At 39.6% G+C, this 144,179-nt stretch overlaps 2 protein-coding genes and 1 non-coding gene across 4 annotated transcripts; 2 read left to right on the forward strand and 1 right to left on the reverse strand.

The window, feature by feature from the left end:
• The first annotated feature begins 1,589 nt into the window (after positions 1 to 1,589).
• On the forward strand, positions 1,590 to 2,849 carry LOC131254895 (uncharacterized). Its single transcript, XM_058255598.1, has 2 exons — positions 1,590 to 2,408; positions 2,478 to 2,849. The coding sequence occupies exons 1-2, from the start codon at positions 1,590 to 1,592 to the stop codon at positions 2,847 to 2,849; spliced, it is 1,191 nt and encodes a 396-aa protein (XP_058111581.1).
• An 8,643-nt stretch (positions 2,850 to 11,492) lies between these two features.
• On the reverse strand, positions 11,493 to 11,599 carry LOC131257071 (small nucleolar RNA R71). The gene has a single exon (XR_009177091.1). It is a non-coding gene; the product is annotated as a small nucleolar RNA R71 (small nucleolar RNA).
• An 8,279-nt stretch (positions 11,600 to 19,878) lies between these two features.
• Positions 19,879 to 105,512, forward strand: LOC131257010 (homogentisate phytyltransferase 1, chloroplastic-like). 2 transcript variants are annotated; one of them, XM_058258162.1, is made up of 12 exons: positions 19,879 to 19,987; positions 64,776 to 65,077; positions 65,502 to 65,585; positions 65,678 to 65,752; positions 66,260 to 66,343; positions 66,933 to 67,022; positions 79,414 to 79,515; positions 79,986 to 80,081; positions 80,528 to 80,599; positions 80,702 to 80,797; positions 81,532 to 81,636; positions 105,108 to 105,512. In XM_058258162.1, exons 1-12 carry the CDS (start codon positions 19,912 to 19,914, stop codon positions 105,147 to 105,149), a joined length of 1,224 nt encoding a protein of 407 aa, XP_058114145.1. In that variant the 5' UTR covers positions 19,879 to 19,911; the 3' UTR covers positions 105,150 to 105,512. The 2 variants fall into 2 exon arrangements, with proteins under 2 accessions (XP_058114145.1, XP_058114146.1); XM_058258163.1 differs by lacking the exons at positions 80,528 to 80,599; positions 80,702 to 80,797.
• Positions 105,513 to 144,179: the final 38,667 nt, after the last annotated feature.

The following is a 144,179-nucleotide window of genomic DNA, read 5'->3' on the forward strand; positions in this document are numbered from 1 at the left end:
CCGAGCGGCCTAGCAAGAAACTTCGGGTCAGCCCGTGCAGCCTGACCTTCACCGAGGACGATGCCCGCGGAATCCATCATCCGCACGATGATGCCCTGGTGGTTACCATGACCATAACTAATCACTAGGTGTACCGTATTCTAGTCGACACCGGCAGCTCAACCGACGTGGTCTACTCCGAGGCTTTCGAGAGAATGGAGATTCCACGGTCACACCTTCGGCCTGTGAAGACCCCTCTGCACGGCTTTGCCGGAGAAAGAGTGATCTCCGAGGGAGCCATCTCCCTCCCGGTAACTGCGGGAGAAGGGCAATATCAAGTCACCTTTATGGTAGACTTCCTTGTTGTTAATGTATCATTTGTACACAATGTCATCCTAGGCAGACCCTCTCTCAACGCAATGAGAGTTTTCGTCTCCACCTACACCTAATGATGAAGTTCCTAGCCAAAGGTGGAATAGGCTACCTCCGAGGCGACCAACGTGAGGCTCGGAGATGTTACACAATTGCAATAAAAAAGGGATCCGTGAAGCAAACGCTTGCCATCAATGTTTTGGATTCCCGAGGACCCGCAGAGAACTCATCTATAGAAGACCTGGAGAAAGTGCCCCTTGATGAGGCAGACCCGAGTAAGACTGTCCAGCTTGGAACGTCACTAAGTTCCGAACAACGGTCTGAAATGCTAACTTTCTTATGACAACACAGAGACATCTTTGCAGGGTCACACACAGACATGCCGGGGATCTCTCCTAACGTCTTGGTCCATAGATTGAACGTGGACCCAGACCACAAACCGGTAAAGCAAAAGAGAAGACCATTCGATGTCGAGCGGTACGAGACCATTACTGACGAGGTCTCCATCTTGTTCGACGCTGGTTTCATAGAGGAGGTATATTATCCCGACTAGATTGCAAACGTGGTACTTGTTAAAAAAGCCAACGGGAAATGGTGGGTCTGTGTTGACTACTCGGATCTGAATAAGGCCTGCCCAAAGGATAGCTTCCCATTATCTCGGATTGACCAGCTAATGGATAATATGGCAAGTCATGAATTACTCTCCTTCCTAGATGCCTACTCCGGGTATAACTAGATCGCGATGTAACCCCCAGACAGGCAGAAGACTACCTTTGTCACGGACAAGAGACTCTACTGCTACTGGGTCATGCCATTTGGCCTGAAAAATGCTGGGGCCACATATCAAAGACTGGTAAATCAGATGTTCTCCAAACAAATCGGATGCACTATGGAAGTGTACGTCGACACATGCTGGTGAAAAGTATTAAGGCATCCGATCACCTGACGGATCTCGGAGAAATGTTCACCGTCCTCCGAGAATACCAGATGAAGCTGAATCCCGCAAAGTACACTTTCAGAGTCGACTCAGGAAAATTTCTTAGGTTTCAGGTCAACCAGAGAGGTATTGAAGCGAATCCTGACAAAATTAAAGCACTCCTCGACATGAGTTCGCCTCGGACTATCAAAGAAATACAATCTCTCACGGGGCGAGTCACAGCACTTGGACGTTTCATATCCAGAGCAACAGATAAATGTCTCCCCTTCTTCCAACAATTAAAGGGTCATAAGAAGGCAGAATGGACGTCAAAATTCGAACAAGCCTTCCAGCAATTGAAACAGTATCTGAGCTCACCCCTCTGTTATCCAAGCCCGAAGAAGGTGAGCCCATGTTCCTGTACCTTGCAGTCTTGGCCTCGGCCGTCAGCTCGGCCCTGATCAGAGAGGTCGGAGGCAAGCAGCACCCCGTATACTACGTGAGCAAGGTTATGGTACCCATGGAGACAAGATATCCGTCCCTGGAGAAGCTAACGCTCAACCTCGTCGTTTCAGCTCGGAAGTTACGTCCATACTTCCAAGCCCATTCGGTCATTGTGTTGACTGACTCCCCTCTCAAACAAGTTCTCCAGAGGCCCAAAGTTTCAGGTCGGCTAACCAAGTGGGCCATCGAACTCGAAGAGTTCGACATTCAGTTTCGTCCGAAGACAGCAGTTAAGGGCCAAGCTGTGGCCGACTTCATTACCGAATTCACCACTCTGAGTATAGGAGAGGTCAATGCCGAAAGCGAGACTATTCCACCCGATCCTCCGTCCAACCCAGGGACTGCATCGAAAACCGGATGGATCCTCTATGTAGACGGATCATCCAATGTTAAGCGAAATGGAGCCGAAATCGTCTTGATCGCACTTAATTCCATGTCCATCCAATATGCGATCCGACTCAGCTTCAAAGCCTCAAACAATGAGGTGGAGAACGAGGCTTTACTAGCTGGACTCAGATTGGCAGCGAGTCTAGGTGTCCAGACTCTCCAGGTCCGATGTAACTCCCAGCTGGTAGTAAATCATATCTCCACCAAGTACGAAGCTAAAGAGATGATGATGATCGCTTATCTAGATGATGTGAGAAAGTTAATTGGAAGATTTTGGAACTATACGATCCACCAAATCCTTAGAGCAGAAAATTCGTAGGCCGACGCCTCGGCAAAACTGGCCTCATCCTCAGAAGGAAGGATCCCGCGGATCGTTCCTGTCGAATTCATAGAAAATCCAAGCATCGACCAGGCAGAGAAGAAAGCGGTTAATCCAGTGCAAGCTACTCCGAGCTGGATGGACCCGGTTTTCAACTACCTCACATCTGGCGAGATCCCCTCGGATAAACTGGAAGTTAGGCGCTTGAGAGTCCGAGCCGGGCGATACGTCGTCCTCGACGATATCCTATATAAGAAAGGGCATTCTCAACCCTACCTCAGATGCCTCCGACCCGACGAAGCGGACTATGTTATTCAGGAGATTCACGAAGGAATCTATAGAAACCATTTCGGCAGCCGAACCCTACCCTGAAGATACTTCGGCAAGGATACTTTTAGCCGACCCTCAAGCAGGATTCGAAAGACTACATTAAAAAATATGATAAATGCCAACGTTACTCAGCCATGCCGAGGCAGCCACCAAAGGAAGTGACTCCCATGAGCAGTCCATGGTCGTTCGCTCAGTGGGGGATCGATATCATCGGCCCCTTTCTCACAGGGAAGGGACAAGTCAAGTTTGTCATCGTTGCAGTCGACTACTTCAACAAATGGGCTAAGGCCGAGCCAGTTGCGAAGATCACGGAATAGAAAGTGATTGACTTCGTATGGAGAAACATCATATGTCGGTTTGGGGTTCCGCGCACCATCGTGTCAGACAATGGCCAACAGTTTGATAATGACAAGTTCCGAGGCATGTGTCAAGAGCTCGCCATCACAAATACGTATTCATCTCCTCGGCACCCCTAGTCCAATGGACAGGTGGAGGCAGTCAATAAATTTATCAAACACCATCTTAAAACAAAGTTAGAAAAAGCGAAAGGTAGTTGGGCCGAGGAGCTCCCATTCATCCTCTGGGCCTACAGGACCACAACTTAGTCCTCAACTGGGGAAACCCCATTCTCTCTCTCCTACGTCTTGGAAGCAATGGTACCAGTTGAAATTGGCCTTCCCACTGCTCAGGTAAAAAATTACCAAGAGAATTAAAACTTTGAGCAGATCACAGCTAACCTGGATCTGCTTGAAGAAGTCAGAGACATCTCAGGGCTCCGAGTGGTCGCTTGGCATCAACAAGTGGCGCGATTCTACAATTCTAAAGTCAAGGTCAGGCGGTTCCGCCCAGGGGACTTAGTCCTTCGCCGGGGGCTGAGGCGCTCGAGCCTAACTGGGAAGGGTCATACCGTGTGGTTTGATCGACTAAACCGGGCCCTTATCACTTAGAAGACCTCGAGGGCTGCCAGCTCCCCCATCCCTGGAATGTCGAGCACTTAAAGGTCTACTACCCATGATGAAATAGCCTTTAAGGCTCTCAATAAGTGTACGCCTTCGAGCGGCTAGCCTTTAAGGCTCCCAATAAAATTCACTATTTTCTCTCTACATAATCAGATTATCTACTAAGGAAAAGATGCCTCTCATATGTAGAGGCGAACTGAACGAGCTGACCCCTTAAAGAAGGGGTTAGAGGGTAATCCTACGAAAAATTGACAAGGCATCCCCTCTTAAGTCAGAGGAAAAGCCAAAAGATGACCCGACTCCCCAACAGAGGAGTCTGCTCATTGCCTGACTAACGGATGGAGCAGAGGTTTCTCGCCAATCGTGGGACAAGCCAACCCCCTAGGGGTTCAGACTCAATAATGATCAAGCCATAAAGGCTTAAATGTTCTACGAGACGGCATTGGAAGGGGCTGATCCGCGAAAGGGTCAGCTCGGCCTTGCCCTGAAATAAACCGACCTGTCAACGAATCAGTTCGGCAATCAACAATCAGAAGTCAACATCCAAAAATTAACTACAGATTAACATGTATAAAAGTAAAAAATCATCATCCACATGCCCTCTCTGGAGGGTTAAAAAATAAAATCCATACACAAAAAAAAAGGTTTCAAGTCAATTACGGAATATTAAAGACTATACGGTCAGAGGACCTTGGGAGTCGGGGGCTTGATCCGGGTGGACATCTTCAGCGGGCACCTCTCTGGTGTCTTCGGACAACAAAGGTTCGAGGTTGAGGTCCGGATACAAATCCTGGACTACCTCAATACAAGCATCGAAGCCACAGTTGTAAAACTTGGTGGCTTCGGCGTCTATTTCCTTTGAAGCCTTGAAGGCGTCTACCGCAGCGGCCACCGCCCCAGCCAGGGAGGCCTCATCTTCGGCCCGCTGAGCTTCCATTACTTGGGAGACGGCTCAGCTCCGTTCTTCTACCGCCTCGGCTCTAGTCCGCTCTAGGACTTCGCCCAGTCAGGTAATCTCCTTGGCTAATGAATCCGTATGAGCCCTAGCTCGTGTCAGCTCAGCCGCACAGGATCGAGCCTTGAGATCATTCACGACCCCCTACAGCTTGAGTAGCCTTCCCATCCTCAAGCTGCCGGTGCAGCTCGCCTTGCTGAAGTCAGAGAAAAGTGGCTTCATCCCGTAAGATCCTTGCTTCGGTCTTGAGGGTTTCCACCTCAGCGTTGATCTTCCGACGCTCCCGCACCCTTTCCCAAGCCAAGAGGAGTCTCGGAACAGACTAAATAAAAACAGGAGAATGAGAATAAATGCAAAAAATATATAGAAGTGGAGAAATACACAAGCAGGAAATACCTTATAGAAGACAACGGCCAGGTCGTTCAGAAAAGAATCATCCGACTTAGTGAGAAGGCTAGCGATCTCCTCATCTGGGGCATGTTTGGATGCCCAGTGAGCCAGGCAGGACATGTGGTAGCTTGGCTTGAACCTCCCTCCACTCATCCCTACATGGGCCGAGCTATAACCTCTGCGTCACCAGTCCTGCTGCCAGTCGAGGCCTGAGCCTTGGCCACGAGATCATCTTCGGCCATGGGAGGGACGATCATGGCGTCAGCCATCCAAACGGCCTCCTCTCGCTCGAATGATGAAGGGACAACTATGCAAGGGGCTGCAGGACGAGCCTCCTCGGTGGGGCGAATGGCGGTGGGCGGAAGGAAAAGAGTTATGGTTGCTGGGGAAGGAGTTATGGTTGTTGGGGTTGGAACAATGATTGCCTAGACCCGAGTCTCGGTGGGCACCACAGTTAGAGTTGCGGTGACGAAAATTGGAGTTACAGCCAGAGCTACAAAAATGAAAATCGGGCCAGAGGGGCCCTCCCTGCAGGGAGCGGTCTGCCTCCTCCGAACAGTGGTCTTCGTCCAGGACTCGGCCCTCAACATTTCTTCTACCGTTAGGACGACTTTCCTCTTCTGAGATCCAGATGCCTCGGCCATGCCTGCACAGAGAATAACAACTCAGCAACTAAATGAATAAGTTTGATATCTCCTAAGGAAACGGAAGAGGGCTTACTGAAAGATATTGGGAGAGGTTGGGACTTGCAAAGTCCGGACCAAGGAAGGTTGGCGGCTATGATCAAATCCGACCAGGAGCGAAGCTCTCCTAATCGCGCCCTAGCCTTAGTAATGCGGTTCTTCTGGTCTGAATCAAGGAGTGGCGTGCTCCTTGGGTAATATATAAGGATAAAGAGAGCTTCAGTCCGACTGGAGTAAAAAAAAAAAGAGAGGAAAAAGTAAAGGGAAGAAAATACTTAAAGTATGACCTAGTTTTGAAAATCGGGTGGGGACCCGAGTTGTCAGAGTTCTAAGCTCGTCGCTGACACCTCCCATTCGCTCATAGCCCAGAACCACTTGTTCTTCCAATCCTTATTGGAAGACGGAAGATTCATCACCGCACCGACCCTTTGCTGCCTCGGGTAGCGAAGTAGTACCATGGTTCTTGGCTGTCATGTTTGACCGGGTACATGCTTATTAACTCCTTTGGTGTTAGCTCCGGATTTCTGACTTGACGCCAGATGATGAAGGAAGAAATTAACACCCTCCAGGCATTAGGGGTGAATTGCCCAGGAGCTAGTCTGAGGTAGGCTGTTATGGCTCGAACGAAGGGATGCAAAGGGAGACGGAGCCCACATTACAGCGCACAGAGAAAAATAGCTACTTCTCCCTCAACAGGCGCGCCAATGGTGTCGAGGGGCTCTAGGGCCCTTATTTGAACGGAGTCTGGGATCTGAAACTCCGAACGGATCCACCCCATTTGAGACTCAGATAGCACAGAGCCTCCTGGGACTATCTCTAAGGCCCGCCCACTCACAGGCATCTCAGCGACCTCAGTGGTTGTGGTCTGGAGGGCTCGGGCGGCTTTCTTCTTGCTGGCCCAATGAGTCCGGGCCCTCGCCTCCTTCTGTCTTCGAGGTGGGGGAAACAGGGGTACAGCCTCAAAGGGGCCTTAAGAGGCCCCTCTCCCATTACCAGAACTCCTCGGCTTGGAGTTATCATCATAATTCTGAATGGTCTCCAGATCGGATGACATTTTGAAGGAAAGAAAAAGAAACGCTAAAAGAGACTCACCGAACGATCGCCGGGAATCACTTTTTGCCAAAAATGCTTGATCGGTCAAAATAGCCTTCCGAAAATTTCAAATCAATCGGAATCGCCCTCACCGAAAATCGCCTCCTCCGGCATGCGCTCAAATTCAGAATACAAGTGGGGAGAATGGTTCCGAAGGGAGTTTATATAGGCCATATTGAATCTTTGCATTAATGGAGAAGAATGATGGCCACAGCCGAATCATCGTGAGCCGACTCCAGAACACATGTGGTCGTACGCTACTGGCTCGGTCCCTGTCAGATGGTACGTTTCTGACATCGAACAGTGCGCTACGGTACGCGAAATGGCGCCCGAGCAGGTGACTTCCTCGGGCACACGTGGCAACCTATCATAGGCTCAGCTGTTATTCGGAATCGTAACCGTCACCACGTGTCCGCAAAAGAACAGCTCACAGGCGCAAAATCCTGAGGGGGCAGCGCTTCGAATGCTGGGACCATAATAATATCAGCATGTGTGGAAGATTCAGCAGATGAGGCAGTTGATCTTTCGTGTAATTACTCTCCGAGTCCGTCGCCGACCTCAAAGAGTAGGGGGCTTCTGTTATGGGAAGATTCGAGCCCCTTATAGTTCCTAGGATCAACATCTTCTTAGTCCAATCAGACACGAAAATATTCGAAATGATAACACTACCAAAGAGAGCGACGTCCGAGCCGAACCCTGGGTCGGGTATGGTAAGCTTCAACCAATGAGCAATGACCTAAACCAAGCCCCCATCCTCGTCCTCATCCTCATCTTCATTCAAAGAGGGATGTTCGAGCCGAGGGCTCGTCCTCATCCTCATCTTCCTCTAAAGAAGGATGTTTGAGCCGAGGGCTCGTCCTCATCCTCATCTTCTATAAATGTCCCGAACGGAGGTCGGGGCGAAATGTGAGTACATTATGCACCAAACTTGGAAACTACCATAAGCGGACATGACCGGTTACTTTGCCAGCAAATGCGCTGACACAATACACGATCCTTGGATCGCATACAATATCTCCACAATCCGAAAATCCTCCTGATTGAGCGAATTGTGCCAAGATTAACGGACCCAAACCATCCGACAATCAGGTATAAATACGATGAGACCCCACTGCTACAGGTATGCAACATCTGATCAGGGTCAAATATTGCATATCAGACCCCAGTAATTACCAGATTTTACGTATATGATAATGCTTAATGGAGTATTTTAATTGTATTTTTGTTACAGGATGAAGTCAGGAGCGTTAATTGAAAATTGATGTTAAAGGCATGGATTTCATGATCCAAAGTCTCCAGAGCACGGGATAGACTCCAGAGAACCAATAATGAAGATTTTACACGCCTGAGATCTGAGGAAAGCAAGCCAAAGGGGCCCGAAAAGGGTCCAGAATGCAAGATCACATGGTTCCCGCTATCCAATCAGTTCGAAACTTCATACATGGGATGAGGGCCGTAAATTAACCGTACATATTAAATTTCAGCCATAGAAGATCTCGGGAAGTGGTCCAACGGACAGATCAGCCTATTAATCTCTAAATTGGGGCCCACCTGATATTTGGAACTGCCTCAACCTTTGTATTGACGGTTTAAATAAGTTGAGAAACAGGATGGATGGATTGGATTTCTCGAAACCATCACAGTGGACCCCATATGTATAGCATGTGTACATAGTGCACATGTGCACCGCCCGTATACCGAACGACCTGCGTCGGGTCAGCAACGCTGACCCGAACTCTTTCTTAAAAACGGAAAATCTCCGTTTCCAGCGCTCCGCGAACCGAACCGTTGTCGTCGGTTGTGGGGCCCACCTATTGTCCAAATGGACAATCCAAACCGTCTATCCGCTTCCTGAGGTCGATATCGTCATCGCCTAGATGTCCGTTTGGTTCCATACATATGTACGGACGTTGATCGCTGAAAAAACGTAAAATGGACGGTGAGTTCAAAACTCCGTGGGTTGCACCGAATCCACCCCAAAACCAGTCAATTCCTACTGATTTTTCGAGCTGAAACCAATGGACGACGTGGATTCCTGTGAAAAGTCCAGGAATGGGCCCCACAATCATCGCAGCGTCGGTTTGGCGTCCGCGTAGCGTCTTCCGCTGGCCGTTTTTGCGAAGGTTTGTGGGCCCCGTACGTCACGCGTACGGCCGATCTGACCCGTCCATCGTGTAGAGGGCTTCGAGAGCTTCAAAACCATGTTGATATTCTTCGCCCATGCGTACACACGTGTGCGGTACAGAGGCCACAAACAGGCCGTCTTGTGACGTTCAAAACTGTTTGTTTTGAGATTTCTTCTGTGGGCCGCGCTAATGGACCTTCAAAACTATCCATTCTTGACTGAAATTTCGTCCTGAATCCAATGGACGGGGTAGATTTTCCAGAAAATGCCTCTGTGGGGCCCACCGATCACGGCTGCGAAAATTTGTACTCCGAGTCCTTCTACGACTCTGCCACCGACCTCAGCCATCCAGCAGCTATAAAATGAGAGTTTTGGACGTGGTAAAGGCATTCAGAACCATTCGGAGTCATTCAGAACCAGGGGATTCCAGATCTGGAGCAAGGAAGAGAAGAAAGAGAAGAAAGAGAAGAAAGAAGAGAGAGATCGATTGGTTTGGTGTTTAATTTTTATGAATTTTATTTAATATTTTTCATGAATTTTATGGGTCACTAATCTCTCATCGCTGAGATGAAGCCCCTAATTTGATTAGCTCTTGTATTGGTTGATTTACTTTGAATTTCAATTAATTTGTTTCTTTCTTTAAGTGGGCTTTATGGGTTTAAATTCTATACTTCTCCATCTATGAACTTGATTAAAGTATATATATGGATGTTGTTTGGATGCTTATTATAGGTACTTGTGTCTGATCAAGAACAAGTTTCCTATAGAGGAAGAAACAGGGTGCTTTAATGAATGTACATTCCATGTACCCAACCAAGGATATGGGATATGTCATTCATGGCATTGCTTAAAGGAATTAGACAGTTTGTATGCCCGATTAAGGACACAGATTGTGCTTTCTCTATTTAAGTGGTATCAATCTAGATCAAGGTGAATCAACAGACAAAACAAGGGTTAGGATAATTAGGGATGGATTCGAAAGTCCTAGTGCCCTCTCTCTGATTGAATTTTCTTCCCTGTTCTTAATTAATTGTTTTTCATAAAATTGTGCTTAGTAATTCATTCCATTATTTGTTGGATTAGTTAAGGAGAATCATATATTTGAATTGTGACGACCAGTCCTCGTGGGAACGATCTCGTAATACGTACCGTATCTACATCTGATTCGTATACTTGCGAGTTTAAAAATCATTTAAATCATGTTGGTTTAAAAAAAACATCAAGTTTTTGGCGCCGTTGCCGGGGACTGTTTTGTTCCTATTGGATTTAGGATTCTCTCTTATCAGAATTCATAGTCTTAGGTTTTTTAATAACTCTAGGTTAAATTTGTTTTTAAACTAACCTATTTCCTGTTTTTTTGGGACCTGACATAAACTACTAATTTTGTAATCTCTTTCCAAATTTTATATTTTTTTCTAATTTCTATTTTTAGAATTAAGGTTTTATTTTTTTAGAAAGTTTCTATTTCTATATTTTTTTATTTTTAGAAATTTCCTATTTTCTAATTCTAGATTCCGATTCTTCTTTCAAGTAACTTTCTATTTTCTAGTTTAGGTTTTATTATTAGAAGAGTTTTTAGGTTTTATTTTATTAGAAAGTTTCTCTCTTATTTTCTAATTTCCTATTTTTTAAAAATTTTCCCTTTTTAGAAACTAACTTAGCTTTTATTTCTAAGATTACAAACTTTTTTTTTTTTTTTTTTTTTTTTTTATAAATTAACCGTTGGTTAGGATTTTTTCTAGCATTATTTTAGTAAATTTAATTTATTTTTGTTTTGTTTTTTTTTAAATGAATTGAGGAAGGAGGATGCTAAATAACATTGTCTTCAAAAGGAGGAGCTCTCAAATCTTCAGACATTCATCATTTCCTTTTCTCGGGTTCTTCTTTCCAATTCTCGTTTGCATAGCTTTCTCTTGTTTTTAGGAATTCATAACTTTTTCCTTTAGTTTTATTCATCATAGGTTGCATCTTAGTTTAGTTTTCTTTCTTATATTAATAACATAGTTTATGCTAGGACGTAGATCTCTGAATATAGAACTAGCACCGTTTGATCCTGAGATTGAAAGAACAATTCGTGAAAGATTGAGAAATAATCCTGTTGAAATGGCGAATGAGACTGAAGTTAAAGCTCTCAAAGATTATTCAGCTCCTGTCCAATTTAATGCGCCTTCATGCATAGTGTTGCCAACCACTACGGCAGCACACTTTGAACTTAAACCTGGAGTCATACAATTGTTGCCATCCTTTTATGGATTGGACAAAGAGGACCCATATCATCATGTGAAAGAATTCTTAAACATTTGCTCCACCTTTAAGTTCCAAAACTTCTCAGACGATTCGATCCGCCTACGCCTGTTTCCTTTTTCTTTGAAGGATAAGGCGAAAGCATGGTTGAATTCTCTAGAAGTTGGATCTATCACTACATGGGACCAACTGTCTAAGAAGTTCTTAAACAAGTTCTTCCCCGTTCACAAAACCAATGCCCTCCGTAGAGAAATCACTAACTTCACACAAAAAGAGGGCGAGCACTTTCATGAATGTTGGGAAAGATGGAAGGACTTGCTTCTTAAATGTCCTCACCATGGTTTTGAGAAGTGGCAACAAGTTCAATACTTCTATGACGGTCTGACACCACAGAACCGTGCATGGTTGATGCCACCAGTGGAGGGTCATTCATGACCAAAAGTGATGTCGAAGCGTGGAACTTCTTTGAAACCTTGTGCGAAAATTCCCAGCAATGGGATTATTCAAATAGAGGTGACAGAAGTCCCCAACCACAAAAGAGAGGTGGTATATATGAGATAGGAGTCATGCCAGAGCTGAGCGCCAAGCTTGATAACCTGACAAAGAAAGTTGATGCTCTGGTATTAAATAATGGACCACCACAAACAGCTCAAGTCGAGGCATATGCCACATGTTCTAGTCCTGCCCATCCTATGCAGTCTTGTCCATCTGGTGCAGCATTCTCAGAACTTCTCTCTGAACAAGTTCATGCTATGAACACTTTTCAAAAATCTGGGAATGATCCTTACTCGAACACATACAACCCAGGGTGGGCTAGACATCCAAATTTCTCTTGGGCAAAAGGACCACAACAAGGAGGACCATCTGGAAATCCTCCCATGCAACCGCATCTCCAAGTTGGCAGTCAACAACCTCAACAGTTTCCACAATATCAACAACTGCCTACACAATCAAGGAAACCATCTCTTGAGGATACACTCCATCTTTTCATGCAGAGTTCTCTCCAATTCCAAAAAGACACCCAACAAACCTTCCTGGCCAACCAGGAAAGCTTACATGCAAATGCACAATCCATTGCCAAGTGGAAGTACAAATGGGTCAACTAGCGCCACATTGAGTGAGAGAGAGAAGGGCAAGCTCCCTAGCCAACCTGAGGCTAATCCAAAGGGACAGTATGAGATTGGCTCTAATTCCAACCAAGGGCAATATCATGAACAGGCCAAATCGATCACTACCCTTAAGTCAGGCAAGCAGATTGATAATAGAATAGAGATGCCTGGGGATGAATCAAATTCTAAAACAGAAGATCAAGATGAAGCAGAGAGTCATACCAATGCATCCAAAGTCCAAAAGCTCTCTGACTCTCCAAGAGCCACTAATGTGCCACCTTATGTGCCCAAAGCACCCTTTCCTCAACGTCTGGCACCAACAAAGAAAAGAAATAACTTTGATGAAATCTTGGATGTGTTTCAAAAAGTGCAAGTCAACATCCCGTTGCTTGACGCTATCAAGCAAGTCCTTGCCTTACGCTAAGTTTCTTAAAGATTTATGCACTCAAAAGCGTAAGCAGAATGTTCATAAGAAAGTCTTCCTTGCAGAGCAGCTCAGCTCCATGATTCAACATAACACCCCTCCTAAATTTAGGGATCCAGGAGCTCCCACCATTTCTTGCGGCATAGGAGATCATAAAATCGGGAAGGCATTACTTGATTTAGGGGCGAGTGTCAATTTGTTACCATATTCGGTCTATGAGCAGCTAGGACTTGGTGAGTTGAAACCGACTAAGGTAACATTACAACTAGCTGATAGATCTGTCAAGGTGCCCCGGGGTATTATTGAAGATGTGTTAATCCAGGTTGATAAATTTTATTTTCCAGTGGATTTCATAGTTATAGATACTCAGCCTGTCCAGAATCTTCATAGTCAGATCCCAGTCATTTTGGGTCGTCCATTTTTGGCCACATCTAATGCTATTATCAATTGCAGGAATGGAGTTATGAAATTGTCCTTTGGTAACATGAATATTAAACTCAATGTTTTTAATGCAGGACAACAACCCTCAGATTTGGATGACATATTTGAAGTGGACATGATCGAGAGCCTTGTGCAGGACTCCTTCCGTACATCTTTTGAAGATCCTCTTGAAACCTGCTTAGCACAATCGGGCATGGATTTTGACATTGATAGTCCCATCCATGAAGTCAATGCATTGCTCGACTCTACTCCTATATTGGAGACTGAAAAATGGAGAGCGAAAGTGGAACCTCTCCATCCCTCTGAGACTCTTCTTGACAGCATAGCTTCCGACTCTGAGAAGACAAAGGCGAGCAGGCTGCTTAATGTTCTTAGAGCATATAAGGCAGCAATTGAACGGAAGATAGTGGAAATACAGGGAGTATGCCCCACGATATGTATGGATCATGCTGTGGAAATGTCGCATAACATGCAAAGGAAGCGTGATCCTAACATAGAAGAAGTCGTTCGAGCAGAAGTCCTTAATTATTTGACGACAGTGTCGGTTGCCTTATTTCAGATAGCACAGTTCATGGGAACTCACATCACTTGTCTGGGATTGGTTAATGAAAGTGTTGAGGAAATTTATTTGGCGGACCCAGGTTATCAAGATTGATTAATTCATGGTCCATTCTTGTCTAGTTGAAGACGTTAAACTTAGCGCTCCTAGGACGCAACCCAAATTTTCATTCCATTTCACTTTTCTCATTCATTAGTTCAATGTTTGTGGGTAGCATTGCCGCAAACCCTCACGAGACTACAACTCGTCCACTAGGGGTAACCTAGGGGTTTAAAGGCTTGTTGCATGCGCTAAATGCAATCGAGAGCACCTGCGAAAGTGGTATAGGTAGGATCTTCTTTTCTTTTTCTTTTTGTTATTTTCGCTTCTATTAATTTCTCTCTTGCCCTAACTTGCTCTTACATTGATAATTTTGGGAAGCCTCTTGATTCTCCGTCCAGGTACTATCTTTCCCTCATTTCTCTTTTATTATTCGTTGTCCCATGTGCATTACTTGTTTATTTCTAATACATTGAGGATAATGTAGATTTTCGGTTGGGGGTGGGAGATTAGGGTACCTAATCAGTATTTTCTTAGTCCTGAGGAAAATTTGTGAAAATTTTAAAATTTTTTCTGAATTTCTATTGAATTCAAAGTGACTGTGAAGGATAGTTGTGATTTTAACATTATAAGATACCTGATGTTGGTAACTAATGACTCTTAGATTCGGCCATCTGCTTGATTTCACAGTCAATTTTGAATTGTTAATCCATGATTAGACGTTGTGAACATTGATTGAGTCATGATTTTACATATCACATCTCGCTTGCACATTAAGTTTTGGTTCGATAACTGAATGATTAACTTGGTAAAAAGAAGAATTAAAAGGCTAAGTCACATAATCTTCACCATAGGTTTGCTCCCTATAGGTATAGATTTGATTCTCCATAGTTGACTTATAAAAAATGAGGCGACGAGTTTTCGCCATAGGTTTGCTCCCTATAGGTAAGAATTTGATTCCCCTCATTTACGTTACTGCTCATAAAGAAAATCAAAGGTTGGTAAAATTAAAAATTAATCTGTGAGATAAGTGTTGGTTTCAAGCTTGGTTGTCACGAATTACCAATGATATCATGAGATTGACAATTGGATCTCTTAATATTTGTAAGTCGAGATTACACTTTACATTCATGGAGCTCGATGTTCAGAAATGTTCTAATTAATAGATTAATATGTTGAACTTGATTATGAAGTTTATTGTGAGCTTGATTTCAGGAGAAAATTCTACTTACCATTCATGAATCTTAGAATTTTCACATCTCAACTGTCTCTGTTCACAAGTCACTTGAGTTTACAGGAATCGTCTTTTATTTCTAAAATTATTTTTCGCATGTTTTGCTTGGGACTAGCAAAATGCTGGTTGGGGGTTGTCATGTTGGTTTAAACAAAACATCAAGTTTTTGGTAATTACCAGATTTTACGTATATGATAATGCTTAATGGAGTATTTTAATTGTATTTTTGTTACAGGATGAAGTCAGGAGCGTTAATTGAAAATTGATGTTAAAGGCATGGATTTCATGATCCAAAGTCTCCAGAGCACGGGATAGACTCCAGAGAACCAATAATGAAGATTTTACACGCCTGAGATCTGAGGAAAGCAAGCCAAAGGGGCCCGAAAAGGGTCCAGAATGCAAGATCACATGGTTCCCGCTATCCAATCAGTTCGAAACTTCATACATGGGATGAGGGCCGTAAATTAACCGTACATATTAAATTTCAGCCATAGAAGATCTCGGGAAGTGGTCCAACGGACAGATCAGCCTATTAATCTCTAAATTGGGGCCCACCTGATATTTGGAACTGCCTCAACCTTTGTATTGACGGTTTAAATAAGTTGAGAAACAGGATGGATGGATTGGATTTCTCGAAACCATCACAGTGGACCCCATATGTATAGCATGTGTACATAGTGCACATGTGCACCGCCCGTATACCGAACGACCTGCGTCGGGTCAGCAACGCTGACCCGAACTCTTTCTTAAAAACGGAAAATCTCCGTTTCCAGCGCTCCGCGAACCGAACCGTTGTCGTCGGTTGTGGGGCCCACCTATTGTCCAAATGGACAATCCAAACCGTCTATCCGCTTCCTGAGGTCGATATCGTCATCGCCTAGATGTCCGTTTGGTTCCATACATATGTACGGACGTTGATCGCTGAAAAAACGTAAAATGGACGGTGAGTTCAAAACTCCGTGGGTTGCACCGAATCCACCCCAAAACCATTCAATTCCTACTGATTTTTCGAGCTGAAACCAATGGACGACGTGGATTCCTGTGAAAAGTCCAGGAATGGGCCCCACAATCATCGCAGCGTCGGTTTGGCGTCCGCGTAGCGTCTTCCGCTGGCCGTTTTTGCGAAGGTTTGTGGGCCCCGTACGTCACGCGTACGGCCGATCTGACCCGTCCATCGTGTAGAGGGCTTCGAGAGCTTCAAAACCATGTTGATATTCTTCGCCCATGCGTACACACGTGTGCGATACAGAGGCCACAAACAGGCCGTCTTGTGACGTTCAAAACTGTTTTTTTTTAGATTTCTTCTGTGGCGTGCTAATGGACCTTCAAAACTACCTATTCTTGACTGAAATTTCGTCCCGAAGCCACTGGACGGGGTAGATTTTCCAGAAAATGCCTCTGTGGGGCCCACCGATCACGGCTGCGAAAATTTGTACTCCGAGTCCTTCTACGACTCTGCCACCGACCTCAGCCATCCAGCAGCTATAAAATGAGAGTTTTGGACGTGGGAAAGGCATTCAGAACCATTCGGAGTCATTCAGAACCAGGGGATTCCAGATCTGGAGCAAGGAAGAGAAGAAAGAGAAGAAAGAGAAGAAAGAAGAGAGAGATCGATTGGTTTGGTGTTTAATTTTTATGAATTTTATTTAATATTTTTCATGAATTTTATGGGTCACTAATCTCTCAGGGCTGAGATGAAGCCCTAATTTGATTAGCTCTTGTATTGGTTGATTTACTTTGAATTTCAATTAATTTGTTTCTTTCTTTAAGTGGGCTTTATGGGTTTAAATTCTATACTTCTCTATCTATGAACTTGATTAAAGTATATATATGGATGTTGTTTGGATGCTTATTATAGGTACTTGTGTCTGATCAAGAACAAGTTTCCTATAGAGGAAGAAACAGGGTGCTTTAATGAATGTACATTCCATGTACCCAACCAAGGATATGGGATATGTCATTCATGGCATTGCTTAAAGGAATTAGACAGTTTGTATGCCCGATTAAGGACACAGATTGTGCTTTCTCTATTTAAGTGGTATCAATCTAGATCAAGGTGAATCAACAGACAAAACAAGGGTTAGGATAATTAGGGATGGATTCGAAAGTCCTAGTGCCCTCTCTCTGATTGAATTTTCTTCCCTGTTCTTAATTAATTGTTTTTCATAAAATTGTGCTTAGTAATTCATTCCATTATTTGTTGGATTAGTTAAGGAGAATCATATATTTGAATTGTGACGACCAGTCCTCGTGGGAACGATCTCGTAATACGTACCGTATCTACATCTGATTCGTATACTTGCGAGTTTAAAAATCATTTAAATCATGTTGGTTTAAACAAAACATCAACATCTTGCACTCTCCCTCTACTTTTGAACTTAAGCCCAGATTCCCTTGACCTGACTTAGGCATCGGAGGGTCCCCCGGCTTAGACAGGGTCTCCTTTGCTCATCACTAGTGTGCAGACTCAGGGTGTTGAAGCAGGTCGGACTTCATAGACTGTACAAGAGAGCTGCCCAGATTTTGTCCTCAACAAGCCCCACTGAGATTACGTGCTTTAATAACCGCATAAAACCAGTGATGCACAGATACATCACGGTGGGCCTGCCCACAGAATTGCTCGTTCGGAGCTAGGGATGGGCGGGGGGTGGTAAGCAATCCGTGTCTGACCATCTTGTAGATGCAAACATGGGAACCGGTATGGTAGCGCCACGTGAACCGAATTACAGTACAACCATCTCTCTCTTGTAGATAGAAGTGGTAAGATAATGTATTAATCGGGTCCATCTATATACTTGGTAATAATATAGTTGATATATGTCCAACTTCAAACACGAAAAAAAAAGGAAAAAAAAAGAAAAAGAAAAGAGAGATGATAAAATTCTCCATCTGATTTATGTTGAGGCTTCGAGTCAAATCGGATCGAGTTAGGGCTAACCTGACTCGACCCGATTTTGAAATAGACCTAACCTGAACTTGACCTAACTTGGTACTGAGTCCAGCATGCCTGATCCGATTTGAGTTCGGGTCTAGCCTGAACTAACCTAGATCGAGTCTGACGTACTTACAAGTATTGAGTCGGGTCGAGCGAGGTGGGTATCCATGGGCTGAATTCACATCTCAAAACCTGAAGTCTCTTTATTAGCTACACGACATTGAAATACAAATCTAAATTATTATTTTTTATATGTACGAGTTAGGTTTCGAATTGAGTCGAGTCAATATCAAGTCAGATTTCGGGTCGAGTCGAGTCAAGTTACTATGTGGCCCAAACTTGACTTGGTTTGTTAGGGAAATCCTGTTGATTGCTGCTTTCTCCAGACCTTCGGGAAAAGCATGAAAAAAAAAAGGCTCGAGGTTAAGTATTGGAGCAACATTACCTATTGATAAATCTCTAACTTTAGGTCTTTTTAAAATTGATTTAACCATGAAATACCAAGACGTATGTATCTAGGGAATAGTCGCTTCAAAGTGTATGTCTGCTCACAAAACACAAAGAGTCATTGATTAGATTCGTGGGCGTGTTCCTATTATTTCTAGACATTCCGTATATGAGCCTCTTCAAACGGGGCTTATTGCTATTGATTCGATGATCCCTATAGGGTGCGGTCAGCGAGAATTAATTATTGGGGAACCCTTGATAAAAGAAAGAGATGTTGTGTATGAATCACTCACATATTCTTCTGAATTATATGTACCCGCGGGGTTAATTTGAACGAAAGGTTAACTTATAGGTTCTGTATTGCAGGTCAATACTACTTCACTAGTACCAATATGCCGCATAGGGGAAGAAGCACTACACCTAGGAATCAACAACATGAAAACTTTGTTATAAATTACTCCTTTTCCTTAATGGGATCGGGACTAACTAACAAGAATTAGTTCATATAGAGTCATCCAATTGATTCGAGCCGAGTCAAGTCTCAATGATTCGAACGAGTCAAGCCTGCTGAGTAGAGTCGTCCCGTGCCCAGCTTTAAGAGAAAGTAATTCATTGAGTTTACAACTATTTAGGGTTAGGAAAATTTTGACTTTGCCATTTGAATTTGGACTACTCCCTACCATTCATTTGATATCCACTAATTTTATACATATGTTCCACCTATCATGTGATCCACCATTTTTAATGGGCTGGATAGTTGTGTAAGAGTTCTGCATGTGAGGAGGCGGATTGCTTGGGAAAGCCATTCCTAGGGAGTTTTTTTTTTTGGAAGATGCTTCCCAAAGGACGCAAGGAACTTGTTGCCACATGAAGTTAGGTGGGGCGTATTATGATGTTTGTTAGAAATTCACCCGTACGTCCATTTTGCCGGATCATGTCAAGACATGGGTTTAAAATTAAGGCAGATTCAAAACTCAAGTGGACTACAAAAATAGGAAAATACGAGGATGAAATGTCCATTGTTAAAACATGTGGGGTTACAAATGTTTTTGATCAGGCTAATATTTTTGTTTTTCAATTCATCCACATGGAAATAACTTTCCGAATGTATGGATGGTATGTAATCATCATGGTGGACTCTGGGAGGTTTCAAATGTAAGCATTATCCTACTTGTGCAGAACACTTAGTTTTGAATCTGCCTTATTTTATGAGCCCATGTCCTATTACAATATATGGCAAAACAGATGAACAGAATTTCTCACAAATATTATGGTGGACCCCACCTAGAAGTTCCCGTGGAAGGTTTTCACAATCCAGGTTCATGTTAGGACGATTACTTACCATTTTAAAATGGTGGTGAACTATCAGAAGAGTATTGTCGTTCACTACGTAACTATACCATCTTTCCGATTTCCAATCGCATTCATATCCGGCTATGCTCTAATTTTCTCGTCTCAAACCACATCCATGGATTCCGTCGCTTTCTCAAGGTTCCTGCCATTTCGTGGTTTTGCCACTCAAAGACAGTCGTGTTACTCCAAAGGTATGTATATTTTTCAACTGGCCTTTCTGTGTATATGTCCTTACAAAGATGTGCCGGACCGAAAGTAGTGCCCACCTGACATGTGTAGGCTGTTCATGATATGGGATTAATCGTTTTCAAGCCCCTCCCCAGATGAGGGGCTGGCCCGATTGGGCAGAGAGACCCAACTTAGGTCTTCCACGGCGTATTCGATCTTCCCAAATCATTCTGTAAATCTCTTTCTAGACAAAGTAGGAAGCGGATTGGCTGGTTTACCCCACACCAGCTATATAGCTGCTGTGTTGACGTCAGCAAGTTCTGTAGGTTTGATCATGAGGTATGTGTTATATCCAAACCGTCCATCCATATTTCGAGATAGTCTTAAGGCTTGAGACGAAAAATAAGACAGATCTAACTATCAAGTAGACCACACTGCAAAAACCAGTGAGGGATTGAACGTCTACCATTGAAACCCTTTTTAGGGTCACGGAAGTTTTGGATCAATATGAAATTAGTTTTTACTTGTATTCGTGACCTTATGAATATATTGGATGTAAAATAAATGTTATGGTGGGCCCTACAATTTGTTTAACGGTGAAAATGATTATCTCTGCTGCTATGTATGGTGTGGTCCAGATGATCTTTGGATATAATTTATTTTTTGGATAATACTCTAAAATAATCTCTAAAAATAGATAAACGGTGTAGATATAATAAGTACATCATTGTGGGGCCATGTAACTTTGATATCCTTTGAACCCTTTGTACAACTCGAGCTGGAGGAGCGATCGGTGGGAGGTACACCAACCCATCCGCTGGAAGCGGATTGCGTACCGAGTAACTCAGTACGCTTAGCGTACTGAGTAAATTCTTTGGGCCCACAGTCATACATACATTTTATCCACTCCGTCCATCCTTTTTACCAAATAATTTTAGTGAGTTATCCCAAAAATGAAACATATCTAAGGCATAAATGGAACACATCACCAGAAACAGTGTGAATTGAAATTCTACCGTTGAAAAGTTCTTAGGGACCACGAAAGTTTTAGATCAAGCTGATATTTGTGATTTCCCTTCATCCATGTCTGTGTGATCTTATGAATATCTTGGATGACAAATAAACATCACTGGGGGCCTTAGAAAGATATCAACGGAGGAAATCAATAGTTCCACTCTTTCCTGTGGTATTGTCCACTTGAGATTTGGATTATACTTCAATTTTGGGATCAACGACTAAAATGATCTGTAAAAACGGATGAACGGTGTGGATAAATGTCATGCACTCAATGTGGGCCCAACAAAGTTTACTCAGTACGATAAGAGCGTACTGAGTAACTCAGTACGCAATCCGTTTTCGTTAGACTGGATGATCGGAAGCGGATTCGCGGGTCTACCACACACCTTGGCTAGTGTGTTGACTTACCAAATTCTGTGGGTCCCATCATAAGGTATGTATTGTATTCAAACCGTTCGTCCATTTAGCGAGTTCGTTTTAAGGCTTTAGCCGAAAAATAAGAGAGATCCAAAGATTAAGTGGGCCACACTGTTAAAAGAAGTGGGGGTTGAACGTCTACCATTGAAACCCTTTTGGGGATCACCAACGTTTTGGATCAATATGATATTTATTTTTTGTCTTCATCAATGTCCTTGTGAGGTTATGAACTCAATATGATATTTGTTTTTCCTCTTCATCAATGTCTTTGTGACCTTATGAACGGATTGGATGGAAAATAAACGTTACTTTGGGTCATACGAATGTTTTAACGGTGAGAGTCATTGTTCCACTGGTATTTGTGGTGTGGTCCACTTGAACGTTGGATATGACTAATTTTTGAGATCATGGTCTAAAATGACCTCGAAAAGTGGATGAACGGTGTGGATATAATAAATACATCATTATGGGGGCCATGTAACTTTGACCTCCTTTGAACCGTTCATACAGCTCGGACATCGAGGAGCGTCCGCGCTCGTCTTCGCATAATACGTACACACAGTAACCAGGTCGGTGGTGTATGGTACACCAGCCAATCCGCTTCCGGGCTGATCGGGCTGGTGGGCACTCTTGTTCCTTTCTTCTTTTTCATTTTTTTTTTTTTTTTGTCCTTTGTGTTTAAGGAGCACATGACAAGTGCCATCGGGATTTATTTTTTTATTTTTTTTAATATCCGAGTGGTTGCCCGAATGCATTCATAGCTATTTATATTTTCCATATTTTTTATATATAAAAAAAACGGTTCCAATGGTCTGCATTCAATGTACGCATGGTAAAAATAAAAAATTAAAGAAAACCGTATCCAAAATCCAGCCCAGTTTGCTCATTACGTTCGCTCCGTACGTGTGGAGAAGGTAAAACGGCTAGAGGAAAAGATGATCAATGGTCTACATTCAATGTACGCATGTTGCCCACCGGTTGGCTTCGCCGAGAGAAGCTCTTGCCCATTAATGCTCGCTTGTGGCCCGGATCACCCGCCCAGGGGCAAATGGCATTTGCTGCCGCTTCTTCCTGGGAGGGTGATCGGAACTTATTATCAGTTGAGTACTGTTGATGCATAATTCTGATAGTACTCTTTATACAGCTTGATGCATAAATCTTGAGATCTATAAGATGAGACAAAGACAGAGACACTGGCTGCTACGGGACCTTATAATGCTAAAGTCAGATAACAAGTTAGGTCTAAGTAGAATATAAGGTTTTTGGACGTAAGATTACGCGTGACTTTCTCTATTGGAGGGGCACATATATATAGGGGTGTACATCGAGTCGAGCTAGCCTTATCTCGACTCGGCTCGAACACTGGCTGACCTCAGCTCGAACTCAGCTCGGCTCGGTCTTTGAGCCTGACTGGTCAGCTTAGCTTGGTTCGGTCAGTAGCTCAGGCCAGCTCGGGCCGAGTTCGAGCCAAGATCGAGCCGAGTTCACCATTGAAGCATTTTCACAAACACTTGAACTGCAACTTCAAAATCCCACTGTTTTACATGATGGAAATCTACAAGAAAAGAACATCCAACCTCACTTGTAGGAGAAGCTTCCGTTTCACCATCTCTGTTTTTCTAGTGCTTGTGAGAATGTTTCCGTCCACTATAGCTAAAATAAGGATCTCCCTTTTCTCGGTTCTGTCTCTCAATGACTCTGGAAATAAAGGGATACTGGACGAGCTGCGGGTTAGGGTTTTTTAAGAGGGAGGGATTTTTATTTTTATTTTTATTATTTTTTTTTTTTTTAAGGGAAGGAACGATTGGGAATGGAAGGGCCACCGCGCGGCAGGGACACCAGACGAACTGCGGGTTAGGATTTTTTGAGAGAGGGAAGAGGGAATGGCGTGCGGGTTAGGATTTTTTGAAAGGGAGAGAAGTTTTTTTTTTTTTTAAGGGAGAACGAGCGCCAAGCAGCTGCGGAATGGGATGGGAATTAAGTTAGGGTTTTAAAAGGGTGTATATATATATATATATATATATATATATATACTCGCATCGAGTTGAGCCGAGTCGAGTCGAGTCTCGGCTCTCGGCTCGAACTCAACTTCGATCCGAGTTGAGTTGAGCTTTTTCGAGTCAAGTCAAGCGAGTCAACTGAGCTAGCTCGGTTCGTGTACACCCCTACATATATATAGGTTACTTGATGGCGGTGTTAGGGATGACAATTGGATTCTTATTTTGAAGAACCTATATATGTGTGCCCCTTCTGCAAAAGGTATGTACAATCTTACATTAAAAACTTTTGGTTCTAAACCTATATATATATATATATATATATATATATATATATATATATAAGGTATGCACAATCTTACATCCCAAAAACCTTATATTGTAGTAGACTTAAATTTTTTTGTCTTAATTTGGAAGTTCCTGCTGCGGTCAAGGTCTCCATCTTTATCTCATCTTGCATGTCCAAGTGGTACAAGGAGGATGACTAAATTTTTGTATCGATTAGATTTTTGCATCAACAGGTAGTATGTGGATGGATCACATTTCAAAAAAACATGCTGAAAGGGTAATCCTGACCATCAGACTTCAGTCGTGATCAATTCAACGGTTGAAAGAAGATTTAGTAAAACATTCAAGTCCACCAACTGATGGTATCATCTTTTCATTGTGGTTTTTGATCCTGGGCTCAGCCACAATAGTTTCTAGCACATGGACGGTCAGGATTAGGGGATTATTATTGCATGTGGTGTGGGCCTTAGGAACTTATGGTTGCGATTAAGAGGAAATTTACAAAAAACTACCTAAATAAAAGAAAGTTTACATTCTGGTACGTTTGTCAAAAAGCTACCTACTTCCTTCCGTCAGCTCAGGTGGGCCCCACAGTGATGTTTATATAAAATCCTGGCCACCACAGGGTGTTTCCCCCCATGACGGAGAATAGTGGAATGATAATCAGTACCTCAACAGATTAATAAATAAAAATAAAAACTCCGATGACTTTTTTTTAAAAATAAAAATAAATCAGTAACTTATAAATTGTGTTTTTTTAATAAATAAATCAGTACCTGACAGATTAGAATATGACCATATACACTGTTCGTCATGGCCCGTCTGTCAGCTAATGAAGTGAAATCTGAACCGTTTAGCTGTAATCTGAAATACTTGAGTGGTTCCAGATCAAATCACACACTAGGATTTGTCAGTCAAGATCAATAGATCATGACCAAAGATGAATATTTCCCATCGATGAGATCTATGTGTAATAGGCCGAAATTCATACGCCCATGATGTGATTTAATTAAGAACATTTATGGGATGTTGGATTTCGACTTTTCCATCTGTTATATCTCTCCGGCACTGATGTCTTTGACGATACTTGCTAGTAGAGGATTCTTAGCATAAAAATGTTATGGTCAAATGAATTTTTGTTAACATTTTTTGTGACCATTCCTCCAATGAAATGGTCAGGATTGTGGTCTGCGTGATCTTTCAAGATTTGACCCACCCAAAGCATGGCCATTCGTTCACGTCCTGTGCACAAAAAGCAACTCGACTACTTCATATAGGTACTTGTAAGTACAGCTGGGAATCGGTCAGAATCGGATCGGATTGGGTCTAACTTGATCTGATCCAAAATCTCAATGGCTTGACCCGAACTTGATCCGATCCGGGACTAAGTCCGGGTCACTTGACTCGGACCGATCCGAAATGTGCATAGCCGGATCCGATCCAAGTCCAACTCGGTCAGGAAAACCGAGTCGGATCGGATTGGGCATGGTTTAGATCGGTCTAGATTATTAAAAAAATTAAAAAATTAAAAAAAAAATAATTTTTTCTTTTTAAAAAGTAAAAAATACTAACAAAATGGTGGTGCTTTGTGATAAGCGATGCCAATATGCCCACTTTGAAAATCGAATTCGGTTGCTTTTTGCCCATTGATTAAACTACAAGACAACAAATCCATGATCCCATATCTTGTATTGATCCTACTGTGGACTGACTAGAGTAGAAAGCCTGCCTAAGCCATCTTATCCATCCAATTGATACATATGATGGGAAAGAACATTGCTAATGGTGTGCATTGAAATGGAAAGAAATGGTCCAACAATTAGGTAGGTCAGATTGTACAATTTCATGAAAATCTAACATGCATATTCTGAGATAAAATGTAAAAAGAAAATAAACCATGTCCAAAATCAAAAGTACAAATGAACCTAACAATTAAAATGTACATACTGATTACTGAGTCATAGATTAGGTAAAAATTTCATACATTCAGTATCCTTTATTTGATGAATGCCTTTGTGATATGTAACTAAATGAACCTTGTCCATAATAGTAACTCCCTCCTCCACCTCCACCTCCACCTTTGTCGCCAGATTCATCATTCGCTTCTCTTTTTACTGATTCAACTGCAGGAAAACTCTTGTCCGACTCCGAGCTGGATATGTCAAAAAAATGGTCGTTCACCTCTATTAAATCGGATGGTGGGGATCCCTTCCCATCGTCCTCATTCACAGATGCAAGAAGTTTTTTCAGACGCTTTTTATTATCTGATTTGTACGGGATTCCTAACTGCCCATAAAATGCTACAAGACTTTTAAGAAACTTTGATGGTTTACTTGTGCCTGCTTCAACATCACGTTGTCTCAAAAGTGAATGTTGTCTGGTACTTCTTGATCTGGATGTCATTTGCAAGCTTTCTTTGACGGCCTCTTTATAATCCCGTTCTTCTTGTTCCCTTAAAATTCTCTCTTGTTCTTCTTCTCTACTAATTGTGGTTGTGGAATGCCTAGAACCAAAGCCAGAGGCAGTTGCAGTTCTTGATCTGGATGTCATTTGCAAGCTTTCTTTGACGGCCTCTTTATAATCCCGTTCTTCTTGTTCCCTTAAAATTCTCTCTTGTTCTTCTTCTCTACTAATTGTGGTTGTAGAATGCCTGGAACCAAAGCCAGAGACAGTTGTAGTTCCTCTGCTTAACCTTTCTTCATTTATAATAAATCTACTTCTATATATTTTTTAGTTAGTTGTATTAGTTGTAGTTGCAGGGTGAGGGGTGTAGGAAGTCTTCGGATTTGAATCAAGAATGACTCTAAATAAATCTTTGACTTCCTGAGGAGCTTTGCTACACCGTGCAACGTCTCCTCCCCGAGAAGCTAAATGTAATTTGAGCCGATTTGTTTTGTTGACAAACTGTTTTCCACACAACTTACATTTCAACTTTATCTTTCCATCTTGGGAGTAGACTTGGACTCCATAATCTCAAATATCCATCGATGCATCATCTTCCGACGACATATCTAGTGTATATCTGGTTAATTTAGGACAACAAAAAAAGTTAAAGTTATGAATGAACGCAATTACCCAACATTCAACAATATAATAAGAGATTTAAACAACATTATCTAATTGAACAGTACTAATGAAAAAAGTAAAATATTCATCCACCCATAAGCCATAACCATAATATTACAATGTAACTGGTTTAACAAAATTACAAATAACATGATATAACAGAAATACAAAGTCATATTGCAGCTGCAGGCACCGTCTCATCTATCTTATCACTCTCCTCTTCATCAAACTCCCCATCAACAGAGTTCTCTTTCCCCCACATCGGACGCAGCCAATCCTCAATACAAATGAGCGCTTTAACCGATTCAGGTGTAAGTGAGCTTCTATACTTGCTTACGACCCTACTCCCCGTACTAAAAGTAGATTCTGAAGCCACAGTTAATATGTTGGGTGCCATTAACGAGAGCACAGGCTACTGTAAAGTACCAAATCTCATCCTCCACCACTCCAAAATATCGAAATCATCACCTTTAGATTTTAGAACTAGAAGATCCTCCTTGAGATAATCTTCAAGTTTTGATCTAGGCGTCTGTATTTGAGTCTCTTTCCACTGTGCATAGTAAGACATGAAATCATCTATCGTGTCTTCTTGCGATGCATCAACTGCAGAACTAGAACCCACATGAGCAGATTGTTCTTTTGCGGCGCACACATACAAATTGTACAATTCAATGATCGCATCAGAAATCTTTTCAGCCTTAGCAGCACCCATCGCACCATGCAACTTACTACATATGAAGTCAAACATAATCATCTTGTATCGGGGATTAAGAACGACCGCAGCGCCTATTACTAGACTACACTCAGACCAATACTTATCAAACTTTACCTGTATACCCATGGTCATTAAATGTAGAAAGTCTTGTCCATTACTGCTTTTGCGCAAGGCATCTTTTACCTTTCAAAGTTCAGGCAGAAATATATTTGCTGTTGGATACTTACTGCCCAAAAATTTCTTCGTGCTATTGTAAAAAACAGAAAAGAACTTACCAACTGATTTAACTCTTGACCAATCATCTTCAGAAGGCAGCCAAACATACGCACTATCATGCTCCGCATAATGAGAGAATGCAGGTCTCAAATCTATCATTGAATCTAACATTTCAAAAGTTGAATTTCAACGTGTCGTGACATCCAACTTCATCGTTCTCTGAGTTGACAAATTCAACCACTTCACGATCTTATTCCATGCATGTAATTGTGAAGGAGACCTCCGTATATACTTCACACTCTTTCTTATGTTCTCGATCGTGGGATCAATTTTTTTAAGGTCATCTTGTACAATCAAGTTTAGGCTGTGGGCACAACACCTAACATGAAATATTTTCTACCAAAATACAGGTCACCGGTGGCGCTAAACTAGTTGCGCGAATTTGTTATCACATTATCATTTGCAGAGACATTGTCTAGAGTAATCGTGGAGATCTTCTTCTCAATTCCCCACTCCACAAGACATCTGTGTATGTAGTCTGCAATCATCAAACCACTGTGAGGAGGTGCAAGATAACGAAAGTTTATTATTCTCTTCCAAAGCCTCTATTCGGCATCAACGTAGTGAGCAGTTAGGGACATATACCCCTTTCTTTGATTGGATGTCGTCCACAAATCTGATGTCGGGCTAATTCGAAAAATCATTTCCAACTATCCTTTCAACTTGACCTTCTCGCCTTCATACATCTTCATACACACCCTCTTTATTGTTGTATGGGAGACCTTCTCGTATCTAGGATTAAGGTATTTGGCTAGTTCAACAAAAGCAGGACTCTCTACCATTTGAAATGGTCTTTCATCTGTAACAATTAAGTTGGTCGTCAACTCATTCACCAACTCTTTGTCATACTTGTAGATGGACACTGAAGGACCCACTGCAGATTGTGAAAATGAAAGTGTTTGTTGCCCTGCCGCACTTCTCACTTTTCTATAACACTTTGAATTATGTTTCCTCAACGTTGTGGTTGAACCATCTGATTGCTTAGTGTACTGAGACTTGTAGCACTTGCATTGTATCTTCATGGAGCTGTTCTTCAGGGTTATTTCTTCAAAATCGTCCCACACTGCCAACCTCTTTTTCGCTTTTCTTGCAACATGTGACTGTGTGGTACTAGCATCAACGACGTTGATGGGCACCTCTTCATGTTCAAGACCTAATCCTTCATCTTCAAGGATCATCGGTGATGTAATTGACCAACCACCCGGGGTATTGGAAAGACCCTCACTTTCCATTTGATAGTTGAAATATACTAAATCATATTAGCATTAGCAATCTAATGCTAAAAGAGTTATACTAAATCCTAAATTAGTTACATATCTAAGGTTGGATAGATTGTAATACTTTCATATTCCTATTTAAACGTCCACGCCGAAAATCCGGCAGCATCGCCCAATGCCTCTCCAGATAAGTTGATCTTACGTTACATTCCGATGCCAAATATCTAAAGCAATTAAAGATATTTGGCATTGGATACGAAACAAAATAAACATATCCAGAGAGAAATGAGGAGATAGACCGCGGATCAGGTATGAACATTTGAATAGATTATATGAAAGCATACTATCCATTTAATCTTAAACTGTCCAAAATGGGACATTTTGAGTGATTTCTATGCTACCAAAAATACACCATATCTATGTATGGCCATATAGAAATCCTCAAACGGGTAACTAATTATCTAACTCACAAATCACAATCACAACTCACAAATCACAATAATAATCTAATCAAAGAAAGCAATGTACACATTAAACTAAGTATACAATGCAGAATAATAAGATAAGAAAAAAAAGCAATGTATCCATATGTACGAGTCCTGTAGTGCCTACACTACAAGCATAGGTCAATTGATGCTCTCAAGAAAACCATTGTAGCTAGAATTGAATCATATTCATATGCACACAAATAACAAATAATTCTCTAACTAACAAATAACTTTCACAAAGCAAAATTGATTGATATTTTCATCTATTATAGCTAGAAATGAATCATATTAAGAGATTAATTGATATTTACAAGTTACTCCTTCCAAACATGTCCTTCCCAATTTCAAAGTGGGATTAGCAAGACAATCCCATTTAACACAACTTAATACCACTGGCCAAACAGGCCCTAATTCTCTAACTTACAAATAACAACCTTTATAATTGTCTAATTAACAGTTAACAACTAACCAACAAGGCAACAATAATAGGAAAAAAATTATAGAAATATCCTCAAATTAGCATTTTGTTAATAAAAGTAATCTGCCCCATCTACCCATCAGTTGGGCTCAACTATAGTAATCAGCCCCATCCTCAAATTAGCATTTTGTTAATAAAAGTAATCAGCCCCATCCACCCATCAGTTGGGCCCAACTATAGGAAACAGTCTATGATATAGATTTTACTAATAAAAGTAATCAGCCCCATCCACCTGCTGGATAATCATAATTTCTAAAATATAATTCCAATTAGTTAAAATGAGATTAACTCAATTTTCCCTTTTAATGTTTTATAAATATCATAATGGGTGGGACAACCTACTGGACTTGGTCAGCCAGTGGACTGTACGGGCACGGCACGCCTAGCCAGGGTGGGTTGCTGCTTGCGTTCGGGTAGAGAAAATCCATCCAGCCAGTGGCCCACACAGGTCGGATCGGGTTACTGCCTGCGTTCGGGCAAACGATTCAGCCAATGGACAGCATGGCAGCATTCGAGTAGAGACGATCCAACCAGGGTGGACCGGTAGCGATGAGCGGCCCATGGCTGGCCGACGAGCCACGACCGCACAACGGTCCATCACAATGGGACCGTGCTCCTAAAATCATAAAAATATATCATACAATGCATTGATCGAGTAGCCGAGTGGGTCCTACCTTGAATGGAGAGACTCGAGTGGTCGGATCGGGATCGGGAGTGGCCTGATGAGTGTGCCGGGCTGCGGAGTGTAGTTTGGAGTGACCGGATCGGGATCGAGATGGGCAGATGGCTGCCTGTGTTCGAGTAGAGAGGTCGGATAGCGTCCAGCGGGTAGGGATTTTGGGAATTTAGGGTTCGACGCTCATTCGGGTGAGGGTAGAAAGGGGGAAAAAAGGGTAGGGTAAAAAATAAAATTAGGTAAAAGTAATATATGTATCTTAGGGGTAAAATAGTAAATAATTAAATATATATTAATAAAAATACTAGACCCAGTCCGGATAGGTATGGATCCGAACTCGACCCGAAAAGCTTTCAGATCTAGACTGCCCTACTCGATCCGCATCAAACCAAGCCGTCGGATCGGTTCGGATCAGGTCGGATCTAGTCAGATCGGGTTGGATCCACCGGATCGGGTCAGGATTGCCCAGCTTTACTTGTAAGTGAAGTTGTGTAAGTAGTAAGTCGACTCCCAAAAGACTCATCTAATAGGCACTTACATAAAGTAGTTGAGTTGCTTTTTTTGCACGCCACGGTGATCAGCAGCCACTTGTTTCCAGTTTTGTGTCAATGACCACACTCAACTACTAGAGTACATGTGGCCACTTACGCTATTGATGCCCAAACACCACTAACAAGGGCACATTTGGACTGAAAATTACTTTACATAAGCTACTTATGCCTCAAGTAACTTTCCTTGGTTTCTACTTATTCAAGATATTTGGTAAACAACATACTTACCAGCCAAAAGTAAAAAAGTATGTTTAGTATTCAATATCACATAATTACTTATTCCTTAATTTTGTTCAGTTCACCCTCCATCATGTGGGCTAGCCTTGATGTGGACAATTAATTATGTTGGGCCCACCTTGGCCCCGTCTTCAATGTGAACCTTCCATCGTGTGGGGACAACCATCAATGTGGACCATCCACCTTACGAGGACTACCTTCCACACAAGTTATGCATCATGCAAGGCCACCTTAGATGTGGGTCATCCATCATGTGCGAAATTGGATGTTAATTGTCCATCATGCAGGGCCCACCTTTAATGTGGATCGTCCATCATGCAAGGCCTAACTTTGAAGTGGGCCATCCATTATGTTAGGCCCACCTCGAATGTGGGTCATTCATCTTTAAGGGCCTACTTTTTATATGACTTGTCCTCATGTGGGGCCCACATTAATATGAATCATCCATCATGTGGAGCCCACCATCAATGTTAACATCCATCATGTGGGGCCCACCTTCAATATCCACTGCCCATCATGTGGTTCCCACCTTTGATGTGGACTATCCATTGTGTGGGTCCCACCTTCGATGTGGGCCATCCATCATTCAGGGCCTGACTTAGATGTGGGCCATGCATCATTAGGGGCCAACCCATGATGCGGATCTGCCAGTATATGTAGGGGTACACACGGGTCGGTTCGGTCCGGTTCTTGGGTGAAACGGGAATCGAACCGTTCCTAACGGTTCTAGGATATTCGGAACCGGAACCGAACCGTTAGCACCCTAGAACCGAACCGGAACCGGACCGTTAAAAGAGTTTCGGTTCCGGATCAGTTCCACGGTTCTAGGCTTTTTATGATCCAGCCCAATTACATTTTTTATTTTATAATTTAGCCCGTGTCCATTGATGTTGTGATCCATTTGATGAATGGTTTAGATATTGTTTAAGGTATACAAAAATACATTTATGGAAACAATCAAATGGTGCATTATAAACCATAAATCATGAGTCAAATATGGAAACAATTAAAGGGTTTTTGATTCGGTTCCAAGTTCGGTTCCAGGTTCGTTTCCACGGTTCGGTTCCGCGGTTCGGATCCATGGTTCGGTTCTATGGATTGGTTCATGGTTCAGTTCGGTTCTACATACTCCCAAACCAAGAATCGAACCGATGTAATCGGTTCTTTGATTTTTGGAACCAAAACCAGAACCGGTGCACTCTAGAACCGAACCAAACCTGACCGTTTGGTCGGTTCCGGTCCGGTTCCACTGTTCTACCAGTTTGATGTGCACCCCTAATTATATGGGCCCACCTATGATGCGGGTCATCTATTATGAGGCCCACCTTAATGTGGGTCATCCATCATGTGGGGCCCACCTTCAATGTTCATTGTCCGTCTTGTGGAGCACACCTTTATTGTATACCGTCCATCATGCTGGGCCTCCTTTGATATGGACCATCCATCACATAGATGAGAGGGAGAAAGAAGTAAGAAAGTCAAAAAGAAAATTAGAAAAAAAAAACCTGTGGGAACAAGTAAGTTTCATCACATAAGTTACTTCTACGATGGCACTCACCAAATTAACTTGTATTAAAAAAGTAACTCACTGACTTGATAGGTTAAAAGATAATAACTTATTAAATAGAACCCAAACAAGCCTCATGTAACTTACCTATAAATCACTTACTAGTTGCACATTTTATAAGCATCCTAACAACCTCTAATGGTGGATATTGTTTAAAGTTACTTATTGGATATTACCCAAATAGGCCTTAAGTAACGTACCTATAAATCACCTACCACTTACACAACTTACAAGCATCCAAACGACCTCCAATGGTGGATATTGTTGACAGAGATAAAAGGTTGAGGTTGTTGTTGTTATTGTTGTTGTTCAATTTGGACGTGTGGCCACACATGTAATGAATGACCCGAATTCGATTAACTGTGTGTGATTAGGAATAATGTTGGGCGTGTCGGAGTTGTACTCAACTCGAATCAATTGCACGTTTGTGACCCCAAGTGTTGAACTATCCAGATTAGGATTTGACCTATGAAGGTTAATCTAACTGTTCAACCACCAATTGTTACAATGATCAAGCGATTTAAAAAGAAAAGTGTTACTCTTTCAAAATGGGATCATTTTGCCTTGAGATAAGGACTTTTCTTTCAATGGTGATAGTGTATCAAGTTTCTCAATAAATTAATAATGGATGGAAAAGATTAAATAGGGTTGGTCGTATTTTATTGGTTTGAATGTAGAACAGTATAATCAACAGAAAAGAAAAATAAACCAAGCAGTGAAAAAAATAAATACCTATGATTACTTGTGTTGGAAAATGACTGTGGAAAAATACTAGAAGGTCATGAGATAGTCGTGGTGTGAAGTTAGCAGAATGTGATCAGTGATCTGCCAAGTAAGGACTCGGTGATCGGGATCCGATGATGGTGATCGTGGATAATTTACCTACTCTTAGGGTGTATTGCAGCGATGACGTTAGATAAAAGCAGATCTAAACTAAGATTGTTAACTTGTTGCATCATGGTTGGACGAGTAAAATATCTAAACTAAAAAAGTAAACTAAGGAGTAAAATTGCATGTGGTGTAGGATACCACAACTACACACGGAAGCTTGACAGAGCTATAGAATGGTGGCTATGTCCGAGAGGGGGGCTGATTAAGACTAAATAATTTGTTTACCAATTAACACAATTGATTACTTAAACTAATATGCCAATATAAACTAAAGCAATTTAATAATAACGCTTCCAAGCCAATAGTAGTCCAATCACTTAGACTACAAAAGATGTAACATGCTAAGCAACTAGTCTATATATGATAGTGTACATATGTGTGTGGGATGTGTTAACTATTAACTCCTAACATTCATCTAATCATGCATACATATAAGTCATTAATCAATCACATAAGCATAATTAAACAAGTGCTTAAAAGACAATCTCAAACACAAGTATGTTTGGTGGTTTAGTTTCCTTACTCGACTTACGGTGGACGCACTCAACCCATGAGTGTACCGGATTTCACTATCGGAGGTTTTAAATCAGGATCACCTCTAACCTTTACAGCCCTACCTAAAGACCTACCACATACTTACCCGCATCATTGGCCTACACAAGGACTTACCATGTACATAGCGTGTTAGTGGACTAGATAAGGACTTACTTAGTGTACACTCCTGCCGGAGGCTCCCGCAAGAGACCTTAGTTTTCAATCGGCTAACCAGCAACCTTAGTCCTAGTCCAAGGTCCTACGTTTTCTCCTGTCGGAGGCTCCCATAGATACTAACACATACACACTCGTGTCTGGTGAATTCGGCCCTACACAAGAGCCTAGGTCTTAAAAATCTATCGAGTTTGAGTCACAAACTCTTACCCTCAATCCTACACAAGGAAAGAGAGTATGGACTCACTACATGACACTTGTTGAAGCTTCTTCAAGACTCTCCTGTGCTTGAATTAGCTCTTCAATTGCTCTCCCAATCGTTGATGCCGATGTGTTACTAATGCTTCATCTCCTTCGGTCGTTTGCCTTGCATATGAAGTACCAATGAGGTGACCAAGGCAAGGGAGGATGGGTGAATCTCGTACAACTCATGGGAATGTTATGATTTTAGTGAATTCTCATAGAAGGGTCTTCTAAAGAGTTTATACAATGATTTGACTATAGGCATAGTGTCTAATCTCCAGAGAGGTGGGAGTTCATCCATATCTTCGAACAGGAGCATGGAATGCTCAGTAAGTGAAGGATCACAAGAAGATTGACATGAAACTCGTAGGATGAAGGTCTAGGATGTGTGGTATGAGTGAAAAAACACATAACCTCTATTAGCTAAAAACCCCCTTCCAATGCCTAAAGATCCAAATGTAATATTTATAACAAAAGTGTCACGCCCCGAAAAAATTGGTACTCAAGTACGGAGAATCCGATTTCAAATTTCTAGGTGTGAACATAACAAAAATGCATGTGGGTGAGTTCCCATATGCTTGCGTAGTCTGGTTAACATTCGCATATGATTAAAATCAGAGTAGCTTTAAAATCAGCGGTATTAAAAGTTAAGCAGAGGTAACCAAAACCGGAAATATATGGCTAATATTCAAAATATACAATTTTAAAAGTGATATCTGCCCAACTGAGGATTATACAAGCCATAATATACATACCCAAAATGATTAAAGTGTGAACATTTTAGTTTTTGTCCCATCCTCTAAAACATAATGGTGGTGGTGCAAGTGAATCTAAACCTACCCGTCTGAGATCTCAATGGTACCTACATCAATAATATTGCCTGTTTGGTGTTTTAAAACACTGTTCCAGGTGAGAATGAGTAGCTAACTTAGTGGTTCTATTAGTTCTGAGTTACACATGTTATTGACTCAATCAGTGTAGGTAATGATAAACAAGAAATCAACCACTTCTTAAATACTCTTTTTAAATGCATGAATGAGATTATGAAATGATGCATACGCCTTACAATCCAAGGCTCCCTCATAAGCGACTTTAATGCCTATTTCACAAATGCTAACACTCCTTCATCACGTGACTCTAATGCCAAATCGCAACAACCTAATCTAGTGCAATGCGATTGATATGTATGACTAGCCAAGTGATTATTAATCACATTCATACAATAGATTGGCGAAGCTAAGATATTGTCATTATATCATGAGTCTCTACCTAGAACACGAGGCTCGGTGCATCCATAGTGACTCCTCACCTATGTCCCTTCATCCATTTTAAGGTTCACCACCCAAGCGACAACTCCCTAGCCAATGCGAGATTAACACTAGCCCGACCGACTGGATCGACCGATCTCAAACGACCCGGATGACACATTTCAGATGACACGAGGTTAGTCACCTCATCAACATGTGGAGGACGACCACAATTGATGCAAAAGTTGTTACCCAAACACAATTGTGGTACGGTTGCGATTATAGAGAATGCTAGTGTATTGTATATGTGGTTAGTGGCCCATGGTTAGTGGCCCTTTTAGTCCTTTTTAGTGTAAGTGAATGTGCACACTTCCATCTTCTCCTGCAGTGTACTATATGCTTTATTATAATAAACATTATGTGTTAGGGCAAGCAAGCCCAACACAACATCTCTCTCAAACTCTCCTCCTTCTCTGTCAATATTCTCATCTTTTCTTCACATGATTATCATCAAATCATTCTCTACTTGGTATTAGAGAATAGATCCAGGCATTCCGCATCCAACAAATTAAGAGGCGACATATCACCTTGCTAACGTCAGCAGCCGTATGGTTGAGTCAACGTTGTACAAACATATGGAATCTGTTTGAGCTAAAAGTTTAGGGGTTTGATAGATCTTGATTTTAGAAGATTTGGCATGATTTTTTCAGAATTTTTTGGGCCTCCTTTCATGGTATTTTGGGCGAAATAGAGAAATTCGAAAATCGGACCCATCTTCCATTTTTCTTCGATCTACCTCAAATCGGTAATCTTTTCTTTGGTTTCTTTGCTCAAGATGGACCGAAATCTCCCTCCCAAGCTACCCATGGAGGATTTTTTACTTAAGATCAATATTTGAGAGGTTTTCAACCTCAAACGAACATGTGGTTGGGCCATTTTTCACTCGGTTGGGCCTTTTTTTTACTGAGTTTCATGGTATTTTGGATGATTGATATTTATTTGAGGTTTATATCTTATTATCTTGAAGGATTGAGTGAGATAGAGTTGTTTGAATCAATCCTTCTTGGCGTAGGGCCTCTCTTGGCATAGGTTTATCTCTCTTGGACTCTCCTATGGCTGACAAAGGGCCCTAATCTCTTGGCATAGGGTCTCTTGAATCCAACCCCTTGCAGATTACCTCCACTAAGTTGAATGGTGACAACTATCTTCAATGGGCACAATCTGTAAAAGTATTTTTAGGAGCCCGTGAGAAGTTGTCATATATTTTGGATGATCCCCCAAGCTCTATAAATGTTACCTACAAGTCTTGGACAAAGGAGAATTATCAAGTTATTGCATGGCTGTTGAATAGTATGGATTTCTCGATTAGCCACTCAGTGATGTTTTTATATTCGGCTAAAGGCATTTGGGATATGCTTCATGATATGTTCTCGGAATCTCAGAATTTTTGATGGGTATTCCAGCTTATTCAAGAAATTGCTCGGTTCTAACAAAACTCTAGATCATTAAAAGATTACTATTTGATGCTTCAGAGTATGTGGGATGAGTTGGATATGTATCAACCTTTTCCTTCCAAATGTAAAGAGGATCATGAACATGCTCATAAGCAGCGGGATGATACTTGTATCATGCAGTTCCTAGTTAGGTTGACTTCTGATTATCTTCATGTTCGAGATCAGGTTGTTATGTAGGATCCTCTTTCCCTATTGACGACAGTCCATGCCATGTATTAGCATGCTACTGTCTCTACTCTTCCTTCTCATTCATTTATGTCACCCGAGCGTTCGGCACATCTTGCTGGCGATCAGTCCTCTCTTGGTCTTCGAGTATCATCCTTGAGTTCAGGCCGCATTTCTGATTTTGGTGGTCGTGGTAAAGGCCGTGAGAGATATCGCAGTCATGGTGAATGTGGATGAGGACGTGATGGTTCCCGCATTTGTTCACATTGTGGTGGAACTAATCACACTGTTGATTATTGCTGGCAGATACATGGTCGTCATACATATGCCGCTGCTTCTGTTGCATCCACAATTGCTCCTGAGACAGTCTTCCACCCCGACAGCTGAGCAGTCTACTTCAAGGGAGTCTCTTATCATTTCTCAGGCTGCATATGATGCCCTTATACATCTTCACATTTGTGATATTCCTACACCATCTCACGCAACTTCAGCCCAGTCAGGTACTGCCCTTCCTGCGTTATCCTCTCCTACCTCCTGGGTTATAAACTTTGGAGCTTCCTCCCATATGACTGGTAAGTTTCAATTCTTTTCTTCTTATTCTCCTTCTTCTCTCACACTCAGTATATCATAGTCACAGATGGAACCCAAACCCCATCTCTGGGATTGGTTCCATCCCTCTTTCTTCTTCCTTGTCTTTGTCCTCAGTCTTACATGTGCCTCGTTTTCCATTAAACTTATTGTCTGTTAGCTCTCTTACTAAATCATTAAATTGTTCCATTACCTTCTTCCCTTCTTATTGTTTATTTCAGGACCTACAGACGAAGAGAGTGATTGGTGGGGGGGCATGAGCGAGGAGGTGTAACAGCCCACACCTATACTGTATGATATTGTCCACTCTGGGTCCTGATCGATTGGTAGCTTGCCTAGACCCGGTGCTCCCGTGGTCCCGCTCACATCAGCCCAGCTAACCCTCACGGATTTGTTCTTGCTCAGCAGAAGCTCAGGGCCACTCACCCACAGGAGGCCTCATACATTATAAGGTGGATCTCCACATATAACCACCACAACTTCGGACAGCGCTTCCGATGTGGGACACCGTTTCACCCCACTGCATACACAATAGCCTGCCAACCACTGGTAGCAAGCCCAGGTCCCTTAGACCCCGCCCACACAGTGTCCACCCACATGTGCATTAGTATTGTGTCACATTATCCCCCACCAAGGGCATAGCCGTCCTCTGCTCTGATACCATTTGTAACAGCTCACACATACACCATATGATATTGTCTGCTCTGGGCTCACGCCCACACGATTTTGTTCTCAGGGTTCTCCCCTAAAAGGCCTCATACATTATTGGGTGAATCTCCACATATAACCACCACAACTTCGGACAGTGCTTCTGATGTGGGACATCGTTCCACCCACTGCATACACAGTAGCCTGCCAACCAGTGGTAGCTAGCCCAGGTCCTTTAGACCCCGCCCACATAGCGTCCGCCCACATGTGCATCAGTATTGTGTCATGTTATCCCTCACCGAGGGCAGAGCTGTCCTCAGCTCTGATACCATTTGTAACAGCTCGCACCTACACCGTATGATATTGTCCGCTCTGGGTCCCGATCGACTAGTAGCTTGCCCAGACTCAGTGCTCCCGTGGTACCGCTCACATCAGCCCAGCCAACCCTCACAGATTTATTCCTTCTTAGCGGAAGCTCAAGGCCACTCACCTACAGGAGGCCTCATACACTATAGGGTGAATCTCCACATATAACCACCACAACTTCGGACAACGCTTTCGATGTGGGACACTGTTCCACCCCACTACAAACTCAGTAGCCTGCCAACCACTGGTAGCTAGCCCAGGTCCTTTAGACCCTGCCCACACAATGTCTGCCCACATGTGTATTAGTATTGTGCCACATTATCCCCCACCGAGGGCAGAGCCGTCCTCGGCTCTGATACCATTTGTAACAGCCCACACCTACATCGTATGATATTGTCTGCTCTGGGCTCACGCCCTCACGGTTTTGTTCTCAGGGTTCTCCCGCAAAATGCCTCATACATTATAAGGTGAATCTCCACATATAACCACCACAACATTGGACAGCACTTCCGATGTGGGACATCGTTCCACCCCACTACATGCACAATAGCCTGCCAACCACTGGCAGCTAGCCTAGGTCCTTTAGACCCCTCCCACACAGCGTCCGCCCACATGTGCCTCAGTATTGTGTCACATTATTCCCCACCGAGGGCAGAGCCATCCTCAGCTCTGATACCATTTGTAACAGCCCACACCTACATCGTATGATATTGTCCGCTCTGGGCTCACGCCCGCATGGTTTTGTTCTCAAGGTTCAGACCCCTCCCACACAGCGTCCGCCCACATGTGCATCAGTATTGTGTCACATTATTCCCCACCGAGGGCAGCCGTCCTCAGCTCTGATACCATTTGTAACAGCCCACACCTACATCGTATGATATTATCCGCTCTGGGCTCACGCCCGCACGGTTTTGTTCTCAAGGTTCTCCCTCAAAAGGCCTCATACATTATAGGGTCAATCTCCACATATAACCACCACAACTTCAGACATCACTTCTGATGTGGGACACCGTTCCACCCCTCTGCATACACAATAGCCTGCCAACCACTAGTAGCTAGCCCAGGTCCTTTAGACCCCACCCACACGGCGTCCGCCCACATGTGCATCAGTATTGTGTCACATTATCCCCCATCGAGAGCATAGCCGTCCTCAACTCTGATACCATTTGTAATAGCACACACCTCACCGTATGATATTGTCTGCTTTGGGTTCATGCACGCACGGTTTTGTTCTTAGAGTTCTCCCCCAAAAGGCCTCATATATTATATGGTGAATCTCCACATATAACCACCACAACTTCGGACAGCACTTTTGAAGTGGGACACCGTTCCCACCCACTGCATACACAGTAGCCTGCCAACCACTAGTAGCTAGCCCAGGTCCTTTAGACCCTGCTCATACAGTGTCCGCCCACGTGTGCATCAGTATTGTGTCACATTATCCCCCACCGAGGGCAGAGCCGTCCTTGTCTTTGATACTATTTGTAACAGCCCACACCTACTCCATATGATATTGTCCACTCTAGGTCCCGATCGACTGGTAGCTTGCCCAGACTCGGTGCTCTCGTGGTCCCGCCCACATCAGCCCTGCCAACCCTCACAGATTTGTTCCTGCTCAGCGAAAGCTCAGGGCTACTCACCCACAGGAGGCCTCATAAATTATAGGGTCAATCTCCACATATAACCACCACAACTTCAGACAGCGTTTCTGATGTGGGACATCGTTCCACCCCACTGCATACACAGTAGGCTGCCAACCACTGGTAGCTAGCTTAGGTCCTTTAGACCCCACCCACATAGCGTCCACCCACATGTACATTAGTATTGTGTCACTGTCCGAAGTTGTGGTGGTTATATATGGAGATTGACCCTATAATGTATAAGGCCTTTTGGGAGAGAATCCTGAGAACAAAACTATGCGAGCGTGAACCCAGAGCGGACAATATCATACTGTGTAGGTGTGGGCTGTTACAAATGGTTTCAAAGCCGAGGATGGCTCTGCCCTCAGTGGGGGATAATGTGACACAATACTGATGCACATGTGGGCGGACGCTGTGTGGGTGGGGTCTAAAAGACCTGGGCTAGCTACCACTGGTTGGCAGGCTACTGTGTGTGCAGTGGGGTGGAACGGTGTCCCACATTGGAAGCGCTGTCCAAAGTGGTGGGGGTTAGATGTGGAGATCCACCTATAATGTATGAGGCCTCCTGTGGGTGAGTGGCCCTGAGCTTCCGCTGAGTAGGAATAAATCCGTGAGGGTTGGTTGGGCTGACGTGGTGGTACCACGAGAGCACCAGGTCTGGGCAAGCTACCAGTCGATCGGGACCTAGAGCGGACAATATCATACGGTGTAGGAGTGGGCTGTTACAAATGGTATCAGAGCCGAGGACGGCTCTGCCCTCGGTGGGGGATAATGTGACACAATACTGATGCATATGTGGGCGGACTCTATGTGGGCGGGGTCTAAAGGACCTGGGCTAGCTACCAGTGGTTGGCAGGCTATTGTATATGCAGTGGGGTGGAATGGTGTCCCACATCGGAAGAGCTGTCTAAAGTTGTGGTGATTATATGTGGAGATTCACCCTATAATGTATGAGGCCTTTTAGGGGAGAACCCTAAGAACAAAACTATGCAGGCGTGAGCCCAGAGCGAACAATATCATACGGTGTAGGTGTGGGCTGTTACAAATGGTATCAGAGCTGAGGACGGCTCTGCCCTCGGTGGGGAATAATGTGACACAATGCTGATGCACATGTGGGCGGACGCTGTGTGGGCGAGGTCTAAGGGACCTGGGCTAGCTACTAGTAGTTGGCAAGTTATTGTGTGTGCAGTGGGGTGGAACGGCGTCCCACATCGGAAGCGCTGTCCAAAGTTGTGGTGGCTATATGTAGAGATCCACCCTATAATGTATGAGGCCTCCTGTGGGTGAGTGGCCCTTAGCTTCCGCTGAGCAGGAACAAATCCGTGAGGGTTGGCTAGGCTGATGTGGATGGGACCACGGGAGCACCGGGTCTGGGCAAGCTACCAGTCGATTAGGACTCAGAGCGGACAATATCATATGGTGTAGGTGTGGGCTATTACAGGAAGTATTTATCTTCTTGATGATACACCCATTACCGCTTCCAGTACCCTTTCTCTAGATCGAGAGTACATGATTCAGAGGCATCGCCACTTAGGCTAGCCATCCATAGCTAAATTGAGAATTTTGTTTCCCTCCTTATCTATTACTAAACCGTTATGTTGTGATATTTGTGAATTATCTAAACATCATCGTGCTACGTTTCCTCCTAGCTCTTCTGGGAGGAAATCTCAACCTTTTCTTCTGGTTCACTCGGATGTCTGGGGACCAGCTCCAGTTACATCCACTTTTGGATTTAGATATTTTGTTACCTTTATTGATGATTATCCACATATGACTTGGATTTATCTTTTGAAATCTAAAAGTGAAGTGTTTGATGTGTTTAAAGTATCTTATCATGAAGTGTGCACTCAATTTCAATATTCCATCACAACCCTCCATTCTGATAATAGGGGGGAAGACATGTCTACTGCCTTTCTATCCTTCTTGCAGGAACATGGTATTTTGTCTAGGATGTCGTGTGCTCGCACATCTCAATAAAATGGTACTGCAGAACGAAAGAATCATCATCTTCTTGAAGTTGCTCGCACCGTTCTGCTTGGTATGCATCTACCTAAACATTTTTGGGGTGATGCTCTTCTAACTGCTACTTTTCTTATTAATCGTATACCCTCACGTATCCCGTCTTACAAATCTTTATTTACTATATTGTATCCTCATGATAATCCATTTCCTCTACCACCTAAAGTTTTTGGTTGTACATGCTTTTTTCAAATTTTGGATGGAAGTAATGATAAACTTAGCCCCAGGGTAATTAAATGTGTCTTTCTAGGGTATACTCGGAGTCAGAAATGGTATAAATGTTTCGACTCATTGACTCGCAAGAAATATGTCTCTGGCGATATTACCTTCTTTAAAGATATTTCTTTTTTCTCAGCTCTAGGCCGATCCCTCTGTGATCCTCTTACGAGTCAGGGGGAGTATGACTTTTATCCTCTTTCCACTAGTGATCATGGAAAAACTCATCTCCCCTCCATTCAGCATCCTGCTAGTGATTTGGGTGAGCCTAAGCCTCTGCGGGTGTATCATTGTTTAGATAAATCTTCACACGCTCAACCATCCACTCTTCTGCTCACTTTAGATGTTAGCTCAAGTGACTCTCCTACCTCAAATTTAGATCTTCCCATTGCCTTGCGCAAAGGGTCATGATCTTGTACTCAACACCCCATTAGTAATTTCATTTCTTTTCAGTCGTTTACAGCTTCCCTTTCATCACAGATTATTCCTTGATCTCTCTCACATGCTCTTCAAAGTCCTGATTGGACGAAGGCGATGATAGAAAAAATGTCTACTCTTGAGAAGAATCATACTTGGGACCTTGTACCACTTCTTTTGGTCATAAACCTGTTGGCTGTCGATGGGCTTATACGATCAAGTTTCTTCCAGACGGCTCCATTGATCGCTATAAAGCCCGTCTTGTTACTAAGGGTTATACACAGACTCATGGTGTGGATTACTTCGAGGCATTCTCTCCGGTGGCTAAGCTTAATTCGATTTGCGTTGTGATCTCCTTGGTCGTTAATTTATCATGGCCCTTGTTTCAGCTTGATGTTAAGAATGCATTTCTCCATGGGAACTTTGCAGAGGAAGTTTACATGCATCAATCTCCTGGCTTTGTTGCTTCTCACAACCCTGCACTTGTATGCCGGTTGAAGAAGGCTCTTTATGGACTCAAACAATCTCCACGTACATGGTTCGAAAAATTTAGTCAGGCTCTCTTGGAGTTCGGCCTTATTCATAGTCATGCTGATCATTCTCTCTTTATATGTCATCGATTGATGGGCATCATGGTTCTCATTATCTATGTGGATGATATTGTTCTGCCCGGTAGTGATTCTACTGAAATGAAGGAGGTCAAAGATTTTTTTAAGACTAAGTTTGAGATCAAGGATCTTAGTCCTCTTCGCTACTTCCTCAAAATTGAAGTCGTTCGCTCATCGTCTAGATTGGTCTTATCACAATGAAAATATGTGCTCGATCTTCTCATGGAGACCAGCATGTTAGGGTGCAAGCCTGCTACTACTCCCATGGATACTTCACAGAAGCTTCAACCAGATGATGGTGCTCTCCTTACTGATCCCGGGATGTATCGACGACTTGTAGGCCGACTTATTTACCTGACTATTACTCGCCCAGATATCTCATTTGCAGTGGGCGTTGTTAGCCAATTCATGTAAGCTCCCCGTACTTCCCATCTCACGGCTGTCTACCACATACTTCGGTATGGCTTCCGCTTTTAGTTGTATGGTCATCTTCATCTTTCTGACTATTCTGATGCTGATTGTACAGGTAATACTTTTGATCGCCGCTCTACATCTGGCTTCTGTACCTTCTTAGGTGGCAATCTTATAACATGGAAGAGCAAAAAGCAGCCAGTTGTTGCCCGGTCCTCGGCTAAAGTAGAATATCGTGCTATGGCTGATGCGACGTGTGAACTCGTGTGGCTTCGCAACCTTCTTGAAGAACTTGGCTATCCTCCTTCGGATCCTGTTTCTCTTCACTGTGACAACCAAGTGGTCATCCATATTGCTCGTAACCCAGTTTTCCATGAGCAAACCAAGCATATTGAGGTCGGCTGTCACTTTATTTGGGAGAAAGTGGCTTCTAAGGAAACCGTCACCCCTTTTGTTCGATCTAGGAATCAATTTGCTGATATTCTTACAAAGTCCTTGAGTCGAGATGCTCTTCATCGTATTCGTGACAAGTTGGGCATGATCAACATCTATGCTCCAACTTGAGGGGGAGTATAGAAAATGCTAGTGTATTGTGTATGTGGTTAGTAGCCCTTTTAGCCCCTTTTAGTGTAAGTGCATGTGCACACTTACCTCTTCTCCTGTGGTGTACTATATGCTTTATTATAATAAAACATTATGTGTTAGGGTAAGCAAGCCCAACACAACATCTCTCCCAAACTCTCCTCCTTCTCTCTCAATATTCTCCTCTTTCCTTCACATTATTATCATCAAATCATTCTCTACTACGACATCCATTCCATTTATGATATAATATGCTCATAGCCTTCATGATTGCTCACTGGTCACTACGGGGAGGCTCATCACTCCTGTTTAGGACGACGACTCAGACATGATGTCCCATACCACTATGCCCGGCTTATGAGTCTTGTAGATATTACCGCTAATGGTTATAAGTAGACTCATTCAATGGGAATGTGGTATCCTAGATTCCATTTGGTCTTGTCACACATTGTGAACATACATGATTAATCAGCTGTTAGACTAATTTTATTGATTTGGTATAATCCCAATGTAACCGTCATCGGGTGCAAGCATCCCGCATAGTCTAACTACTGTCCGTAATCCGTGTTTGACCCGGGTCAATCAAACAAGCCTAGGGTGGCCAACCTAACTCGGGCCACCCTTAAATTCGGTGATTTTCTAAATAACCCGACATCTTAAGTAGTTCTAAATATCAATCAAAGACTAATCATCCGTCAGATAATAACAATGGAATTTAGCATGAACCCTAAATCTAGCAATTTACTCATTTAGGCATGTCATCGAACATGTAAGCATTAACAAGCCAGAATTAACACGATATGCAATTAAAAATTAAAGCGTAGACATGTTGTCATACACTACGTCATTCGCTATCAAGAATCATTAATTGAGACTCTCAATGGTCGATAAACAGCAACCTAGGAATAATGGTTCGCACCCTAGAGGGTTTCACGTGACCTAATCGCGCTTAGGGTTGGGGTTTTGGGAGAAAGCACCAATTCCTAATCAAATCAAATGAAAAGTAAGAAATATTCATAGAATCTAACATGAGGTAGTTTAACCAAGAGGTTAGAAGCATTTCTTACCTCTAATCGCGTGTAGGGGTGGATTCGGGAGGAAAACGGTAATAGCTTGGGCTTCGTTAAAGGAATTTTGGTGCAAGCAAACACCAATGACCCCACTCTTGCTCTCTCCCTTTCTCCATTCATCTCTCTCTTTCTCCCCAATTTCTAGGTCAAGTTCATATGAGGAGAGGGGGTGTGAAACAAAATGGTATTTATAGTGCCAGATGGTGCACAAATGGCCCCAATGGCCCTTTATTCATTATGCTAACCCTAGGGAGTTGTTTCTGACCATTGGGACCCACCGAGAGGTGTACGAGTCAATCTAAGCCATGTGTTAAGTATCCCAATGGGTGATATATGTTTGGACACAACTATGCAATAATTGAATGTGCCGATCAACTGGGAAGGCCCTAACCCAAATCGACGGTTACAGAGTGTCAATTGGGTCTATAACTATATGGATGTGAGCAGGGTAATAATCTCAATCGATGCCTTAAATTTAGTCATCATCTAACGGTCTAAAAGCCACAACTTTAACAAAGACTAGATACAGACAAATCATCTACATTCCTAACAGTTTCTAAGGGCATTCACACATCTCATGCACTAACATTGCGAGTCTAAGTTGAGAAATTCAAGACACAACCTTGGCTTGATGTCCTGTAATGGACGTCAAGCCCGCTAAAATGAACATCTTTCTATACTCTTGGGTTTAGTGGCCCACTAACGAGGGGTCAAAAGCTTCTTCGGATAATCAAGGTATTTATATAATGAATTGGGTAGCAAGATTTTTTGTGCACAATGATTAGGATTTAGATTAGTTAAGTTTATAATGTGGCCTATTCACAATTAGTGGAAACGGCGATCAGATCATGATCACCCTAAACAGTTAGTTCTTAGGTAATGGAGTAACTGGGTCAATTTGGTTTGTTAATCAAGATCCGACCCCTAGTTGTCTCGGCTTTTGGTAGGTCTTTATTTAGTTGCGGCTGTCTTGATTAGTCAATGATAGGTCAGCTAGATTTGGGCCTTACATGAATAAATCACGATGCTAGACTCGAGGTTTAAGTGATCGAGTGGATTCATTGGCTTCCTACAATTGATTAATCAAATTTCTGTGGTTCTTTGCTGGTACCACCCACGTATAGGCTCACCTTGAGCGTTAAGGGTCAGTAAGCGACAACATAAGCTAATTATAGCAAAAAGAAAATTGAGGATTTTTTAAATTCAAATAGCAAAAATCCGGGACGTTACAAAAAAGCTCCAACAGCCAGGCTCGAGCGATCGAGCCTAGCCCTTGATCGATTAAGCTAGGTCGAAAATGGTCCAGTGATCTCTCCAAATTGTTTTAGCCATGTTCGATCGATCAAGCTCGATCACTTGAGAGGAATCGAAGATCCCTCGATCGATCGAGCTTGTGCCTCGAGTGCCCAGACTAAATCGATTTTTTAGTCAGATGCTTGCTGGACATTTTTGCCATGTTCGGTCGATTGATTCGATCAATCGACCTTCACTCAAGCACACCCTTGATTCTGCTGGTTTGGGCTAGGTGTTTTTAGCAGCTCGGGACCTCTTATAACCTATATTATTATTTTCAATTAGGCTCCTAAGGCTAAGGGATGATCACACAAGGTTTTTTTTAAGACAAGGATCATTTAGAGGTTTTGAGTTATTTTAGGTCAAGGGTTAGGGTCATCAAGGCACCTCATATACTTATTCTTTGCTCATTGATTCTCAGTCTTCAACTTCCAAGGCCGCAACCGACTACATGACACATGGACTCACGTGATTGATAAACAAGGTACACAAATTAGTGCACTAATAAGGAGTAGCATTGCATTATAGAGAGATTGATTGTGTGTGGTGAGGGCCTCGAGCTCTTCATCGGGTGCTGCTTTTATATGCTTTTGAGTTAGTTGGCCATGTGAATCTCCTTGATTCTCCACATAAGCGTGGCCCATTACATTAGGCCACATATACAAGATATCACATAGACCTCTTGTTATTTGTTCATTCATAGGATGGTTCACTAGAGTCTCTATGTCATTAGACTCTTCCATAGGAAACTTTGTTGGAGTCCTCACGTCATTGGACTCTTGCATCAACATAGGTTGCTTTTAATGGAACTTTAACAATTAATGCTTGATGGATATTTATTTTAATGTAATTTTTTTTTACAAAGAGTTACTTTTGATATAACTCTAGCATTTAATGCTCCCATGTGTGCACATATCTAACTCATCCTTTTGAAGTTCATCTATACCAAGTGTAACATGGCTTTCACATGGCACCTTTTGAGCCATTCGTTCTAGCCATGATAAGCTGGGTATAAACAACGTCCCCATGTCTCTTTGCATTTAAAGAATGTGTTCGGAGAATGTGAAAAGACTTTGAATGAATTTTGATAGTTCTTCATCTATTCGGCCATTGGGATGGCCGTTTCAATCGTTAAATCGACATCCTATTGTTACTTTGGCAATTCTAGTCAAATTGGCAGTGAAATAGGGCTTTTTGGTTGAATCAACGGTTGGAATTTTTTGCAGGTATTGTGGTTGTGATGTTTTTTCATACGACTGTTTTGGTCATGAGAATATTCTTGTATTTGGTCATGGTGGCTTTGATGATTCTCCATGTAGCCATTGTGGTTTACTTAGAGCGGTGTGTCAGTCTATTGCATATATCTTGTGACAAGATCTTCATATAACACGTGCTTAGGCGGCATGTCTTTTGGCAGATTATCTTTGCGATACACTAGCTTTTTATGCAGACGAGGAGACTTTGACAGTTTATCACATGTCTTTTTTGGAGCCCTACATCAGTTAGTTGTATAGACCTTTGGCAACATCATTCACATAAAATATCTCAGCGACATATCTTTTGGCAGATCTTCTTCACGAGGGATTGGTTTTCGTCATCCTACAGATGTTTATGAATTTGACTTTTCCATTTTATTCGGCCATTTTTCTGTATTCATTTTTTAAAAGATGATCTAGTATTTGTTATTTTTGGCCATTTTTATTTTTATTTTGGATTGCCCATGAGAACATTCGCATTCATTGAATGTTCAATAACCCTTCTGTCATGAGATTGGTGAGTTAACTTTTTGTGTTGAATTGATTAGATTTTTACAACCTAATTGCAGCAATTGTGCTACGAGCGGCAGACATTGAGCTAAGGGAGTAATAGTTGATAGGGCATGAGGCATCGAAGGTTCCCCTCCCCCAGGTTGCTTGAGCCCAGTATAATACATTTGTGGCGTCGCTGGCACATTTGGTTAAACCCTCGAGCATATTAGAGCCTGCATAGAGTTGCCACCCAGGCATATAGAAAATATGGGGGTTCCCATATCCTTGTTGGCCATTTTGATGCTCGTTTAAACCATTTCTCCTCGTAAACATGGAGGTGGTGGAGGGTGGCCTTGTGGTTTGATATGGCTGATCTTGTGACTAGAGATTCAGACGGTTGTTCTGTCTCCAATTCCTCTGGGGATTATTAGCAAGTTTATGGTTTTTCATTGTTGAAAACCTCTCAAAGAATTCTTTGATCATTCTAACGAGGCTCTCTTCATGGGCCCTAGCATCTTTTGTGATTTTTTGCAAGTCTCCCTACATGTCAAGGATGTGTCGTGTGATGTCATCTGACATGGCACTCAGTTAAGATGTGGATCTTGCATCTACATTAACAAGTTCTACCTGCTAGCTCTCGTCAAGTGGCTCTTCCACAACCTCAGGGGAATTACTCACCCTTGTTTTTGCTCTATCGACCCTATTGATTTACTGAGAAACCTTGATATAGCACACTATTGTCTTACCAGGCATACCAAAAAATAGAGTTGTTGTTTAATTCAGACTCATGGCCACACATGTAGTGAACAACTCCAATTCGGTCAAACATATATGATTAGGAATAGTGTTATGCATGCCAAAGTTGTACTTGACTCAAATTGATTAAATGCTTCTAAGCCGGATTAGGATTAATCCTGTGAAGGTTAATCTGACTATTCAACCACCAATGGTTACAATGATCAGGTGATTTAAAAAGGGGAGGGTTAGTCCTTCATAATGGGTTCTTTTTTCCTTGAGTTAAGGACTTTTCTTTCAACGATGATAGCATATCGGGTTTCTCCGTGAATTAATAATGGACAGAAAAGATTAAATAAGATAGATCACCATTTTTATTGATTTGAATGTGAGAAAAGTATAATCAATAGAAAAGAAAAATAAACTAAGTAGAGAAGAAAATAACAACCCATGGTTGCTTATGCTAGCAAAATGGTCGTGGAAAAATACCAAACGGTCATGGTGTGAAGTTAGCAGGATGCGACTGGTGATCTACCAAGGCTTGATGATGACGGTTGTCGTGGATATTTAACCTACTTGTAAGATGTATCAGGTACTGCAACGATGGTGCTAGATAATAGTAGATCTAAACTAAGATCTCAAACTTGTTGTAGCATGGCTAGACATAAGTGGAACATCTAAGAAGAGAAGCTAAACTAAGGATAAAGCAGCGTTGCACTGTTTAAAGATTGATTGTGTGTAGTGAGGGCTTTGAGCTCTTTGTCAAATGTTGCTTTTATAGGGTTTTGAAAGGCGGTGGTCGCACGTAAATCTCCGTATCATGAGAGATTTAGATAGTTGGCCTTGTAAATCTTTTTTATTTGTTCACATAAGCATAGCCCATTGCATCAGGCTACGTGTACAATAGATTACTTAGGTCTCTTGCTATTTTGGGTGTACATAAGAAGGTTCACTGGAATCTCCACATCATTAGATTCTTCCATATGAAACTTTGTTGAAGTCTTCACGTCACTAGGTTGCATCTGCATAGGTTGCTTATAATTGGACTCTAACAATTAATGCTTAATAGAGATTTGTTTTGTTAGGTTCGCTTTGCAGAGAGTTACTTTTGATAGAACTCTAGCATTTAATGCTCCAACATGTGCACATATTTAATTCCTCCTTTTGAAGTTCATTTATACCACATGTGGCATGGTTGTCATGTTACACATTCTAAACCATTCGATCTGGTCATTGAAATTATGTGGATTGTCTACCACGATGTGTGCGGAAGCTTGGCGAAGCCATAGAATTATGGCTAAGTCCTAGAGGGAGGGTAATTAGAACCAAATAAAAATTCTTACCTAATAAGCTAATTTACCAATTAAACTAGCTTGACAAATAAACATTAAGTCTTCCAAGCAAAAGTGGGTCTAATCACAAACTACAGAGGATATGCTAATTAAGCAACTAGTTTGTAGGAGATAGTGAACTTGTGTGTGCTTTGTAAGTGCCTAGCATTCAATTAAACTCAAGCATTCATATGATTTAACTAATCAAACACATAATCAAGAATAGAATTGTGCTCAAATGACAATCGCAAACACAAGCATGTAGAGTGGTTCGGTTTTCATACTCCACTCCCGGTAGATGCACTCTCCTCGAGTGTACTGGTATTTACTATCTTAGGAGTTTTCAATAGGTTCACCCCTAACCTTTACAAGCGTACACTCCCACTAAAGGCCTACACAAGGTCTTACAAACGTACACTCCCGTTGGAGGCCTATTCAATGACTTGACACAAGTACACTCCCATTAGAGGCCTATGAAAAGTCTAGCTATAGATGTCCTAGAGGGGGGGAATAATGCGGAATAAATAAACAATTACTCTCAATTACTTAGAGTATTGAAACCTTGATTCCAAATAATTTGTAGGACAACCTTCACCTAAAAGATTTAGGCAGGACAACCTTATTTCACGATGTCTTTGAGATCAAACTATCAAACTTGCAAGAGACAATCAAAACAAATAAAGCATCCACAATAAAGAGATAATCAATCCCAATCAATGCACGAGTTATAGTGGTTCGGTGCTTAAACCCACACCTACTCCACTCCCAAAATTATTACCCTCATAATTTTGGCTTTCACTATTTCAAGGTTTACACAGGATCACCTTAACAACCTGATACGGGTCTTATGAATTTCATAGGCTATCACAACAAAACTCATTTGTGATTTTCACAGGCTCACCACAAAACAACCTGCTGAGATTTTCAGACTATCTCATAAAAATCCAAATGAAATAAAAGTAAATATACGGTACTTATCTTCAAATGCCAAACCGAAGATGTAACCGAAGCTTGATTGCAACAATCTTCTTTCTTGAAGAATTGATGTAGCAGCATATATTCAACCCGAAAGAATATAGGGATCTAATGTATTTTCAATATAATAAACAAAACCCTAATTGCTACAAATTTTGTTCTCTGAATCTCAAGTAGATTTTAGATGACTCTCTTAAGGGCCTATTTGATTTTGAGGGAATAGGAAAATACCCTTGAAAAAGGTCATTATTACCTTTTCCCCTGTTTAAAATTTCAGATGCATTTTCATCTCGAAAATTGGTCCGAAAAAGCTAACTTGCATTTGGGGACCCCACTATGATGTGCATGACATATCCACACCGTTTATCTATTTTATCAGAAGATTTTAGGGCCTAAGTCCAAAATTGAGACAAATGCAATGCTCAAGTGGCCCATATCACAGGAAACAATGGCCTTAAACGTCCGCCATTAAAAGTTATTTTGTTTATTGGGCCCACATTAGTGTTTATTTGTCATCTAACCTGTTCACGAGGTCATAAAAACATTGATAAGGGGTAAACACAAATATCAGCTTCAGCCAAAACTTCTAAGGGCCACGTATATTTTTATATGACAAGCATTCAATTTCCACTGTTTCCTGTGGTGTGGTCCACTGGAGCTTTGTATCTGCCTCGTTTTTGGGTTCATGGCCTAAATGAGGCTGATGTATAGGATGAACGGTGTTGATACATCACGTACATCACAGTGGGCCCTATATTCATTTGGTAGCCATCCTTGATTTTAACGCCCTTGATTTTAAAGCCAAAAAGCTAAGCCATCACCATAGGCGCAGGAAACGATGAGGTAATTCCTTGGTAAGTAATTATTACTTATTTACCAAGTAATTACCATTTACTTCAAAAATCAAACAGGCCCTAAATGTGATTGAAACTAGCTTGACAAAGAGAATAAAATAAGTTAAATCAGAATTAGAATTACTACACAAATAGCTTAAGGATGGCCTGACTTTCTCTCTATGCTTGAGAAGATTATTCACAAATTTTTGTGTCATGAATGAATGAGAGAGCCTTTATTTATAGCTAAAGGATTTAGAAATTCAGTCAGCTCGATTTTTAATTCGGCTGGCCGTATTTTGAAGATTGCTATCCAATGACTCTTGGATTCAGCGGGATAAGAAAATCAAATTTTGGACTCACCCGAGCCAAAATTCGGCTGGCTGAATCTCCAATTCGACTAGCGAAATACAGGGTTTGGCTGGCCCAATTTACCTGAAATCTAAAAGGTTGCATTGCTAGAAATTTGACTGAACAAAACTTGGGCTGGTCGATGGTCAAGTTTAGCTGGCCGAACCCAGAGTTGGGCTAGCCAAACTTGCCAAGGAAAAATCAATCATTGCTATAAGCTTGCCCGAATTATGTTGGGTTAGCCAAATATGGTTAAGCTGGCCGAACCTGAAGTCTGCTGGCCTAACTTCAGTGTATTTTACTTTGTCTACATTATTATTACGACCACAATTTAAGAACACCTAACCTAGGGCCATTCTAAGGTTTATACCACCCGATGGTTAACATATACTAACTGCTTCAGTCTTTGAACTATGCAAAGTCTTTAACACTTGAGATGTTGAGCCAAACTTGAGATGTTGAGTCAGTCTTCCATTGATCTTCACGAGTTGTCGAAGAATGCTAGAGTGTGCTTGTGATCCATCTGGAACTATGAAATTTGACAACACTAAGTGTGCTTTAAGTATAAGCACTTACAACCTACACAAGGAATTGCACACATACTAACCCGTGTTGGTGGCGATATGGTCCTACACAAGAATCTACGCAAGTTTGAGTCATAAACTCTGTACTCAATCATACACAATAAAAGAGTATGTGGACTTTAACAATTAAAACTTGTTGGATTGAGACCCTTTGTAGTGCCTTACTTGGGTAGTAAATCGATGCTCTCTCATGCTTCAATCAACTCCCCCTGTGCTCCCTCGATCTTTGAAGCTGGACTTCTTTTGCTTCCTTGAATCGGCTACCTTTCACTTGACACTCTATTGAGGCTACCAAGGTAATGGGAGTGGTTTGGTTGAATCTCCTACAACTAAAGGCTTAGTTGGTTTCCAAATGGGGATTCACCTGGATGGGCATTCTAGAGGTTTAGAAGATAAATGATTTGCCTTTGGATTGGTGCCTTTGGATTGGAGCTTCGAATGCTCATGAAAGTGATTAATCACATGCAAAATGACTTAAATCCCTTTGGGTTAGAGCCTAGAAGTGTTGGAAAGTATTGGGATATATTAAGGCTTCCAACTCACTTAAAACCATCATTTTGCCCAAGGTCCGAGTGTCCTTTATGAGGGAACAAAGTTCCAACAGTCAAAAAAAAAATAGGCAGAAAATGGCATCATCGATCGATCGACCAAGGCCATCTATTGATCAAAACTCAACAAACTAGTCCAGTGAACTCGCTGGACAGATTTGGATAAGTTAGATCGTATAAGCCTGATCACTCAAGATTGATCAAACTCACCTAAAGACTGTTGGTTTTGGGCAATTTGGTTTCTAGCAGCTTGGAACCTCTTTTTAGCCTTTTTATCATGTTTTCAATGAGTTCCTAAGGCTATGTGATGATCAAACAAGGGTTTAACTATTTAAGAATGGATCATTTAGAGGCTAAGTTGTTTTGGGTCTAAGGATAAGGTCACTAAAGCCAGACATCGAGTCAAGTTGGGCTTAGCTTGGCTCGATCAGCTGCCACCCCTAGCTTGAGTTCGGCTCAGCTTGGTGACCGAGCCCATTTGGCCAATTCAACTCGAATAGGTCAGCAGCTCAAGCCAGATCGAACTGAGTTCGAGTATTTGAGTTTGAGTTTTCGAGTTTGAGTTTGAATTGAATTTTCAAGATGAGTTTGAGTTCGAGTTTGAGGTCAAGCTTTCGAGTTAAGGTTGTACTTATACATAACATTTAATTAATAACACAGTAAAACTGAAAATTAAAATTTTTTTTTTTTTTTAAAATAACTTATAAACTGAAAAGTAAAATATTCTAATTACAAACTTGCAAATTTACAATAACATTAGATGTATTTTTTTATTTGTTATTTACTAATTACTACTGGAGAGGAGATTCATTTGCCGAGCTCGAGATCCTATCTAATTCTTCATATACATACTCGTTCACCTCTCCTGCAGTAGGTGGAGAGAGCTTTTCATCTTACTCTTATATAGTTTGAATTAGATTTTTCAAACTTTCTTTGTGAGCAAATTTATATGTAATTCCCAACAGTAAAATGCACCAAGATTAGAGAGAAACTTGGATGGTTTGTTACTCTTCTTCTTTTTATTTGTGTAGCTTAATCCTACTCCAGCATCATGTTATCTTGGAGGGCATCGTTGATGTTTAGAAGCCTCTTCCACGTTACATTTCAAGACGAGCTGGAATTGTTCTTCTTCCAATGCTAATAATCTAACTTCCTCCTCTAACTTAAAAAGTTTGGATGGGGAAGTGGAAGGTTTTATATTCGAATCAATAAGGGCCTGAAAAGAAGTTGGACTTCCTTTAGGGCTTTAGGATACGGTTTTGCATCTCCATCCCAACATGATAAGTGTAACCTGAGCTGATTAGTTTTGTTAACAAACTTGGCCTTGCACAAATGATACAAAATCTTTAATTTTTCGGACTTTGGAGAGTAGACTAAGGAACCATAGTCCTAAACGCCAGTCGAGGGTTCAGTTGAAGACATTTACACTTTATATGTTGGAGAAACTAGTATTTTGGCAATAATAAAATATGAAAAACAGAAGAAAAAATAAAATATGATAAATAAAACAATAATAAAATATGAATTATAACATAAACAAAAGCATGATATGAAAATAAAATAAAAGTCATTGATGCATTGCACTTATAACCTCCATCAACATTACATATTAGTACATGTTACATCAATTTCAAGTTTCAACAAATTAATAATAATTTTTAACTTAAACTCATTCACGTTGTTGTTATTGGATGTGTAGTCTCATCTTGAGACTCGTTCTCCTCATGCTTCTCCTCAATATCATAACTATTACCTCCACAACCAATCTTATGTACAAATTAATGTTTTAAGTGTTTTTAGTGAAAGAGAGCTTCGATACTTGCTCACGACCCTACTCCCTGTGCTAAAAGCAAATTCTGATGCCACAGTTGAAATTGAAATTGACAATATGTCCTGTGCCATCGCAAATAGTGTAAAGTATTTTGTTTCACTAACTCTCAACTTCCACCACTCTAAAACATCGAAGTTTGAATCCTAACGCCTTACGATTGGCTATTTGAGATACAAGTCTAAATCTGATTCTTTCGTCTTATTATATGTATCTTCTTGTGCTAAGAAAGACATGTATTCATTGTTGAATATATTGTCATCGCTTGTAAAAATGGCAGGAGCTCTAACTTCTTTATCACTTAATGTGGTTGTGTACGCAGTGTATAATTTTTTGATTGCGTCATGAACCTTGGAAGTTTCGGTTATTACCTTTTAATCAGAATAAATCTTCATAAAAATGAGCTTAACATAACTCATCTTGCACCGAGGATCAAGAACAACCGGTAAGGCCATTAACAAATGACATTCATCCCAGTACTTATCAAACTTCATTTGCATACCAAGTGTTATAAGCTGTAAAAAAAATCACGACCATTATTGGCACTTTTTCTTAGGGCTTCCTTGATCTTCCAAACAGATGGAAGAAACATATTTGCTGTGGAATACTTATGTCCAATAAATATCTTCGTGCAGTCATAAAAAATCTTAAGAAACTTGTGAACTTCTTTTACTTTGCTCCAATCATCTTCAATAGGTAACCAAGAATACGTTTTATCATGCACCACATATTTAGGATTATCACCAAGGCACCTCAATTTACCTATCCTTCACTCCTTGATGTGTCAAGAGCTTAACCGGCTCACTGACACATGGACGCATGTGACTAATGAAATTGTGCAGAAATAAGTGCACTAACAATTTCCGCCTTTGTTAATTACATGACAAAAACCTAACTTAGACCTTATCATTGTCCATACCAATGACGAACCAAAACAACTAAACATATTACATGTCAAATAAAATATTTACAACTCAAATACAAAGACATGTAAATTATTGCTTTGCTCCCCCTCAATTGCTCCCCCTATCTCCATCAATTCCCTGCAACAACAAACAAATCCTGCAGAACAGAATACAACTTGTTTCGGTGGGACTTGATTTTTCTCCCCGTTTTTGTCAATATTTGACAAAGAGTTGATTCCATAAATATACCAATTAAGCACAGCAAATAGAAAGCTCTATAAGTCATAGATATTAAAAAACATACATACTAACAAAGGAATATGGTGTATATATCATTAAAAAAAAATACACATACTAACAATGGAAGGGTTATGATCATTTAGATGGAGGTAATTTGGGAAAAACATCCTCATTGGACCATATGATGGACGATGTAGAGTTTCAGTAATAAGGACTACTTAATAAATGGTACTCTATGTAGGCACACATTTTAATATGATACACATGGTAGATCACTGCTCACATGATGTACAACCTGGCTTGATTTTTGAGCCAATGTTATTAAGAGTGAGGTGCATATGTCAAATGACTTGGATCTTACTATTTGGCTCAAATTCGGCCATGCTTGCATGCTAGAGCCTAATGCCGCTTGATTCAAATTGAACTCATTTTGACCCTAAGCATCAAGATAAATAGATTAAGACTGGATATGTGAAGATTAGCTATCTATTTAACCACCGATCATATGAGATCAGGCAATTTATGAAGGGGAGGGTTCATCCTTCAAATGGATTCTTTTTATTGTCTTTTGGTTGAAAGGATGTCAATGTTCTCATGATTGCAACCATAGTTCAACGATAGAACAATATAGAAAGAGGATATAACTAGAAAAAAGCTGAAAGTATTTTTATTAATAATCTTAAAATATGGGCACTCATAATCGACCTAAGGAATGACAATATGTTCGTTGCCCAATGTGGAATGAGCTTCATAACAGGACGAGCATGAAGTGCGGAATGGTCGTTTACTCATTGCTCAACCGAAAATCGGGTTTCATGGCAAGACTAACAATGAAGGGCACATCTTCAACAATCTATGTGTCACACAATAAAAAACCAAGATTCACAGTGAGATGGTTGGTGGGGTGATAATGTCACGTCCCACACTTCGGATACAGAGTGTGCACCCTCATATCCAAGTTATGATCCATGATGCATATACAAGGTGTACATAAATCCACCCATCATACAATTATAAAGAGGCACAATTACATGTATTATAGATCATCATCACATTAACATTCATACATCCAACTTTTTTTTTTTTTTACTTTATTTAATAATACTTCATCCACAACATTCTCATTCATAAAATAAACTATCAAAACCAATCTAAGTCCACCCATTGGGGACCTTATTCAACTAGAATAATCAATATCATCTAACAAAGTTATAACTATAAACATTTTCAAATTTAATCAAACTGGTAGTACTTAGAAATAGAAACTAAAACTCCTAAAATAAATCTCAAAATCAATTCAGTCATCTAATGTTGCGAGCTCGTCTTCCTCTAAATATGTCCACTGGTCTTAAGTTTCATCCACCAACCCAGCCTTATTTTCCAGCACCTAATTAGGTCATCCCGCATCATCCGCCTTTGTATGGTTGTTAATCTACAACGTTAGCTAGCCAGACTAGTGAGTGAACCCAACATGGTTCATACATAGCATAATATAGGATAGCACAACCAAACCATATTATGTGTATGCAGCATGAGCATGGATGTAAGGATGTCATGAGATGCATTCCAAGTGGGATGATCGTCCACTTACTTAGGTTGGATATCCGTCAACCCGAAGATTGTACCCTTCATACGGCCACCGTAGGTAGGCTTGAGTAACTTGTACCCGCCATCCACCTAGGTAGGCATGGGTAATCATACATATACTCCATGAGTAGGCTTCCACTATCATGGGCATGTGATCACGAATCTACCAGGTGCAACCATCCAGAGATATCCCGTAGGAACTTAAGGCACAAGCTATGAATGCATTTTCAATAGATGCATGTAATGTATGCTCAATGTCTATGCATCAATGGGTACAATCAACTAGATACATCTCTCTTTGAAAGGAAACACATATTCATGATATCAATGATTGGCATATGTGCGTGTTTAGCATTCATCAGAACCTTCCAAAACATATATCTTAAAACAAGGATAATAATTATAATCATACAACAACCATATTAATCAGAACAATCTCAAGCATCAAATCATCTCTCTTAATCGTGTAGATATGAGACACGTTGGGATTCACTCACCTATTTGTAGTAGGGTCGAATCTTTCAATTAATCTGATGCTTTGGAATCTATACTTCAAATCCCTATTAAGATAGTTTAGTATACCACAATTCAATCATATTATTCCAACAAGTGGGGTCCACTTTTGATCCAAGCAAGATGAGCCAACATAAATTCAAAATTTTAAATTTAGAAAACAACAAGACTGTCGATAAATGTAGTCGATCGATCAAGTCAACTTGAGGGCCCTCGATCGATCTTCCGATCGATCGACCATGGATCGATAAAATTCAAATTTAATTCCCAAAGACTCAGGACACTTTTGGCCATTCTTGAATGATCGAACCTTGATCGTCGATCGATCGAGCTTGGTAGGATTAAATCGATTTACTCACTAGACAAATTTGATCGTCATCAATAGAATGAGTTTGATTGATTGAAATGGCTTGAGGATTCCCCTCGATCAATTGAATCTCAAGTTTGATTAATCGAACTGGGTTATGATTTTAGAATTTTGGTCACTGGACAAAAAAAACGACCACCTTCGATCAATTGAACACTGACTTCGATCAATCGACTGAAGTCGAATAGGTTCCATTACGCAATCCAGTTTTTCAAAAAAATTAGGGTTTTTTCTTCTTTTTCCTTAGTTTTGTTGGATTCCATTGATTATAGAATTAGATCCAACACATCCAATGGTTTTTCTCATAGTTAAATTCGAAAAACCAATGGATCACTCATATCCAAATATCTGACATCTACAATTGATAGTTGAAAATTGTATTCAGCAAAAAGCTATTATTAACTACACAACTTTAGAGATCACTGTGGGAAATCTATTTGTCAATTCAATCTTGGATTTGAGGCTCTAACACAATTTGGCCTTAAGATCCATAGGTTTGAATTTCCTTAGACTGAGACAACTAGATTTCTCACAGTTGATTTTCCTTGTTGCAGAAGCTTGCTCAAAAATCGATCTCTATCATCAAACTTGCTCATAGATCAGAAAAATGATCGTAGGATTGATCTATTTCACACATTGTTTAGATGTGGGCACGTTAGATAAATTTTTAGGATTTAAAAAAATAAGGAACTAGATTGAAACTTATCGGTAAAGCTTCTCATTCACAGGGCTTCTCTACCTCCTATGGCAGCTCTTTTAGGTTTAGGGTTTTCTGTAGGAATTTCCTATAGATCTTCCCTTTAAATAGAGGGAGAGCCCTAATTCTAGAAAATTCCACCAGAATTTGCTGGGCTTGGCAAAAAATATAATTCCTGCAGTGTGGGGAATCAATCCACTGACCTATCCCTCTACCGAGAGGGCTGCTATACTAACTAGGCAAGTGCTTGATTTTATTAATGAAGAAAAAATCAATTCATTAATTTGTTTAGTCAGGGACTCAAGTGGGTCACAAAAATCAAGGCCATTACCAATAGTTGTTCGAGGACTCAGTGGGAAACAAGCACGCAGAGAGATGGTTGTGATTCAACTTTCTGTTTCTGGTCTAATGTGAATCAAACTTCATGGAAAGATGGTTGAAGAATCACCCAGCATGTAGCAGGAAAGTCTCGTAGTCTTCCGTTCGAAATTGAACGATCATCCTTGTGATCCAACGGGGTATGGATGAAGGTAACATAGATAAATTAGGAATAAAAACTATAGTCTCATAATATGAGTAGTGTTGCACTGGCAAGCGATGGGAGTTAAACTAGAATAAAATAAAGAAAGAAGCAACCATGGGGGACGAATAGATACGTAGCGTTATACTGATTTTGGTTGTGCTGGAGTGTGGCCTAGAGCTCTTTGTTCAGTACTCTATTTGTAAACTTAAGAGGCGATGGCCTTTAGTGGCCTTCGAGAGCATGAGAGGTTGAGCTAGCTGGTCATGCAAATCTTCTTGAGCTTCCACAAAAGTAACCTATTGCATTAGCGCCACGTGTACAAGAGATATCACATTTTCAATCAGTAATGTGATTTCATTTGACCTTACGCTTGCTATTCCTGTCTTCTAACGTGTTAAGGAAGCTTTGCAAGAGAGTCTTCATGTTGCTGGGAGCCTTTGCAAAAAGTTACTTTTATTGGTCTCTAGCCTTTAATGCTTGCTAGATAATTACTTTTGACAGACTCTAGCATTGAATGCTTCCCATATATATGTCTCTAGCTCATTTACTTTAAAGTTCATATGTACCATGTATGGCATATGGTTGTCACATGGCATCTTCTAGGCCTTTGGCCATAATAAGTTGGGTGTTAACACTAATATAAAATTTCAATGGTTTCATGTGTTTATGTCACCTGTAGTTTTTGCTAGTTCCTCTTCAGAAGAAAAGGCAAGAAAAATATGCTCCTTTTGTTTTCCCAAGTATTAGGTATCTTTTTTTTTCTTTTTTTTGGTCTTTAGCCAGAAATGGTTGCTTTCATCTTTAGCATCTCCACAACACACATGTCAAACATCAAACAATGACTTGATCTGTCAGCTACCTCTCATGCACCATAGACCAACTCTAAGTTGAGAGAAAGATAATTAAATGATTAAAATAGACTCAGGATTTATAAAGAAAAAATTAATAATTTCCCAATTTTTAAATACAAAAAATCTTTCCAATTCGATCTGTTTCTACAACTAAAAGGTGTGCACTGCAAGTTCATCTGTGTCAATTCCATAAATTATTTAGAAAGGGAGTTATTTAATACTCTACCGGAGTATGCCATTTGATAAGCAGGCACCACAAGTGCCCAATATTAATTCACATAAAAGTAACAGAATTTTAGAACCCACTATCTGACCATTGATTTATGTACACCGGATACTTGTTTATTGAAATAGGATTTCAAAAATTCATTTATGATGTGTCTAAACCGTAATCCATAAATTGAACGGTTTAGTTTCTATTACTTGCATGCATATACCCAATTTCTAAGTTCCTGCGTATCATCTATCACTCTCTACCCGAGTATCGAAAGTTTTTCTCATAGGGCAGCTGGGATTCTTTAAGACTATTTGACACCCTTTTTATCTTCCGCCAATATAAACTTTTAACAACGATGAGGGCATAAGATCCAAGGGAAAAAGAAGCATAACTAGTCCCTAAGGCACTATTTGGTTACAAAGTTGCCTTCTAGATAGACTGTTCTGTTCATGCTGTCATGGGTGGGCTACATGGGTCAAGCTGTCTTCAGATAGCTATTGTTGTTTGCTTGTCAAAGACTCTAAAACAGCGACTTAAATTGGAATATGGCACATGGCACATGTATGGTGTATGTGCACAATTGCACATTGACACATGTGGGGCACTTGAAAATGATGGCGGCATAGTGGCACATGTGGGACAGTTGAACATAGGCAATCGCACGTCACACATTTGGTACATGTGACGCATATGCATGGAATAGTGTTTTCCTACATGCTCCGGAACAGGGTTAAGATTTCGTCTTCTTTATTCTACTTCTTTTCCACTAGGGTCATCCTTGCTAATGCAAGTTGTGAGGACAAGTTGTCCTAAATCTTTTTCCATTCATCTGCATAAATAGGTTAGGAAAACCGTGGACAATCTGTCTTTGACAATTTCTACAAGACAAAGCTTTGCTTGCATCAAAACAGCTCTAGTGTCATTGGGGATAGCTTGTTTCATGGAAAAGGTGGAATAACATGAGGATACTTTTTCCCTACTTTGATACACGTGGAACACAACATTCCATGCACTAGCGTCACATTTTCCAAATGTGCCATATGTATCACCATCAACGTTCTACTGCCCCACATGTGCTTCACATGCCACCATTAATCTTTAAGTGCCTCACATTTGTAAATGGGTACTTGCGGCAAGAGTTCCACATGTGCCACCATCCATCTTTAAACTCCCCACATGTGCCATGACTACTGGAGTCCATCTTCATTCCCTATTTTAGAGTGTTTGACGAACAATGAACAAAATGGCTAGTTCATGACAACATAATTGCCCATCCAAGCCAGCATGACGTATACAGCCTGTTCCTGACATAACTTTGCTTACAATCAAAGATTGCTAAATTAATGAAAATAAAGTCCAATAAATAGTATCTTAAAAAAAAAATCATGTCTAAATCTTTTTAGATTAGGAGGTCAATATCTAGAAGGAATGTTGAAGATTTTAAGAAGACTTTTTAATTACCCAACGGAAAGGAAATAAGAAGCATCTCCGAACAACTAAAAAAATGGGGTTTACATGGGCCTTGTATAATTTATAAAAACTATATAGCATGTGCTCCGTTTATGGAAACTATGCACCTTTGCTTTTTCTTTTTTCCTTTTTTACTGATTAAGCACCGCCTGTCGGCAAGGTAGCAACCAGTCCTCTTTCTCAAAAAAAAAAAAAAAAAATGAAGAAGAAGAAGAAAAAAGAAAAAAGAAAAAAGAAAAGAACAACGAGTCCCCCATCATGGACAAAGGAGTCCAGATGTTAGTTTGTCAGCCAGTCATTGAATAATTCCCAGATAATCATGAAATTTCACTGGGAGCATGACTCTTAGAGGTCAATTGAAATAGTTGGGACAAGGTTATTTTGATGAAGAGTACATTTTTCATGTTCATGAAATATATCCCACATCACATTCTGATAAACTGTAATTTCATGGTATTTACTAAGTTTCATACATCATTATCAGAGATTATATATCCAAAGTATATATTAAGGGACATTTGTACCCATGCCTACCGTAAATTATTGAGATTAATGTAGATCATCTCAATCAATTATTAAAGGCTGATGATCGGTGATTAAAGGCAGCTGGTATGAAGATGAACAGTCGGAAAAGGTTTTATGTGACGTTGGTCGCTTGATCGCCGCGGCATACAGTTTTTACCCTAATGCCAGAGTTTTACATAAACACTCCATGAATTTGTTAATCTCCTTGTATCAGAATATTAGCCATGTGGCAACACTTATGTGTACACATGTTTACTAACAATTAAAAGGTATAATGTCACAAACGAGTAGAGCACTCCCTGTATTTGAATTGCCATCTTTGATTTATATTTGAGAATGATGAATTGATAATTTGAAATTTTTATAGGTGTGATCACACAATTTCAAGTACCAAAGGACCAGATGTATCATGCTAATTGCAAATCCTGTCTTGATAAGCCCATCATGGCCCATCATCCGAGATTTTGCCATTCAGCAATAGATCTACAAGATTCAATGAAGTCCAGATTTCAACAAAGACAATTCAGAAAATCCTACATTCATGCAACATTAAATCAAGCAAGTGAAAATGAACCTGAGGTTGTTCATTCGAAAGGATTTTGGAGAAGTGTTTGGAACAAGTTAATTATCTTGTACCGTTTCTGTCGTGTCTATCCTTTCATTGGTACTGTAAGTGTCATCAATGCATTAAAACCTCTTAATGAAGTTACTATGTGATCTTTTTGAGTATGATAGTTTGAAAAGGAGAAATGAGTAATGATGTGGATTACTTGTGTGAGATTCAGGCCACTTCTAGGTGGGACCCATCATGATCAGGCCCTAGTGCTGAAGATCAGGCCAGTCCACTCATTACTTAGACTACACGTGCCAAAAATATTGATGGTTTGGAAAAAAAGGAAAAGCAAAAAAACAAAGACAATGACCAATTTTATATTCAACTTATGCATGTCGTCCATATCTTGGCCAACGGATTCCACAGTGAGCCCCACCTGATGAATGGTCCCATAGATTCTCCATGTCATCTCTATTCTGAAAGATACTGAGTTTCTTGGTATTTATGCTTATCTTCTTTCTTCTTTCTTTTTTTATTTAGATCATAGGAGTAATATCAGCTTCTCTGCTTCCAATTGAAAGTGTGGCTGATATTTCTCCAAAATTTCTTGTGGGTCTATTGCAGGTAATGTATGTGACTAATAGAGCAATTTATTTCTCTTATTTCTTTTCTTTTTTTTTCATAAATCTCTAAAACCATCACTTTCAATGTTATAGGGCTTAATACCATCAACTTTAATGGACTTTTATGTATCAACTGTAAATGATGTCTATGACGTTGAAATAGACAAGGTGGGCATTTCATAGATTTCAATTTTCAATATGTCGCTACTATTTTAGTAGGCCTTGCAGTAAAATTACATGAATTTCAGATTAATTGGGCTATTGCTTTCCCTTTCTTTTTTCCTTCTCCTTAAGAAGTGTTATACAATACTAAGCACAAATTACCAGCCACTTCGTTCAGTGAAGATAAGCATTCTGGACATATGGGACCAACCTTCCAGTGATGATAATTTAGAAAGTGAATCATGACCTTGATGGACAATGTACTAAAGTATCTTATATCGAAAAATACCAGCAATTTTACCACCCATTTGCAGGCCAATTATTGAATGACTAGGATTCTTCCATGGGGCTATACATCATAGAGAATGGTCTGGTCATTAAAGGGTGAGTTGGACCTGTATGTGAGCGGAGTCAATTTTGAATGCTGGTAGTTTGGGCTGATCATTGTACATTTCAATCTTTGTTAATGGCTTCTCATGGTCCTAATTAATGGTTGATATTATTCTTCTTCAGATTAACAAGCCTTATCTTCCACTTGCTTCTGGAGAATTGTCAATGGCTGCTGGAATAGCATTCACTGTCATTTGCGCTTCTCTGGTATTTCATCTTGCAAGAAGCAAACACGTGCACCATGAGTTCCTTATGAAATCTGAAGTTTTAGTTCATTTTGGGCTTGGAAATCTTAAACATACTGCCATTGTAGGTGCCCTGGCCCAAAGCACAAGCATGTCTGATTGGTTGGCCGAAAGCTCAAGCCTGTCTAATGAGTTGGTGGGCCACACAGATCCATTGAGTGTGGACCATCAGTAGTATTCTTTTTAAGTGTCCATTTCTCTGGCACATGCATGGCTGACATGATGAGTGGACTGGCCTGATCTTTGGACCAGGGTGTCCACACAGTAGGCTGGCATGATGAGCAGCTTGAAGGTCACACGTGTGTAGTGAATGATCTGCTAGTTTCGTTAGTATTGCTTTAATTTAGGTGCCCAATACAATTCCTAGTAGTTAGGATTTTCTAACATCTACTACATGCTTATGTTCAGCAACAATTCCTGTTATTTCTATGACCAGTGTTTTAAGTTATGATCTTTAAAGCCGAACAACAGGCTATAATGATGAAGGTGACAGTGACAACCTATGAAGTTATGATTTTTTGTATGATCTAATATTTCATTCATTATTGCAGGGTTTTGCAACGGCCTTCATGTTTCAGTCACCGCCGCTTCTCTGGGCCATGCTTTTTATGTTCCTAGTCGGAAGTGCATATTCAGTTGATGTAAGAGCATCTAATCTTTGATTTTATGTTACCATTATCTAGAAATGAAGGATTAATAGTCAATGCCATCCAAATTTAAACAAAGGGTAATCTTGCCTTGGTCATTTTACAAATACATCTTTAACATTGGACAAAAATAAGAACTAGTAGTAAATGAATGCACATATATCAGTCGTCATCTCTAACTATGATGGGAAGGAAACCAGAATGTATTCCAAAATAAAAATTTTAAATCCTGGTCTGTAAAACATTTCAGATTCCTACTTGTCATATTTTGACTCTTCAAATCGAGATCGAGGTACCCTCTTCTTCTCCGCCTCTAATACTATGTGACAAATTGAAACTCTAATATATTTGATTTATGCATTTGTAACAGGTTTTCTTGACATTACTTTTGGTATAAATTTTTTTTAAAGAAGGCTTTCCTCACTAAATTCAAATGAACAATGCACTCTTCACTAACCATCTAAATCAATAATAATCTTTTTTTCCCTTCCGAATCATCATCATCATGTAATTAGCCTTACCCCAATTGATTAGGATTGGCTACATGAATCCTTTTCTGCTATTTCACTTTGTTAAAGGCCAGATCGTCAGTTAGACCATCAAGTCTAACACCTTAGCATGAGTTTGGAACGCCATATTTTTCGGATTCATGATGAAAGTTACCACAAAAGTTTAACACCGGCTAGTAACCTGAGACAACCCTCCTTTATTCAGATTGGGGAGCAGCAATAGGAGCGTGTACTCCCATAAACACAATGTAATAGACTATTACATAGGCTGATTGGAATCAAGTGCTATCTAATAGTCTATTAAATTGGTCAAGCACTACCAAGCAATCAAAAATAAACATTCTAATGCCCAAGAAAATCTTCCCTTTTGATCTCTAAAAGGAAAAAAGAAAACCTTCCCTTTTACAGCCTTTCAATTGGGGCTCTTTAATCCCAAACCTTGTTTGTTGTCTTCAATATACTATTGAAGACCCTTTTGTTCTCATCTCTCCAAAGAGACCAAACCACCATGGCAAGGTATAACCACCATAGAATAAGCTTCTTTTTGCTTTAGGCAACTCCATTCCAGGACTAGATGTAGGCGCCAATAAAACTTCTGGCTACCAGTGCCATACATACCCAATGAAATTCACAATGAATCATAATATTGCTCACTAACTCTGCATAAATTAATCAAAAAAGGGCATAATTTGTGACTGTTAGTGAATGTGATATGGGCCTACATAGGCTCACTTAGATAGGTTATTTGGTCTATGGCATAGAGGTTTTAAAAAATAAAAAAAAAAAAAACTTTTGTTATCAATGGCATATTTATAATTATGAGACTTCCATGATATAAAAGAAGAGCGTGGGAATGTGAATCCTAACTTCAACCCATTCTCTCTATTTTCACTTCTCCTCTCTTTCTTTTTTCTCTATTTCATCTCTCTTTCCACTATTTTACATGGTATTAGAGCTTCATCATTTGTGATCCTTCTTCTCTCAATTGTTCTTATTTCTTATTTTCTTTTATTCCTAAAGTGCACCTTATCTTGTTTGTGCTAAAAAATCTTAAGAAGCCTAGGGTTTCTTTTTTATTTCTTTTTGTGTGCCAGGCCTTTGTAATGGTCCGTGTGTGCATGGGGGAATGAAGACATCAGGTTTTTTAATGGTTCCACCACACTGTGATCTTTGTAAGCATGTGGGGGTTGGATGTTGTGTTTGTGGCCATATTTCTTCATAGCTGGTTAGAAGTAGTAGACATGTGGGTTGATTCTTCAATATGAGGAAACGTGTGCATCTTGTGAAATATTCCAATGTGGTGCTTATGAATTGTGCTAGGTTAGCCCATGTTTGCGCTGGTGAGGTAATCTTCTTTTATTTGTTATGAAGATTAAAAAAAAAAAAAAAAAATCAAAATCTGGATTTATATACACATCTGATTTTTTAGAGTTCCATATAACCTCTATTAAATTAATTGGAAAATTTATTTACAATGATGTAAGTCATTCTAACTTTTTCTTATGACTTAGGACAAATTGACATATATGACCATAGAGAAACATGATGAAGAATCCGGTACTTTTGACCAAAGGATCCAGGAAATTGCACAAGTTATGACTTGGTTATGGACTAGGATGGTAACCTCCATAAGTGCAAATGCCCATGTTTCTAGATACAGTTAAAGAAGTGTGCGATGCTATATCAAAGATATATTCATTTAATAAAAGCATTTTGTACTTATCAGTTATATGAAGAAATATTTGAGTTCCAACAAGGAGATAAATCGTTAGGTGAATACTACTCCAAACTCAAATAAATGTGGGTAGAACTGAATATGTTTCAGGCTTTCAGCCCCCAACTACCAATTTGGAGAAACTATGTCAGCAACATGAAGAGTTCTGGGTGGCCAAGTTCTTGTTTAGGTTGACATGTGAGTATGAATAGGTTTGTGCACAAATTTTGTGTGGCAAAGGTGTGTCATCTCTAAATGAAGTGTGTATGCACATACAATGTGTATCTTTGAGTTCTACAAGCAGAGACAACAACGGCTTGGCTCTAGCATCGTTCTATGGCTAGGACCATGGTGGTGGTTGTGGTGGAAGAGGTGGTTGTAGTGACATGGGAGGTGGTCGTGGCAGATATCACAGATCTAGAAAGTGCACGCATTGTGAGTTCTTCAATCATTATGTTGAAAAATGTTGAGACCTCCATGGAAGCCTACACAAACTAATCAAACTTCCCACACTAAAGAAAGCAACGTGCCTCCTCCGGCTAATTTTATATCTGCTATTTCACAAACACGTATGATTGCTACTTCCAACTCTATGGCTACATTCATGACTCAAGTATGGTTTGTATATGGTCAAAGTCTCATTCTCCATCGGTAACTGGTTCTCGAGTGTTTGACCATATGGAAGGTCAATCTAGTATGTTTTTTGTCAATTGATGGCTTATTGATAGGCTCTCCGATCACTCTGGTGAATGGTACCTACTCCAAAGTATATGGAATGGGTATAGTTCATACAAGTCCCTCTCTTTTATTATTCTCTGTTTTATTTATTACAAAACTTCTTTTGAACCTTCTGTCTGTTAGCAATCTTACCAAAATTCCTTAATTGTTGTGTAGTTTTCTATCCTTTACATTACGTTTTCTAGGAGCTAAAGACAGAGGAAGATTAGTGGAGTACATGTGTCACGCTCTAAAATCGGGTACCCGATTAGGGCTACTCAAGAGTCAAGACCTAAATTCCAAGATCATGATCTATTTTTTTTCATTTTTCATTACATCACATATGTTTATTCAAATCAAATAAACATCCACATGCAAACTAAATGAAAAATCATCACCAGATCATAATCAAATTTAATCTAACCAAATAAATATTCAATCTACACCATTCTCTACTCAAGTCATCACTCCTTAAATAAATATTCAATTATATTATGAACTTTAATTATTATTTTTTTAAAATTAAGTACTAATGAACGAAAGGAAAATGTAATAGTAAAGACCCACCCGCTTATAATACCCCAACTCTACATCTCAAACATTACCCAAGATGGGATAAACTTACACATGCTCAATGGAATCACTTGTTTACCCAAATTTGAAAATTTTAGATTATATCAAAATTATATAAATAAAAGAAATACTTGAATTAAAGTACAAAAAGTAAAGGAACATGAATTAAAATACCAGAATCGTAAAGATGTGATGAACACAATGCTTTCCATGAATTTGCATAAATAATAATTTAAATAACCATCATCTCTTACAACACATACCGTTTACAATGAATGGTCATGTTGCATTAATGCACATGCAGCAGTACCTCATGTTGAGGGACCTATTCATACTTTAGCTGGTCAGATTATTGCTCCATCTTTGCCTTTAGCATATTTTCGCATGTACGCTTGCACTCATACATTGTATTATCTTAGTCGTAATGTTGTGGGCACAACAACACAAAAAGACATATCAGCGTATTAGTGACATTGTTGTCTCGGTCCTCCATCATTGAAGATTCTCAAGGGTATCATTTATTCTTTGTTGTTGACGTCATATTTAAAGTGTTAAATTTATGAGTTAAGTAAGCATCACTATACTACTTTTCTGCCACATGTTGAGAGTCATCATTTATTTCATTAAGATATTGGGCGTTCAATTAAAAAATCCAATAGGTCTAACCTTAAGTATTTTCTTTCATTTACTGATGATTGTTCAAGAATGACATGACTCTCTTTAATTAAAGATAGATCTCAATTATTTTATACTTTTAAGACTTTACACATGAAAGTGCAAGATTAGTTTAATTCAAAAGTGTCTACATTTCAGTATAATAATGCCAAGGAGTCATGGTGTTCCATGATGGTAATGGTGGTCATAACGACAATTGTTGTTATTGTTACAACATTTTTTTCTTTTTTATTTTAAAAAAAAAAAAATCTATTTTGAGACTATTACGAGTTATTTTTTATGTAATGGTTGTTATGTCCATTTCAGCCTAGTAACGCATAACAGTTATCATCATTATCGTTTTATAACATCATTATAGTCGTTAGCTAGTTTTTGACATACCATGCAAGGAGTACATGTTCCAAGCTTTTAGCCATTTTTTTCTAAAATAGAAATCTTATATCATACATCAAGCACGCACAACCCACAACAAAACGGGATTGTAGAAGGAAAAATTTGTCATCTTCGAGGAATTAAGGGCTGACCATATTTCACCGCCTACAATTCCTCAAAGAGGAATTGAGCAAGGCTGGCCTATATTCTTTCCTTTTCCGGGCAGCAAGTGAAGGGAACACGGTGCCTAGAGCGGAGGTCACTCAGTTCACCAGAGCAATGATTTAGCATATCGATGAATATATTCTTTAGTGTTGTCACAGAAGATAAGCACATCGCCTGCCTGCTGGATGGGTGAATCGAAGTGATCTTCCAGTCAATTGTCCATCCAATCAACGTGTAAAAAACATAGTGGAATCATGCGGCACATGTTGCTGGTGTGCTTCTTGCCCATGAGGAAAGCAAGAAGATCGATAACTGTTCAGTTCGGATTTGATTGTTTGCAGCATGAGAGCTGATTACCCAAAAAATCCCTGGGAACAATGAAAAAAAAAGAAGATATCTCGGTAACGAAAACTACTAGTAGTCCTATCTATCTACCTCTCCAGAGACAATATCTTGAGTACCTATGATAGTGACCACATTTGTTGGCATGTGATGTTTGGACATAGAATAATCCTTATGAATGGGAAAAGCTAGGTGCTCTTATTTTAAGATGGTAGGGATGATTGTTTCCATTACTAACTAGAAAGACACCAAGTTCTCCTTTAGGTGCTTCAACTGGAGTATATGTAGGAGGAGCTGGTATAGAAAAACCTTTTGTATGTATAAGGTCTTGAGGTAACTTGTGCTCTCTTAATTCACATAATATTACTAAGAATTTTTTAAATGATGTACTACTCACATCATATTTTCTGATACATTGAATACCCTCATTTGTCTCAAAGGGTCAATCACCTCATCAAGTTTTGTTTCAAGATACTCAATTATTTTCTTTACCTCCTAAAGTTTTTTATGCGTTTTTTTTGTCCATTAGTTAAGAGTTTAGCCATGATAAGTTTGATGCTTGGACAATTAAATATATTTTTCTATTTTCTTGAATATTTTCTCTCACAAAGGGGTTACTGTTGTTATAGTCTATCATTTCAAATACAATATGTATGTGCAAATGTTACCTTTTTTTAGTCTATCCTGTTTTTCCTCAAAAGATAACAAATATCTTAATACAAAAACTATTCTCATACTTGTTGCGGTCAATGAAGACATCCAACCTCCATTATTTATTGCCCCTTCCATTCCTGTTGTGCCTCAAATGAAGGTTTACTCACGACGAAAACAGACAGATGGTCAATCAATCATCACCTACCGTCCAATATATCTTCTTCAGAGACTTGTAGTCCAATGAGTTCTCCAAATACATTTGATATTCCTATTGCCCTAGAAAAAGGAAAATATAGATTGATCATCCCATCTCTAAATATGCTTCCTTTCATCGCGTATCTCTAAATTTTCACAACTTTGTCATGTCATCCTCTTCTCAATTTGTTCTTAAGTCATACGAGGAAACTCAATTACATAACGGGTGAAAGCAGGCTATAGAGGAAGAGATTAATGCAATTCATCAACATGACACTTGGAACCTTACCACACTTCTAACAAGTAAACATGTTGTGGGTTATAAATGGGTCTAAATAATCAAGTTTCATCTTAATGGTATGGTTGAATGGTTGGAGGCTCACCTAGTCGCAAAGGGGTATGTTCAAACACTTGGTGTCAATTACAATGAAACCTAATCTCATATTGCCAAGTTGAATTCCATTCAGGTTATATTGTCTGTAGCTATTAATCATGGTTGCCCCTCTTCTAACTTAATATAAAAAATGCCTTCCTTCATGGTAATCTTAAGGAGAAAGTTTATATGAAGCATCTTTCCAAATTTGTTGCTTAGGGAGAGTCTGATAAAGTGTATAAATTGTGAAAAATAATTTATGAGTTAAAACAATCTCAACACCAAGAAGACATGTTTCCATTAATAAATATGTTCTAGATTTATTAATGGAAACATGTCTTCTTGGGACCAAGAAAGGTAGGTCTTCTTAGGATCAAGTTGGTTAACATCAAATAGATCCTAATCACAAGCTTGTAAGTGATCAAGAAGAAGCAATGGAGGATCCGGGGAGGTATAGAAGATTGGTTGAAATTTTTATTTACTTAACTATTGCTCAACCAGATATTATCATATGCTGTAAGTGGTAAGCCAATTTAGGAGTTCTACAAGAGTAGTTGAAGATTTTGTGCTACCTTAAAAGAGCGCCAGGTCAGTGACTTTTGTATAAATAGAATAGTCATCTTCAGGTCACATGATATTCTAATGCAGACTGGGCAAGTTTCTTATCAGAAAGACAATTCGCTACTAGATATTGTACATTTGTGGAAGGAAATCTAGTCACATAGAAGACTAAGAGCAGTGTAGTAGCCCATAGTGTTGAGGCAAAGCACAGAGAAGTGGCTCATAGCTCCTAGGAGTTGATGTGGATCAAAAACAAGTTGCAAGAAATGAGATTTACAATTCACCTACCTATGGAGTTATTTTCTAACAATCAAGTTGCTTCATACATAGCAACGAATCTAGTCTATCACAAAAGAACTAAACATATCAAATTCGACCATTAGTTTATACGTGAAAAAGTTTGCAGTGACAAAATATCTACTCCATATGCTTGATCTCAGGACCAACTTGTTGATGCATTCACCAAGGCACTTTATTCTACTCAAACTACATCTATTCCAAGCTTAGTATAGGTTATATGTATGTTCCAACTTGAGGGAGTGTTAATGAATGTTAGACCTACATATGCCCACTTAGATGGGTTATTTTAGTCTAGGATATAAAGGGGATGTTTGCTTTTGTTATTAATGGCATTTTTGTAAGTATGAAACTTCCGTAACATAAAAGAGAGGAGGCATAAACCCTAATTTTAGCCCATTCTCTTCTCTTCTCTTCTCTCTTTCATCTTTTTTTATTCCATCTCTCTTTTCACTATTTTACAGTAATTGTCATCACTCTATTGCAAATATGGTCAATGATAAGAATTGTCTCTTGCCACAAGCAACATGAACACAACCACTCTTGGGTTGGGGGTGTGAGGGGAGTGGATAATACCACATGTAAAATCATGATGACTTATCTGTTAGTGCACTTATTTGTGCACATCATTTGTCAATCACATGAGTCCATGTGTCAGGGAGTCGGTTGAGCCCTTAGAAGTTGAAGAGAGAAGACACATGAAGACTGGAGCATCAAGGAAGTGAAGAATAGGTAAATGAGTTGCCTTAGTGACCCTAACCTTGACTCAAAACAACCATTAGCCTCTAGATGATCTTAACATTTATAGGTCAACCTTGTTTGATCATCTATAGCCTTAGAAGCCAAAATTGGAACATAATAATTAAAGGCTAAAAGAGGTGTGAAGCTACTATAAACCATACTGCCCAAAACAGCAGACTTTTGAGGGTTGTCGATCAAACCTCTGATCAATCGATGGCGTAGTCAATCAATCGATGGACCTGCTCAATTGATCAACCAGAGCTGGAATTGTCCAGCAATTATCTATCTAAAAATCATTTCGGTTGATCAATCGAAGGGGAGTTCGATCGATCAACGGCTTGTATCGATTGATTAAACCGACCATTTTCTACCCTTTTTTTACTGTTGGAACTTGGTTCCTTTATGAAAGGGCATACGGACCTTGGGCATTTAGATGGGTTTTTGGTGCAAATAGAGGCCAAGTGTTTTTCCACTCATAACACACATCCTATACCCCAATCCAAAGAGTTTCATGCCAATCTTCTTTTGATTCTTCACTTTAATGAGCATTTCATGCTCCTATTAGAAGATGTGGATAAACTCTCACCTTTCTAAAATTAGACATTATGCCTAGTCAAATCCTTGTCTAAACTCTCCAGAAGACCCATCTAAGTGAATCCCCTAGGAATTATAACCTTCCCACGGGAGAGCTTTAAAGAGGCAACTCAAATGAAGCGCTACAAAAGGGGCTCAATTTGGCAAGTTGTCAATTGTTAAAGTCCACATACTCTTTCCTTGTATAGGATTAAGTATAGAGTTTGTGATCCAAATTCGCATAGGTTCTTGCATAGGACCATATCACCACCAACATGGGTGAGTGTGTGTAAGTCCTTGTATAGGCCTCCGACGGGAGTGTACGCTTGATAAGTCCATGCGTAGGCCTCCGATAGGAGTGTATGTTTGCAAGTCCTTGTGTAGGCTTCTAATGGGAGTGTACACTTGTATAGGTTAGTGAATTGGAACGTATGCTAGGAACTTAACTTGTAAAGCACATACAAGCTTATTATCATTTATAGGCTAGTTGGTTAATTTGCATATCCTTTATAGTCTATGTGATTGGACCCACTATTGGCTTGGAAGCCTTAGTGTTAATTGCCTTAAGTAGTTTAATAAATTGATACAATTAGGCAACTAGATTTAATTGGCAAAATTTTAAGTGGTCCACCGCGCCCCCACCCCCCCACCCACCCCTCCTTCTTGCAGACATAGCCACCATTCCTTATCTCCACCAACCTTCCGCACATATAGCTCGCGTGGCCCACCACCATTGTTTGAATTATCTTTGATATTATCGTTATCTCTAGCTTGGTGATACCGATAACACTGGTAGTATTATAAATTCCAGGCATCGGTAATGTATTGTTAAGTATCGCCAACATATCGATATTGCCGATATTTTCAATTACGTAAATTCCAGGCGCCGCTTGTATTGCCAATGTATTGATATCACCAATATTTTTTATTATGTAAATTCTAGGTGATGCATGTATCACAAGTGTATCGGCGATATTTCAATAATATCACATATGTAGAGATATCACAAAAAGTTTGTTTATTAAAAAAATTATATTCCAATTTTTTTTATGAGCACATTGTTGTATGCAGTTTTCAATTTGTCATTGATAATATCTCAATATTATCATTATCGCAACATGTGCAATATCAAGACCACAATCTTTCGTTTCATTTTAAATTGTCAATGATTTCTTCATAAAATATCATAAGTTATCGATATTCTGCAATATCGATGGAAGGTTGCATGGATGATTGTATGGTTAGATGGGATGGATGGGATGGTTAGATGTTTCTTATGACGACACATGCTTTTAAGCCCCCATTAAATAAAAACTTATTATTGTGTCTTTTAACATCTCTTGAAGTTTCATTGAAAATTCTACCGGTTTCCTCATGTTTTCCCGCATTTCTGGTTATTAATGATATTATCAACGATATCGATATTGTTTCAATATCCCCAGCCAATGAAACTTGTAGCGATAACGATACTTCGAACACTGCCCACCACCACGTGCAATTTCATTATCAATAACTTCTCCCTTGCAAATGAGCATTTGATAACATGATAGAGTCAAGAACTTCCCGGTTGCACTACGAATATGCCACTGATTGGTTAAGCTAACATTATGCAACATATTTCACTAACAAGAGGTCAAGACCACTAATTTGTGGGATGTCAATCTAATGGACAATGACCTAGAAACTCTACGATGGGAGAATCCTAACCCTTTGATTGGTTTATTGTGAATGGACAATTAAGAAAGGAAATGTCATAGTGGTCCACATTTTATTGGGCCAAATTCTTCTCTTCAATTTCTATTTTTGTCACTCCACTTGTATACATGCAAAATACCCCAAAGATTTTCATCTTACCACATTGCTTAAACAAATGATACAAAAAAATGTATAAATAATATTATAAGGATGGTTCTAGACTATGTTCACCAAACCATTTTAGAGTAGTAATTTACATATGGATAGTAGCAGCCGATAATATCAATATGGTGTTTTGCTGATATAAAACAAGGGAGAGTTGAAAAACTCTCCTCTATTGCCCAATATATTGCCCAATATATCACCAAATATTGCAATGTATCAATGATATATCAATACATTGTGATATTTTTATTTTATTGTAGTTAGAAAATGCAAGATATTATTGCTACATGAGATACATATTGATGATCTTGACAACATAAGGTTCTCTTGCAAAAAAATAAACTGCAAAAAACATTTTTCTCTCAATTTTTTGAGGATTACATTCTTAATAGGATTTCAACTAGTCTTTTGATTTATTTGCATAGAAAAGAGAATTTGGGTGGGGAAATCGAGATCAAAGAACAGTGTGGATAGGAACCCAATAGGTGAATTTTTTCAATTAAAACTATTTTTTCTCATTTAAATTATTTCGAATTGGTTAATCCATGATTTTGCATGTTTTGCGTGCTCAGTTATAGATTTTTTTTTACTTTGGATTTTTTATTGAGGGAAAAATGAGAGAATTTGGGAAAAATCCAAAAAAATTCCAATTTCATCTATTTTACTTGCAATTAGAATGTGGAAAAATTATGTAAGAGTACTTGTAAGCTAACCTACAAGTTGACAAAGGTACTTGGAATTTGAAACAAAATGTATTTTTTAAATTAAAAAAAAAAAAAAAAAAAAAAAAAAAAAAAAAACCAACCAATCTTTGTTTCTAATATTTCTGTTGATGTGTATACATTGATGTTAAGGTCAGCCACATTCATTTATTTATTTTCAAAAATAAATTTATTTCTTTTAATAATAAAATATAATTAATTTTATATTAAATGCACCATATGTTTTACTTCTTTTTTTCCTTTAAATATATTTGTTGTATTTTCATTATTTTCATACGTCTTTCATGATTTATAACTGATATGAACCGGTTTTGCATATTATCACATCACTTTTGTTAGAGAATGCATATTTTTGGACACTATTTTAAGGAAACTTATTATGTGACTTATCTTTGGTGATCTTTTGAATTGTGTATAATAATGTCTTTTTAATATCCTCAAAAGCTTCATTGAAAAATTCTATCAATTTTCCGATGTTTCAAAAAAAAATAGAGATGTATTCTGTGATACATGTGATATTTCCCATACAACACCGATATGTTTTTGTATCCCAAGGGTGCTATACATTCATCAATATAGATATTTCTTGTAGATTTTCTTAATATCAGATCCACATAAATTTACAGTTCCTACGTAGAAGACTTTAAAGATAGGTTGCCTCACTCCTTGCATTTTCATATGTAACTACTCAAATTTTCCATGCATTGGAATAGTCACACAATTCAATGCACTCTGATTCAATGATTATGGTCCCTTGAGGGGCTCTCATCAAATCAACGGTCAGAATCTCCATGGGCTCACTCACACGAACCACAAACTGAAAGGGTCGTATGTTAGATGAAACCTTACAAAACCGCACCATGTTTCTTAATCAGTTCTTTCAGCACGTTGCTACATATCTCTTCCTTGATAACTTTGGGAAAGTCTATAAAAGATTTTCAAGATTAATTTTCGGTTGCGTTTCGCTCGTTGTGATTTCAAGAGTGAATAAAAGTATTCACGACTTTGGAATTTCTACTCTTGGTGGAGTTTCCAAAAATTGCAACTGCCGCTTTTGTGTCATTTTGGAAAGGAAAAGCTAATTCATATCCATACAAGTTTAGTGTCATGATTTTAGGAAATTCTACAAGAGTAAAAATCTCAAAAATCTTTGAATTATTGTTCTTGTAGTAGTAGCCTAACATAACCTTAACAGATGTGCTTTAGCCCATGAAATTTGAAACTAGTCACAGAAATTGTTTCCAACAAGCAATCATTTCTTGTGTTCTTTCGCTTTACATGGTATTGTGTTCATATGTAATTTCTTTTTTTTTTTTCTGCTTGCTTTCATCTTGGTACTCAGCTTCCATATCTACGGTGGAAACAATCTGCGTTTCTAGCTGCATTCTCCATCTTGTCTATGCGGGCCTTCATTATGCCGATAGCGATATACATGCACATGCAGGTAGGATTGGTTCTTCACTTTTCTCTTATGATGATCACATTGCCTACATTCTTCAACAAGAAACGCTAGTTCCAGACATCTGCAAGTGCCCGTGTGGCACATGAGCAAGATCCATGCATTTCATTTGGTGGTCCAAGCAACAAATATGTCCCAAGGAACGTCAAGCTGGTGGGCCAGACATTAGTTTAGTGCAGCTTGTGATTATTTTTTGTGGATGTATTTGGCTTACTTGGTGATTGAACTGACCTGATTTTTTGTTTGGGTTCTTGTATCATGGGACCCAACAGATGAACAGCCCTCTTTCACAAATGCACTAGTTGGCACGCATTTGGGTGCATATTTTATGATCTTGGTGATGCATGGGCAAGGAGCATTCTTCCTCCTCCCCCTCCTCTTCTTCTTCTTCTTCTTTTGCTGTAAGCATGAATTCCACCTAGCAATACTTTGATGATCCTTTGATAAATTTTCAGATGCAGATATTCGGAAGGCCATTCGTCATTTCAAGGTCACTGGTAGTTACAGTGGTTTCTGTGTGCTTCCTCATGACAGCTATATCATTATTCAAGGTAAAATTCACAGACATAACTATATCTATGATATCTTCAGGTCCTTATTTTAGGCAATTGGGGCTCATGGTTCAGTGATCCAGATCATTGATATAATGTCCCACAGTGGATAGACTTCACATCAAACATTCGTGTCCTGCAGACAGAGTTAGCTAGGAATGAATAACAACTGTCCATATTCAATTAAGGCAAAAGATTAAATGGCTAGGACTTCTGTACTGATTGATTTTTGATGCATGGTCCATAAAGGCAGGGCCCATCATGTCAAAAGTCTAGATCACTAAATCATGTGCCCCACTTGTGTGATAAGCTGAGTACACTTAGCATTCCTCCATTAATGCATTACTTCAAAGCCAAAGCACCAACTATTCCAGAAAAAGATAATCTATACTTGTGAAATTTAGATGTTAGTTACCATGAAATCTTACTTAGATTTCAATAAGCAGGACGTTCCTGATGTCGAAGGAGATAAAAGCTTTGGTGTCAAATCGTTAAGCGTCCGCATAGGCAAAGAACGGGTTAGAAAAGACTATCAGCTCCACTTCTTAGCTAATCCTTCAAGCAATGGCTTAACCATTTCCAATGCAAAATCATGGTTGATGTTTGTTTGATTGGAACAGGTATTTCAGTTATGCATTAGTATCTTGTTAACAGGATATTGTGCAGCCATGGTGGTAGGAGCTTCTTCTTCATATATATACAATAAGCTTGTTACGGTATGCAATTCTCCTCACTTAACAATGCCATGAAATCATGCATTTTGCACTCGCACACACACAAAAATGTTTTGGTGTTGTTTTGCTAGTCCTATGATAATACAAACATATCCTTTTTAATTGGAATTTGTGAAGATTTGAATCCAATCTCTTCTAGGGGCCTGTTTGGTACACCCTTTCTCCAACTATTTTTCTTTCTTACCTAATTGAGCCAAATTGGGTGCTGACTGTGGGATTCAAATTGCCCTTCTGACTGTGGAAAATGGACCACACATTTTTGCCCAAATACAATGTACACACTTCAGATCCTTATTGGGTTGGTGTGTCCCAATAAGATATTCTCAACGGCCATTCTCAGCTCATTCGTGCATGCTATGTATTGGCAATGTGTGAGGAGTAAAAGATTTATGAGTCTCTAAATATTTTCTAGGAAGAGTAAACTAAGATTGTTTTTCTCTCGACTGTGCAACTAAAATTGTGAAAAATAAAAATAAAAAATCATCATTGTATGTGCCATTTCCAACACATTGATTGTAAATTGTAATCAAGCTATGTATATTACATAGCACCAGTGGGATTTTGTGCCCTCATTTCTGGGCTCTTTGGCTAGAAAAGATAAATAAATAAAAGGGCCTTACCATTTATTTCCTAAAGCAAGAAGGATCTTTTTGAAATGGATGGCTTTCTGATGACAACACAGTAACTCATTTGAATTTAAATATATTTTCATGCAGGTATTAGGACATGGAATCCTTGCTTGGATTGTATGGTGGCGTTCTCAATCCCTTGATTTGGAGAGCAAGGCTGAAGTACATTCCTTTTACATGTTCATTTGGAAGGTAAGCATAAAAGATAACATCCAATACAATCTTTACAAAAAAAAAAATTGTTAATCCCACGCAGGACAGTGTTGCCTACATGCACTTTCATTGGTTCAGATAGGCGAGTCGAGTATAAAAATGGTTCCATGCACAGATTGCAGTACGCAGTCATTTCAGAGTCTTTCCCACACATGTGGGATTAGCAAAACTCTTACGACATAACTTTTAGAAAAGAGATGTACAATGCCTTATCTGAATTAATGGATAGTTTGTTTGATCTATCTGGATTCAATGAAAGGCATGCCCCACCTATACTAAATGTTGTCCTAAATAAACACAGTAATAAATTCAGCCAAGCAGGTAGTTATAATTTAGATATTAAAAAAAAAAACCGACATATTTTATTTAAACAAGATTTCATAGATATTCCTGTTTGGATAGTGGGAAAAGAAAAGAAAATGAAGCACATTTCCTTGAGATATTTCACTATGTTCAGACAACATAGAAATAGTGTATTCCACCAAGCTCTCATTATCCAAACACTAATTTTTCAAGCACAAGATATAAGGTCTTTTTATAGGAGAAAAGTGAGATTTTCACTTGCTCCAAACAAGAACCCTCAAAATTGAATGCATGCGAATTCATATTTGATTAGTGTGCATGGAATCCATGAGAATCTAGTACTGTAACTATTGCACATTTCTTTGCTTTTCTTTTTCCACTATTCAAACATGCCCTAAAGATTTTGAATCTCCTTTATATTTTTGGAACTTCTTTCGAATGCAATCATGGTTGAGTTAGTCTACCAAAATTTATTAAACTAATAGACTATTATAGTGATAGCTGTCAGTTTTTGAAGTTTTTCCTAAAAATGGCCAATTCTATTACATTATGCTTAAATACTTTACGTAATTCGTGAGTCATGCATGGACCATGCTAAACACCAAACCAAAATAGTTCCCTTCTATGATTGAGGTGATGAGTCCTTGTAGCAACTAAAATAAGCCCATCATTGGAGGGGAGGAATCCTCAACGTTGTTGCATTTTTTAGAGCAAGAATCTCATTGTGATTGTATTTTGGAATTAGTATGATTCTTTTCCTCTTTTTTTTGGGTGCACTGACGAGGCCACTGGCCAAGTGCTCATTTCAAGGTCAGTTCTTGGACTACTCTGCAAGAGCATGCACTACCAGCTAGAATACCTAGATAGTAGTAGCGTAGACACGCCACTAGAAATGGAGTGGCTGAGGGCACAAGATCTAGATCATTATCCTAAACCGAATCTGCCCTCACTCAAAACCAAAACCCTGACCAAACCTAGCATCTGGATATCGAGAACTAAGAAACCATCTCAATCGAGCCAGCCTATACCTCCCTTACAACTCCCAGACCCATGCTCAAGGTAGGATAAGGAAAGTTGGGGCCTCCACCCACCAATCAAGAAAAGCCTTGTGGCTTTCTAAAACTCAGTGCGCAAGTTATGCCTCGTGGGTCGAGTCTAGTACAACTCGGAAGCTCGGAAGTCAACATACATGTTGTACACAATAGTCAATGAGAGCCTTGAGGCTTGACCCAGCCAACAAAGTAGTCGATAAAAATCTGAAATGAGAGGCCCAGTAGCCTAGAGAGAGAGAGAGTATTAAACCCATTCTTTCCCATCCTTTACCCAGTCAATCCAAACCATCCAGACAACCTAGATTGCATGAAGTAGGGTTGGGACTTAAGATATTCGATCATCTTTACTACTGAAGAGTGTTGGATCCCTTCTTTCGTTTCTCACATCTCATCAGTGCGTGGTAGCCCCGTCAATTCTCCTTTTGCATCACTAGTTGCTTGCATTTTTGTTGTAATATTTCCCTTCTAAATCACCCACCATACGTTTTCTTTCTCTTATCATTATGTGCCTCATGCTCTATCATATCTTGCCTATAAGTCAGATCCTGACATAACAGAAATCAAAAATCGATTTTACTTTCTTTTTTTTTTTGCTTTTTGTGTTATTGCCTCCTCGATGATGTTAAGCTCACCATCTCTACAGTTTTGATTGAAGTTGAGCATTGAAGCATTCTGTAAAGCTTAATAATCTCCAAAATTTTCATTAATCATACAAAGTAGAGATCGTATGTTAGTGCGAGTAGAGAAGGGCACCTAACCCCTTTCTGTCACCGAGGCTCTTACTCGACATCTCTAGACGCAGGCCAACCATAAGAGTTCTTCAGGTTGGAGGATATTCGATTCCCTGACTCAACATGATTCTACGGTATTTAGTTGACTATGGATTTTGTGTTCATTCGACCAAGTCGAATCACATTATTTACGAATCATCACCCCAACCCACCACAATTAAGCCCTAAAAAGAAGAGTGCCCCTCGCTAGCCACTAGCCAAGCCTGACTACAAACGTGGGATTTAGTAAATTTTTTGGAGATTTTAGTTCTAGTTCATTTATATTTCAGCACTCTACATTTTAGTATTTACTTCCAGCATTTATCCTGCAATTTACTATTCAGCATTTCTACTTTTCTATATCTGCTTTTGTATAACAGGAGCCATTGCAGTACTAGCATTCTTACCGTGAGCACCATCCTACCACGTAGACCCCATACAGGACTCTATGATTTTGTGATTGAGAAGGCCCTTGAAAATCACCACCCAAGTATGTACCCAAAGAGTAGTCTGTCCAACCCACAAGGTATATTGCTTAGGAAAACTATTGAAGTCAGGAAACCTTACTTACATTCATTCACTTGCATGCTCCCGATGCTATTCACCTATAAAGAAAAAAAATATACAAAAATCATAAATCCCAAAAAAAAAAAAAAAAGAAAAAAAAAAGGCCATGTTGGCCCAAAGCATCAAAAGATTGGAGGACATAATGACACAATTTCTCGAGTTCGAGGGTACATCTCTAGCCCAAAATGCATAGGCACAATCGCCTAGCACCACAATCAATCACCCTTTGTAGTCCTCCTGTCTTCAATCTTCTTCTTACATCAACTCTAATCTTTAATGATCCTCCTACTTCTACTTAAAATACTCAGCCTTCCCTAACCAAGAGCCATTAAGCCTTCAACTTCCTTCTAACCTCTACTCAAAACTCCAAGCCTCCTCCTAACAGAGAGCGACCTCCAGCCTTCCTTGACCAAGAGCCATAAGGTTCTCAACAAAATAGACCATTATGAAGAAGCACAACAAATACAACACTACAAGGACCAAAGCAACCCAATCTAGTCTCTCAAAATCAAACAACTTCGAGAACACTTTCAAGATCAACTTCAAGCAATGGAAAATAAGTTGAAAAGCAACAACAAGAGGACATCCCATCCATAAAATTCTGGGACCTCTGTCCCTTCCCAAACTCATGAGTACCCAAATTCAAGAGATATAGTAGAGGTTGACTAACAGGTCATCTCAAGGCCTTCTATGGAAAACTTAATGCATTTGCAGGCAATGATGGGGCATTGATTCACATCTTCCAAAAGTCCTTAAAAGGCGATGCATTAGACTGGTTCACATCACTCGACCATCATTGAACCAAGACCTGAGAGCAGCTTTCCTGGGCCTTTGTCGATCGATTCCCATACAACCTGAACATAGCACCTAAGGGCGTGTTTGGGCAATGAGATTAGAAGGGATTAGGTGAGATGGGATTCATCTGGTCCTGTGCCAAGTCCACTCCATCTTCGGGAAGAATGGAAAATCTTGGAATTAGAATAGATGGAATTGCATTGGGTTCCATGCCAATTTCACTCAATTTTAGCAAGTCGTGTAGGTCCCACCATGATGTGTGGGCTATATCCACACCGTTCACCCATTTTTTGAGATTATTTTAGAGCATGGGCCAAAAAATCAGGTAAATCTAAAGCTCAAGTGGACCCCACCATAGAGAGCAATGAGGATTGAATACTAACTGTTGAAACTTCTTCGGGGCCACATAAGTTTTGGATCTACCTCATTTTTAGGCCCATGCCATAAAATAAGGTTACAAAACAAATGAACGGTTTAGATATAACACGTGTGTTATTCTCAGTAATTTCAAATGATGGTGGGTATCTCCATTCAATGTACCACCGTATTACCAACAAGTCATGGAATTAATCTTATCCCATGGCAACAGGGGATAATCCCTGCCATGGGTAATAATTATGTTTTTTGAATCCCATCCCACCTAATCCCTTCTAATCCCACCGCCCAAACACGCCCTAAGAGAGCGGATCTGGTTGCCTTGAGACAGAGGAACGATGAGTCTCTGTCAACCTATAATAGCTCTCAATGATGAGGAGCGGATTTCATGATCTTCCATTAGGCAAATCTAAGCATATTTGGGTATCTCATTTCCTACCCTAACACCAACTTCACCCAACTTATCTGTACCAGGGAATAAGTGGAAGCTAGAATTTAGTTAAAACAATAGCACCTTGGCCTCATTAGGCCACCTCTATTTGGAAAAGCTAGATTAAAGGAATAGTCTATGGATTCCAACATCCAACAAAAGTTAACAATCTTGTCACCATTGCTTATAAGGCACCTCATTCGCTCCCCAACAGGGACAACCATAATAGAAAGGGAGTGCTCAATACTTCAACCAAACCCGGTAGGACAATGTGGGAGGTTAGGATATTCACACAACTGGCTTAGCCTTACAACAAGGTACCTGCCACACTAATCTAAAGACAAATCCTCACCCCACTCCAACCTAGGGCCCTGTTGAATCATTTGCCTCCTAACTACAATGAAAGCAAGTACAATGCTTAATCACATTCACAAGGTCATATAGTAGACTGATGCTTCACCCTAAAATGCGTGGTCCGAGATTGTTGGAGATCCAACCCTGCAGCATCACCTTAATCTAGATTGAAACAAATAATAAAAAACAAAAATCCAAGCAAACATAGAGAGCACATGATTTTTATGTGGAAAACCCTTGCAGGAAAAAACCATGGCACAAAGTGATGATCAATCTACTATTCAGAGAAGATTATAGGGATGAAGAGAACGTACAGCCAAAACCTAGCTCTCTCTCTCTTGAAAGCTATAAAAAAAATACAAAAAAAAAAAAAAGCAACCAAAACTCGTAACTCACTCTTAACACCAACATAACTCACTTTAAAAGCCACCCTTTCTTGAGGAAAATGTCAAAATACCCCTCCAAGGGTCCAATAAGATTTGGTCCTTGTTAGCATATGAAACATGAGTCATATGGGCTCAGAAAAGTGAATACACCCAATAGTGATTTTGGTATCACAATTTTAACAATCTCCACCTTGATAGAAAAATCACTTCCTTACCTTGCCAATCCTCTTATAAGCATTACCATCATCGCTTTATATAGACTCTATCTCTATTCCTTTCTTGCCAAGCCCAGATAAGTCAAGCAAAACTTGAACTTCCCTACAGAAATGACTTTCGTAAGCATGTCTGATGGATTCTCATTAGTGTGAATCTTTTCAAGGTAACATCTCCTTCTAGCATCTGTCGGATAAAGTGATGACGAACATCAATGTGCTTAGTTTGGGAGTGATATACTGAGTTTTTTGCCAAATTTACCGCGCTCTTGCTGTCATAATGCAGAGGCACGGCTTCCTGCTGAAGCCCCAACTCATTCATCATCCATTTCAACCAAATGGCTTCCTTGAATGCCTCCATCACTGCCATGTATTCATCTTCGGTAGTGGAAAGAACAACCACAAGCTAAAGTTTAGACATCCAACTGATAGCTCCACCTGCTAGCATAAACGAGTAACGAGAAGTACACCTTCTATTGTCCACATTCCTTGCATAATCTGAATCAACATAGCCTATGAGTCTCTCCTCTAAATCTCCAAAACATAAGACATAGTCCGTCGTACCTCATATATACCAAAGTAACCATTTCACCGCTTCTCAATGTTGCTTGTCAGGGTTTGACATGTATCTGCTCACAATACCAATTGCATGTGAAGTATCCTATCTTGTATAGACCATAACATACATAAGACGCAATCTGTTCAAGCATTGTCCTCCCGTTTCTTGCGCACAGAATCCAAAACGAGTGGTCTGGATTGATCTTAGATCAAGTTTTCATATATTCAAAGGTGAAGAGAGAAGATCGTGTATTTTCAGTCAAATTCATGTAGTCATTTTCATTACATTACGATCCATGTGTTGGCCTCTTGAACAGTTGTGATTAGTTATGTAAACGGTTTAGATCTGGTGGGGAAATTCTCTCCTAGATTCATATAAAGAGTCTGACTCCAACAGTAAGAGGGAAAGCGGGAGTTTCCATTTTTGGAAAATCTCATTTGCACGTGAAAGAGACCTCAACAGTTTCCGGTTCTTGCATGCTACCTATGCTCAAATACATCTCGGAATTGTATGGTGGGGATCAACAGTTGGATGGTTATAATCTCTCCAATGAACAGTTCAGATCAACCGAATCTTGGGTTGAGGTCATTTCTGTTTTCAAAGTCCTTTTTCGTGTGTTGGCAAAGTGTGTACATGTTGTACACATGAGCGTACTTACATGTGTGTTCACACACGTGTCTAGTGGGGTATGAGCACCGATCATGTTGTTCTATGGCACACTAGGATCAATTCTGGTTTTCATAGTTTGATCATGATTGTATAATGAGATTAATCTTGAAGTTTCATAGTCTACATTGTAATATAACGGTCTAATCAACTTATAATTTGCAAATCAACCATCCTGTGACGCTTCTAGGGGTGTTTAGGCATTTACCTACAAATGATACCTCAAAACAATGGTCCGATTTAGTTTTTAAAGTGCAAGGATGTATAATGGATGTTGTGCGCTTGTCCAACTAACAAATTCAACATGGAAACCAGTGGATGGCGGATCTCATGAGTTAGGTCTTGTAATTGAAGATGTACGGTCCAATTAGTCTGACTATGCATTGTATAAATTTCCATCGTGATCGGGTTCTCCCAAATAGGTTTTTGCGAAGGTTGATGTGTGGTATGTATACATGTATCATGTATGTGCATTGAGGTTTGTATGTGTGCACCACGAGATTTACATTTTAACTCTACACGTGTGAAAGTTCACCCATGTACCTACTTGTGTGTGAAATTTTTTAGGTTATTACAAATCCTCCCAACGAAGAACATGTAATCCCATGAGATATCATCGTTATAGATGAGGAGCTCCCACCAAAAGGGAGCAACTGTGGGTTTTTCCTAAATATAGTCATCTGTCACAAAGATCTTAGGATCCCTTGTGTTCATTAACAATGGCTTGAGTCTGGATGTTTGCTCACTAAGGACCAATACTTGCCTTTAGGCCTAGTAATATAGACATGAGAGGATTCCACAACGCCCAGAGGTAAGTCATAAGAGAAATCGACATTTGGGTTCAGATCAACTCAAACATATCAACCATCACTTTTCAGGTCTTGAACATCCCGACCTCATTCAATCTTCTCCTCGAGAGAACCTGCTTGCATCAAGTAGGGGCTATCCCATCAACCCTTCACCATAGGGTCAAATATATTTCTAGAGATAAAGTCATCCTCGTTCTTGCCAAGCACGAACTCATCTTTCCATTAGATCTCTTAAACCCCCAAGAGCTGGATATCTGAGTCATTAACATATACCACTCCTATAAGAACATTCCATACCACAGTTTCAAGTTTGAGACTGTAAACTTCGTTCCCTCCAAGTGTCCCCTCGGTCCTCATTACGTGTTACCACCTACGGAGTGCCATATTTTCCACTTTCAGGTTAAATGTTAAAATAAGGCAAACATTATAGACTTGAGAAAACCTAGGAACCCCAAGGCTAGGATATAAGACACCCAAAGAGAAAAAGCCTAAAAGGACAGCTAGATAAGGTCAGGGGCAACAACGTTGGGACAATAACAATGAATTTTTGTGAACCTCAAGTTCATTAGCTCTGAAGTCATTTATCTTGAAAAAAAAGCTGGAGCCACCCTAGAGGACAAGTTTCAAGAGGTGAGACTCTCGAAGCCACCTAGCAAAGGCTACTAGTGGGAAAAAGGCCAAAGACTACCCCAAATTGACTAGACCGAGGTTTGGCCTCCTCCAAACGAGGATGGACCGAAAGTACTCCACTACACTAAGGACAACCTAGAAGGGGTTGAATTGGACTCATACTTGGAGCACAGCCTTGTCGACATAATGATGATTGGGTGTGATGGCAACAGTCCTCCTACAGTTCCTAATCCCAACTTTTAGGTGAAGGGAGTCAGGGCATTGGCTAAACACAATTCCCTTAATGGCATAATCGACCAGCGGATCCTCTTAAGACATCGACCTTTAAAATTATTTTTTTTTTTTAAGTCAATATGATTAACTTTCATATTCGTGAGCTGGGCAAAGATAGTTACTAATTTACAATGACCTCTTACTTGGGGCCTCAAAAAATTTTAAAAAATAAACATTTGAATATTTAAAAATTGCTATAAAAAAATCAAATATTTGAGAAAATCTAGAAAAAAGTTAGATATTTACAAAAAATCTTTAAAAAAATAGAAATTTACAATATATATATATTTTTTTAAATGGATAATTTACAAAACCTAAAACTCCAAAACATCCCTAAGAAATCCCAAGTAATAAGTTGCCTAATATGTTCATCAAAAGCATGAATTCGAAGTCGACTCTTATGATTTCAATTTGGAGTTGGACTTCGAGCTCATGGTTTTAGACAAAACTGAGTATGTGGAAGATGATGATCTGACTCCTAAATTAGAAGATCTCCTAGGAAATTTCAAAACTAAAGCCAATATCATTATGAAATACTTCAAAAAGTGAATATGGGGACCTCCAAGATTCCTAGGGAAGTGCATATTATAAAATCCCTATCCCCTAAGTACAAGAAGTGGATGATTGAATTCTTGGGATCGTGGTTGTCAAACTTTGCATTCTCCTCTGAAGACATGCCTCGACTCAATGAAGACCTAGTTATACACCATCTGTTGACAAAGCTTGAATTCAAGCCCATCAAGCAAAAGCTGAGAAGAATAAGACCAATGTGGATACTGAAAATTTGGGACAATCATTACGCTATATACTGTGGGATTCCAATCGGTGTCTAACTACTAAAAACTGTGAACATTATATCAATGTCGAAAAAGGGTGCAAAGTCAGGATGAGCATTGACTTCCAAGAACTTAATAAGGCCAGTGATAAAGATGACTTTTCATTACCACACATCGACACCCTGGTTGACAACACGACTAGTCAAAAGGTTTTCTCTTTCACGGACAGCTTCTCTAAGTATAACCAAACAAAATGGACATAGAAGCTCGAGAGAAAACATCGTTCTTCATACCATGGGGAACCCTTTGCGACTGAGTTATGCTGTTTTAGTTAAAGAATGTCAAGGCTACATACAACATGCCATGACGAACTTGTCCCATGATATAATGAACAAAGAAATGAAAGTTTATGTGGATGACATGATTATCAAGTTTTGCAACATTGAGGGGCATTTGGAAGATCTCAATAAGCTCTTCGACCAATTAGAAAAGTACAAGCTCCCCCTTCGCTTGCAAGCAATCATTGAGGTACAACCTCCAAGGACCGAGAAAGAGATTTGTGACTTCTTAGGCAGAATCTAGTATATTAATTGCTTCATTGCACAAGTTACACCTGTCTATGAGCTCATCTTCAAGCTACTCTAGAAAATTTTGTTAAAGAATGGAATGACAATTGTTAGACCACTTTTGACGAAATTAAGAAGTACCAAGAAACACATTAGCGCTTGTACTGTCTGTCCTCAAAAGATCATTACTATGCATCATGGTGTATGAAATGTGATCAGGTGCTTCTTGGTCAACATGACAGCATCGGATAAGGCAAGCAGTCTGTTACTTGAACCGGAGGTTCACTAATTACTAGTGAAGATATCTAATGATCGAGAAAACCTGCTTAGCCCTTGTCTAGGCCACCCAAAGCCTCTAATAATACATGATTGTCTATCCAATCCTCCTACTAGCTTGTATGGCCAGTAGAAGTACCAATTTGAAAAGAAGGCACTAACCAGCCAAAATGTAAAATAACAATTATTGCTTCCAAATTTGACATGTGACACTCAAAGGGAAAGCAGGAGACAAGCACCGGCTGCTCACTCTCTAACTAATTACCAACCATTGAATATGTATTTCCCTGATGAAAATATCCTATTCTTTGACGGAGAGCGAAAGAAGAAAGAAGAAAAAAAAAGGCAAACAAGCAGACATTGTACTTTGATGGCATAATTAACATGAAAGGAAATAGAGTAGGGGCAATTATTTATTCCCTTGACAATGTTCCAATTTCAACCTCAAGGCAACTAAAAATCAGGTACTCAAACAATGTGGCAGGGTACGGGGCATGCATAGCCGGTCTAAAGGAAGCCATCATCCTAGCATAAAGGAGTTGTGAGTCTTTAGTGATGGGGAACTCGTCATCAATCAAACAAGAGACTGGAAAACCAAAAATGAGAAATTGATCCCGTATCATGTTTATTTGGAAAAATCAATTGAGGAATTTAGCAAGATCACCTTCACATACATGTTGTGCATAAAGAATCAATTCGCCAATGCCCTTACCACTTTTGCATCTATGCGAGAGATTCCAAGGGGAGCATCGGAATGTGATCTTACACTTAAACTTTAAGAGGACCTGGCTTCTGCCTACAAATCAAAGAAGCTGAGGTGCCTCCCAACAATTACCCCTAGAATGCTGACATCAAATAGTACTTGAAATATCTGTTGAAGTAATTAAGACCCTTGATATACATTGATACACCACACTCTGACAGCTTGAGCTTTTGGAGTGAATGTATTTATGGTGTGAGTTTCTCTCCACCTTCTTCAATATGTTTTCATGCAGAGTTCCCACCTCGCACGTGTAGGGAAGTATTAAAGTAATTAAGTCCCTTGATATACATTGATACACCACACTCTGACAGCTTGAGCTTTTGGAATGAATGGTTGTTTGACAATATCAAACATACCGAAGATGTAACGCCAACTAATCACCTCACTATTCAGTGTTTAGTGACATAGTCCACAATCAATGTCGATGTCGTTTACAAGTGGTCTTTCAATTAGGTCCATAGAGGCATTTGTGAACCACACATGGATGGTCACATGATGGCAAAGAAGATTTTACAGCCTAGGTTCTACTAGCTCACCATGGAGATAGAGTTACTGCCAACACATCAGGCAATGCTTCAAGTGTCAGGAACACACCAACAAAATTCACTCACCAACCTTAGAACTCTACATCTAATAACTCCTTGGCCATTCTCAATGTGAGGTATCAACATCATCGGGAAAATCAGCTCAAAAATGTTAAACAGTCATAAATACATACTTGTAATAGGGATTACTTTACAAAGTGGGTAGAGGTAGCATCCTACACATTGCAACATCTCATGTGGTGAAGCTTTAAAAAAAAAAAAAACAATATTGCTAGTTGATATGAAGTCCCACGATCCATCATCACATATAATGATCTCCATTTGTGAACCAGAAAGTGAGGGACTTCTTGAGCAATTTAAGATTAAGAGGCACTGATCGAGTCCCTGAAGGCCGCAAACGAATGGTAAGGTCAAATCACCAACAGGACACTTATCCACATACTCAAGAAGATAGTCAAGACTTGCAGTGACTGGTTAAACATGCTTCCATATGTGCTTTGGGTTAACATCTATACAAACCGTGAAGGTGCAACTCTTTACGAGCTAACATATGAATAAAAGCAGTCTTACCAGTCGAAGTCGAGAGTTTTTCACCACGCATACAAATGAAGAATGGGCTCGAGGAAGGCGAATGACTCCATCAACTATGCTTAGTATATAAAAAGCAGGTACAAGCACTTTGGAACTTGCAAAGCTACCGAAAAAGGATTGTCCTAGCCTACAACAATTGAGTTTGCAAGAGGACTTTCATGATTGGGGACATGGTAATGAAGCATGTCCTATCATCCACATCTCCCATACCAAGGGGCAAGTCAAGCCTATATGGGGTGGCCCGCTGGTCATCCAAGAAGTCCTCCCGGGAGGAACCTTACACCTCATCAATATGAAGGTTGAAGATCTTCCAAAGTTGGTTAAGGACAACATGGTTTAAACCTATCATGGGTAACATGACTCATGAAATAGTTGTAACTACAAAGTGGCCATCACCGAGGACAACTGGCCAGCCTAGAGCCTTTCCTCCCCCAATATAAGTTCAAATAAACTCCTGAGGGTGAATAAAATTACCAAAGAAAAAATTGCAGATGAGGAAAATGAGAAAAGAAGATTACAACGTTTAAAAAAAGAAGAAGAAGAAGAAGAAGAAGAGAGTGCAAAGAAAAAATTAGCCCCTCAGGAAGAGCTCCGGAAATAAAGCCCATCAAAATGGTCACCCCTAGCCCCAATCACTTCACAACCATGCCCTGTGGTGAAGGTGGAAACGGTTACCCACAGCCAATCGGCGATGAAGGAACAACATCACAATTTTGAAGCAAAGGAAAAGGAAAAATCCAAAAAACAGAAGCGTGCCTAAGAAAAAATGGGTTGGCCGAAAACCCAAAAGGGCGTCTCGAGTAAAAACAAGGATAGAGAAGCGAACCCAGTGAGAACCCAAAAGCGTGCTAGAGGGAAAAAGGCACAACTGCCAAATGGTAGACAAGATTAAATATCCGAGACATGGTGAAAACCCAAAGGGACACCATGGGCAAAAATGGCAGGCAAACTAAACATGACAAGAACACGAAAAGGCTTTATAGGTAAAAATGGTTGAGGAAGAAAAAAAAAAATGAATCAAAAGCAACGAAATGCAAATTCATGCAGCGTCCAAGTTTGAGCAATGCAAGGATAGTAGCCATAGTTCAAGACTGCCCAATCCTTATATTTCATTTCCTTAAGGTGGTGTGTGCAAGAAAAAAAAATGATGACACACGGCTGAGTCAAATGTTTGATTCCTACACCCAAGGCACAACAAGTCCAAATCCCCATTTGTAGGTAGATATTTCCACGCTCAAGTTACTAATTTAAAAGTTCATTTTCCTAATACATAAATAAAGCCATCATTGTACTATAAATATAAATAATCATTATAATAAACAAAATGTCTCCCTAAGCAAAATAAAAAGACTCTGATAATCCCTATAATCAATCTCCAAAAGACTTCCCCTATTTAGTGCTTTCCCTAAGCCCATGCCACTCTCCTACATTACAAGTGTCCATGTTGAGTATAGGCAATATGTGTCTGTTCTCATGAACATACTTTTCCATCACACGACTGAGCTCCTTAGGGGATGTAGTTTATCATGTTGGGAGTCCTAAACAATCATCAAGCTCTGAATAGCTAACAAGAACGAGGAGATTGACCCAACTTGACTTGTAGATGTACACAAGTGTGAAACTTTAGGGCCCTTTGCAAATGGATAAGATTTTAGGTCCCATTAAATGCACATAGGGTATAGGAAATCCAATTCCTATTGGCATGTGTTAATTGGGAGTCTTCTAAAAAATAAAAAATAAAAACAATCCAACAAATTAATAAAGATGTAAAAGAAATTACTAGAGCTATACACGAGTCGAGTTAGCTCGGTCAACTCACTCGACTCGACTCGACTCGACTCAGATCGAACCTCAACTCGAATCAACTCAGATCGAATTGGCTCAGTGACTTGGTTATTTTGATATTGATGCTGCTCACCGAGTGTTTGATGAAATGACTCAACGAAGTGTTGTTTCGGGTGTGTAAATTCTCTGCGAGATCAGCTGGTGGCGAGGAATAATTTTAATGCCACTCGTCGAGTGTTTGATGAAATACCTATAAAGTGTTGTTATTGTTTTGCATTCTGTGAGAAATTGAAGGTGCACTCTATATGTTTGAGAAAATGTCGCATAGGCTCGAACTCGGCCTGAACTGGCCGGAGCTGTTGACCAAACTGTGCCGAGCTAGCTAGTCAGGCTCAAGGACCGAGCTGAGTCGAGTCCGAGCTGGGGTTAGCTACTGGTCAAGCTGAGTCGAGCCGTGCCAAGCTCGACTCAATTTGACTCATGTGCAGCTCTATAAATGAGCAAAATAGAAGAGAAGGGAAGTAAGAGGAAGCTAGCAGGCTTCGTGACCAAGTTTTTAGGTGTTTTGGCTCTACCAAAATTTATTGCGCACACCCAAAAATAACTGTAATGCCCATAATTTAAGGGCTCGAGTACACACTCAGTCCCCGACATTCTAGGTGCTAACTTTTATCTTGTGGAAGTACAGTTTAATATCATAATCAAATGGCATCAAGCCCAATCGTAAAGAATTAAACCAAACAGTGTATTAAGTTTGAAAGTAAAGCAATGACACACCAAACATACAAAATATCCACAATAGTCATCCAAACAAATAGTAAAGTCCACTCAGCTGGGGACTCAATATACATGCCCAAAATCTACCAAGTGTTTGAAAAATTCTTAAGTAACTCTTCTAAGGGAAATAGAAAAGCCAAAGTATGCTAGAACTATGCCTGCTCATCGGAACTCTGGAAGTATGGGACTTCCTCCACTGGGTCCACATAAGCCTCCTCCAGCACGGCGGCTTCTATGGCACTTGTATTAATGACATCTGGGTGGTGCTTTAAAACGTCGTCCTGAGAGGGAGTGAATGATCAACTCAGTGTTACCATTCCCCCAAGTTGCTTACACCATCAACTCAATCAAGTACGGTTAATAAAAGCGCAACGTAGCAAACAATTCCCTAATCTAGTTAATTAAATGCATGTATGTCATGATATGCGAATCCATGTCCCGGGAAGAACTGACAGTGATATGGTTCATCACTAATCTCACCAGTAACATAAATAGAACCGATAGTAATATGGCACGTCACCAATATTACCTGCAATGTAAATAGAATCGACAGTGCTACCAGGGATATCCACCCGTGTGGCATAACCACAATAGACAGTGAGACTGTAACACCCGCAAATGGAATGATATGCATGCTTTAACCAATCCTTCATTAATCCATTTACAAACAGTCGTATTAGGGAAGCTGAGATGCCACAATTATATCACGAGTCGAATAAACAAGATCACGTGGCTCATCAACCGTGTCCCTTAATCCGAATTAGGGTTTGTAACCCGATATCAAATATAGATATTCAATCCAAAGGTTTAAGGATTATCGCCTAAAGATTTAATTATCACGGTAAGGGTTCATCACTTGATATCAAATATGAATAATCAATCCAAAAGTATGGGGCTTATTGCCCAAAGATTTAATCAACATGGTAAGGGTTTATCACTCGATATCAAATAAGAGAATGGTAGGCTCATCACTTCCATTAATGCTCACTGGTCACTATGAGGAGGCTCGTCACCTAACATAGGCTGATAGTTCAAACATAGTGTCCCATACCACCATGCCCGGCTCATGAGACTTTGTTTGTAGGATTGTATTACACACTAACGATTATAATTAGTGAATGTAATTCGATGAAAATCATTGTATTCTAGATTCAATAAATTATTTGGCAACGATCAACTCCGAACGGAACCTATCCAATGGACCAAAGGGAATTTCGGCAAAACCAAAATTGGTGTAAAACAACCCGTGTAGCCCTGATTACTATTGGTTGACCGTGTTCAGCCTTGGTCGACCGAATAAGCCTATGATGGCCAATCGAAAGGTAGGTAGTCCACTAGTCAACACAAATTCAGAGCTTGATCCATATCATTTCAGTTACATATTATCAAGTACATAGTTATAGATACATATCAATCTATCACAAATCATGATGAGTCAATTGAGTTTCATCCCTAAGCACTTCATCAACAATCTAAGCAGGCCTATATAATTACCACACAAGTAGCACAGATAGATCCTAATATCATGATTCCACTCAAATCAGACATTTCATTAAGCATATCATTAGCTCAACAACAATTAAGAAGGGGATTACGATAATAGAACAATTCTAACACTAGTAACATAGGCAATTTCATCAGAATTAAAGTATCACTAACTATAACCATCAAGAGATGATAGAGGGAAACTTAGAAGGAATAGTCCTCACCTTGAGGGGAATTTCTCGTTTTAAATGCACTTAGGGTTCAAGAATTAGGAATAGCCTAAATTTCCTATATCAATTTCAAAGTAATTACAAGTGAGTTTAGAAAATTTGTAATTCAAATTCTCATTTGCAAAATAGGTTTTAGATTTACCTCTAATACAGGTTGTAGTTGTGAGGGTGGAAGATTAGGCAACTAACAAAGGTAGAATTTCAACAGCAATTCCCCCTTTCTAGCACAAAACCCCCAATTCAATCTCTCTCTCTCTCTCTCTCTCTCAAAAACAACTCTCCCGCTCCAATACTCTCTAACCTTAATTAATTATGGATATTCGTATGGGGACTGGTTTTTAAAAAAAGGTATTTATAGTCATTTTTAGGGGTTGGGTTGCCCCCAGAAATGGGGCCAATAGTTCATTAATACAAGGGAATGCTGATTTTAGCTTTTGGGGCCCACTTTGTAGTGAACAGGTTGATCCAAGCCATGAAGTGGTTACTCCAAGTGGCGATCTACGCAAGGGTATGCTCTCCCTACATTTTGGACAAGTCGATCGACGAATACGATTAAGGGATCAATTCAATGATGGTCGATCATCAATCGGGTTTGCAGCTATAGGAATATCCGTGGAATGGTAGTTAAGGTTGGTATCCTCAATTTGATCACGAACTAACTGTCCAAATGTCTCAACATTGAATATTCTAAATTAGTGTAACTAACTTCCATTCTTGGAAATATCTAGGAAACTTTCATTCTCTATTAGGGGTTCTTCACACGTTTCCATGAGCTCACTTGTGGCTCATAGTTAAATGATTCAGCATGCGGTCTCAACCATTCAATCCATAAAAGATGTCAAGCCTGCGAACACAAATGTTTTTTTTATAGTTTCGTGGTCAATGGCCCACTAATGAGCGGTCTAGGGCTTGTTTGGTTAATTCGGATATTTCTAGGGTAATTTGAGAAGTAGTCTCTTGTGTATGATGGATAGCGTCTGAATTATCTAAGTTTATCATTTAGTCTTCACGATATTAGCGAAAAGGGTGATTTGGCCCCAATTATCCTAAGTCATTGATTCTTAGGCCATAGGGGTAGTTTGGTCAATTTCAGGTTATGTACTTAGGAAAATTAAGATCTAACCCATTAGTTATGTTAATTTTAGGTGAGTCTTCATTAGGATTCAATTGTTGTGATCAATCGATAGTGGGCCCCTTAGATCTTGGCCCTCGATTCATGGATCACTTGGTTAGGTGCAAGATTTAGGTAATCAAGCCTATTCATTAGCTTCCTAATGGTATCTAATGAAATTTGTATGGTTCTTTAGTGGTAACACCCGCGTATTTGCTAGGATCGAGTATGGTTAAACATGCGGGGTGTTACAATAACTTATGGTGAGCGACCAAATTCCTCGACATAGTGCGACCACAAACCCCAGTCTCAATAATCAATTGCAATCACCAGTCTTTAGTTTTCTTGATACATTGATGGATTGTAAACTACCAGGTATAGTTTTCATGCAAAAAAGTGGGGCCAATAAAACCACTCTAGGGGCTGCCAAAATGCAGCCTTGGTGAAGGTTTTTATTTCAAATAAAGGCCTATGGAAAATCAAGAAACTCGAAAAATAGTTATCCTGGAGGAACATTCAAGAAGATCGGTTAATCACTATCCCCGATGGAGTTACCTCAATTAAAATAGTTTTTTTGAAAACCTTTTGTCAACAATCCCCAATGGATCCACTTTTTACAATAAATTAAATCTTTTAAAATTTTCCCAAGGAGTACTTTCCCAAGTAGAACCTTCGAGCAATGAAGTTTTCCACAAAAAATAAAAAATAAAAATTCAAATGCCTGATGCCTGATGGTCGAAGCAATAGAAAGACCTCCATATTTTAGGTGGGCATCGACTCAACAATAAACTTGAGTTAGATTCTTTGATTTTCTTGGGTCCATAGGATTCATATGCAGCATAAAGGCGATCGGCCTAAACTCTCAATCTTAGTTTGACTGCATTATCGTAAGTGAAGTGGTAAAAGCAATACAAGAATCACATCTTAGTAAGGGCAAATATCCTTCATCAGTGTAAAAACCTATTCAAACTCAAGTGTTAAAATAAAAAATTCATACAGCAGAGAGCACTCGAGTGTACCTAGTTAGGGGTACTTGTCAAGCCGAACAATTGTAATGTTGTAGTTGGATCCTCGTAAGGCTACAAGGCATCTACTCATTTGCATGACTAGACTCACAAGCAATCCTGAGGTAACCAAGTAGCAAGGGATGTCACTTTTCTTGATCTAGGTATAGTACTCAGATCCTTGTAAGGTTGTAAAGTGCAGTGGCGACTACTGCGCCAAATTTAAACTTGCAAACATCGAAGTAAGTATTAGTCACGATTGGAGGGTCATGGTTAGATTCCCATATGGCCACAAAGTGCAAGGGTGATCACTGCACTCCCATCACCTTTGAGTACACCCGAGTTCTATTTTGTCGAGTGATCTGCTAATGCACACACTTCAATTGAAATAGATCCAATGGTGCTACTCAACTATAAAGTCAATGAGATCTTGACACCCAAACCTCAAAAAAAAAAAAAATAAATAAATAAATAAATAAATAAATAAAGGAAGAAGAAGGACGAGTACACCCATAAAAATATTTAAGCAGAGGGGGAGAAATACTTCATTGATAATAAACTTCTTCTTATAATACTTGGGAAAAACACACACTTAAAAAATTTTGAAATCACTACCTTGTATGCCACCACCCTTTTATATACCTTAAATGAATCCCCTCAAGTAAGAGATAGATTTTAAATCAACCATAATTTATTTCATATCAATCTAATTTACCTAAGACGGCCTAATAATAGTAAAAGCAAACCGAGGAAATAAATCTTTCTATTCTTCAATTACATCTCTTCTAATTAGCCCGTGTATCTTCAATCACATCTCCACATACCTTCAATCACATATTCAAATTAGCCCTTATGTCTTTGATTACATCTCCCCATATCTTCAATCGTAACTTCAAATCAGGCATTATATTTTTCACAAATAGTATATTTTAAATCTTGATATTTAGGCCCCAAATCTATAAATAAACAATCCAAAATCAGCATATATTAGAGCATATGATGGGTAATGTGCCTGCATTAATTCTCTTAGGCCTTAAAACAACTCCTCCTTGAGTTAAAAATCAATCTCAACCTTTAAACTATACTACCTCTATGATGAATCTTCTTCTTCTTCTTGGTTGGAAGTTGGTGGTGCAACCCTAAGTGTCGGCTTGGTACAACCCCTTTGTTGGAGTCTAATGTAGATGACGTCTCCTTCGCTTGTGCTTTTGTGTGTGCCAACTTCTTTGTTATAACTTTAAAGTTCTTCATGAATCTTGAAACATTTTCCTCATTTTTCATATCATAGATATCTTTCGTAAATTTGTTTCAATTTAAGTGTTAAGGCTGATTTGCATGTCTATCAATTTGACTCCCACTATCAATGATCCATCAATTGATTCATTGGTGAATTCAAATATAGGTTTGATATCAATTTTTCCTTCTGACTACATTGATCTTTGAAATTTCTACTTCAATTCTGAGTTCTCTATAACATTTCAACAATCGAAGGATTTGATCATTTGTTTCTTCATAAGCTGGGGCTGCTCATTATTTGTTAAGGCCTTAGTAGAGACCTTCCCTTACATGTCCACATGCTCTAACTTTGGTCTTTGAATTCCCTCTATGTCGGAGCTCCCGACTTGATTGGTTAGATTGCCTACCGCATGCATGAATTAATCAACCTGCTATGTGAGTGTGTGGATCAATAGGATAGCTCGCACAAATTCTTCTTGTGTCACCCCCTTCAAAGCCATTAGTAGATCATGTAGAGTCGAACATTCTCCAACAATCACCCATTCTGTTACCAAAATGGTTCAACCCAATTATCGAGTTAATGAGATTTCGATACCCAAGTCGCAAAAAAAATAAAATGACAAGAGTACACCCACAAGAATATTTGAGTAGAGAGGGAGAAATACTTGATTGATATAAAACTTTTTACCCTTAAATGAATCTTTAATAAGAATCCCCTAACTAACTAAGAGATTGATTTTAAATAAATCTAATATATACCTGAGATGGTAAAAGCCTAATAATAGTAAAGACAAATCTAGAAAATAATCATCTAAATATTCAATCACATCTTCAAATTAGTCCTAATATCTTCAATCACATCTTTAAATGAATCCTCATATTTTTCACAAGTAGTAAATTGTAAATCTTGATATTTAGGCTCTAAATCTATAAATAAATAATCCACAATCAGCACATGTTGGGCCAACAGTGAGTCATGGGCCTAAGTGGGCCATGGGTATGCATCGTCCAAACATTGTTATGCTTGACCAAGGTGGTAGGGTGTCTACCAATTTAGTTGTCACGCCTAGCAATTCGGATATAGAGTGTGCACCCTCAGACCTGAGTTACAGACTATGACTCGTACATAATGTGTACTCAAACCAAGTATTCAAACTATTTTTCCAGAGGCATAGTTTGAATGTACTCTAAGTTCACAAACTCAAACACTCATCAAGACATTTCACATTCAATTATTCTAACCATTCACATATATGAACCAATTAAAAGAATTCAAAATCATTCACCCCATATGTTTCATATCTTCATATAGTACTACTTACTACCCTTTAGCCCACCAATTTGGGGCTTTATTAAACCATTGACCAAAAAAATACTTTAAAATGTTCAAAATTCTCAGTTACTCAACTATAATCAACTTCAAAACATGATTAAAGAAAATAACATAAATTTCAGCCCAATATGCTAGTGATTCAGCACATTCAGCTCGTCTTCTTCAAGATAGGGCCACTGCCTTTGTGGATCATCCACCGGTTCAACCTCATGTCCTGAGAATTGAGCAAATGTTTCATCTTCCACAAAATTTATATGATTTTTCCATCAATATAACATCAGTTGGCCAGGCCCAGTGAGTGAACCTATCATGTTTCATGCATGTCATAATTAAAATAGGGATGCATGAGTGTTATGAGATGCATGGATGCATGACTGCATCAAGTGGGTTGATTAATCCACTTGCTTGAGTTGGATTCCATCAACCTATTTTAATCACAATGGAGAGGAAATCAAACCATTGATTTTCGTCAAGGTTCGATTGAAACCTATTTCGATCTATCAGTATAATAATATGGTCGCAAAAATCGATCCTCCGACCTCACCCGTAACTGAGAATTGTGGCAGCAATAGTCGATCCCTCGACCTCCCTCTCAACCAAGAGTGTCTTTACCAAACCATCTATTGATTTGTTTTTGTGCTTAATTTAAAATTTAATTTTTTTATGTTTTTGTTCTTAATTTAAAATTTAATTTCTTTTAACTATTAATTATTTTTCTTAAGTGTACTAAAATTGGGGATTGTTACATTAGCATTCTATTGCATGCAACCACTACCAAAGAGACGTATATATAAACACCCTGATCAAAATGGGGTGACAAACCACACAAGATCTGGATCACTATCCAAAACCGAAAACCTATCAGAAATTAAAACCCAACCTTAACTCAGAACTAAAATCCTAACCAAACCCAACACAAGGAGACCAAGATCCTAGTAGAAACTAACTAAATCAAGTCTGCCCAGACCTCCCTTATACCTCTCAGATCGAAGCTCAAGGTAAGATTAGGAAAGTGCCACTAGCATCCATCCACCAATCAGGGCAAGCCATGTGTTGTCCTAGAGTTTAGTGTACGATATGTGCCTTGGTGCTTGAGCAAAGTATGGAGGTAGAAATTAGATTTCTGCCATCATTGCTAAGCTCAAGATAGCCAGTAGGCTCCTTTATGAAACGATGCCATCGCCTCCCCTGAAGGAGGATTAACAGCCCCAAGAGAGAGAGAGAGAGAGAGAGAGAGAGAGCATCAAACCCACTGTTTCCCATCTTTACCTAGTCAACCTGAGCCAGCTAGACAGTCCAAATTGGTGCACGATCACCCCATGCTATTTCCTATTGGTAAACTAGTTGTTTATAATTGTGTGCAACAATTCCCTCCTCATACACCCTCCTATTGTATTTTTCCTTACATCTTATGATTATGTGAAGTATGCTCTAGGTCTTGCTGAGAAATTAGACCCTAACACAATAGATATTAGAAATTGGTCTTAATTTGTTTTTTCGCTTTCTTTGTTGTTTCACTTTCTGTGTTGTTACCTTCTTGATTATGACACGATGTTGAGTGCATTGTCTCCATTGTTATGATTTTGAGTGTTGAAGCAATTCTCTAGAGCTTAATAATCTTTGAAATTTTCATAAATCCTACAAAGTAGAGATTATATGTGCTTAACTCCTTACTCAGAATCTCCGAGTGCAAGCTAACCACAGGAGTCATTTAGGCTGGGGAGTCTTTGATCCCTAACTCAACATGATTCCATGGTACCTAACCATACGCCTTGAAGAAAAGAGTGGAGCGCCTTGTGTGCATCCACTTTTAGTATGTTGTTATTCCAAAAACATGCTTGTATTATGTTTGTGAAACATACATGGTATTCTTATGCTTTATAGATATGGACAGTCCATGTGGGGTCCACATTTCATCATCCATGCCTCTCAAGAGTCACTTTTGATTGGACAATCCTAGCCATTTGACCAATTATTAGAAAAAAAAAATGGATGGTTGATTGAATATACTTTAAAAAATAAATAAATAAATCTTCTAATGTATTTGGGGAACCAATGGTGTGGGTTTGAGCTTTGATTGGCAACTACTTAAGAATCGATTTGATTGAACAATTCTAACCATCCAATCAAAAGTGAAGAAAAATCAATGCTCTCAATTACTTATACTGGGAAAGGTTCCATCACCAATAAAGACCATACATCATGTGATCCCTCCTCTCATTGTCCAGAATTAGGTTGATTTGATGAGTAAAGCAATCCAATCAATGGGCAAGAAAATGATCCGTCCACATCTATCATCAACCCAAATGCCTTGTTTTCAAAAAATCAGATTATGTTGAGTCCCCGAGAGGGTTTGGTCGCATAGGCTAGAATCCAAGCTATGAATTCTAGCCAGTCAAGAGCTAGGTTGGACCTAGGCCACCTCTCATACACTAAAGCTCAAGTGGACCCAAGTGCTCACACCCAATCAGCCAAAAACCATTGTGGTTGTGTTTGGTTGCACCAAATATCAAGAAATTTCATGTTATTTCATGATTAATCAGTCTAAAATTCATGATATTTTTTTAATTTGGTGCAACCAAACACACCCTAAGACAGGTACTAAATACAATTAAATGAAAGAAGGCATTAACCCAGTTTAACAATCTCACCAACTCCTGGCCATGTTTGGGTGATTATTTATGGAGCACCTCCATTGATGCAATCTGCTTTTATCCTTTATGTTTCTTAATATTTAGTACATTTTCATGTTATACAGTCTAAAACAATTTCTTTTCTTACTATTTTGCAGCTCTACTACACCGAATATCTTTTGGTCCTCTTTATGCGATGAGATCAAAGATCTAGTTGGTATGTGGACCACCCATAAACGTGCAGACAGAAGTGCCCATGAGAAAAACAGCACACTAGTACAAAATACATATATAAGCCAATAATTTGTGTGCCTTTGTGACTTTAGAAAACAGTATTATCCAAATAATTTGGCTCTGCTGTCAATAATGATGGTCATCATGACCTTTACATGATCAAAGGGTTGAAAAGAACAATCCTAGAATTTTTGTGGACATCCTTTTACATGGTGATCCCTATCACATAAACAGTTTGAATCATTGAAAAGAATTCAAATTTAATGAATAAATTTCTAAGGTATTGTGCAATTCGTGTAAATATATGTTAATAAACCTTGAATTTATTTATTTTTTATTTTTGAAAAGCAAGTAAGGAATACTCTCTTATTACTTACCTTGGGGAAAAGCCTGAAAAGATACAACAAGAAGGGCGAACCGCAATATAAAAAGAGAAAAGATGGTAGTCCACTTTGGGATTTGTGCTGCGGAATCACACAGGTATGGATCTAGTATAGCAATCCAAGAGCACCAAGCAATCACAATAGAACACAAAGATTTAACGTGGAAAACCCTTTCAGCAAAAAATCACGGCACAAAGTGACAGAAATCCACTATGAAAATAGAAATTACAAAGAGAGAGAGGACTTACCCGATTCGAACAACCTCGAATCTCACCCTTGCTACACCCTTTGATAACCTTAGAACCTTTTTAGAAACCGTTGGAATACCTTTAGAAAGCCTTAGAATACCTGAGAATGGCCCTAGGGACTCGTATTCATAAATGGGGAAACCCCACTTACGCACCTCCTTAGAAACCGCTGCAAATTTACGTAGTCCGCGCACAAACCGCGCATCGTCTGCATAACCCTCGACTAGTCAAAGGAAGGCTTCGACTGATCGAAGGACCCTTCGACTAGTCAAGCCTGTCCCTCGACTGGTCGAGCGTCCCGGAAATCCAAATACATTGTTGCTGGACTTCGAGTCGAATGGGCTTCGACTGGTCGAAGGGATCTTCGACCAGTCGAGCCAGCACCTCGACTGGTCAAGCATCTCAGACCAGACAGATTTAAGACATCTGTTTTGATAACACCCACACCCTGAGCTCAAGGTAAAAAAGAAAAAAGACATAAAGACAACAAAAAAGAGGGGATAAAACCCACCACAATGGAGCAAGACCTAGAGCCCATAGCCTGGACCAAACAAACGGAGAGATATTGTACGAAATCTACCAGCTAGGAACTCATGGTCAGGCGACCCATTCCTATCTTTTCCAACGATGTGGTTACTCTAGATTCAAGTTTTCTGCATTTTTGAATGATGTCCTAGCATGAGCTGATACAATATATATATATATATATATATACAGAGTTGATTTTACATAACCGTGATGGTGAGCCATATCGAGCATTTTTAATTTGCCCTATTTCCCTAGTAATTCTCATCGTCGTGCATGATACAGGAAAGAGGAAGATGCACAATAATAGGATGTTGTACGTAAGAAAAGGCATTCAAAAATCTTCCAGCCGGTTAAATCTCAGCCTTCGCTATCAACGAATGGGAGTAAAAGCCTAGCTACCTGTAAGCACTTACAACCTTAACTTATTTTGGAAATCTCTTCCAATGCCTTTCAAATATGAAGATTTTTGTGGTCCCTCCATCCAGGGTCTGCATGATCTTCCCAACAGGTTAGATTGGTAAGTAAACATCACCGCAGGCATTTAGGAAGGTTTTAACGATGGGTATTCACCCCACTATTTGGTGTGATAGGGTCCACGCACCTGAGACTTGAATCTGGTTGAGTTTTGGCTCCAATGCCTTGAATAATTTGAAGAAGGGAGTGTGACAGTACAAACACTGTAGTATGGTCAAAATCCTAAAAATGAAGAGATGTTCCGAATATTCTAAAAGTAGCATGCGGACAGATTTTTTAAATATTTTCTAGCCAAATTGGCCCCACGCGATAGAAAAGGCAATGAAGATGGAGTGGAGATAGCGGCTCTAAGTCTTGTGCTGAATAATAATGTACCTGGTTGTGGAGCCCATTGTGATTCAAGTTTTTGAATTAGGCAGTCAATTTGTTGTACCAGCTCATTGTAATATTTAATCCCAAAACCAAAGCATACCTATAGATGAAGTAGACCACACCACAATATATAGTGTGAGTTGCATGCAACCATTGAAAACTATTATGTGGGCCATAGACCTTTTCGATAAATATGATATTTGTGTATTTGTGTTTTCCCTTCATCCATGTATATGTGATATTATGAATAGGTTAAATGACTTCTAAACATCACTTCGAGCCCTACAAAGCTGAGTGTATATTGTTCTTTGTTAACCACAAGTAGGTATAGCAAAAACTTGCGTGACTGAAAAGCTTCGACCATTACGCTTTCTAATGCCTATAAAAAAGGTAGATAAGTCCACATTTTGAGCAATCAATGGCCCATAGTGAGAAAAAATACTCAACAGTTTGCTAAAATAATGCCTACTACCTTGTTGTGTCGTGGGCCACCAGATCTGAAGATTTCGATCATTCTCTAGACATTTACTTTCTTTAAAATTTCGAAAAGAATAGACAGAGCGCATTTGACCAAAAGTCGAAGATGGGACCCAAAGACATTATACAAAAAGGAGATTATAATGCCAAAAATGACGGGAGGGCCCCATTTCGAATCCCGACCTCTCTTTCGAAGTTTCTTCTTCGGTACCCACCTCCACCCCCTTCGGCTCTATTATTTCACCATGATTGTCTCTGGCATCATCTTCTTTAGCTCTGGTTTCTTGTACTTTTGTAAAATGCCTTCTTTTACAACCAAAAACTATACAAATGGCAAACTAAGGTATGCGGACAATATTTAATTATCTTTTTTTTTTGCTATTGTGGATTGTGATGATGTGCTTCAAGAATGACAACAACCTATATCACTTCAAATTGAAGTTGTCAATAGTTAGCATGGTCGAGGTTGACATGCAATAACGCTTGATGTTGTCAACATTTTCTTCATATCGAGGTTGTTAATATTTGGCAAGTTCAAGGTTGGCATACAATAACGCTTAAGGTTGTCAATATTTGGCAAGCTCGAGGTTGCCAATATTTGACACGGTCGAGGTTGGTATACAATAATGGTCGAGGTTGTTAATATTTGGCACGGTCGAGGTTGTCAATATTTGGCACGGTCGAGGTTGGCAAATAATAATAGTCGATGTTGTCGATATGTAGCATGGTCGAGGTTGTCATCCACCAATGGTCGAGATTATCAGTTTGACAACCACGACCTTAATGGAAGATTGTCAATCTCGACCATTATTGCATGATAACCACAACTCTTAATGTATACTGTCAACCTCGACCCTTAGTGGATGACAATCTCAACCCTTAGTGGATGATAACCTCGACCCTTAACCTGGTGGATGAAAATCTCGACCCTAAATGGATGATAATCTCAACCCTTACTATCCTACTGTCAACGTCAGTCGTTAGTGGATGACAACCTCGACCTTTAACCTAATGGATGACTATCTACCCTTAGTGGATGATAATCTCGACCCTTATCAAAATGGAGGTCGAAAACAACCAAGAAGGACTACCTACTTGGATTACGAGAAGGCAGCAGTCTCTCCAAATGTTTCATTCCTTTTTTAAGGAATACATGTTAGAAGATTTTGACAACAATCCTACTAGAAAAGAGATGATTAAGAAGAGTTGTTTTGGGTAACTATTGGATTTTCCAGTGGCTCAGTGGATGACACATAGCCAAATAATCCACTATTTAATGCAAAGGCATATTGGTGACCTAACTTTTAACATTCAAGGCACCATCATGAAATTGACTGAGCCAGACTTTGCCCTCATTATGCGTCTGAGGTTTGGACATGTTAGATCAAATGAGTTCAAAGAGGGTCAAACAATAGGAGAAAAGAAAAGAAAATGAATTAGGGAGAGCTGCTTGAAAGGAAGAAGTGTGATGAAAGACAATTTGAAATAAGCTTATTTCTCACTCCGTGGAAAAAAAAAAAAAAAACAACGCGAGGATGCAGTGAAGCTGGCACTTCTGATTTGTGTGGAGAATTTGATAGTTGCATTTCCATAGAAAAATAATTGTGTAGATAAGTACATTAAAATTATCAATAACTTTAATCAATTCAAAAGTTACCCTTAAGGCACTGTGGGGTATGAATATTTGAGGGATGGTGTTGATCATGCAATTAGTGGTGTTGGCGAGAACGGCGAGTACCCCCTTCATACAACATCTGCAGATGTGCATATACGATACAAGTAACTTATTGTTGCCCCCATTCAAAGAGTGTTTTATTTGTTGTTTCTTCTTTTTTAAATATTCAATACATGTCCTAACTGATGTTTAATGCATCATATTATCAGTTAAACAAATATGGGCATATGGTCGATTCCCCAAGCAATCGAGCGATAAGGGTGGGTTGTAAGAAGATTCCTTGTCCGATTTGTAAGTGCTAAAATGATTAAAGCACACTTTAGTTGTCAAATTTCGAAAAGTCAAAATAACTTGTCAACAAATCTTCAAGTCTAGTCCAAGATCAAGAGAAGATCAAGTCCACGTATGGTCCAAGATCAAGAGAAGATCAAGCTTAAGATCAATTGATATTCTAGTAGAAGTCAAGCTCTAAAAGACAACATGAAGTTACTAATCAAGTTCAAGTCAAAGAAGTTCAATTATTGCACATTTCAGGTAATATAAAACCCTAGAAAGGCCTTAGGTTTAGGTCCTTTCAAAAATTCTTTAAATTGGGTTTTTATACTTGTGTTTGCTTGGAATTCGACCAGCCTAAGGTTTGGTTCGATTAGTCTAAGCTCTCTCAGCCAATCCAAGTTCAAATCGAAGCAAAACGGATTTTTTTTTTACAAATTCAACCAGTCGAATTTTCGTTTGACTAGTCGAAGGAGGACCTTCGACCAGCCCAAGGAATTTCAGCTCGAAGTCCAACAACTAAAACGGTTCGGATTTTGGGATCTTTAACTAGTCGAAGACCACCTTCGACTAGTCAAACAGAGCTCTTCGACTAGTTAAACTGGGCCTCCGACCAATCGAAGATTGGATAACTCTTATCTGGCTCAAATCTAAAAATCTATTGAACAGAATCTGGTGCTCGGGCTAGTCGAAGACTGCCTCGGGCCAGTCAAATATTCAACTTCTTTGCCTATAAATTGAGGTTCTCTCTCAATCCGAAATATCAATTATTATCATCTAAATTCTTCTGCAAGAGAGAGAGAGAGAGAGAGAGAGAGAGAGAGAGAGAGAAGCTCTGGTTATTAGCAAGCTATTAAACAGTATTTATAAATTATTTTATAGCTTTTGTTTAATTCCCTTAATTTCATATTCTATTATTTTGATTCTAAATAAGTGAATACTACTCTTCTTTTGAGATTTAAGAGAATTAACTCAAGTAGCCATTGGTTTGAACTTAATTAAAATCAATAGAACCCTGGACCATTTCTATCTGACTGAACATTGAACAATCAACATTCAAAAAAGCGGTTCTTCGGCTACAGCTTTTTCTACGGTGAAGATAAGTATACCTTCAATTCTTATTTTGGTTTTTCTGAGATAGCAAGAAAATCTCAGTGTAGGTTTTGTCTGAGATGGCCTGAAAATCTCAGTGAGGGGTTTGATTGTGATAACCTAGTAAAATCACAACTATATCAGGTTTTAAGGTGACCCTGAGAAAACTTTTTTCATAGTGAAAACCAAGATTACGTGGAGAGTAATTTTGGAAGTGGAGTAGGTGGGGCTATTTTAGAAATTGTTGACACACTAAACTACTATAATTCTCTGTGTTATGTGGTAAATGATTGTATTTACATTTCAGTTGAAGTAGTAAATGATTGTAATATTTATTTTTATTTACTCTTGCAAAGTTTGGGATTTTGATTTTTAAAAAATTTCGGAAATAAGGTTGTCCTGCCTAAACTTTAGGCGAAGGTTGTCCTACGAATCATTTGAAATCAACGTCTCAATACCTAGGCAATTAAGATATCTAATTTATTTATTATTCAACACTTTATTTGATTATTTGGCATAGTCCTAGGCCGGTATGAATCCATCTCAAGGGTCTTTATGACCGTGCCGGTAAGTGTGATTCGTTATTATTGCGTTATAAGAATGTATTATGAATATATATTATAAATAATAAATCATTATTGCTCCTACAGATAGTAATTGCTTCGAATCTTATACTAATGGAGGAGAAAGAAGAGACCAGGGTTGTTAAATCCTAGAAAATGAGACTTATACGAAGGATAAGGATCTGCGAGTGGAAGTTAAGACAAAGGAGTTGGTAGAGAAGGTTGTCCATAAATATGTTGCTAAGAAGAAATTGGAGAGAAAAGATTAAGAGAAAAAGTAAAAAATGAGCTGAAGAAGTCTAAGAAAAAGAAATTGAAGAGGAAAGAAGTGGATGTGGGAGAGGATTTGAGAGAGGAAGTCCGACAGGAAGTGAGAGGGGGAGAGAGGGGAAATGAGATGTAAAGAAGTTGAGGAAGTAAGAGGAAAAGGAAGTGAGGCATTGAAACTAGAAGTGAAATTATGTGCCTCAATCAAGAAACTAGTGACAAAGGTATTCAATCAAAATAAAAACAAATTTAAAAAAAGATTCGCTATAAAGAATTTTGACTAAAAATTTGAGAACATCGGGAAAGACATGCAACAATTAAGATAGGAGATGAAACACGTCAATGTTTTGGAAGAGTAAATGAAGCATTTCAAGGAAAAGAATGCTTCATTACGTGCATAGATGAAGCTCATGAGGGAGGAGTTTCATGTTAGTAAGGTATGTGAAATTGCATTTGATTTGATTTTCAATAACACATTATGAATTATATATCTAATATGTGATTCCAATATAGGTTATCAGCACATCGCCACGATTCATGGAAGAGGCTCATTCCAAGCTACCCATGGACCCAGATGAGGCTGTTGGTTTGTTAAATGTCATCACCACATCTCTTGTATATTCCGGAGTCTTTCGGAACTACCGGACATTTTTGAAAAATTCAAACCGGACATTTCTGAAAAATTTTAGAATCTTCTAGAATCTTTCAAAAATTTGTAGAGTTTGATAGAGCTTCTTGACTCTTTCGGAATGTTCTGGATTATGCTAGAACCTCCCGGATTCTCTTAGAATGTTCTGGAATATGATGGAACCTTATAGGATATTTGAAAGCTTCTAGAACTCTTTAGAGTTGTGTTGATTCTTAAATCTTCCATAGTCCTCTATAAATATGGGAAGAGTCTCATTATGTATATACAACAACAAAAAGTGAGTTCAAGTTTTGAGTGAAAGTAAGGTTTCCAAAGTGTTGAAGTATTAAGAGTTCAAAAGAGTTTTTCCTTGTGTGTGAGAGTTGTCATTCAAGAGTGATAATTTGTGAGTGTTGTAAAGTGTACCCTTATTGTGTACAAGTATTTATAATCTATAAAATTACATTTACTTGTCGTGTTCAACTGTTCAATTTGGTATCAGAGCAAGGTTTGGTCGGGATCCGTTTTCTAAGGTGGTCGTGCACGGTTTGGAAACTATGAAGTTTGTTGGCTTGCTTGGTAAAAGGAGTAATAATCACAACAAGTCACGATGGCGGATCTTGTAAACACGACGAGCGAAGTTACGAGGCTTAACAACCACTGGTATCAAAGTTGGAGGAGTCGCATTAAGTCCTACCTTGAAGGGCAGGACTTGTGGGAAGTTGTTAATGGGAACGAGATTACCCCACCTCCTAAGTAAAATGCTGAAGCACTCCAAAAGTGGAAGATTAAGGTCGGGAAGGCATTGTACGTGTTCAAGTCAACCATTGAGGATGAGTTGCTCCGGCGAATCAAGGATGATGACATACTCAAGATGGCATGGGACACCTTTGCATCATTGTTTTTAAAAACAACTGATGCTCGGCTTCAATATTTGGAGAATGGGTTAATGTCTACCACCCAATGAGGTAAGTCTATAAGAGAGTATTTTACAAGAGTAAAGGATTTATGCCGTGAAATTTCAGAATTGGATCTTAAAGTAAACATTCATGAGGAAAGAATGAGGAGGATAATTATATACAGGTTGAAGCCTGAGTATAATGCTTTTATCACGGTAATACGAGGTTAGCCTACTCAACATACTCTCATAGAGTTAGAGAATTTTTGGGCCAATCAAGAAAGTTTATGCAAACAAATGGCTGGAGTGTCGATAAACAAGAAAGAGGAAGCACTCTACTGCAATAATAAAAAAGGTAGACATCGACAATAGAACAAAAAGGGTGACCAAAGTCAGTAGAACTTTGAAAAGTCTAAGAAGAGAGAAACGCAAGGAAGAAATCCTCGAATAGGGAAAGTTCAATCCGACAACAACACAAACGAATGACGATCCTTCGTATCTCGAAAATATGATATAAAGTGTTTCGATTGCGGTAAGAAAGGCCACTTTGCAAAAAATTGTTGGTTGAAGAAAAAATCAGCCGAAGGTAACTTGGTGACTTTCAGAAATCACCAAGAAGACAGTGAAGATGACCGGGACTTTTAGGCATCCTTAGCGATGTCCGAATCCATCAAATGAGATTGTTCAGAGAAGGAGATAGATTTTGATAAACCACTCAAGCAGTCTAACACAGTCACTAACGAAGTAACTGCTTCCTCAATAGTGACAGATACGAGTGAAATAGCCCTTGCCGCAATTTTCAATCGTGGAGTTATTAACTATAGTGATAATCGGATTGTTGATTTAGGGTGCTCAAATCACATGACAGGTGATAAGAAGAAAATGTTGAGTTTATCTGCCTACAGTGGAAATCGAGTGGTGGTAACAGTTAATAATTCAAGGTTGCCGATAACTCATGTAGGTATGACTACTATCACAACTCGATTTAGCCCTGATCAAGTAAACTTGCAAGATGTTTATCATGTGTCAGGGATGAAGAAAGACCTGTTGTCAGTATCACAACTGACATCTTCTGGTAATTATGTGGTATTTGGACCGGAGAATATTAAGGTGTACCGAAACCTTAAACCATTAGGTACACCTACCATGGAAGGACGATGCTTAGAGTCAATCCATGCAATGTCAGCTAAATCAGCGTATGTAAATAAGACTCAGAAAAATGAGACTTCAGATCTTTGGCATGTACGTTTAAGGCATGTGAGTTATCATAAGCTGAAGATAATGATGAAGAAGGCTATGCTCAAAGGTCTTCCCCGGCCAGATGTTCGAGAAGATATAATTTGTGCAGCGTGTCAATATGGCAAAGCACACCAATTGCCATATGAAGAGTCAAGGTTTAGAGCTAAAGAACCCTTGGAGCTTGTCCACTCAGACATGTTCGGACGGTAAAACAGGCATCGGTTAGTGGCATGCGTTACATGGTGACCTTCATTGACGACTTCTCAAGGTACGTTTGAGTTTACTTCATGAAAGATAAGTCAGAAACTTTATCAAAATTTAAAGAATTTCGAGAGAAGGTCGAAAATGAGTTCGATAGAATGATCCGATGCTTGCGAACGGATAATGTTGGAGAGTATACGTCGAATGAGTTCTCAAATTATCTAAAGGAGTGTAGAATCCGACTACAATTGAGTTGTTCGGGCACTCCACAACAAAACGGCGTTGCTGAAAGAAAAAATCATCACCTTGCAGAGATATGTCAGAGCATGCTACATGCTAAGAATGTGTCTAACCGATTCTGGGCAGAGTGCATGCAGACGACAGCTCATGTGATCAATAGGCTACCATAGGGAAAACTAGGCTTTATCTCACCCTTCGAGAAGCTATAGAACATAAAGCCCAAGGTGAGTCACTTCCGAGTCTTCGGATGTTTATGCTATGTGTTTGTATCTGATCATTTGCGTAACAAGTTCGATAAGAAAGCGATTCGTTGCATCTTTTTGGGCTATAGCAGTGAGAAGAAAGGGTGGAAATGTTGTAACCCTACAACTGGTCGGTGCTACACATCGAGGAATGTTGTCTTTGATGAAGCCTTATCATGGTGATCGCCACTGAAGGAGGAGCTGTTAAACTCTCAAGACTTAGAAGATGAACTGCATGAGAAGATGGGGGAGACAAGGGAAGGAGAAGAATCTCCTAGTTCAACTAAGGAGTTGACGCTTACAGTAGGTGATAGTGAGAAAGTGCCTAATCTATCTGGAACACCAGATAAATCTATGAATCCATGGCAAACTGGAGTACATTAAAGTAGTCCAGAAGAGCTTCGCCCGAGTTAATAGGAGGTTGCGGTAGACAACCCACCACTTAGGAAGTCAACTAGACAAAGAAAGCCTAACCCAAGATACGAGGATCCTGCCTTAGCAGAAGAAGAGACCATGAAAGAGCCAATGACATTTGAAGAAGCATCCTGAGACATAGAATGGCAAAAGGCGATGGAAGAAGAGATTAAGGCATTGAACCAAAATCAGACTTGGGAACTAGTTCTAAAACCCAAGGATGTGAAGCCGATATCATGCAAATGGGTGTACAAAGTTAAGACTCGCTTCGATGGATCAATAGAAAGGTACAAAGCTCGACTAGTGGCTAGTGGATTCTCACAAGAATATGGGTTGGACTATGATGAGACTTTTAGTTCAGTAGAAAAAATTACAACGGTGCGAGTACTACTAGCACTTTCAGCGAGTAAATCTTGGAAGCTATGGCAGATGGATATAAAAAATGCCTTTCTACATGGAGAAATTGATCGAGGGATCTATATGGAGCAGCCAAGTGGTTTCCAGAGTAAAAGTTATCAGGATTACGTCTACAAGCTAAAGAAGGCCTTGTATGGGCTTAAACAAGCACTGAGGGCATGGTACGGCAAGATAGGAGAATTCCTAGTGCAAAGCAAGTTCTCGGTGGCACCTGTGGACTTCAGTCTCTTTGTAAAATTTTAGGAAGGTAAACTAGCAATAATGCTAGTGTACATGGATGACTTGATCATCACTGGAGATGATGACGGTGAGATTGAAAGGATAAGAGAGAGCTTATTCGTGTGATTCCAAATGCAGGAACTTGGAGAACTGAAGCATTTTCTTGAGCTAGAGATCAACGAAGGCATATTCCTCTGTCAGCAGAAGTACACCAAAGACCTATTAAAGAAATATGGGATGCTCGAATGCAAGCCAATTGGCACACCTATGGAGGCTAATGCCAGGCTATGTTTGGAAGAAGGAAAAGACTTGGAAGATGCAATTATGTACCGACAAATAGTTGCTAGTTTAATCTACCTCACATTATTGCGACCGGATATAACATACACAGTTGGTGTGGTTAGCCGGTTCATGCAAACACCAAAGAAGCCGTATCTTGAAATAGTACGTCAAATACTGAGGTATGTGAAGGGTACAATGACCTTAGTTTATTGTACAAGAAAGGTGGAGCATGCAAGATAGTTGGGTACTATCATGCTGACTATGGTGGTGATCATGACACATGACAATCAACTACTGGATACGTATTCAACCTCGGCTCAGGAGCAATCTCTTGGTGTAGGAAGAGACAACCTACAGTATCTCTATTAACCACGGAGGCTCAATAGAGAGCAATGGCAATGGCAGCACAAGAAAGCACATGGCTTATGCAGTTAATGAGGGATCTTCATCAACCAGATGATTATCCAATGATATTGCGCTGTGACAATCAATCAGCAATTTGCTTGGCTGACAGTCCAGTGTTTCATGCCAGGACTAAGCATGTGGAGGTACACTATCACTTCGTGAGAGAGAAGGTACTTGAAGGAGAAATCGAGATGAGTCATGTGAAGACCGACGACCAAGTTACAGACATACTCACGAAAGGACTTAGCAATACTATGATCACTGAATTCAGAAAGCAACTTGGCATGATGACCAACGCAGAATTGTGAGAGTTGGTGCTGAAGGGGAGTGTTAAATGTCATCACCACCTCTATTGTATGTTCCGGAGTCTTCCAAAAACTACCGGACATTTCTGAAAAATTCTAGAATTTTCTAGAATCTTCCGAAAATTTCTAAAATTTGATAGTCTTCTTGAATCTTCCGGAATGTTCCGGACTATGCTAAAACCTTCCGGATTCTCTTAGAATGTTCCAGAATATGATGGAACCTTATAAGATATTTGGAAGCTTCTAGAACTCTTTAGAGTTATGTTGATTTTAGAATCTTTCATGGCCCTCTATAAATATGGGAAGAGTCTCATTATGTATATACAATAAAGAGTGAGTTCAAGTCTTGAGTGAAAGTAAGGTGTCCAAAGTGTTGAGGTATTAAGAGTTCAAAAGGATTTTTTCTTGTTTGAGAGTTGTCATTCAAGAGTGATAGTCTATGAGTATTGTAAAGTGTACCTTTGTTGTGTATAAGTATTTATAATCTATAAAATTACATTTACTTATCATGTTCAACTCTTCATGGTTAGCCTACTACATATATGGATGAGGCTGCTGGTCAGCCTGTTTTGAAGGATGAGGGAGGACACCTTATGGGTATGAGTGAAGTTGTAGTAAATGAAACTATTGGTCAACCTACAATTATGGATGAGGCCGTTAGTCCGCCTACAGTTATGGACAAAGCTGTTGGCCAACCTACAGTTATGGATGATGTGGTGGGGCGGCCAACAGACAGTTGAGAGTAGTTGGCACATGAATGTTGACGAAGCAGGTGGGCAGGCTACGACCTACTTACGTATTACTCCAATTATGGTTGTTCATAAGGCCCAACGCAATGACTCCCGTCGAAATGGGTATCCTCTCCATAAACGGCTCCACCTTCCTCTCCTACTATCGATCCTTTTGAGGGATACGTGGATCCAAATAGATCCATGACAGATGAGGAATACAATTATTTGAAACTTGTAAGCGAGACGCAGTGTCTTCCGTAGATAAATCACATATAAATTCCTAGGTCGATTCTGAAGTAAATGTTTGTCTTTCTTTTTGTTTAATTAATATGAGATAATGTACATGTTTTATAATAATTTTTTCTCAATACATATTTTATAACACATTTTCCTCAATACGTAGGGTGTGAATCTATACTTATCTTACCTAACCTAGAGTTGGCTTTAAATTTATCATTTATATCCCTAAGATTGTGCATTCGTGCCATCCTTTTATATGGTATTGTGAAATTCTAGCTTGTAGTTTATTTTTATTTTTTTAACAATCTTTATTTATTGATGTTTCTAACAATAATCTGGTATAATAATAGTAAATCATGGAGAATTGGCTAGAATTATTGCGTAATTATGGCACTGGTAACCGCAATGATAAACATATTATGAAGATCGAAAAAGTCATTGACATCCTTGTATTTTATGGTTGAAGCTGTCGAACAACGAAAGCCTTACTGGAGATATGAAATGGTAAGCCCTTATTTGCACATATACTTAGACTAAATCATATTATTCTTTTGAAAAATGTATATATTAGTTGTTGTTTTATTTATTGTGCTTGATAGCTTCGCATCCCTTTGAATGCAAGACAGCAGCATTGGTTTCTAGTTGTCATTTACCCACGAAAGAGAGAAGTTATTTCCATTGACAGTGCACATAGTGATTGGAAGGTAAGAACGATTTGTATGCGATGCAGTTGATGAAAAGGCTGAGGTAATTGTTCTATATTCTTGACGGCAGGAATGTTTCTGGGAGAGTCGATGGAAAATGGGGATGATTAATGATAAATCGGGGCACTTGAATGGAGATGACTATGGCGTCTTCATGCTCATGTTTTGTTTTAATCTTATTTCTTTTTTTATAAGATGATATCCCTAAATTTTGAAAGACCATCGCATATGACTGTTTGGAATACAAAAGGAACTCTAATGATGCCTACTTGTTGGGTAAATGATCCGAGAGAAGAAATCAACTAAGAAAAAAAAAAGTAAAACAATAACTTTAATAATGTTGCAAAGTATACTTTAATGATGCTGAGTTTCAGATGTATTGTATATTAATTGTGTATGAATGTGTATAATGGATAGATGGATGATGTCAATGAATTGATTGTATATGAATGTAAGATGGATGGATGATATACACAAGAGTTGAGTAAGGGTCAAGATTGTCATCCACTATGAGTTAGGATTATCAGGCAATCGAGTGAGGGTTGAGATTATCATCCATAATGGGTCGAGATTGACAGGTTGTTAGGTAAGGGTCAAGATTGTCATCCACAATGGGTCAGGATTGATATGGAGTTGGGTAAGGGTCGAGATTGTCATCCACGATGGTTCGTGATTTTCATCCACAATAGGTCGAGATTGACAAGCTATTGAGTAAAGGTCGAGATTGTCATCTACAATGGGTCGTGATTGACAGGTTGTTGGGTAAGGGTCCAGATTGTCATCCACAATGGGTCGGGATTGGCAGGGAGTTGAGTAAGAGTCGAGATTGCTATCCACAGTGGGTCGTGATTGTCATCCACAATAGGTCAAGATTGACGGGCTGTTAAGTAGGAGTCAAGATGGTCATCCACAATGGGTAGGGATTGATAGGCAGCTGAGTAAGGGTTAAGATTGTCATTCACAATGGGTCATGATTGTCATTCACAACTGGGAAAGATTAGATGAGTCTCGGTATACACTTGATGTCAACCCTGACCCTTACTGGATGATAACCGTGAACTTTAAGTGTATTGCTTATCAACCTTGACTAATGAATGACAACTCCACATATATCATTCTATGACATTAACATATACAATATTAAATTATCATACATCATTTTCATGTTTACATAGTCAATAAGAGGGCCAATATTTCCTAAAGTCTCAAACACATTTTAAAAAAAAATTATATTAGCCTATAGGGAGGAAGGTACATCGAAACTGATTGGGACATGTTCGCTTACATCTTGAGCATTTAACTATCGGCCTATCTTCTCCTTGAGATGCAATTTGAATCTTCTTCGGTCTTCCAGCAGATTTTCTCATTTGTGGGGGTTTAATATTCTCACACAATGCTTTCACTTCGTCAGATATATTCCATTGAGTCTTGTTAACCACCAGATAAACCGACCCTTGGTATGTTCTTCGATAAAATTATTTCGTGTAATAGGAGGAGTAGTATTTGTAAATATTGAGCTGATACTTATCGCGAGCCGCTATCACATTCACGCAAGGTAGTAACATACAACTGAACTCACCACACATACACTTCATCCGTCTTAGCTCCATTACGTCAATAATGCCCCTCAATCTCACTCGAAATGCATCCGCAAAAATCACAGTACATGTCTTTAGCACTTTTGAGTGTTAAAGTTCGCTCGCTCTTTTTTCTGCCTAAGGAGTCAAAGTTTCCTTATATGTTGATGACTCATCTCTTCTACAAAGGAATAACTGTTGGATTTTAGTCCTTACTACTTCAAGAAGTTTAGTCATGGTGTACTCTCGTACATCTACAAAATTACATTCATGCTCTCGACGATGTTGGTGGTTACGATGTTATATCTTTTGGTCGGAGAGAATACAGATGTTCATCTTTCCTTATTTATACCATTAAGAAACTGATATGCAGCGAGGTTCACCATTTAAATGTTGTTAAGTGTCAAATATTGCATATTTTTCCTCATTTATATCTTGGTTTTATGAACATGACAATGCTTAATGGTATAGTTTATACATGTTTGTGTTGCAAGGTGAATTTGAGAGGTTGGATTAGAAAGAATGCTAAAAGCATGGATTTGATGCTCAAGAATCACCAAGGCAAAAGATGAATCTTGGAAGACCAAGAATGAAGAATTCACATGCCAAAGATTCAAGAAAACTATGTACAAAAGTTAAAGAAAGGACAAGAAAGATCGCAGAAAATGGGATAGTTCGGTGACTGAAATCGCACAAAACAGTCCAGCAGCCAACAATGAAATTCAAAAGCTAATTCAGTTAGACCGATAGACAATTCAATCTGACCGAAACCCAATTCGGTCCAACTAAAAACAGGATTCGGTGCGACTGAAAGTGCACAAAAAGCTCCAGCGAAGAACGATGAATTTTCAAGTTAATTCGGTTCGACCGAAAGTTAATTCGGTACAACTAACATCTTAAGTTTGATCCGACCGAACCCATCTCAGTCCGAACCAAATCAAGCAACTACTGAAACAGAATCATTTCCAAGTTCGGACTCAACTTCACACTCGACTTCGGTTCGACCGAAAGTCACTTCGGTCCGATCAAATTGTAATATGGAAAAGCTGCGGATTGCTTAACTTAAGGCAGTTTGCAAAAATTTCAAGTCAATGCGTAAGGTGGAGCTTCATAAGTATAAATAGGAGTCCCTAAGACATTCCTAGGTATCTTCTAGGGTTTAAGGAGTGGAGCCAAAGGGTGGAGAGCTGCCGCCAAGAGTCTTTTCTATTTTTCCTTAGTTGTTTTTATGTTTTATTTAAGAGTTTTTAGTTTAATCATGTCTATCATTGTCTAAATCTCTTAGTTAGGGCTACGAGGTGAAGCTTGTAGCGTGATTGGGTGATTACTTTGCTTTGATTCATGTTTATATTGAACTTAATTGAATTTTAGTTGATTTTAAGAAATATTTTTAGTTTTTAATGGCTTATTGTTACTCAAATTACAGTAGATGTTGCGATAGCTTTGAGTATCTTCTTTTCTTATTTGAGATTGTGGGATTGGTAAATCCTGTTATTTGCCATTGTCTCCTGGGCTTGGTTTGGTGACGGAATCCCTTCCAAATCTTCACAATCCTCTTCCATTAAGGCTAGATCAATGAGAAGTTCAGAGATTTAATCATCTCTCTTTCCAATTGGATAAGATAGGACTCTGATTCCAATTGGATCTCTTGAATCAAGTAAGGTAGCATCATAATAGCTACAAGTGGATCTTTGGCACCCTAGTTCCCACCTTTAAATTCACAAGTTTCAATTACATCATTAACAATTACTCTCTCTAATATTTCATATTTATATTTAGATCTTCTTCTAGTTCTGATTCTAGTTAAATTTAGAAACGTACAAGATTAGTCCATGTGGATAAGACTTAGGTCTTACTAAGTTATTACTACATCGCGACCCTACACTTGGGGTTGTGAACAAGTTTTTGGTGCCATTGCTGGGTACTATGGTTTTCTGAATTTAATTAGTTTTAGAATTAGGTTAAGAATATGATTAACTTTCTATTTTGTTTCTACGTTAGAAATTTTTCTGAACTTACTTTTAGAAACTAACTTTGTTCTCTATTTTTTATGATCCTAACCTAGCATCTCCTATCTAGTAACTTCGTTCTAACTCTCTCTCTCTCTCTCTTACTTCTTATTTGCTGTAATTTTCAATTCTTAGATTTGAAGTTAGATTTTGAACTTGAAGGCTGAGAGTGTTTCATGCTCAAGTGGGTCTGTGATAATACTCTACGTCTCCTGAGTAAAGGAGGATTAGTCGAAGGGTTGCCTATTTGTCACAGGACTAAACACCACTTGAGATCCTCTAAGTCAATAGAAGTAATAACTGTTAATCAACCTCAATCTCCACTTGAGGAAGCCCAGGACGAGAATGAGATGCATCATGCACCCCCGCCTCGTACTTTACAAGATTATTTACAACCGAGGAGAGTGTACATACCTTCCTGTATGATTTTTCCAGAAAATACAACAAATATAGATATCAAGACAAGATTGATCCAACTCCTTCCAAAGTTCCATGGACTTGAATCTGAAAGTTCATATCTACACTTGAAAGAGTTTGACGAGATAATAACCACTTTATATTTTCCTAATATGTCTGAGGACACGATCAGGCAAAACTCTTTCCTTTCTCCTTAAAAGAAAAGGTTAAGACGTAATTGTATTCACTGCGTCCACGATCTATTGGCAGATGGAATGACATGACAAGAGAGTTCATAAAGAAATTATTCCCATACTATAAGACGAACGCCATCAGAAAGTCGATCATGAACTTCGCCCAAAAGGAAGATGAGACATTCTTCCAATGTTAGGAGTGGTTCAAGGATCTTGTCAGTTCATGCCCATAACACGGTTTTGAAATGTGGCGCATAACAAATTTCTTCCATGAAGAACTGTCATCTTCCATGTGCCAATTCATCGAGACGATGTGCAATGGGAAATTCATGAATAAGATGTTGATGATGTGTGGGATTACTTTGACAAACTTGCTGAAACTGCACAATCATGGGACATCTCCCCAAGACCTAGCACCACTTCTAAGCCTACTCAATCAAAGGAGAAGGGCAGAATATATCTTTTGAAAGAGGAAGACGATATAAATGCTAAAGTGGCCAGTCTCACAAGGAAACTTGAGGCCATGGAACTTAAGAAGGATAAGGCTAAGGAAGTTGTCTGCGGTATTTATGCTTGTAACGTTCATACAACTGAGAATTGTCTAACAATACCTACTTTTCAAGAAATACTAAACGAGCAATCGAATGTCGTAAACAACTACCAAAGGCCTTTCAAATGACTCACTTTAAACACATACAATTCAAGTTAGAGAAATCATCCAAACTTCGGTTATAGGAATGGACAAACTGCTACTCCTCAAGGATTCCCTAACCAATTCTTGAATCAAGGGAAACCTCAAATCCCACACAAACTCAAGATCTCATCCAGCAAAGTACTTCTAAGCCTTACAAGAACTTAGTAAAGCTATACAAAAGATAGACTCATGTGCTACGATTATGGAGAAAGGGATCCTTCCAGCTCAACATATCCCTAATCCTAAACTGCAATATGGAGTTAGTGAACCAAGCTCTTCAAATCTAATGGAGCAAGCCAAGTCTATCACCACTCTTAGGAGTGAAAAAACAATTGACAAATCTATTTTGATAAGAGCTAAAAATTCTAAGGACCTGGAAGAAGACACAGATGATATACTTAGCACTACTCCCCATGGATTAGAACCGGAACCTCTGAGCAAGCCAATTGCTCCATTCCTCCAGCGGTTGATTACACCAAAACCTCTAGCTAACTCATAGGATATTCTAGAGGTATTGAACAAGTAAAGGTCAACATCCCTCTCCTAGGTGCTGTAAAACAAATTCCTTCATATGCTAAATTTCTGAAAGACCTATGCACAACCAAGAGGCAGCAAAGTATCAAAAAGAAAATTTTTCTGACTGAAAAAGTGAGTGCCATTCTCAAACAAAATGCTCCACAAAAATATAAAGATCCTGGTAGCCCAACTATCACTTATATAATTGAGAATCACCAAATTGAAAATGCACTTCTTGACTTAGGGGTGAGCGTAAATTTGATCCCTTACTCGATTTACGAACAACTGGGTCTAAGTGAATTAAAACCCACCCGGACCACATTACAACTTGCTGATCGCTCAGTTCATGTACCGAGGGGGATGATTGAGGATGTGTTGGTCCAGGTTGAAAAATTCTACTATCCAGTAGATTTTATCATCCTGGATACTCAGCTTATTATAGATATGAGCACTCAAATCTCTGTCATACTTGGCTGCCAGTTCTTAGCTACATCCAACACTATCATCAATTGTAGGAATGAGGTTATGAATTTGTCTTTTGAAAATATGATGTTGAAGCTCAATATCTTTTTCAACATGAGCAGACAGGCAGAGGATGATGATGAAGTCCACGAACATTAATATGATAGATTCTTTCATGAAAGATAAAGCTCTGATGACCTTATCCTCTGACCCTCTAAAGATGTGCTTGGCACACTCCCCCAATTTGGATGATGACACGATTAGGGAGATGGATGTCATACTTAATACTACACCGGTACTTGAAGTTAACCGATGGAGGCCACAATTTGAGAAATTGCCCCAAACTGACATTTGCCTCTACCGTCTAACCTCAAAGCACCGAAGCTTGACCTAAAACCTTTGCCTGCTGATCTTAAATATGTCTACTTAGGTCAAGATGAGACATACCCGGTGGTGATTTCTTTCTACATTGAGAAAGAACAAGAGAGTATGTTTATCGCTACTCTCATTGAGTACAAAGGAGCCCTTGGATAGTCGATTGCGGACTTTAAGGGAATTGACCCTTTGATTTGTACTCACCGCATTCATCTTGAGGATAATGCGAAAACCTCCTGGCAACCACAACATAAATTAAATCTAAACATGAAGGAAGTGGTTAAGGCTGAGGTACTTAAGTTATTGAACGTGGGTATCATATACCCCATATCCGATAGCCAATGGGTGAGTCCAACTCAGGTGGTTCCTAAGAAGTCTGGAATCACCATCGTAGCTAATGCCGAGAATGAACTCGTGCCAACTAGAGTTACTATTGGTTGGAGAATGTGCATTGACTATAAAAAGTTGAATACCGTCATAAGGAATGACCACTTCCCTTTACCCTTCACTGATCAAATTTTAGAAAGGCTAGCTATTCATTCTTACTACTGCTTCCTTGAAGGGTATTCAGGCTACAATCAGATAGAGATAGCCCCCTTATGGCACCTGTGCTTACCGAAGGATGCCATTTGGACTATGTAATGCCCAATCCACTTTTCAACGATGCATGCTGAGTGTTTTCTCTGACATGGTGGGATTTAGAGGTCTTTATGGACGACTTCTTTGTCTTTAGTCCATCCTTCAGCAAATGTCTGAAAAAATGTGCTGAAGCGATGTGAGGAAAAGACTTTGGTACTAAATTGGGAGAAGTGTCATTCCATTGTTTCTAAGAGAATATTTCTTGGACATATAATCTCGTCCAAGGGAATTGAGGTAGAGAAGGCTAAAATTGACCTTATCTCTAACCTACCTCCACCTAAGAGCATACGAGACATGTGATCCTTCTTAGGACATTACAGATTTTACAGATGCTTCATAAAGGACTTTAGTCACCTTTCTCGTTCCCTATGCAATCTACTTCAAAAGGATGTACCATACAAGTGGACCGAGCAATGTCAGGAAGCTTTCACTAAGCTCAAGGGCATGTTAATTACCACACTTATCATGTTGTCATGCCCCAAATGGGGAAACCGGGCTCATATAATTCACGGTCGCCAACAGTCTTGGTAGCACCCCATTCTCGGCTCCCGGTACCCATATGCCAGATTCCGATCTTGGGATCCTACAAGAAGGATTTTCAATATAAATTTTTTATAAAGGAGCATAACCACAAGCATAACCAAGTCACAAAACAATATCACCACATATCTTCTATATCAAAAACTTTGAGTACAATATGGAAAGGGAAATACAAGGATAGACCAAAACTCCAATATGATCTGCCGTACGCTCCTACCTCTGCGCTGCTACGATCCAACGTCACCTACATGCAACGATCGTGCATAAGCTTACGAAAAGCTTAGAGGGTAGTGTAAGTGTGTGCGCAAGGCAAGTACCAAGTATGTAATATCAGAGTAATGCAGAAACATGCTGTAAGTCCATGAATGCTATCAGCCGTACCAAGGTTATACGATGCAAGGCATAAATGCTATCGGCCATACCGAGGCCATACGATGCGAGGCCTATGTAAATAAATGTCATATGCGAGATGCAACATAAGCATGCCAGTCCTCATCTAAATTCACATAATAATACAGCTTATCTCTAGAATATCACCGGGGTCTAGTACACTCCAAACCAGATTGTCACCCCATCGCGCACAACAAGGTGAGTGGAAGAGACCTCACTATCCACCTATCAATATTGGGCCCGACTCGTCGATAGCAGACCCATTTCTTGAGCTGGTCAAACTCAGCTTAACTTTGCCCCCTCCTCTTCAACGGGTAAGTCCGCACCCCCTTCCAACCAACCACGACATAGTGGGAAGTGCAGCCTCCTTGTATTTGGCACTTGGCGCTCATGCATCCACTCGGTGTAGATGTTGGAGTAACCTCCTACTACCATAAGGGTTTAGAAAATTTCACCCAAGGACATCTATCACACCGCATGTAGAGAAAGATTTTTGGTGTCTAATCCTGCCATCCACCATATGCCTGTGGAGGCTACAGCCCTGATGTTGCTAGGGCGTACAGTAGTCATGTCACATAATGCAAGATGCATGAATCGTACTATCCAGTCATGCAGTAACCATGCGCGTATCGCGATCTCATGTGAGCAACTCGTCCTATCAGGGAGTCCCATAATAATCCACCCAATGGTATGTGCTATGATCAATTACTCTTTATATTAAGTAAACATATGATGCACATGGGCATAGATCGTGGAACTATACTAAGCATGTTATATGATGATGATACACTCTCCTCATATCAAGGATGGGCCTAGATGGCCTACTCATATTAAGAAAGGGCCTAACAACCATGGGGACCCAACAGTTTGGGTTAGCCCACTAAGGGAAGATGAGAGTGGGCCTAATAATGGGCCTTAGGGAGGGTTACAATGCGGACATTTAACCATCATTGCTTTTACAAATGTGGATATTAAACCATCATTGCTTCCAAGGCATAGCCCATTTAGAACCAACTAGGAAGATGAATGGGCATCATAAACATCATTACATACATTACGGTGGAATCACACATCACAATGGGCCTCATATACGTCACATCGGGCCTCACACAAAGGCCTCACATACATCACATTAGGCCTCATACAAGAGCCTCTCATGCGTCACATTGGGCCTCACTCATGGGCACATTGGGCCTCACTCATGGGCCTCAAATACATCACAATTGGCTACGCCCCATGGGCCTCGAATACATCACAATGGGCCTCATATCTGGGCCTCAAATACATCACAATGGGCTGCACCACCTGGGTCTCAAATACATCTTAATGGACCACACCACCTGGGCCTCAAATACATCACAATGGGCTGCTAGGAGGTGGGCCCTACACAACTAGCAGGTGGGCCCTGCAAACGGACAGACGGCATGGATTTAAAACACATATATTGCAGTGGTCCCCACCGTCCAGACCACTGGATGGTGTGGATATAAGACACATGCATCACACGTGGGTCTCATCCGACGAACGACACTGATACAACATATGCATCACGATGTAGCAGCACCGTCCCAATGTCTGGACGGTATGAATGCAAACATTACATGGGGCCCACATCCAGGGATGGACAACGTGGACAAAACACAAACATCATGTGGGTTCCACCGTCCTCTACTAGACGGGGGATAGTACATACATCATCCAGGGCCCACCATCCATCTAGACGATGCAGATATAACAATACATCAAGGTGGGCCCCACCCCCATGTGGACGGCTTGGAGAAAACACGTATATCACGTGGGGCCCATGGACAGATGGTTTAAATAGACCACAAACATCAAGGTGACCCCACGTGAACGATGTAGATACAACACATACCTCATGATCAGACCCACAGAACTGCTGACGTCAATACAGATGGACGGTCTAGATGTAACACATGCCTCATGATCAGACCCTCTTATTGATGTCAATCCAGCAGCTATATAGCTAGGGTCCCCAACAAATGGACGGTTGATAAAACACTTACATCAAGGTGCCCCAACACCATCCTTTATTGGACGGTGTGGGAGCAACACATACATCAGTGGGCAGGTCCCACAGATGGACGATGTTGATAAAACACATACACCATGGGTGGTACCCACCGTCCCATGTGCTGGATGGTGGTGTGCTCCACCAGAGATTTGAATCTACCTCACTTACCAGGTTAGGCCTGGATTGACAGCATCAGATATAACACATCATGGTGGGTCCACGTGGTGGCCCACCACAGCTCTAGATCAACTAATATTTGTGTTTTTCCTTCATACAGGCCTATCTAAACGGACAGGCAGTGAGGTGGGGCCCAACACATGGACGGTCTGGATCAGGTGGGCCACACTACATCACAAGAGAGAGAGACTGCATGTTGAAGGGAGGAACTCTGCCACTATGAGCTCCTCTTGGTTTACAACACATACATTAAAATGGGTCCCACCACAAGTGGGCCCTTAAATAGAAATCAAGGGTGGAAATCCTAATATCACCCATCGATTCTACTTCTTCTAGGCTCTTTAGAATGTTAAGCTCCTTGGCTTCAACTTTGATGGTGGAAGATGAGGATTGGAGGGTGGAAATGGGAGTTTAGGTGTAGGAAGTGGACCACACACTAGGCTCTCTCTCTTGGAAAGCTTGGACGTCCACCCTTTCTTTGGTTGCTTGGAAAATGGTAGAGAGAATGAGAGAGGAGAGGGTGTTGTAAGAGAGAGGTGATTGGTGATGGATGGAGTGATGGGTGATGGGTGTGAGTGACATGAGAGTTGACTTAGGGGGTAGGTTGCTTGTCTTGGGGAGAAAGAAAGCATGGGCTACTGCCGGAATTCAACAGGGAGGATCGCGGGAGTTTACGAAACGGTACAGTCTAGGATACGGGCCTTACACATGCAGCGACTCGATTGGAGCATCCCTTTTGAGATTATGTGTGACACATCCGATTATGTTATTGGGGCGGTGTTAGGCCAAAGAAAAGAGAAGAAGCCCTACATTATTCAATATGTGAGTAAAACTCTAAATTCTGCCCTAATGAACTACTCTACTACGGAGAATGAACTCTTGGCCATAGTATTCGCTTTTGATAAATTTAGGTCCTACTTGATTGGATCCAAGATCATTATTTACACCAATTATGCGGTGCTTAAGTACTTTCTTTCTAAGAATGATTCTAAGTCCTGCTTGATAAGATGAATCCTCCTACTCCAGGAATTCGACTTAGAAATACGAGACAAATAAGGGAATAGAGAACGTAGTGGTTGACCATCTCTCGAGACTTGACCTCCCTGATACCCTTGAGACGACATCCACAAATGACATGTTCCCTGATGAACAATTGTTCAAACTCTCCCAACTACCTTGGTTTGCTGACATCGCGAATTATCTTGCTACAGGTTTCACAACGACACATTGGACTGCAAAAGATAAAAGAAAATTCTCCGCCGATGTACGTAAGTTCTTCTAGAACGATCCATATTTGCTTAAATACTACTCAAACCAAATTCTAAGGAGATGTGTGCCAGACAATAAACACCAAAGTGTCATCTCCTTCTGTCACTTTCAGGCATGTGGTGGTCACTTTTCTGCTAAAAAGACCACAGCCAAAATTCTTTAGTGCGGCTTTTACTGGCCCATTATGTTCAAAGACACTCATGAGTTCTGCAAAGCTTGTGAGCGTTGTAAGAAATTGGGAGCGTTGTCCCTGTCGAAATATGATGCCATTAAATCCCATTCTAATGCTTGAAGCATTTGATTGTTAGGGCATCGACTTCATGGGGCCATTCCCCCAATCCTTCGGGAATTTGTACATTTTGCTAGCAGTAGACTATGTCACTAAATGGGTTGAAGCGATCCCATGCCAGAACAATGACCATCAAAAACTCATTAAATTCTTAAAAGAAAATACCATTTCCCAGTTCAGAACACCTCCAGCCATTATTAGTAATGGAGGTTCATATTTCTGTAATAGGTCATTTGCAAGGAGAGGACTCCATTCCACCTGTAGACAAGTGGGCAAGGTGAGATTTTCAACAGAAAAATTAAACATATTCTGGAGAAAACGGTTAACCCTGACCATAAAAATTAGTCAATTCACTTGACTAATGCTTTATAGGCCTACCGTACTGCCTTCATGACCCCAATTAGAATGTCTCCCTTTAAACTCATCTATGGGAAAGCTTACCACTTACCTATGGAATTGGAACATAGAGCCTACTGGGCTATCAAAAACCTGAATTTTAACATGGATAATGCTAGCTCGTTGCGCAAACTTCAATTAAATGAACTCGAGGAAATCCGGAATGATGCACACGAGAACTCAAAAATTTACAGGGACAGGATGAAGGTGTTCCTTGACAAGAACATCCTTCAAAAATCATTCCTGAGTGGTTAAAAAGTCCATTTGTACATTTCTAGGTTACATCTTTTTTCGGGTAAACTCCGATCTCATTGGATCGACCCTTTCACTGTTACAAACGTTTATCCTTATGGGGCCGTCGAGATTCAAAATCTAACTAATGACAATGTTTTCAAAGTTAATAGATATCGTTTAAAGCCATTTGTTGAGAAATTTGATTCAGAAAATATGTTCATACCTCCAATTGATCTTGTTTACTAGGATTGACCTCCTAGTCTGATAGGGGTGTAGTTAGGTTTATTGCTTTCATGGAATTTAGGATTAGGATAGTTTACTTTTCATTTGTTTAGTCTTTTGTGCTAACCCATCTTCACATTGAGATTCTTGACAAAGTCTCAAAATTTCGTCTTTAGGTACTACATTTCCATCACTTCTCCTTTCTTTTCATTGCCTCTTTTACATTACATGCTTATTTCCTTTACATTGAGGATAACGTAGATTTTAAGTTGGGGGTGTGGATTAGGTAAACTAATCAGTGTTTTCTTAATTCTAAGAAAAAATAAAAATAAAAACTTTCAATGTTTTCAGGTTGAAATCTATTTGGAAAATGATAATTTATGCATATAAAGAATGTTTTGAGTATGATGATAAGATAGAGATTGAATTTTGAATTGGTAGAATTTGATCAACTAAGTAATCTATCACCAACAGTTCTTGCACTCAATTAATTAAGAGGAAGTTTGAATATCATGTTAATCTAAGTCACAAGACACGTTCAAGTTGCTTTCTGTGAGTTGTACTAGAATTTTCGATTGTTGATGTCACGCCCCAAACTCAGAAACCGGGCTCACAAAATTTTGATTACCGAATCCGATACCGACAGCTTCCGTAGTACCCCATTTTCTGCTCCTGGCACCCATATACCAGGTTCCGATCCTGGGATCCTACAAAGAGGATTTTCAACATCAATTTGATTCGTAATAAGTATAATTATAAGCATAACAAGGCCTAAGGGAAGGTCACAATATAATCATTTAACCATCATTGCCCATCAATGTGGACATTTAACCAACATTGCTATCAAGGAGAGGCCCACATAGACTCACACGTATAGTGGGCCCAAGGCCTCACACAAGGGCCTAATATACATCACTGTGGGCCTTACTCATAAGTCACATATGCATAACATTGGGCCTCACTCATGGGTCTCAAATATATCACAATGGGCCTCATCATATGGGCCTCATATACATTAAGATGGGATGCACCAATGGGCCTCATATACATCAAGATAGGCCGCTTCACATGGGCCTCATATACATCAAGTGAGCTGCTTCACATGGGCCGCACCAATGGACCTCATATACATCAAGTGGGCCGCATCAATGGGCCTCATATACATCAAGTGGACCGCTTCACATGGGCCGCACCAATGTGCCTCATATACATCAAGTGGGACGCATCACATGGGCCGCACCATCAACACCATTCATCTATATTAAAGATCATTATAGGGCATTTCTAAAAAAAAAAAAATGAATCATATCGAGAGATCATTTGGACCATACCACAAATAACAGTGGAGATAATGATTTCCACCCTTAAAATTCTCAGGGCCCACCATAACGTTTACTTTCCATCATAAGGTCACAAAGCCTTGAATTAAGAGGAAAACAAATTTCACATTGATCCAAAACTTCCGTGATACCAAAAGGATTTCGATGGTAACCATTCAACCTCCACTAATTTCTGCAGTGTGGTCCACTTGATAGGTCTGTCTTATTTTTAGTTTCAAGCCTTAAGACGAGTTCAGCACCTAGATGGACGGTTTGGATGTAACACATACATCAGCGGGCCCCACAGACTGCTAACGTCAACAACAGCTGTTGTTGCTGCTGCAAAATAGATGCATGGTGTGGATGAAATCCACATCACACTGGGTCACATCCAGATGGACGGATGATAGGGATGAAACACATGCACTGGTGATGGGGTCCACGTCCTAGCGGACCCCACACGTGCAGGGTGGGTCCCACTGTCCAACAAGTGGATGGACGGTGTGGATTTTCCCCACATATAGCAGTTGTAGCTAGTGTGTGGTGGGCCAGCCAATCCACTCTCTCAGCAGGTGGGTCCTAAGTGGGGCCCACCAGATATATGGTATCATATATAATATATTAATATATTATTTGATTATTATTATTTTTTTTAAAGGCTAGCTGTTATGATTTCCCTATATTCAGTCCAGCAGCAGAAGCTGCAGGACGTCCAATGTATGGAGGTAATACAGTCATTAAGGTGGGGTCCACGTACACGTGGCCCACCCACCACATACATCAAGGTGGCCCCACGTACTCGTGGTCCACAGATGGATGGTGGGGATCTAATCCATCCATCACGATGAGGTCCATACGTCCTAAAAACGGACGGTATGGATATAAGACATACGATATAGGTGGGCCACTCACATCATCATCATCACCAGAGAGAGAGAGAAACGTATGTGATGGGAGGGACCCCGGTGCTATGGGCCCTCCCTTCTATGTATTGCAACATACATCAAGTGGGTCCCATTACATGTTGGCCCACCAATCAAAATCAACAGTAAAGATCCCTTCTCCGCCAAAATGTAAGGTCTAGATGACCCTTCCATACAAGGAAAATAAACATCATGATGGGGTCCATGGAGGATGGCCCCATCATGGAATGAACATATGAGTCATGGTGGGCTATCGGCCACACCTAAGGTCCAAAGTGAGATCCATACCGTCGATCGGTAGGCCCCACTTGGCCCATCATCAAAATACAAAACTAATCCTATAAACACCCACCTATGACCTTCTTCTCTAGCTCCTTGAAATCTTTGACTCCTAAGCTAACTCTTTAAGGGTGGATGATGAAGTATGGATGGCTAGGATGGGAGATTGGGTGGTAGGAAGTGGGCCTTGATCTTTACTCTCCTTAGATCTTTTCTCTCATGGAGGCTTGGGAAATGGTGGAGAGAATGAGAGAGGAGAGGGTGTTGTAAGAAAGATGGGATGGGAAGAATGGATGTTGTAAGAAAGGGATGGGTGGAGAGCGAGAGTTAACTTTGGGAATGGAAGAGGTATGGGTGTTGTAAGGGGAGTGATGGGATATATACTTGACTTGAAGTGATTGATTGATGTGATGGCTTGTAAAGATTCTCTTGGAATTCTCAACACGCAGCATTTTCCTTGAAATAAACGCGGCCCACAACTCCTGGCCTGGGTATCACATCAGCGCGTCAGATGCGGCATTGGAACCGCGGCGATGACGTGATCACTAAGATACAAGTTTCGAGTCAAGCCGACTTTGATCTTCGGGATGCGACTTAGGGCCGCACGCAAATGCTAATTACAGGTCACGGTTTGTCGAAATTCGACCGGGAGGACCGCGAGAGCTTACGGAACGGTACGGTCTAGGATACGGGCCTTACATTGGCATGTGAATCACTGATAGATGTTGAGAATTGAGTCTGGAGAATTTTATCTACCTTAAAAGATGAAAAGAACCAGTTAAAAAGTAGAAGATCGACAAAAAAGGTCATGTATGGTGAAAAGACTGGAAAAGAATGAAAGAATGTAAAATCTGAAAAGAATAAAGATAAGAAGACTGAATGAATAAAAAGTGATCGTCGATATAAAATCAAAAACTGGAAAAAGAAGAAGAAGGGGATAAGTTCAGAATCGGCACTTGGTTATTTAATTAATATGAGGTGATGAGCATGGCTAACATTATGAAATGATAATGTTCTTATAGGGATTAAGTTAATTTTCACGAAGCACATTAAAAAAACTTGATATATGAACTTATACTCTGATGTAATTGATAAATAACCTATTTAATTGATTGCTTATGTGATCTGGATTTAGGTTTTCAAAATCTTGCTTTCTCGTCTTAATCTTACTCATTCATACTTAATTGCACAAAGGATTGATTTCTGAAAAAGGATTTAACCTTGAGAATTGAGAATTTCTTCACGCATGTTTTTGCCCAGAATTAGCAAAATGCTAGTTAGAGAGTGTGTTAAGTGTCAAATATTGATATTTTCCCCCATTTATATCTTGGTTTTATGAACATGATAATGCATAATGGTATAGTTTATACATGTTTGTGTTGCAAGGTAAATTTGAGAGCTTGGATCGGAAAGAATGCTAAAAGCATAGATTTGATACTCAAGAATCACCAAGGGGAAAGATGGATCTTGAAAGACCAAGAATGAAGAATTTATATGCCAAAGATCCAATGAAACCAAGTACAAAAACTAAAGAAAGGACTTGAAAGATCGTAGAATCCGCAGCAGAAAACAGGACAGTTCGGTTCAACCGAACCCAATCGAAATCGCACAAAACAGTCCAGCAGCCAACGATGAAATTTAGAAGCTAATTCGGTTCGACTGATAGACAATTTAGTCCGACCGAAACCCAATTCGGTCTGACTGAAAACAGGATTTGGTGCAACCGAAAGTGCACAAAAAGCTCCAGCAAAGAACGATGAATTTTGGAGTTAATTCAGTTCGACTGAAAGTTAATTCGGTCCAACCAACAACTTAAGTTCGGTCCGACTGAATCCAGTTCGATTCAACCAAAATTAGGCAACTGCTAAAATAGAATCCTTTCTAAGTTCGGACTCAACTTCACACTCAACTTTGGTCCGACAGAAGTATAATGCGGAAAAGCTATGGATTGCATAACTTAAGGCGGTTTGCAAAAATTTCAAGTCGGAGCATAAGGTGGAGCTTCACAAGTATAAATAGGAGTCCCCAAGACGTTCCTAGGTATCTTTTAGGATTTGAGGAGTGGAGATAAAGGGTGAAGAGCCGCTGCCAAGAGTCTTTCTTTTTCTTCCTTAGTTGTTTTTATGTTTTATTTAAGAGTTCTTTGTTCAATCATGTTTATCGTTGGCTAAATCTCTTAGCTACGGCTAAGAGGTGAAGCTTGTAGCGTGATTAGGATGATTACTTTGCTTTGATTCATGTTTATATTGAACTTCATTGATTTTTAGTTAATTTTAAGGAATATTTTCAGTTTTCAATGGTTTATTGTGACTCAAATTACAGTAGATGTTGCGATAGCTTTGAGTATTTTCTTTTCTTATTTGAGATTGTGGGATTGGTAAATCCTATTGTTTGTCATTATCTCCTAGGCATGGTTTGATGATGGAATCCCTTCTAAATCTTCACAATCTTCTACCATTGAGGCTAGATCAATGAGAAGTTTAGAGATTTGATCATCTCTCTTTCCGATTGGATAAGATAGGACTCTGATTCCAATTGAATCTCCTAAATCAAGTAAGGTAGCATCCCAATAGCTACAAGTGGATCCTTGGCACCCTAGTTCCCACCTTTAAATTCACAAGTTTCAATTACATCGTTCACAATTACTCTCTCTAATATTTTAAATTTAAATTTAGATCTTCATCTAGTTCTGATTATAGTTAAATTTAGAAACGTACAAGATTAGTCCCTGTGGATTCGACCTCGGTCTTATCGAGTTATTGCTACATTACGACCTTACACTTGGGGTTGTGAACAAATGCATCGCATCATATTCCAATAAGTGGATGTCCTGCATATCTTAATAACACCCTAAAAGTAATCCTTCACTGAATTATCTGAACACACCTTCTTCATGTTTCCTAAAATATGATGCGCACAATATCCATGGATTGCATAATGGAAGATGGTAGGGACTTCACTGACCAACCATTTGTGATGATCTCACATAATAATAAGTCCTTAAAGAATCACGATTGCTTTGTATAAATTGTGAAAAAACCACCTACAATTATTATTATTCTCCGATTCTCCGATCCCTCATGCTACTGGGAGGACATGATTACTTCCATTAAGTATCGTAGTCAAGAAGAGAACACCCTCATACCTTCTTGTCAAATGTATTGCACCAACACTTAAAACCCTTCGAACATGTAGGTAGAAGTTTCAGATGCATTGTCCAATTGCGATGAAGCATCTTTCAAAACTACTTGTGTCTTTGTTCACATGTAAATCTATCGCAGTCCCTAAATTTTCCTTTTTTAACTCATGAAGATACGCCGAAAAATCATTATAAGACTCCTCATATGATCCATAACTTCTTTTGTTGTGATCTCCTTACCTTTCCATACTTTTTGTAGCTGATTTCAACCTTGTGTGTCTCATTCATTCAATATTGAATTTCTTTTGGTATGCAGGTTACTCCCAAACTTATGCGACTAACGCCGAATCACAACTTGTTAGACTAGCGTCTTGGTGATGATCTATTTCATTTCTTTTTTAAGTTATTGTATCATGTCCACTCTCCTCGATAGTTACCTCGCAATGGTGTATCGCCTCAAATGACATGTTGTATGTGTGTTTCGAGTTGTATGTCTTTATTTTGTATATCTTTACGTTGTCCACTATCGATGTATACATCCTCCAACTATAACTTTTTATAATTCTCTTAATTGTATATCTTTGCTTATTTGATTTCTTATATGGAATTTGTGGTGCATAACATACATGCTAATAAAATTATGTAAATCGACCTTCATCCTTAAACATTTGTCCGACAGATATTTCATTGGGTCAGTCCACAATTTCTAAATATCCCTGATGATCTGCATTAACAAAAGTTGCATCAGCTATGCCTATATCAAGTGAAATGATATCAAATGGAGCAACAAAAGTATCCAGTAGATATTGTATTAAATGAGTTAATGATTCGGGAATATATCGATATTCTTCATTGACCGGTAAGTGTAAATTTAAACTTATAGGCTGTGAATTGAATTGAAATGAGGGATCGAGACACATAGCATCAGCAGAAAGGATGTGGATATCGCAGTCGTCAACTATTCCATCTTGACGGTGATCATTTGTCGAAGAGTCAAAAATATATGTATCGTACTTGCTACCCAGCAACCGAAACAACAGTATATCGCAATCGTCGATTCGTCGAACATGACATGTATCATTACTTGAAGGGCCAGGTATATTACAATCAACGAGTCGTCAATCACGACATGTTTCATTCCTTAAAGGGTTAGGCATATCGCAATTGTCAAGTTGTCGATCACGACATGGTTCATTCCTTGGAGGGCTAGGTATATCACAATTGTCGAGTCATCATCATGACGTGTATCATTCATTGAAGGGCTAAGTATATTGCAATTATCAAGTTGTCGATCATTGATTGAAGGCTGCATATCAAGTGACCATATGTTCGATTGTAATGTAGAATATGTGCTTCATTGTTGCACGAGAGGTGTACACCTCACTTTCTCTATATGCAGTGGTATCCGAGTAGGTGGATTCTATCCGCAGAAGAGCATATATGCCTTGGGATCTTCATTGTCTTTGATTGTATGTGGAGGGAGTAATTCATGTACTGCCTCACCGTACACAACAATCATTCTCAAATTAAATTCAACTGGTGTTGTCTTTATAATCTGATACATTTTATCTTAGACCTCCTGATACATAATATCATCTCTCACAATAATACATTTTGAGTCCCCACCCACGTACAAGAAAATCCCCTTATCGTAACACCCTCCCTATCATAATAGCATAGGATGGGCCAACGAGTCATAATCTTCTAATATGGGTTAATCTGCAATAAAAATGGACGGGTACAGATTGTCAAATGTGAAGGGTCAGGGTCGAGGTTGACAAAATAACGTGAAGGGCTGTGGTTATCATCCACTAGGGGTTGTGGTTGTAAAATGTTAATGGTTATGGTTGTCATCAACTAAGGGTTGAGGTTGTCAAAACAACATGAAGGGTCATGGTTGTCAACTTTCATAGTTATCAACCTCGACCCTTCACTCCACCTTATCTCAACCCTTCACATTTTGACTATCAAGCTTGACCCTTAGTGGATGTTAACATTGAACCTTATTGGATGATAATAACAACCCTTATTGAATGGCATTCTACACTATTACCATTTCTCCACTTCGACCCTCCTTAACACAATGTCAAAACACATCACAACCTAATCCCTTAAAAAAATAACATTGGCAATGCTAAGATTTAAGGTTTTATTTACCTTTACAAATTACTAAAACTGTAGTTTACTACGATAATAGGGACATCGGAGAACTGCACGATTGTAGTGAGGAGTTTTGGAATGGACGTCAGAGGATGCTAAATAGATGTCAAAGGAGAGAAATGGTGAAGAAAGACAAAGGGCTTCAAAGAAGAAGAGTTTTCAAATGAATGCCGAAGAATGCCAGATGCATGTCGGATGAGAGAAAAGTCGAAGAGAAACGACGGAGGAAAAGTGGTAGTGGGTCCTACGATCTTCGCTTTCCAAGAAAGAATGACATCTTTAGAAAATATAAAATGACAACGTTTAGCCCATTTTAAGAGCATTTGTTCACCATCTATGTGGTCTACCATAGCATATGTGTGGAATCCACTCCATCCATTAACCTTGGAGTTTCATGGAAGGCCATGGTTAGAAGCGTGATCAATATCTGACAATCACATAAACCACATCACAAGAAAATAGCTCGTATCGAATGGACACCGTTATAAATTATCAGGTTTTGTGAACCACATAGAAATCATGTCAGTAAGAAGTTAGCATCTTCTCATATAAATAGAGGGCTACAAAAAAATGAACAGATTGGATTTAGGTTCTAGTAGGCCCAATAACCAATCTCATTCACATCACTTTCTCGGGATTGCATACTATGTAATTTCTTATTCACTTAAAATCTGCAAGCTACTAATCTAAGGACAGGGGCAATTTGGACAACAAATGTTTTCAAAACTTGTCAGTGGGCTACTCTCGAAATATTTGAAACATCCCTTCCTTTTTCAGGATTTTGACCATACCACAGTGTTGGTACAATAAAAATCCCTTTGAAGAATGGATTCGATGACTTAGAGAAGACATATGACGGTGGAACCCACAACCCATTTGCAAAAGACACGGACTAGATGTCCCTTTATGGGTGCTAGCGTCCAAGGAGGACATCCTTTCTATACTTTATGTCATATAATCTAATATTTATTATATTATATTGTTTAAAGGTTGAGTGGAAATTAATCACTATGGTGGCCCCTACATCTAGGTCTTTGTGACCGTTAAACAGATTAGATGGCATATAGACGTCACTTGGGGCCCAGGAAGGATTCAATGGTGGGCGTCATGGTCTCCACTATTTTTCATGGTGTTGCCCACCTAGGATCTAGATCTCCTTCATTTTTGGGGCCCCTAGCCATAAAATGACCTGACTAAATGGATGGATGGTGTGGATTAAACACATCACCAAGGTGGGTCCCACGAGTGGGCCCTTGTTTAACGCCCAAGGAAAAAGGGGTGTTGCCTGCACTCGACTCTACTAGTTCTCTCACATCTAGCCCCGACTCAGCCAGGTCCACGCTATAGGCGATCCACTTTGTCCATTCATTAGTTTGACCAAGGTTTTTGTCTGTTACGAGATCTGCGTGATATATTGGTAAAATGGAAAATAAACATCATGGTGGGCCGTACTAGGTAGTACACGCAACCGACAGTATGCAAGACACACCATTCACATCATGGCTCATTTGTGGGGCTCATAATATTGTAAAGAAAATGAAAAGAAGTCACACTCTCATGGGCCAAAAAATGCAGGGAAACACTCACGTCGAATAGTAGGATTAATTATATCGAAGATCAAACGATACACCAAGCTCCCTAAGTCCTTTTTCTAAATTTTCTTTTCTTTTTTATTTTTATCTCTGTTCAGAGTGTAGGATGTCCCCTTAAATAGATGGATTAGGAAGGGACACATAACAGTAAATGGATAAGATTTAAACAGATTTTATCCTTCCAAACTTAAGCTTGGGAGGGACACGTAAAAGTTTACGATAAGCTTTCTGATTTAAGCTAGGCTCGGGCGAACCGAAGCATATGATAATTTGTTGTAATTCAGGGATTGGTCCAGCACTTACCCGAACCAAACCCGCAACTGGCTGAAGGGGAATTGGCTTGGCTCAAAGCTGGCTAAGCTTCAGCCGCCTTTAAGTGTGGTGCAGCCAGTCAGCCGCCTTTAAGTGTGGTGCAGCCAGTCAGCCGTTGGGCTATTGGTTTCTTGTGCTGGACTTACCCTGGATTAATCTAACCTGATAATTGACTAATTGACATGATTTCATCCACGAAAATGATCTGATTAGGGTTCATCTGAAACCTAAGGTTTCTATAGTGAACAAAAGTGTATTTTTTTTTAAAGGTTTAGGTGTACCAGTAATTCAAAGTAACATGTGTGCACGTTCCATATACAAAATAATTGGTGGTTTTGATTTGAACATCATGTGTTTTGAAATGATCAGTTTACTTTGATGTTTGGGTGGCACATTTTGTAGATATAAGTATGATAGATGGTCAGATAATGGACAAAAATTAAAGTAGTTAGATAGTTAGAAACTTAATCATGTAAACGGATTATTGTACGGTTAATTTTATAAAGCACAAAGTGGGTTTTTAAGTTGATCCTTGTGTAGGGCACGTACACGGTTAGATTTAAGCAGTGTTTGAATTGTCGACGAGAAATCGATAATATCGGAGATATTATTGGTGTCGCTGAACCGGCGATACCGAAACCCCAAGTTTTCATTTCTCTTCCAAATATCGACGAAATATTGGCGATATTTTCGATTTTATCGAAAAAATAGCTATCGTTCTCCTTATTATTGAAAAAGAATTGAAATAAATACAAAAAATATATACAAAAAAGATCTCTTACCTTCTTTTTCTCCCGATCTACCCGCGGAAGTGGATTTCGGCTAGATTTAGTGGCAAATCGCTGTTGATAGCTCTGAATTATCCGAGATAAGAAAACCCTTTAAAAAAACCCTTTTCTTTTCTTCAAAGAAAGAGATTTGAAAGCGAACTTGATTTCACCGAGATTTACGGAGATTTCGATTCGGATTTGAAAAAGAAAAAGATAAATTTCTGGAAAGTTTTTTACGAAAGATGAGATTAATTGCGATTTTCCGGAGAAGAAGAGAGAAATTTCGTAACCGAGAAGGGATTAGCTACTGACGGGTTGACTATACTCACAGGTTGAGTCGCGAGACTAGCTACGGAAGTGACGTCGGCAAGTTCCATGGGCCCCAGCATGATGTATGTTTTGCATCCACACCTTCCATCCATTTGGAGAGATCATTTTAGGGCAATATCCAAAGAACGAGTTGAATCCAAAGATCTAGTGGACCCCAGCACAGAAAACAGTGGGTCAGTGACACCTACCGTTAAAAACTTCTAAAGGCCACAAAAGTTTTAGATCAAGTTGATATTTGTGTTTTCCCTTATTTAATGTCTTTTTTAACTTTTAAACAGGTTGGATTTCAAATAAACATTATAATGGGCCTTAGAATAGTTTCAACGGTGGGAATCACTCTCCCCGTTGTTTTCTTTGGTGGGGTCCACAACAGATTTTTATTTGATTCATTCTTTGGTTAATACCCTAAAATGATATCTAAAAATGGATGGACGGTGTGGATATAACATATACATCATAGTGGGGCCACATAACTTGGTGACGTCACGTCAGTAGCCGACTGGCTACTCAACTTGATAGTACCCATCTAATCCGCGTCCTCTCACACCCGCTGTATAGCTGCTGTATACGTAAGCAAGTTCTGTGGGTCTGATCACAGGGTATTTGTTAAATCAAAACCGTCCATCAAGTTGGCGAGCTCTCTTAAGGCTTGAGACGAAAAATAAAACAGATCTAACTATCAAGTGGACCACACTGCAAAAAGCGGTGGGAGATTGAACGTCTACCATTGAAACCCTTTTTGGGGTCACAAAAGTTTTAGATCAATATGAAATTTGTTTTTATTCTTCATTCAGGTCTTTGTGCCCTTATGAACAGATTGGATGGAAAATAAACGTTATGGTGGGCCCTACGTATTTTTTAACGGTGAAAACCATTATCTCTGCTACTATTTGTGGTGTGGTCCAAATGATCTTTGGACATGATTCATTTTTTGGATAATGCTCTAAAATGATCTCTAAAAATAGATGAATGATGTAGATATAATAAATACATCACTGTGGGGCCCATGTAACTTTGATCTCCTTTGAACCGTTCGTACAACTTGGAGCTCGAGCAGCGTCAGTGCACGTCTTCGCACTACACGAACCTGCAGCAGCTATATAGCTGGTGTGTGGTACACCAACCAATCTGCTTCCAATTTTAAGGGAATGGAATGTGCTTCCAATTTAATGGTGGGATTTAATAGCGGTTGTTCCCTTTGATGTGGTCCACTTGAGATTTGGAACTACCTCATTTTTTGGACCATGTACTAAAATGATATGCTGAAATGGATTAATGGAGTTGATTTCTCGCATATATCATGATGGGCCCACGGAACACTCTCCAGTAGCCACCTCGTTATTCACATCATCATAAAACACATGGGATACGGTGGGTACCACAAAGTCCTTACACCACCTAAAGGACTTGATTTGGCTAGTGACGTTGCCACTGTCAAGATGGCTAATGGTTGGTGCTATGTGGGCCTAATCATGATGTATTTATTTGATCCATGCTGTCCATCTATTTTTTCAGATCATTTTAGGTCTTGATCCAAAACATCAGGCATGTATAACTCTCAAGTGGACCACACCACAAGAAATAGTAGCAATTGAATATCCACCATTAAAAACCTCCCAGGGTTCAATGTAATGTTTATTTGACATCCAACTTGTTAATTAGGTTATACAAACTAGTTTGATACAAAATTTGTGGCCCTTGAGAAGTTTTTAATGGTGTGCATTCAATCAACACTGTCCTGTGATGTGGTTCACTTAAGATTTGGACCTATCTATTTTTTGGGCTTATACCATAAAATGATCTAGAAAATTGAATGGATGCATCAATATGTCAAACAAGTGCCATATCCAAGCCATCAATCACCAAGTACACCAATATATAGATTCCATGTCCCAAAAAAGGTGTACTTTTTTAGTTCATTAACTTTTACATGTCCTAATTATTATATGTTAACTGCATTTGTATTATATGAACTCATTTTGATTACAATTGGAGCGATTTCTTATGGCAGCATATGCTTTATGGGTCCCATTAAATGAAAACTTATTATTTAATGTATTTTTTTTGTAATTTTTTTATTCCTAAATATGTAAATATGTGTATTTAGGCATGCCCTGAAGTTTTACTAAAAAATTTCATCATTTTTCCCATTATTCGTCATTTTTTTTTCGCATTTCCGGTTATCGGCGATAACGATAATATATCTTTATCTCTACTTAGCGAAACTTGTAGCGATACCGA

Source organism: Magnolia sinica, chromosome 9 (assembly GCF_029962835.1).
Source record: "Magnolia sinica isolate HGM2019 chromosome 9, MsV1, whole genome shotgun sequence".
NCBI lineage: Eukaryota > Viridiplantae > Streptophyta > Magnoliopsida > Magnoliales > Magnoliaceae > Magnolia > Magnolia sinica.

Excerpts from the sequence above, each read along its gene's own strand:
- LOC131254895 (XM_058255598.1), top strand. The coding sequence starts at position 1,590 with ATGGACGTCAAAATTCGAACAAGCCTTCCAGCAATTGAAACAGTATCT. Across the intron at positions 2,409-2,477 it reads TGATCGCTTATCTAGATGAT|GCCGACGCCTCGGCAAAACT; the intron begins GTGAGAAAGTTA and ends GAAAATTCGTAG.
- LOC131257010 (XM_058258162.1), top strand. The coding sequence starts at position 19,912 with ATGGATTCCGTCGCTTTCTCAAGGTTCCTGCCATTTCGTGGTTTTGCC. Across the intron at positions 80,082-80,527 it reads CAGCTATATCATTATTCAAG|GACGTTCCTGATGTCGAAGG; the intron begins GTAAAATTCACA and ends TTCAATAAGCAG. Across the intron at positions 80,798-81,531 it reads TATACAATAAGCTTGTTACG|GTATTAGGACATGGAATCCT; the intron begins GTATGCAATTCT and ends ATTTTCATGCAG.